This window comes from Mugil cephalus, chromosome 1, assembly GCF_022458985.1.
Source record: "Mugil cephalus isolate CIBA_MC_2020 chromosome 1, CIBA_Mcephalus_1.1, whole genome shotgun sequence".
NCBI classification, from domain to species: Eukaryota; Metazoa; Chordata; class Actinopteri; order Mugiliformes; family Mugilidae; genus Mugil; species Mugil cephalus.
Window position 1 is genome coordinate 46,985,971 of NC_061770.1, and position 125,516 is coordinate 47,111,486.

Genomic DNA, 125,516 nt, shown 5'->3' on the forward strand with positions numbered 1-125,516 from the left:
GTACGACGTTGGTCCCGTTTCACCCAAACCACTCAGCTCTGCTGTGCTTTCCTTTGATGCTCTTCTAAAAATTATAATGAAAAGTAATAAATACCTGAGAAGGACCAGTCAGGCAGGTCTGTTAGAGGTCCGTACTCTGTGCCGCTTCTGGAAAGTCCGTGTCTGCAGGCAAACACACACACACACACTGATCAATGAGTGTGCACGATTTACTTTAATGCTTTCAGACTTCTTAATGGGTTCACATTTCACCTGCCTCAGTCTGAACTCAAACTTCTTCAAGCAGAAATAGAAAATTGCAAATAAAAAACAGGTTCCGTCCACATTTATCATAACTGGCTTGACTTGAAGTGGCCCCACTTCAATGTGTACATGTCAATATTGTAACGTCCTGTTTAATAACGCCGCTACTACTAGGCACAGAAGTGTTTCTGACACGAATAAAGGTTTTATTCAATCAACTAATCGCTGTTCAAACAGCTAAACCTTTATTTACTCACAGTAAACTACAGCAGACTTACTCTTTCCTCCATTTCTGTCCGGCTTGAACTCCGCACGTTGTGCTCAACTGTCTGCCGGAGAGTCTTAACACTGGAAAACAAAACACAAACAACGTTAGACGCCTACAGTACTACCAGAAATATCCGAGTTACGTTTCAAAGTATGGTGTGTGATGTTTGCGAGGAGGCAGGCACGGATTTAAAACCTGCTCTCACTCATTCACAGTTGACAGGCACCACGGTTAGCATGAGCCTACGAGCTAGCGGACGCGTTTACGGCAGCTGTGCTCACAGAGGCTCGCGGAGCTGTGCGTCAAATGTGACGGCTGGTACCGACAAATATTTACAAGGACAAAACGCTGCTTTAGGGTTTAAAGCGACTACAAACACAAGACGTTTATGAATAACCTCTGTCTCACCTGAGCAGCACAGTGTCCTTACGGGAGCCGCCATGTTGACTTCCCTGCACAAATCCACGTTGGCCGCCAGGTGGAGCTAAAGGCGCACAAAGCGCCCGAGAGTCGCTCCACTCCGTTATTTTCAATGAAGAAGTCGGTGTTCGCGAATAAGTGGTAGAAAGTAAATAAAACAGAGCTAAAACAAAACAGTTTCTCTTTTTTTATGGTCGTTTTTTCTTTATATGTTTATATCTTAAACAACAGGTATATAGTTGAACAAGAGACTAAAGATCTGATTTAAAAGTATAAGATAACAATATAACTTAAATGCAAGGTGTATAAATAAAATAACTTTTCAAAGTTGTGTCATTTGGGATTAAAGATTAAGAATAAATTTGTAATTCATTTTTATTTGTAGCAAATGCGAAAGGGATTGTTAACTAATAATATTATGGTCCCTCCATTGTAGTTGAGGTTGCTGGCTAAAATAATTAATTCCTTTTGTGACATGTACAGTTGTAACGAGGGCCTGAAGTCAAATAAATGTATGCGTAAACACACTAACACTAAACAACCAACACAGAAAACAAGGGCTGACGTATTACTATTAGCTATGAGTACATGAGTGCTTGTTTGTTTATAGGTGCCTGGGCCCTTAAAGGAGTTATAGTCTGGTGTGGAAACTTTGAAGCGTTTCCAGTGTATACAAGAGGGGGGGTCAATGAGGGCCTAACAGTTCATTTTTTGCCCTGTGGCCCTTTAACAGCACACTGCAATATTTAAACTGTGATTTTCCTGCTGAAAGTCCAAATATGTGCACACTTTTATTATATGATCTGATTTATGTGTGGTTTAGTTGGCGTTGGCAGATTTTAAATGTTGATTTATATCTTGGTTTTTAAACACTTACTGACCTGGTTGCTGCCTGCTGTCCAGTGGGACCTCTCTGGTCACAATGTGGTGGTTTTCTGACTGAATCATACTTTTTTTTTTTGCCGAACTCTTTGATGCTGTTGTATTTTAAACTCTGTACATTTCTGAACATATTTACTGTTGTATGCAGCAACTGAAAAAGACTATTCCCAGAGGAAGAGCGTTGCCTTGACAGAGAGGACTTTCTGTAAAGGGACTAGAGGGGGATGGAAAAGAAAAGAGCTCTTAGGAATTTCATTTAATGTGATTTTAAATGTCACATTTAATATGTCAGGTTGGCTGGTTATGAAAACAACCACTCATGACATTGTGGAATATTTTGGTTTGAGATAAGACCTTTGAACACCAGTTTTAAAATCTAAAAACTGTCATGCAGAGCCTTTTTTAAATTGAGGCATTTCTAATCTTTGTTTGTTTTGTTTTTTTTTTTTTACTTTCGATTTTTTCCATTGCTGACGTTCTTTGTGCTTAAGAGGTCCGAAAATATATACAAAATAATAAAAGTTGAGAGGAAACTAATTCCCTAAAATTAAGCATGCTTTGAGTCGAATTATATTATCTCAAATGTCTGGAGTTTGCATAGTCAAAACCAGAATGGCCTGGAAACGGTTTCTTTTATATTGACCATTCTTTTTAAACATCTCCCTTTCACTGGTCTAACATTTGCTGCATGTGTGTTTATGTTATTAATGCAAATTATTCAAACGTTCCTCCAGGAAATGCGTAAAAAAATATATATATACATTTGTTGTTTTTCCACGGTTGACCTTTGTAACAATTGCCCGAGATAATTACAGAATAATGCACGGAGGAGCTGCATATCTGTAAATCTAATAGGCATGACTGCACTGAGCTGGAGCAGTATAATAGCTACAGACAGAGCGCAGCAGCTCTTCAAAGTATTGTTTTTTTGTATGAACTGCTCCGACACTAAGCCCTGAAGAATTTCTCTGTTAGCTTTTCAGACAAGTTCCCACTCGCAGCCCGAGGAGTCTGCAGAGGTTGGCTGCAGGAGCTCCGGTGAACCGCAGGGGCCATGAAAGGCTCCATGTGGAGGGGGCTCCGGGGCACAGAGAAAAGCCGACAGGTCTCTCCAAACACAGACGGACAAACAGAGTCGCGCGTTATCAGGGCTTGTTGTGTTTATGGCGTGTCCGTTAACTGCCACGAAACTCCCGGAATCGGCTCTGACTAATGCTGGCCAGTCCTGAAATAGTAGCGGGATGTTTACTCTGTATCGTCCTTGGAGAACTCAGACACGCCGAAAAAATTCACAGCAGCGTCGCTCCGCCGTGTCCCTCCGCGCATTCCACAGGCTGGTGGTACAACAAAGTAGAGCCGTCGCCTACACGACTACGTTTTACTTAAAAGTGACTTTAATTCGAAACAGCAGCACACGTGCATTATTTAAACAGAGGCAGAGCAATTATTGCAGTAGCCACTTTACAAAATGACTTTAATATAATTAAAACCTGTGAATCTGAAATGTCCATGTTTATGTTCAATTCATATGATTCATCATTTTTAGCACAATTTTAATGTTGCTCAAAATAATTTAAGCAAATGAACAAGCTGTTGGATGTTTTTCGCTTTACAAGTAAAGTAAATTTAAATGCCAGCTTGTGTAACTTTGCAAAAGGTGCACTATTTACACATGTATGCATTTATTACTATAGAAATGTATATGTTAAGGCTTTTCTAAAACAAAAGAACATATATAACCACTGCTGGGTCACAATACACTTTACCTTAGTTGTTATCCACTTTTAAGTATTGTCCTCCAGTCTATTTCCCCCTTCACATCGAAAATACCGGGTCAGCAAGTGACTTCTGTGGTTCTGCTCATCACCTTTAAATGTGATCAACACATCATCTCAGCTGTCTGGAATAAATAGGCAAATTACCCCAAATCAGAATTTTAAAAATAAATTAAAAGCATGAATACAACAGTTGGGCGGCACAGTGGTGGGACAGGTTCTCCCTGTGTCCGCGTACTCCGACTTCCTCCCATTGTCCAAAGATTTGCTTGGTTCATTGGTGATTCTAAAGTGGCCGTAGGTGTGAGTGTGCTTATCCGTCTCTCTGTGTCAGCCCTCGGATGGACTGGCAACCTGTCCAGGGTGTACCCCGCCACTCACCCAATGACAGCTGGGATAGACCTTGACCCCTAGAGGACAAGTGGTTATAGAAGATGAGAATGTGAATACAATAAATAGGTCCTCTCTTTGACTTCTTCCTTTTGACTGTGTATTTACAAGATCTGAATACATGGTTGGATGAGTTGTCCCTACACCTCCCACTACATCAAAGATCAGGTCAGATTTAATTTTAATTTACTCTTTAAATGCTAGATGAAGCCTTGCAATGTCTGTACCTTAAAGCATCAATGACTGTAGTCTTTTATTTTGAAACAGGCTATTCTCCATAATAAAAAATAAGTGATGCTGAAGTAATGTTACTCAGGTTAGATTTTAGTGCAGTGTACTAGTACTTGTCTTGGGCTTTGATCACTACTTCCACAGCTTTACATGATCTCAGAGGTAGCTTTGGCCTTGGGTAGGTGTTCATTTCAAATGGCAGTGGGATAAAAAGAATAGCTTTGTGATCATTGTTAATTCAAGAACCTGTTGCTAAAGCTATGGGGTCCAATGTGGAAAGTAAATATGAAAGGACATTTTTAGTGTGTTTTAATAGTTTTTTCTTTCTTTTCTTTTTTGTAGAGAACAGGTCTCCGGGGGGGAAGAGGAGAGAGGGGGGGGGGGGGGTATCCTGCGTATGAATGACGAAAACAGTCATGGCTGGTGGAAAGGAGTTCCGGCCTGTTGGGGAAACGAGCCTCCGCCGCTGACTGATAAAGGAGCAGAGGAGCGTCAAGCTGAAGGTGCCAACACAACACGGAAATAACGGTCGGTGCGTGGCTCTACGTCAAAATAAAAAACCAACACACTTCTCCTGTCGAAAATGGTGTGAATGAACACGCATTTTAACTAGTTAGTGGCTCTAAAACTTTATATTAAAGCATCCATAACAATTTCTTTAAACACTTAACCAAATTTAACCTCCACAATGTGCGAGCCAAGCATTAGTTTAAGTTAAACACAACATTTGAGACGAAGCGGTTTATTTTGAAAAGCGGATACCGGAACTGCCCCTCTCCGCTGTGGCCAACTCGACGTAGTTGTAAAAAGAGGGGGAGGTAAGTAATTATTTAGGGGGAAGAAAGAAAGAAACAAAGTTGTCGACCGTGCAATGCACACGGGGAGGGATTTTATTTATTTCGAGCGACTCGCCTTAGTCTAGCACCGGTCTGCTGGAGATGGAAGAGTAACGGCGCGCCGGTTTCCCCTCCTCGTTTCCTCCTCTCTCTCCAAACTTCTCCGCTACTATTTGGCCGAGTCCCGGACGGAGTTTCTCCTTTGAAAAACGGGAATGATAGAAGCGGTCGAGCGCAGGCGGATGGACGGACGAGCGGACGGAGGAGTCTGAGCCAGTGCCTTGTGTGTTTTGTGTTGCCTCGGTTAAAGGTAATCGTGTGGTTTTGTTTCTTTCTTTTCCATTTTTCTTTTTTTCTTTCCGCGCACACTCATTCCCGGGATGAATGGCAGAAGTCGGACTTGTTTTGTCGTCTCCCCCGGACCCTCATGAAGCGGTGATATAGTTTGTGCGTCCCGCTGGAGCTGCCCGCTTTGTGCCGCTTCAAAAGGAGAATTCAAACGGAGACAGAGAGACAGAGAGAGAGAGACACCCCCCCACACACACACTCAGCACTGGATCACCACGACATCAAAGCGACTTTTCTGAACTACACTTCAGACGAAAACGGAGAAGATGCAGATGTGGAGCCGCGTGAGGGTCCACAAAGGAGGCCCTCCGCGACTATAGGTCACACAGAAGTGTCCTGGATGCATGTCCGTCCTGCTTCCTGGCTGGGCTGACTTGGACTCTCAGTAATTGTCTTAATAATCCCATGGATTCTTCCTCGCCTCAGCCTACCTGTTCTTGTGGGGCTTCCACATGAGGGCGAACCGGATGACTCAGAGGACTTAAGTCATGTAACCACTCTGAAATGTCTTAAAAAGTCTTATTTATCTGTTGTGTATTTATTGTGTGTGTGTATATATATAAGCGGTCCTCTTTTCGTAGCTCTGAGCTAGATTCAAGGCTGACGTTTCAACTAGGGAAAAACTGTAGATTTACTTTCCTGCTGTACATCTACCTACACTGTATTCGAGAACATTCGTTTGAAAGGGAGTTTATTATTATTATTATTATTGTTAGTTTTATTGTTTCTTTTTACAAGACTTTGCCCAGGCAGGTAAAAAAGAAACACAACGAGGCTTCATCATGGACAGGCCGATAAGCAAGTTACTGGAGAAGTTAAAGCTGACGGACTCGGGCAGTGTGAAATTCAACAGTTCGAAGAAAAAGCACGACTCTGCCAGCAACTCCAACAACAGCAACGCCAACGCTGGCGTCTCCGGAGGCGGCGGCGGAGGGGGCAGCGGTCTGCCACCGGCTCCCAGCTCTGCAGCTGCCTCGCCCTCGAGACCCGGCCAGTTCCCGCTTGCCTCCGCAACCACAAGTGATCCATGTGTTCCAGCGAGTGGTAGAGGAGGAGGCGGAGGAGGAGGGATGGGAATGGGAATGACTTCCTCTCAGCTACTCACCTCACCATCTTCTTCCTCCGCGGCGGGCGCCGCGCCTCCGGATGGCGAGCCGCCGCTTCACCCCTCCACCTTGGCCCCGCTGAGGCGTCCCTCCCCCCAGCAGCGGGCGTCCTGTTACCTGGGCGAAGGCGTGGATTCCCACCTGAGGCGCGAGTCCGGCCTCGGCCCCGACTGCGACGCCCTGGGAGCGTTCGGCTCCAAGTCGTCCCTCAACCAGCGGCGCTACTCCCTGGAGCTCCAGCAGCTGGTCAGGCGGCAGCAGCTCCTCTCGCAGCCGCCCCCCCTCTCCGCCCCTCCGCCTTACCCCACGACCGCGGGGTACGGGTCGGCCCCCAGGGGCGGCGGCGGCGGTGGCGGCGGCCTGGCGGAGCCGGGCTACCTCTCTGAGCCCGAGAGGCACAAACGCTTCTCCCTCCAGGAGGCCCTGTTCTACAAACGCCTGAGCACGGGCAGCGAAGTGTGGGACAGCCCCAGGCCGGCGTCCCTCTCTCACCCGCCGCACCGGCCGTCGGACATGACCGGGGGGAACATAGGGGGGGCGTTCTTTTACCCCCCGGGGCCAACCTTGAGCCCGTGCTCGTCGTTCAGCCTCCAGGAGTCGGTGCTGGTCAGCCCCAGGTCCAGCTTCGCCTCCAGCACGGCCAGCGGCGGCGGCGGCGGGAGCCCCATGGGGAGCCGCTGCAGCAGCAACCGGACCAGCGGCATCAGCCTGGGCTACGACTCCCGCTACTCGGCGTCCGGGGGCCTCCCCCCGCAGCAGCAGTCGCCCTCCATGCAGACGGGAGGCTCGGCGCCCGGTTACGGAGCCCTGGGCAGGGCCGGGGTCGCCTCCGTCGAGGCCTGGACTCAGTACCTGGAGGGGGGGATGCGTCCGGGCGCGCAGGACAGCCGCCACTCGTACCCGCCCGCGGTCGGCAGCCCGGCAGCGACCTGCTACCAGGCGGGTCCGGAGTGGTGGGATGAGCAGCAGGCTGGGGTCAGGGGCAAAGAGGCAAGCGGGATGGGAGAGAGGGCCCGGTACTCGGACCTGCCCGGCACCCGGTACCAGGAGGAGCTGACCCACCTCCTGCTGAGGGACGCGGCCGTGGAAGGCGGGGGCCTGCTGAAGGGCCTGATGCTGAAGGAGCAGTCTCTGACGTCGTCCCTTTCCAAACCGGGAACCGCGACGATGTCCTCGGCCGTGGGTCCAGGGAAACCTCAGGAGGACCCTGGAGTTGGGGCCGGGGAAAACCGTCAGGAATTCTTTGGTGAGATCCTTTTTTTTGTATGTTTGTTTGTTTGTTTGTTTGTTTTCTAGGCAACACAAGAAAAGCACCTCACTTCACTGAGCCAGCGCCGTCGCCGTTCGCACACGGTTTTTCGCCCCGGCGTCCACCCTCGCTGTGTTATTATCGTCGTCCCCGCCGCCCGGTGTCAGATCCCAGGTTTCCCTCTTAATGAAAGGCTGGCATGGACGGACAGATTAATAGTTGAAAGAGCGCGCGGCTAGATGGATGGATGGTGCCACGGGAGCCTGCAGAGACATGCAGGGTCATGACACACAAAGCATAAAAGGGGAGAGCTCGGGCCCTGGGAGCCGATCCAGACAAGCAGACGTGTTTTTTGGCTGAGGAGGAGAGGGAAAATGAGCGTGTAGGACACATTAAGAGATAACACATCGCCGACACAAAAATAAAAAAAGCATTAAAGCGACAAGGTGTGCGGGGACACGCCCACGCTTCCGGCTGCATCGGAGAGTCAGCTGACGGTTTCGGGGGCAGATGTCGCCGATTTGCCACCGTGCGGCGCGTAGAGGAGGCTAATGCAGCGCTCGTTAAAGGGGAAGATTGTGCTGTAACGCTCAGACACAAATTACATGGCTCCGTATAAACACAGCTCAGGCCATTACCGTGAGTCACACAAGATTAGGACTCGGGTTGTGTGTGTGTGTGGTGTGTGTGTGTGTGGAGCAGGGTATGAGTGTGTTACGGTGGCTCTGTGAATGTGTGTTGTGTGTGTACATTGTTTCTCTGTGGCTGGGTGTGTTTCCCCCAGAGTGACTTCAGGCCACAGTAACGTGCGTGTGTGAGTCATGTGTGTGTGTGTGTGTGTTGTGTGTAACGCTGCCTTGGCGTGTGCAGGGGCGGTGTGCTGCAGCCTGTTTTTCTGCTCAGGTATGTGTGCCCGGAGGGGACATGCAATACTGTACTCCTCTCAGCCATTAAAGGGAAATCAGAAGCCGTGAAGACAGACGCCCTGAGCTCAGCCAGCACTCAGGCACACCTGCGTGAAGGCGCAACGCTGAGCGGAGGAGAAATGAAACACTCCTAATTAAAAAGAAAGCGAAAAGCTGAACTGAAGAAGCAGCACCTGGTCGTGTAACGCGTCTTTTGGTTGTTTTTTCAGAATTAGTTTTACAGTTAGGAAAGGAGAGAAGAGACTCTATATGCGTTTTTTTTCTTGACATTTTCTCTCCCTAATTAGCTTTTTAAATCCCTGAAGGTCTCGTCCCTTGTTCTTAAAAAGTCCCCGGAGTCAGCCCGTTCTATATGTGGAGCTTCGAGTCGTGCCTCTTTGGTTTCTGGCTTTGGCACACACTCGCGTCCCTAAATATCGGAGGAACCGTCCAAGCTCGTAGCAACGACGGCGCAGGAATTCTTTATTTGTGTGGCACTCCCTCGGCCACATTAGAGAGAGGGGAAAAAACTCTTAAACTAAATAGACGTCAGAGGGAACGAGGCCTGGGCCGCCGCCGCTTTTCCACCTTTAGACCCTCAGAGCGGGCAGCGACATTAAGGGGCCGTTTGGGATCCGATCACAAGCGGAGGAGTTCTTCTGACCGCGTTCCTTTAGGGACATAAATAAATAATGAAATTTACACTACAGCTAATCATGTTCCGCAATCTGTCCGCGATGTCCCCATGTCTAGGCGCACACAGCGGTGGATGTTGTGGTTTGGAGACGGCAGGAAAACTGTGATCGGATCTCAAGTGGTTTCTCGAGACCCGCGTGTGTTTCGTTGATAGGTGTGAGCTGACGGACTTTAAGCCGGATACTTGCAATCTGACAAGTTCTGTTAAGATCGCGTCTGCGTTCCACGATTTGCATCGCGTCCCCACGCCCAGGTGCGCACACAGCAAACGGCCGCTGCTAACGGTTCAGGTTTGGTTGATGATTCTTCAGAGACAGCAGCTGATACGATACCCGGCCGTGCCCCAGATGATCCGGCCTGTGTTTATTTGCATAGGGAGCAGCAAACTGAGCGAATCTGGAGTGATAAGGCACATCCCGCCGCTGGGGGGTGGGGGGGTGGGAGTAGCCGGCTACACCTGTGATCTGACCACTCAGGATGTGCGTAGAAGTAGTCCTCGATACCGTCGTGTTTTTACGGTCAAAGTTGGAGCTTGATTAACATCCTCTCCGTCGACGAAGATGCTAAACGCTAAACGTGGCCCAGAAAGTGACGGCCGAGCCTTTTGTTCCTGTGACTGAAACACGTGTCATTTGATAGCGATTCGAAGGAAGCAGCAGAAGTGATCATTTACTAATTTCGTCTGTGCTTCCTGTGTAGTTATGGCCTCTTAGAATAAGGGGAGGAGGGGGGAAAAAAAGTGCCAACATGCTAAATCTCCAAATTGCTCTAAATGGAGGGTTTAAGGTGAAATTTAAAGGCAGGCCTTGGCTCCAAACACCAGAAGAAAGAGTCATTTATTTTCTGGAAGGGAAAAAAGAAAAGAGAGAAAGAAAGGAAAGGAAAGGGGGGGAAAAAAAAAAGCCAGATCCGGTGGAGTTTCCCTTTAATAACAGAGCCACCACAGACGCTGGAGTGGATGAGCAAACAGCCTGGCATGGGTAGCCGGGTTTTTAACTGTGTGAAAATCCCCTAGGTGGTGCGAACGAGAGGATTTACAAGTGTTGACACTTTGTGTGGAGTTGGATTTCAGACGCATTCCCCTGGAATGCGTCGTAAACAACGACTCCCGAGAGCCGCCGAGCGATCGCTCCCGAATAAACGCTTGTGTCTGTCGTGTTCTCACCCCCCGTCTCCCCCCTTTCCCTCCCCCTCTCCCCCCCAGGAACCTGTGTGAAGTGTGGGAAAGGCGTGTACGGGGCGGATAACGCCTGCCAGGCCCTGGACAACCTCTATCACACTCGCTGCTTCACCTGCGTGTCCTGTGGTGAGTGCCCTCCACCATCCAAACACAACAACAGCGGTGATGACGATTGGAAGCATTTCCCGAGGCTCCGCCGCTGCCACGCCTTATATAAATACATTTTCCTTAAGTGTTTAAAATGTCGTTACAATGAGTTCCACCTCTGTCCACCTCTGCAGGGCGCACGCTGAGAAACAAGGACTTCTACAACGTCAGTGGCTCTGTGTACTGTAAAGAGGATTACATGGTGAGAGCTGAGGTCACCGCGTGTTTTGTCACCCGTCTCAGACACGCCCGGAGCGGAGGCATCGGGGTTTTTTTTTGCGCCGCTGATAATCTCTTCGTTTTTAATTACAGTTTTCGGGATTCCAGGCCGCCGCCGAGAAGTGTAGCGTGTGTGGCCACCTCATCCTCGAACAGGTGTGTGCGAACGCAACCCGCGTCGGGCGAGCGCGCAAAAACGCCGCCAAACGCTTTAGAGCCAATCCACTCCAGTGGGTGCGCTAATCTCGGGTAAAGTTGTAGTTGTTTACATCCTACGTTTCCCAGAATTCCTTAAAAAGATCCCACAGAGGACGGAGAAATCCAGTGACGTCCTTCTGCCGGCTTGTGTTTGGGTTCCCACGGCGCGTCTCGACTGGAATGTTTTTCATAAATAAAGAAATTAGGCTCCGCAGTGATTATCCTAAAAACCTTTTACCATATTTGAACCTCACAATGTCTGTAATATAAATGGAAGCTGTCAGCGTGAGTGGATTAACCCCCTCCGACGAGTTCTAGGGCCACAAATGTTTATCCCCGAGCGACTGGAGAAAAGAGACGCGCTTCTGGAAATAACGCAGCTTGAAATTGTTTATGTGCTGGATAAAATCCTAATAATGTGTTAATAAATTGAATTCTTAGAGTTGGCTAATTCTGGCTCCCGCTGACGTACTCATTGTCACACAACAAGAACACGAAGACTCGTAAAGCGTCCCAGCACATCCAATAATTGCAGGTTTAAAACTGTTTGTATACATTCACTGCATTTACTTAGAAACGGCTGCAAACGAGTCAGAGAGAAAACAGCAGCTACTCAAAATCCGACTGAGAAGATGGACAGTGGAATTGATCGAGGGCGGATCAAGTTTATCCTCTGAGTGTGTGTCGGCTGTGTGATATTTACAGAAAACACAGCCGTGGTGAGCGTCTTTAACCCCTTGCTGGCTCTCGGTTCTCAGATCCTGCAGGCCCTCGGGAACTCGTACCATCCGGGCTGTTTCCGCTGCGTGGTGTGCTCCAAGGCTCTGGACGGGGTCCCTTTCACTGTGGACCAAAACAGCAACATCTACTGCGTGGCAGACTACAACAAGTGAGACTCGCTCATTTACAACAATGCACCCAAAGCACTACTACTACTACTACTACTACTACTACTAATACTACTACTACTACTACTACTACTACTACATGTGTGAAGTGTCATCTTTGTGGATTTTGGAGTAAATTTGCAATTCGTATGAATTTGTGGTCAAGAACCCTCAGTTTAAGATCTGTTATTAAACTTTACACACATTTTATTCTTTTTATATTTTTTATATATATATGTATGTATTAGTATATAAGGAAAAGACTCACAAAGGCTGACTAAAAATAGCGGTCAGTTTTATCTGTCATTGTCCATTCAAATTTAAAAACTTAATTAGACTGACAAACAGTGCTTTGTTGGAAATGTCGTATCAGAGATGTTAACGAGTTGTCATGGAACCGTTTCCTTCTGCAGGACTTTTGCCCCGAAGTGCGCTGCCTGTTTACAACCCATCTTACCTACTGAGGTGAGTTATGAGCAACATACCTCATGCATTTCTTTTGAACTTTTTTCCAAAAGAAAATCGCTCTTATTTTTTGACATTGTACCAAAGCCGTGACAGAAGAGTGTTTTAAAGTGACAGCAGCTGAAAATGCTTCGAATGGATTCGTGACTATTATTGGGGAAATACTGTTTGACCTGACTGTGTGTTTGTGTTTGTGTTTTGTGTCTCAGGGCAGTGAAGAGATCCTCAGGGTGGTGTCTATGAACAAGGACTATCACTTCGAGTGCTACCACTGTGAGGTGAGGACGGCTCTAGCTGAGAAACTCTTCCACAAATTTCTCTTTGCTTTTTGTAATTGTCTGTAAAGGTGACCTCACTTCCTCTGCATACATTCCTCTCTCCTTATCAGCCTTTTTTTTTTTTTTTTTTTGTTCTCTCTCCTCAGGAGTGTGGTAAGCAGCTCTCCGATAAGCCAGGCTCACAGTGCTTCCCTCTGGACTCTCATCTCCTGTGCCACTCCTGTCACATGAGCAGAGTGTGCAGCACACACAACATTCCCCCTCACAACACACACTGACCGGCCTCTACGTAGCTGTGGGTTCAATAAAAAAGAAAAGAAAAGCTGGTCTTAATATGCTTCTGCTGTCGTAGGTCTTCTTCTTCCACATGAAACTGCTGACGTTCGAGACATTTCCACGAGTTCACTGTCATTTTGTCTTCGATCGGTCCCTTCTGTCACGTGTACTGCCTGCTGTACTCCTGGCACTACTGCTGTACCACAGTTAAAAGGGAACAAAAGAAACTACTGCTTTTTTTTTTTTTTTTTTAACCCCAGTGTTGTTACTGTTTGCTTTGGAAGAACAAGGGAATTTGCTGAACTGTTTTGTACATACACTATTGCTAGCAAACATTTGCACTTAAAATTTGATTTTACTGTAAGAGATTTGTGAATCTGTACACGTTCTGGGGGGAAGAAAAAAAACATTTTACATTACTGTATTTTTTTTTTTTTTGTATGTTGAAATAAATGTTTTCGTTTCAGCTCAGGCTGCGGCTCACGGTGCGTCTCTGTGGGAAATGAACCAAATGATCCAGGCAGACGATGTGATAACCAATTTAAATTTATTCGTTTTTAAACTCTCGGTACATTCAGCACTGGGAGGAGGGAGAAAAGAAGCAACAAAATCAAGACGGTTTCAAACTAAAAATTAAAAATATTAAAATTGTAACCATTCCTCTATAAACCTTTTATTTTTTTTACCTCTTCTTAAATATATGATTGAAGGGTAGGAGGAGGCATTCTTCGTATCCTCTCCCCCTCGTCCCCAAAAATATCCACTAAAGACAAACTCAGGCATAATACCATGTCTCTTCCTATTTCCTACGTTACAGTGTTGAGACCTGTTGTATCTTTGTGGGAGTTGAAGATTATTACTCTAACTTTACCTGCAGTAACACACAACAACCCTCCAAGGCTGGGGGGGAAAAAACAAAAAACATGATTCATAAAAGGTCAAATCAAACTTTCCTCACTTTGCCTGTGAATTTAGTCACATATAAAAGAATCTTAGTGCCGAGTGCAACATTAAAAGTGATCCTAGAAAATACGTGAAGGTCGGGGATCTATTTTGGACCGGTTTTATTACAGGGCTCCGAGGAGGAAGGAAGGAACTGTGTGCCCGCAGAACTAAAATAAAGAGGCGGGCTCCCAAACCTCAGAGGGACAAAATGAAGAGGAGAGCAAGAAAACAACCGCACTCTGCTTCTTTTTCTTCAATGGAGGAGAATTAACAGCACTACACACGGACGAGGAGAAACGCTGCTCTCTACAGGACAGAGGACTGAATTTCGCTTCTGGAAGACGGAAAGAGAACAGAAGAACTGACGTCAACGGAACCGGGGTTATCTGTTAACATTATGAAGGTGGGGGGAAATGGTAGAAGTGTGTGGAAGACAACGCTGGCATTGAAGTGGACCAATTAAAGCGCAGCGGGGCAGGTAGCGAGGGGCCAGACGAGTCCCGGACACGAGGAGAGAGATGGTTCGCCGAGAAGACATCCTGTCTGCCGCGTCCTCCGCTACGCTGCTTCCCTCTCTCTTCAACTTTTCCTGGTGGCCTCTCGGCCCTCAGCGGCGTCTGTCCCTGGGGTTGCTACGACTACGTGACCGCCGTCCACCACCACCACCACCACCACCGGCGGCGGCGGCCGGCGAGGGTCGTCTCGGCCGGTGGCTGCCGTCCCTCCTCTTGTCCCCCTCCTTCTCCCTCTCTCGGCCGCGGTCCCGCTCCCTGTCTCCGTCGGGCGCTCGTCCGGCCGACCCGCCGGCTGCGACCGCGCCTCCCTCCTTCTCCCGGCTCTTCAGCCTCTCCTTCTTCTCCTCTTCCCGCTTCTTGTCTTCCTCTTCGCGCCTCCGCTCGCGCTCTTTTTGCCGCTCTGTGCGTTCTAAAAGCCTCTGCGTGGCCTGAGGGACAGAGTATGTAAGTGAGGATGGATGACAAAACGTGAAGACAGAAAAATGTGGACGTGTGAGGGACTGACCTGCTCCTCAGTGAGGGGAAGCCAGTATATACATGGAGCTGCTTTAGTCTTGAGGAACAAGTCGTCTAACAACTTGGCTGGAGGTTCATCTCCCTTCTCTGCTGGAGGGAGAACAGAAAATAATATGTCAGCATCAAGTGATCAGTCACAGATTTGGGGGAAATGAGGCTGAGTGAGGTGTCCTACCCTTCTTGTCAGTCTTCCTCTCCTTGCTCTTGGCTCGTTCTCTCCTCTTCCTCTCTCTGTCTCGGGACCGTGACCGCCGCTCCTCCTCACCCGGCCGCGCGAACTCCCGGACCTTGTCCCGGTCCCACTCCCGCTCACCTCGCGCCTTTTCCCGGCGCTCCATCTCCCTCTTCCGCTCGGCCCACAGGTCGCGCACGCCTCTGTCTCGCTCCCGGTCCCGTTCGCGCTCTCTGTCCCTGTCCCTCTCGCGGTCCCTGTCTCGCTCGGGCATCAGGGGGGGCAGCCGGGGCTGAGGACCGGCCGGCTGGACGACTTTGTCCTCCTCCTTGTCTGGCTTCAGGACGCCTTTGTGGAAGTCCAGCTGTGGGACAAAAAGGATGGGGAGGGAAATTGAAGAAGAGTTGGGGAATAATGAAGAAAAAAGGAAAAGTGAAGCATCATTTAGACAACAACAAAAGAGGAACACACAGACAGGGTGTGTGATTTCATATTTCATTCCTTGTGCCTTTCACTGTTAACACAAGTAGTTGAATGTAAGTTGGCAGCAGACGCTCGACAATGATTCATTCACTTTAAGATAACCCACCTAAAAGATACTGCATCAGTTTTTTTTAGCTGTAGAGTTGGACTGATGGACTGTATTAATCATTTTACACACTTCTGTTATCAGTACAGTTACTTTTCCTTCTCTAAAGGCAAAGATTTAGATTTATCTTATTTATAATCTTACATGTTTGGTTCAAAATAACTTGGACTGTAGTTTGAAACCAGTGCAGTAAAATCATCTTTCACTAACTAAATCAAGAAAAGAACTCCACTTTAATGCACTGTCAGTCATTTTATATCTTTGTGTGTTTATGTGTTACCTCATCCTGCTCACAGAAGTCCACACTAAGGTCCTTGGGGTTGCTCTGCGGCCATTTAACCCCATGGAGAGCAGCTCTGGTAGCGGCTGCCTCCTCCGTAGTAGCGTACTGTGGAGACGGGAGCAGAGGAAAGAGGTTAAGAAACAGAAAATAGCACTCTCAGAGTAATCACATCTCAAACATAAACAGCAGGAGGAACTGGTGGAGCCAGATGGATGAAGCCATAGAGGTGACAGTTTGTGTGGTAGTTTCAAAATAAATGCAAATGCTATTAAAGCCTGCGTGTAAATATACCTTCTGCAAAAAATAACAGACACAAAAACACAGACGTGCCTCTGGTCACATCATTGGAAACGATGCAGGCTCATCTGAAAAATGTGCTTCAAATGGGCCCTTTTAGTAGTTGGCTAACGCTACACCTTTTTTGGTACGTACCGTGACGTAGCAGTGAGACTTGATTTTGTCGATCCAGAAGCCCTCTTCCACCAGGCTGCCTGTCTGGCTCAGCAGCTCTTTGAGCTGGCCCAGGGTGAAGGGTCGTACCTGAGAGGAGACGGGACACTCCACGTTACCTCATGCCTCAAAGAAACACATTCTCAGATCTCTGCGCTGTGATTATTTACTTCAGGAGAAACATTCACAATGTCGGTTAGATTGGGGGGAAGGAAGCGACCCAATGGTGTGGATCTATGAATGATGATGTTGGTCCAAACGAAATAACTATTAAATAACAAAACCTGGTATAAACATGCATGTTCCCAATATAACCTCCTGGTGATTTTGTTTATTCCTTCACATTTCATCCCGCTACACCAACATGACTCACTAGTTCACTCCCCATGAGAATGACTACGATTACAATAGTTTAACTCTACTAGGAGAATACTTCTACGTGTCCTCTGAGGGTCACAGCTCAGAAAATCACCATGTTTTCCCCCTTGACTGCCCCCCTGAAGCCAAACATCACATGCTTTCATGTTGCATCTATATTTTAAATCCATTTAATTCACCAGCTTTGATGATTTCTGGTAAATGTTGATGAGCATTGCAGCCTAACACCTTAGCCTTAGTCTTTCGGTCTTGTTTGTTTGGATTCTTTAGTATAAGATCTCCTGCCATCTATACATCTGAGTGACATCAGAAGCACGGTAATAATAATAATAAACGGTAATAATAATAATAATAATATCTGACCCACGTATAACCATATATAAGTCTTCCTTTAATGACGCAGGTGGAGAAAAATCTGCGAATGCCAGTCATTAAATGCGTGATGTCTAGTCTTGTCACAGTCCGTTTAGTCATGCACCAAGCCTCCAGCTTAAGGTAATGCCTAGCTACAGCCATCACATCTGGGAAAGTGTTCCCGACTCTAATTACGGGTGTGCTGATGATGTGGTTCCCACTGGCATCCACACAATGCGCCTCATTCAACCAAAAACATTTCTGTACGCCGAGGAAAAACGAAGCAGGATCTGGTGTAAAGAGAGGCTTCGCCGACGTGGAAGAAAGACTACGGGGATGTAATGCACAGAGACAGACACCCACCAGGTTTGTCACGTGGATGATGTTTGAAACTTTTCCCCGCGGTGGCGAGGGCTGCTTGGTCGTGCGGACGGGGTCGTCGATTGTGACCGAAACACCGGACTTCTGCTGACTTATGGAGCGACGCACCAGGCTGTCGCTGGGAGTGACTGAGGGGAAGATGAGGGAGAGGTGAGAAGTCCAGCAACAATGTTTGTACTGTTAGAGGGATGACGGGAGACAGATTTTTACCCAGTAATCTACAGCAAATTAAAAACAGTTTACCTTTCTTTGCCTCTCCTTCCAGGCTGACGGATGTCTGTGTTTCCGAGGCTTCTTCAGAGAGACTGTTCTTCCTTTTGTCTCTGGACGACCTGCGTTGTATTTCTCTTTCTGTTTTCTCCACCTCTTCTTGCTGTTCTTCTTCTTTTTCCTCTTCATCTTCTTCTTCTTCATCTTTATTTGCCTGTCCGTTTTCCTGGCTGTCACCAGGGACAACCTAGGGAGAAATAACGTTAATATTAATCCGCTTTTCTGTCCGTGCCCAGATGAGAATCACAACTACGGTCACCGATGTGCTTCCCCTCACCTGAGTGACGGTGCGTCGGATCTTGAGGCTTTTGTCCGGGTCGCCCCGGCCGGTGTCCATGTTCTCCTCATCCCCGGACAACTGCAGCTCCTCCGGGTGCAGCTCCACCACAGCCTCCTGGTTTAGTTTGATGTCTGGGATCAAAGACTGAAGGGCAGAAACAAGAGAAGATGAAGGAAAAGACAAAACAAGAATAAAAGCAAAGAAAGAAGTATTTCATCACGCTGGAATTTGGTGCACGGTATAATAGCAGAATAGCAGATGGTCGGTGCAGTTTCTTCAATTGTTTCCTGGGAACGACTCAGATGGTTCTTCAGAATAAAGGTGCAGTTCAGGCTAATAACTGGCCCTAATATGAGCAAATTCCACTCAAGCAATGTTACCACAATGTGCAACACGATTCATCATGTAAATGTCAGCCTAGGGCAGAAAATATCAGCTCAGACTGAACTCCAGATGCCTGTTCCTGTGCTGTGTCAGTACCTTCAGCGAGTCGGTGGTAATACTGATGGATGGTTTCTTAGCGGTGACCGTGGTGCTGGAGCCCCATCGCCTCTTCCTGCCCGCTGCCGTCCCCGTCTCCGGATCCCCCGCTCCTCCATCTGTGGCGGCTGGAGACGTCTTGCTGCCTGCGGGAGTCAAAAAAAAACGTAGTCGATCGTCAACGGGAACGGGCGCACAGGTCTTCACTGGCAAGTTCCAGCAAGCTCACAGCCGAATAATTGCTTGAATGCTCTAACCCAGATACTTCTAGCAAGAGTTGGAAGTAACTAAATTAAATTTACAGAATGTATAGAAGTTTCTTGTTGAGGTGTTAGTGGTTATTTTGAGCTAGTGTGCACAGAGCTGAAGGAAGTGTTTAATATAGGGAGGGAAATAGAAACCATGCTACAGGTAAATCTAGTGTGCGCTTGTTGTGAGGTCACACACATGGACATGATCCCTGCTGCAGCACGTTGAAGACTGCAACATAATGATTATTTCCAAGTAGCTGTGAGGTAAACCAGCACATTACGTTATCTTTTAGCACTACGTTGCTCATGTGAAAATGTCATTTAACACAAAGATAGTACATTTGTTAGGTACACTAGTGAAAACAAATGTGTTTTAATTCTGCACGAATGTCTTAGAAAGACTGTTTGGTAAATATATATATGGCGAGTGAGTGTGTTGGCCAAAGTCTGAGGAGTCTACTGTCTAATCTCCAGACATTTTATTCTACTTCAATTTACATTTATACAGTTTATAAACGTCCTAATTTATTCTTAATAAAAAAATAAAAAAACAATGACACAGCTCCAACAAAGCCATCACTAATAGCTGCAACTTGAACTCCTTACAGGTGCGACCAATATTAAACTCATGACCTTTTGTGTCTGGTGTCTGGTCCAGGAGCCAGGTAAACCTGTGACTGGTATACTTACTGGTTAAGGAGATCTTGCGGGCAGCGAAAGCCTTAGGAGTGGTGCTCTGGAAGGAGAGGGGGACAAAGAGAGAACATACAGAAACCCCAGGGGTGTGGGGCAAGATGAGAACCAAGAGTCCAAACCCAAACAGGCAACAACAGAGAGGAGGTGAAACAGGAAAAGTGGAGGAGGGGTGGGGGACGGGGGGTTTAAAGTAACAGAAGCCTAGAGGCCACATTAATGACTAGGCTCTCTGGTCGATAGAGACTCCAGACACATTTCCGCCCTCTGCCTCTGCTCAGAGACACCAACATAAATCTTTATGCTACAATTTTTTTTTTACTTGTGTGTCTAAATGATGAACTGTTATGATAAGCAAATACATGGTGTGCATTAGGACATGAGTGGGCATGCGTGAAACGAACTAGGTCATATCTTAATGGAGTATCCTATTACAAGATGGTGTTTGAGAACAGAACATACTGGCAAAGTGCCTCCGCATCTGAGCGAATCTTTAAACAATAAGAAACAGGTTATAATGGCAGCATGTTGGTTTATATTAACCTTATCATTCTTTCTTCAGTCTGATGTGCTGACAGTGTCGTGGTACTAATTAAACATTATGGTAATGATATGCAGCTTAAACTGAGCGATTAATTAACTGGTTATTAGTGCCAATGAGCAGAGGTGGAGAGCAGAGTGTTGAAAACTCAACGATCTGATCAATACTCAATTCAAATCTACGAGGAGTTTTCATACTTTATATTGGTCTAAACATATCAAATAAATAATTTGGGCTAAATTTCAAAGGCTAGAGAAAGATTCTCTTAAACAGGTATTCCTTTAAAAATGTATACATTTTAAATGAGGAATAATCACAAGTCATTTCCTGGTACCATTTGACACCTGATTCCTTACTGGCTCGACTATGGCCCAACCGCACGACAGTGTACTGTATCTAGGCAACAAGGATCCAATCAGAGAAGGCAGAGGAGTGAGGGCGGGGCTCGGTTTGAGTGTGAAGATTAGCCACCAGGCGGGTATTGATCAGTGTTTTTTTTTTTTTGTCTTGATCAGGGCTGGGAGGACTCGTCTTGACTCACTGACGGTCAGAGTCGGATTTCAGTCTTTCAGAGGTTTCAATGCGTCTTCTGATGTGAAGGGGGGCGGGAGGGCGAGGTTTACTTTGTCCATGATTGTTAGAGTCCACGATCTGTGAAGTCGTGAAGCTTGAAACTATTGTCTTTCCTCGTCATAGCCGTATATCCTCGTCCTGGCTGCATTTGCAATGTCAGAATTATAACCCCAGGTTGTCCATGAGGTATGGGAAGACGAGAAAAAAATAATCCAGTCTTTGTTTAATTAAAATCCAGGAAAGTAGGGTGTCTCTGCACTCATGTGAAATTGCACAAGGAGAGAGGATGCCGTAGGTAGTAAAAAGACAACCGCGTCAATAAATCACAGCAGCAACCACTGTAGTTCACCTGCCAGGTCCACAGCAGAGGAGGATGTCACGTCCTCCGGATGAAACGTCCCTTCAGTCACGTTTGAGTTCACAGACAACGTGGCTGCAGGGAAAGAAGCGGCGGCCATTTGTTGGGTATATCCAGCTTTCCTGGCAAATGGAGGTAATCAATGAGGCTCATCACTGTCACTAAGAGTCACGGTGCACACTCTGTGTCAGATTACTTGTCCTCGGCGGTTCGTCCCATTACAAGTCTCTATCCAACTACAGCCGGTGCAGTTCAGGAAAACGGTTTAGTCGATGGCAACTTCGATTGTGTTCGTACATTTCCACGCGGAGCCAGTTTGAGCTGAAAAGCGGTCCCCTTTAAAACGCTGCTGACACACAGTTATCCTTTCAAGATCAGTGGTCCGGAGGTTTAAAAGTGTAACAAGTCCACATCATCCTGTCACATCCACTGACACAGATTTTGTCCATTAAGTTGTCCGATAAAATTGTCCCATCTCTTACGAGCAGATTATTTCAGTGGCTCCTTGGAGTGTGTTTTACATCTTATATCCCGAAAGAGTGATCAGATGAAAGCCCTGATCACTGTGTGGGCTACTGCAGCAGTGTCATTCCTCCATCCCGCAAGCAGGTGGCAGCGTGGGATTAGAGGTGGAAATAAAGACAAAACTGTAGCGCTGAAGAGTTTTGTCGTTCCCCCGGAGTTACATCTGGCTTTGTGCCGGCTGTGTTTATCCACAAAATGGAAGATGGGAAAGGTGGGAACGAGGGGTTAATGTACAGCGATAGACGCCCTCCTCCTGAACCTTTCCTTCAGCTCCACCGCACAGCGCAGCGCAGTCCGGTCCGGTTCGGATCAGCGAGCGGGCTTCCAAACCCTGTGGCTGCGTCGCCATGGCAACTGCGTGCTGCTCCAGTTGCCATGGCTGCCACTGCCCGTCGGCGGCGAAACTGATGCGAGCTCCGGTCGCTGCCGGCTCAGCGTGTCAGTGGAGAGGCTACACTGGAGGCCTCGCAGGCTCTGGCTTTACTCAGTGCCATAGGGTTGTAGACTCTTGGCCTAATTCAGGTACCAGCGACGCACTTGGGCATAGCGAGACAGGAGTTGAAGGAGGAGGAGAAGTGGAGGAGGTGGTGGTGGTGGTGGTGGTAGTAGTAGTACGCAGCAGGTACCAATAGGGGCAATGGAAGAGGCATGGGCACCTTCATAACAAAGCAATCAATGGGGTTTTAAACAGCAATCACACCATAAATATATATAGTGAGAGAGAAGCGTTCATGATGGGATACATAGGCAAAAGATGGAAAGTAAAGGTGTAAAGAAGGGGAAAGAGAGAGCTGATGAGACAGATGCAGTGTCAAAGAAGGAAGCAAAAGAGCAGAGAGGATAACAGCAGCAGAAACGAGCCCTGATGTATCTCTACACACTGTCAGGTCCATTACTCATGCAAACCCAAGGGGGGAAACAAAACCAATAAACACAGGCACAGAAAGAAAAGACACACTGATAATAACTTCAATAGCACAGACGCTCTAACCTAATATGCCTGAAATGTGAAGTATGATATCTCTTCACTGGACTGTTGTGGCTGGTTTCAACAGCAGTAAGTTGTAACAGATGAAGCTTTTATCTGAGGCTTCATAATGAGCTTCAGCTACAGTCGCATCTGGTACAATTATGTTTCAACGTGACAATGTATATAAAATGGTTTCCTTTTGTTTATATAAAAACTGCTTGTGGTATTTAAATGCAACACTGCGGTCTATGGGAAACTCTAAAGAGCCCCTGACACTTCATGTAAACGAACTTGCGTGAATAAACGCAGGCTGATCAAATCGTTTCATAAAGATTCGACCTCAGTGCAAAGAGCTGCAAAGCTGATCAGAGACCGGGGCGCGTGCCTCTAAGTTACAGAGGGAAAACACAAACCGGAGCAAAATCGAGAGCCACCAGTCACAGAGCTTTTCATTCAATCGCGGTCAGTAAAGAGCTGCAGCAACGCTTCTGTCTGCCTCGGTGCGTCGGGGTCTTTAAGCCTTAATGACGCTTCCTCTTCCTAACACACATCACTGCTCTCGTATCTCTGCAGGCCCCGGCAAGATATCAGACGTGTGTGAGAGATCATCTACATCAATTAGCTTGTTATGAAATATCCATTAGTAGCATTAAAAGCAGATGAAAGGGATGAGCTCATTTCTCTTTACCCCCAGGACCCAATTCCAACTCAGCCCCCGTTCACCTACGAGCGTTCGGTCAAAGCTCCAATTGAACGATCTGATCCTTTAATAGGTTAAAGGATGCACACGTTGTGTACTGGTTGATATTTAAGGATGAAATCTGCGATAAAATTTACAGACGCCCGTCAGATAAAATCTGGAGGTGTCAGAGATATTCATTCGGGTTGTGTTGGTTTTGAGTGACCCCCCCTCCCTCCCTCCCTCCCTCCCCGACCGATAACACCACATGCTTTTTACATGAGGAGTGAGGATGCAGGTTAGTGGGATATAGAGCCAAGAGTCGGACGCCCACACCCTCTCAGCGACCTTACCTCCTCCAGGCGGGCGTCGCTGTTCTCCGGCTCAGCCCCGGAGGCCGGCTGCTGGGCCATGGAGCTCTCCGAGTCCGGCTCCACCTCCGTCACAGCGGCTGCGCTGGGCTCCGACACCTCCCTGCAGGAGGAAGACAGTCGGGGTGAGCGGGGAAGGGAAGGGGTTAGAGAAAGTAGGTTAGCCTCTTATTTTTAGAAAGCGCACATAATAACCACAATCACACACTCAATCAATTTGATGACAAGGCCTAAAGCACTATATATAATATATATATGTGGTCGATACAAGACAACCTTTGAGTAGACTTTGCTGCTGTCATAACAAGTTGATGAATTCCAAAGTTGTTGTTTTCTTCTCCTCCAGTTTTAACCAACACTTTAATCTAAAATGTAATAATGATGCTTTGGGAAATTATTTATCATAACCTCAAAGCAGTTAATGTTTCTGATTGCTGGATCATTGAATTGAATTAGACTTTATGGGTGCAGAAATAACCCTTAAACAGTCAGTATTAAACTTCAAAATAAGCGTTTAAACGAATGCAATCGATAACGAGTTAAAGGCAAAGTTTGTGTAAAAGTGAGCACACATTACAAATGATGCATTTAAAGAGCGAATCCTTTTACAATTTCTTTGACGTTAATTTTAAACTCTTTCTGTTTGGGAGAGACGTCTGGGTAAACAGGTTAGTTCACGACGTGCCTGGAGGTTAACGGACATGTAATCGGCCTTTGAGGTGAATGAGTAAAGAAACTTATCATCAGTTTTGAGCTTAATTAAAAACAATCCAGACAATGACGACCAAAAGGGCCTTCGAGCTCAGCTCTCGAGAGTGACCAGCGCAGAGGTAAGAGGAGACAAAATGATGTGTTGGACAAGACAGAAGGAAAAAAAAAAAAAAAAAGTCAGAGGAACGGTGCTGGAGGCCAGTGATCTGGGTCACGCTTTCTATAAATAACTCTCCAGCTAACAGCTAACCTGACACCCAGGGTCATCAACACTCCTCAAACTAACTCATACTTCAAATACACAGAGATTACGCCATGTGTGGCCCTTATTCGATCCACGCCGGTAGACGGCCAGTGGAAAAAAAAAAAAAAAGCTCAGCCAGTGAAAGTCGTGGTTACTGAGACCTCACACAGTAGCGGACCTTCTGCTCATATCATATTTTTTTACTGCTGTTATCTAAGATGGAGAAAGAAAAAAAAACAATTATATTTTTAGCTGCTCCCTCAACTTCTCCTGCCAGCGTTATCAAAAGCCTCCTCCGCTGCCTCCATGTGATGACACAGGCACCGAGGCAGCACCCTGTAGGTGGGAGAATCACATCCTCTAGCATCTTCCTCTTCATCACCGTGTCCGTTCTCCTCAGATCTTTATATTTAATAGTTGAAACGTGGTGAGATTTTAAACCGCTTCCTCGTTTCTAAAATTAAATAAAGAAATACCATAATCCGCAACGTGATTTGTTTCTAACTCGGAGCTTTTCGAAATAGTTATGGCACAAGAAACAAAAGATTTGTCCTTAACTTCCTTTAAAGACAGATTTGAGATAGCTGCATATAGAGATAGGTCTATAACCAACAATTACAGCCTTTCCTGGCATTTCTCTTTCTCATACACACGGTAAAGTTTCATGGTGGGGAAATCTGATGTTCAACCTCATTCTCTAGAGATTAGTCACTGACAGGAGTGTCAGCAAGAAGGCAGCACTGTCCCTTCCTCCATGCCACATGTATTCTCCTCATTTGGCCTAGGTGTGGGTTTTATTATCTATGTGCATGTGTGCTTTGTTGGCACAACCAGAGACACACCTGCACAGGCTATAAAGGGAGACGGACGTCAACGTACTATAAAATAGAACCCCACAGAGCACAGGAAAAAGGGCTGACGATCACTAAAGAGAATGAATTGGGTTTACTTTTAAACAGCTTAAGGTTCATACGACCAGGCAGGAATGATAAAGCCCACTTAAGTACAACAATAACGTGATGAACGATGTCACAGTCTCTAAAATAAAGTAAATTACATTTCCGGGTAGCTCAGGAGAATTTACTTATATCAGGTCCAAATTAACAGTCTGACCAAATAAAGAAGCGGACGTTGTCCCTCCTCAAATCAGACGTGTAGTCAGCACCCAGGGGACGAGGGTGTGAATGCTGGTGCCAGTTGGGAGAATTATATCACACCATAAGGGGCCAGCTAACAGACTGTACAGCTAACAGACTGTACAGCTAACAGATGTCTGATTTAATGATCTCCCTTGACAACGGTGAGATCATTAGCAGCTCCAACCACACAAACCCAAAAATACAAATATTGTCAGTTTTACCAGAAAATACATGAACAGAACGATCGGGCCTTTAAAGTCCTGACATCTTAATGTTAAAAAAAGAGAAATGTGTATGGGAAATAAAAGCTGTTTCTTGGCTGCATGACAGAAAATGAAGAGGTCATGAGGAACAGAAGGAGAGAAATCAATGTCCACACGCTTTCCCCTCCTTACACCATAAAACCTGAGGCCATTACTTATTCATAAGAGCTACCTCCAATGAAAAGCTATTTTTGGAAATGATCAAAGAAAGGAGACCCCCTTCCCCCCCCGAAAAATTCCTCCCTGCTCCTTCAACCAACAAAAGGCTTTCACCGACGTCCCCACCCCCGGTCCTCCTCACATGGGCGAACATGTAACACGCTCATAACCAGGCCGTGAACTGATGACATGCTATTTAACAGGCAGGCAGGAGCTGCTACCTAGCCAGCGGGGTAAGGCGGTAGAAAAACGACACGTAATGTATCCCCCGCAGGTTTCTGGATAACTGGTGTAAAAGTACAACCAGCAACCTGAAGCCTTGACTCGCCCTCTGGCTTACTCTTACCCGTTTTTGTTGCCTTCGGACAGCATTATGGCCTGGCCTTGAGAGGAAACCCCCAGGGATACGAAATGACACTGTCGCTGGCTCTTATTCTGATCAGGCGTGGGATGAGATCGGGAACGCGGAATAAAATAAATCCGAAGAGATCGTTTCTATTGCTGATTAGCCGTATACTGCGTCGGCATCAGGGATGCAATGCATGCATGACGGCCATGTTGGCTAGTGCGACCAGTGTCAAGCCTAAAAGAATGGATGCCAGCTGTCTTCCGGCTCGGGATTTACAAAATAAAAGCTCGGCGTGACGCGCGAACGTGACGGCCATATTTATTAAGAACGACTTAATTAATTAATAAACTGCGTTGACTATGATATCGTTTAAGCTACGAATGACAAAGAAAGCTGTTACAAAAAACAACAACAATAGAGGGAAGTAAAAAATAAGCGGAACGCAGAAAATTAGCATTTTCTGAGGTAACATTATCCACAGCAGCTGTGGGGCTGTCTCATTAACTGCCTGACAAGAAATAACACTTGCAGCCGAGGAAGTCGAGAACCATTGAGCATTCACAGTCGAGTCACGACACGTCTTTTTCCACATATTAACACACAAATTATGTGTATTAATATACACACATTAACCGGTTAATAAAGATTACAAACATATTGCACAACAGTTTATTTAAATAATACTACTAAATACTAAAAATAATACTAAATAATATATTTTTAAACCATTAGCTCTATGTAATAGACACATCACAACATTTGCTGCGCAAACAAAAAAGATTAGGCATTCTTGAATATAAAAAACAGCGATCATTTTTTCCTCTTTGCTCTGAAGGCTAAACTGATAAAGCAAACAGCTTTACATAAACACATAGCTAGAAAATATGATAATCACCTAGAAGATGCATGCAGAGAATTGTATCGTTTTTGAAGACATGTTCAGACGTTGTGATTTAAAAAGCACAATTACTTTATCAACTTGTGAGAAGGTTCATCTTAAAATGTGTTTGATAATAACCCTCGCCACTCAATGCAAAAGCAAGCTAGGACTTTAAAATCAAAACTGAAATGACTGAGAGAGTTAACAAATGATATCAAAACTCCTGAATTGGACCAGTATGTTTAAGAACGATAGATGCACATTTATGCGAGCCTGAAGATAGAAGGTGGGCGTTCACTCACAACATTAAAGGAACCCCTTCATAAAAGGTATATACCAGTATACCAGATCTGACTAAACACACTACACAACATTAAAAAAGGGACACACAAAGCAAGACGGGACTTCTCAACACCAGCTATATACAGTATAGTTTCACCTCTTAAGGATATCTGTATTTTAATGTTACTTACCTCTTTGAAAGGTATCGTTTCTCCGCCACTGTACTTAGGTTAGTCTTTATCTCATCTTTATCGTCTTGTCCTTTGTCTGCCTTCTGTAAGATTATTGAGAGTAAAAACACATGGAAATGCATGCAAAGAATGTAATCCTTAAAGCACATGACAATCCTAAGTCACACTAGAAAACAAGCTGGTTTTCTTTTAAATACACACTGGTAGTGATCTATGCACCAGACGAGTAATAGTGCACTCTGTCTGTGGCTTTGAGAAGGATTGACGCCAATGATCACTAACCTTCATCTGCCTGGCATGTTGGGATTCATCTCCAGAGGAGGAGGACGACTGTGATGAGTTGGAGGAGGAGTCTGATTTTGAGTCAGAATCTGAGGAGGAACCTGGATCTTGGGCCTCAGTCACCACCACCCTCTGTTTACTGGCTGCCTCTTGTTTCTTTTCCTGCTCCTGCTTGAGCCTTTTCTCCTCTTTCCTCTTCTCCTCATCGTGGAGTTTCTTCTCTTTTTCCTCTTCCAGTCGCTTTTTCTCCTTTTCTTTCTCTTCTTCCAACTGCCTTTTCTCCCTTTCCTGTTTTCTCTCCAGCTCTCTCTGCTGTTCTCTCTCCTTCTCCTCCTTCATCTTTCTCTCTTCCTCCCTCTCTCTGTTCTCTTGCTGCCTCTTGGTTTCCAATTTTTGCAGTGGGGACTCGCTGGACGACCCGGCCGAGGAGTGCGCCGCCTCTCCTGACATACCGGGAGCTGATGTGGACTCCGCCGCACAGAAATCCCCTTCTGACTCCATCTTGTGTACGAGCAAAGAAAGTGGCCCTGGTCTGCGCTTCACAGGGGGCTCGGGGCTGCTGGAACGAGAGCTTGAGTCTGAGTTTTGCCTCTGCATGGTGGGAGGTGGGAAAGACGCCGCCCTGGGGCCGCGCACAGCTTCGGGGCCTTCTCCCTCCTGGTCGTCAGGTGGGCTCTGCTTGGGAGTGTCCGGTAATGGGAACAGGTTGGGAGGTGGAGAGGGAGGAGGAGTGGGGTGGCGCAGCTGCATGGGGGTGTGGTTTACCTGCGGAGGTGGAATGTGCTGTGGAGGCTGAAGCTTGCGTTTGGATCTTGCAGCCGCCGATGGGGCACTGGGTGGCATCTGCTGCGGTGGGGGCGGCGCTCTGTTTCCCTTCCGTGCCCCACCGGGACCAGGCCAATCCTCGTCGTCGTCGCTTTCGTCGTCGCCGTCGTCGCCCTCGTCGCTGTCCTCGTGGGCGTGGCTTCCTGCCGAACCTCCAGCGGATCGGCTGAGGTGGAGGACGGGATGAGCCGATCCCGGTTCGCTCGGGGCGGTGCCCTCCTTCTCGGGGGCTCGAGGTAGAGCTGGGGGCAGCCCCTGGCGGTCCGGCTGCCCCAGGACACGCACTGACAGGGAGGCCACGGCACGGGGAGGAGAAGGGGCTGGTGGCTCCTTGTGTCCTTGGTGAAAGGTGGCACGCTGCATCCTAGCCTCAGAGGGCTGGAAGGTAGGACCAGGGGCATGACCCACCACTGAGTCTCCGGCTCCTCTCTCTTCAGCCCTGGGGTGGGAGGGCTTGGTTTGCTGCTGCTGCTGGGTACAAATAATGGGAATCAGTTGTGGAAGAAACACGATGATAGAAGTTTTCTTCTTTTCATTTACATGTTTTAAGATATTTACAAGCATGTGATGATTAAGCCAGCTCTACCACAGAAATACGTTAGCATTACTAAATGTATTTTGTGTAAAAGTGTTCTGTTAAATTTTATGAATACTGAAAGAAATAATCTTTTTCACAACATTAGATCTATCTACTTCTGTGGGATAAATCTTTTGTTTTCTTAATTTCTCTATACAATATATGGAGGGTACCAACCTTGCTAGAGACATAAGAAGAGGTGTCATTGTCCTCAGAGTGGTCGTCGTCCTCCTCTGGTATGGCTGGGCTTTCTGTCAGTCGGAGAAACGAGCCAGGGGTTAAAGGTCAATCCCAAACACACTCACTGGACCCTAAACAAGTGTGACCCTTCACCAAATCTGGGTCTGAAGTCTTTAAATCTTCTCAAGACACATAATTTATAATGTAATTATTATTTTTTTTTGTCCAGATATAAAAAAAGCTATTTAAAAGCTATTTCAAAGCTATATGTCTTTAGTGGCTGGATAATCAGTTAAATCTGCATGATGAAGGAACACTTATTTTTACAATAATGTGCTATTTTGTAGGTTAGGTGCAAATGTGCAAAACAACACAAACAAATAAAACTGAAGAGACTGTGGGAGAGACCGTGTTTGGTGTCTGATTTGTTAATGCGTATGTGTGTGTGTGTGTTATACCATCAGCTTCGTCCTCTTGCTGGGCCTCTCTCTCCAGCCTCTGGCGAAGGAGCTCCTGCTGCTTGGCCAGATACTGTTTTATGAAGCTGTTCTGGCACATCTCTTCCCCTATCTATAAGCAGCACAGAAAAAGGACAAGAATAAATAAACATGACACGACATAATATCAGAAGATAAACGAGCCAACCCAACTTCAAAAAACTTCTACCTGAGAGTTGGGCTGCAGCCCACTGTGAGAGGAAGATGACTTCTGGAGGTTTTCCAGCATCAGAGCCTACAGGGAATGAGGAACGGGAATTCAATTACACAACATGATACAAAAAAACAAAATGTAAAACACTGCAAAGTCAGATTATATGATTCTGAACATTTAACTCCACCATAAAGCTTGTTTTGACATTTGTAGTTGTTGCAGTAATAGCAGATGTGTGGCAAAATGAAATATACTGAGTTTAATTCACTTATTTCCATATAACAGGGTAAAATTGAAGTGTCAGTGTCTGCAATAAAGCCTGGAGAAAACACTACTATCTTATATTGCCACCAGTGTAGGCTAATGTGCACACTACTGAATGCTTGTTTGTGTTTCACTCTGGCAGATCTTTAAATATATGTAAATCACAATGGCACCACCTCCACCAACAAAGGGTTATAAGAGCTATAGTTCTCATTATGCACTCAGGTCCTAGATTATTTCCCACAGTAACAACGGTGTATAGATATTAAGCAAATAAAATAAATATAAATAAAAACTGCAACAAAGCAGCATGAATTTGTGCAAGTTTGTGCAAGGAAATTTGTGTAAAACTACAGTGTAAGACTGTAAAGTAAATTCCAAGTAGTTTAATTTTAGCAATTTTCAGCAGCGGAGTGTCCTGATAGCTATATGCATACATATACAGTAACTTGCCCTTTTCAGCAGGAACACGTGAAAATAAATGCACTCGAATACAACAGTCATGAACACATTTCTCCACACGATTGTTATAACGTTCAGTTTATGTTGTAACAGCCTAAGAAAGGTGGTAAATCACCCGTATGGTCATTTTAGAGGATCCAGGTAAATATTGCGTGTGTATATGTGTCACTCTAAGTGTTTGTTATTATTCAGACGAACCAACTGGTTAAAATAGGTTTGTCAAAATAACAGGAACCTGTGTCAACACAGCACAATACATCTCAGCAAAGCTGCAAATCACATCCTCCAAAATGAAAACACAGTTGAATCAACAGCGCTTTTGGACATTTTAAACCAATGCTGAATAAAATAACATCCATGAAGGCTTAACGCAGAACTGATAAATTAGAAGGTATTCGTTTTCATAAACAGGTGTGATGCTCACTTCAGGTCAGTTCTCTTTTTTTTTACGGCCCATTTCACCATTTACTGGTAGTTTGGTTAGTTACTGATTCCAGTATATATGAATTTGACAACTTTAGGCCGATAAATAAACTAACTTTGAGAGGTCTGAACGAAAATCCAGCTCCTTGTCGATGCTTAGCATTAACTTTGTTAGCGATGTTTTGCTAAAAGTGAGTACAGGTGATCTACGGTGTTTCCGTTTTTTTTTTTTTTGTTTTTTTTACATTGTCAGTTAATGCTGCCGTTGCCAGGGTGACAAATAAATATTAGAACTCCCGATTTCCTGCAAGAAGAGCTGTAACCGGCAGCGCGTAGAGCTAACCGAAAGAATTTCAGTTACATAATTAGCTGAGAACAATTTGTCGTTTAAAAACGCGAAAATTAGCCGTTTGCTGCGCTCGTAAAAATTGTGTTTACATCACGAAGCGCGCCCCCGTAACCCCAATCCACACACACACACACACACACACGATGCGCGGGCGCTGTCACGCACTAAGTGTACAGCGGCTGTTGCCTCGCTTACTCTCAGCTTAGGCCTCGACTTGACAGGTGCACAGTTCAACTGTGTGCAACACGGTGCACTGCGAGTAGTTACGGTTCGAGTCCGAACTCGTCGGCGAGGCAGCTCCGTCGTCCCGTCGGACACAATTAACCGGAAACAAAAACTGTTGTTTATGTGTAATAACGTGTGCGTGTCGATTTATGCATTCCCGCTTTGCAGCCCACACCGTCCACGGCCTCTAACGTTAACCCCCCACCGTCTCTCGCCTCCTGCTGAACTTAGCCAGACTCGACACAGACGTCCGCAACGCGAGCAAAAACTTACCCCCTTCAGTCGCTTGACGAGCGTGTTCTTCTGCCCGCTTTTCGGGAGGTTTCTTTGCTCCAGAGCGGCTTTCAAATCCGCCACTCGGAGCGATTGTAGAGGTTTTCCATCAAGCGTAATATCTTCGTCCGCCATTTTGCTCTCTCAGCTAGTCTAAACTCCCAACAAGCGTCGCTACGGCTGCTGCTCGGCGTCACAGCTCGGGAGTTTCCGGAAACGCTCGGTTCGGCCGAATCACATAACAACTGACACTTGTAAACATTATTGGCCCGCGTTAACCCTTTAAACAGAGTACTTTTTTCAAACTTTATTCGACGACCAACTATTATTAACATAGTTAATAGGATATATCCTTCAGATATGATAAATAACATTTCAGACAGAGACGTGTTTTAATGAATGATACGAACGCGTTTGCTTAATTGCAAAAGATGTATTTGTGCATTTTGAATGGGAACACAAGACCGACATCAAATGTAGTGTTCAAAGTAACAAGAGGGGTTAGGTCTGTTATTACTGAAGAGAAAAGTCCAGGATCCACTTCTATTTGTCAGCATATATGGATAACGGACTCTCATGAGCTCGCTCATTGTAGAAAAAAATCCCTGTACAAAATAAAACACAGCCTTTGTTCATTTCGAATCACGCATGTGAAGGATGTGCATATATAAAAATTTAAGCAAATTAAAGCCATGCAAAAGGGAAAGCAAACAACATAAACATTGACAATAATAAATATATATCTAAAGGTTACTTGCCGATCAGGCACTCTTACATACACAGAGCCTGTTTGGGCAGGCGGGTACTCATTAAGTAATACTTCAAACCTCCACAAGGTGGCCCTGCAGCAAAGAAAATGTTAAAGCAGAAAGCTACAGATTACCTCCAAAAAAAAAAAACAACTGAACCACACACATAAGGAACCGATTATGAAATGCCATGATTACACTGATCTGAGTCGGAAAAATAAAAACACAAAAATCCAAAAAGTTAAAGCAAAATGATTGACAATACAAACGATAGATCCAACACTTACATTCTAACCCGTTCCCCCAGGACGAAGCTGGCCACGCGCTTACACAAAGATGTAGTGTATTATTTTGAACTTTCAGTTTAACTATATGCCACAATTAAACTTAACAACTTATGAGCCGTTTGTGCACGGAGCAACATGCTACCCGTCGACAACTACGTGAAAATGGGTAGAGGTCAGAGATTATTACACGAGTGTTCGTGTGAGATGGATAGTGTGAATGGGTGGATGAAACTAAAATGCAATATTCTCCAGTTTGTTTTTTTACTAGTGAATGGCAACATGGTTAATATTGCGTATGTTAGTTACAACCGCAGCGAGGTTGTACGTAGATATAAATGTGGATGAAGAGCAAACAAAAGAAAAGTTACGATGCAGGTCGTAACAAGATGTGCGGAGACAGGTGAGCTGGGTCGACAGGTTTTACACGACTGTGGGAAAGAACAGGATTAGCCAATTTCTCACCCATTGATCATCATTCACTCCCAGTCGTCCCTGTGAAAGGACTTTTGTTTTTCCTTCATGTATCAGACCGTATAAAGAATGCGTTTTGAGTTACAGACCGTACAGCGGGTGTTCTTTGCTAGTCATTTCTAGTGGAAATGGGAAAACTACACAAAAAAACAACACACACTTGCACACATCAAGAACGGAGGTTGAGGGGGGGGGGGGACTTCCTACAGTTCTCCACACCCCCTATTTCTGCCGTGAGTTCAAAACTCGCCACATGCTGCTCCATCCTGCTTCAGAATAATAATCACAAAAGGCCTTTCAGGTATCACAGTAAAAAGTGGGCCAGAACCAGGATGTAAGGCGTCCTTCTGCTCTATTTCTGGAGTGGGGGGGAGGGGGGTGGGGGCGGCTAAATAAATAGAGGAAGGAAGGAGAATGGCTATCATGTGAGGGGAAAAAATATGGCAAGCATATGAAAGCAAAGCTCCTAAAATAAGCGGCCCGCACGGACACTCAAAACCACGGAGGGGCTTCAAATATTCAATAACTTAACATGTAAAAAAAAAGAAAAAAGAAAAAAGTGTGTCAGGCATCAAAGCACAGAAGTCGGTATATAAACAAAGGCAGGCCGACGCACACAGTCTAAACCCAGCATAGTAACAGCTGCAGTGAGGCTGAACGCTTTGCCTGCTTCGATCCTATTCAAATGTAGGGCAACGAAAGGGTGTAACCACAAATAAGGCATTTCAAAGAGAGAAAATATATGTGTAGTGTAGGCAAAAGTTTGTAGCGCATGAATATCATGAAGATATTCCCGCGAGACGCTGAAGCAGGGTGGAGAAGCCGGCTGCTTGCTGGGAGAGCTCGGCCACGCGGTCCACCATCTCCTGAGTGGCAGATACTGACGGGTAGTTTTGGGCGGCTCCCTTTGTTGCCACGACGACCGCCTTCAAGGACTGGCAGAGTCGGCCTCCTGAGGTGGTGATCTGAAACAGAAATGAAACTTTTACTCTTTCCATTCGTGGATAGGCAGTTTGTTCTTCTCCATGTCCATGCTAAAAATTTTAGCTCAAATTGTCGATTTTTAGATCAATCAAATAATGTAATTAAAATAAAGTGTGAAGACGAGCTTTTTGTCTTGCATACTTTGGCCCGGAGGTCAGCAGACGTGAGAAGACGGGAGAGCGTATCGCCGATGAACACCAGCTTGTGCGCCGTCACAATGAGGCTCTTTCCCCTGGCGACGAAGATGCGAGGCGGCTGGTTGCCCTGCACGCTGGTGTAGAGCACATCGATGGCATCTCCCAGGCAGGAGAGGTGGGCCAGGCTCTGAGATGAGTAAAAGGAGAGCAGCTCCGAGTCTTCGAGGGAGAGCGCCACGGGCAGAGGAGGGGATGGAGTTAACTGTGCGAAGGGAAGAGAAATTAGCCAAAATGTTACGACTTAAGACGTGAGACGGATGAGTCTCCAAACCACATTTAAAACCAGGAAAGCTACTGTTAGCTGACCATCTGATTAGTGGCTAAAAATGTGCTTAACTGTATCAGCTTGTTTAGAAATAGTCTATTTACTATAAATACATTAGAGAAAACTTTTGTGACGACCTAAAGTCCAAAAGTTCTATCACATACAGCAAAAAAAAAAAAAAAATCAACAGCTCCTCACATTTTAGTAGCTGGAAAGAGAAAGCCAGACGCACAAATGCATACAGTATATCAATAAGGGCCACCGCTGAAAGAATTACTGTGCTTTTCTGTGACCTATTGTCCAGCAGCCTCCATCCCTATGTAAGGAAAGACTGTCGAGGTTCACAAGTGACCTCTTGTTGCTCGTCTACGGCACAACAAGGGATGCTGGCGAGGAGCGGGGAAAAATGCAGACAGAGCAATAAAAGGACGTGACCTCAATCTGACGCAACAGAACTTTAGACATAACGCAAGACAAAGCATGAATGCCACCGTGCATATACGTTCGGATACAGGTCTTCGACTGATGTTGGGTTCTCGGGAAGACAAATGAACGAAAGCGTCTCGCTATAAATCATGACAGACGAGACAAAAAAAAAGAACTTTGTCGAATGTAGCGAATGAGCAGTGTGATGTTGGGTAAATGCAAAGTGTAAAGACCACATGGGAGCAAACCTCTGCTGTAAGCTAGATTAATGAATCACAGTGCACAATGGTAAACAGCGCAGTGTATACACACACTGAATCAATGACTTATCTGTGCTGCTGTGTTGCAGCGCTGCAAAAACATTCTCTGAGTGCTCGCGGAGTGACAGAAAGGATTATGTACGTGGAGGTTAAAAATAAAGAGGACTCACCCTCGGCTCCGCAGTGATACAATGTGTCTGTCCGTTCTCAGTGAAGCCCTCAGGAAGTGGCTCAGGTTTACCCTGGCGTGGACGAGAGACGAGGGGTTAAGGATAAAAAAAAAAAAAACAAGCATTAGAACACAGAAATAGAAAAGAAAAAATAAATTTTAGCGTGAAAACTGACCTGCAGCTTCACATATCCGACACTGTCTCCGGTCGGCACCGGGACGGGGATCGGAGTCAGGCCGATCCCGGCGTACTCATTGCTGGGGTCGTCTTCTCCATTGACAGGGCCCACCGTGACAGTCACGGTGGACGGAGTGGAGGTCAGGGGGAATGCAGGCTGAGGGGTAGGGGGAAGAGGCCTCTCCTGGATCCAGCTGCCCTTCCGGGAGCCCATCCCGCCACCAGACGACTTCCCGTCGGGCACCGGGAGCGCCGGCAAGGGCCTGCGCGACAGGGACTCTTGGGAAGGTAGACGAGGCCGACCCTGAGCCTGCAAGAGGAGGGCGCTTTCCTCGAGAGAGCGCTGGACCAGCGTCAAAAGCCCCTCGGACGGAGGAGCGTTGCCGATGGCGGACAACGCCGGCAGCAGGTCCGACAGGCGCGCCCAGGCCTGCTGGAGAGGCGGCGGAGGATCGCCCGAATGGCTGGCCTTCCAGGTGGACAGTATCTCAGCCAACGAGGTAGCCAGGTCCCGCGAGGACAGAGCCGAGGCCGAGCAGGAGGCCGCGCTCAGCACCGAGTGGACGAGGCTGGAGAGCGAGGCTCGCCACTGCACGTCGCCGGAGCCGTTGCTGGAAACGGAGAGGCGGCGAGTGGAGGTGGAGGAGGACGACGAGGAATGGGGAAGGATTTCGATGGTCAGAGCCGGCATGTCGTAGATGCCGCAGTCAGGCGAGTCGTGGCCGCGATCGCCGCTGCTGGACCTCTTCTCAGATCCGGGGACGTAGCAGACCTGTCCGATCTGAGAGGCTTCCTCCTTGGAGAGGCTGCTGGTGGACTCTCCCGGTCCCAGAGGAACTCCTGGGAGAGTAGGGACACTGTAGACCTCCTCATCAACTTCATCAGGCTGGACATCTGAAGCAGACATGTTCAGACTGCTTGGGACATCGTAGACCTAGAAGAAGACAGTAGACGTTTGACAATTGTGTGCATTGGTATGAGTTCGGTTGAGGATGTAGCAGGAATGCGGTTGAGGTTGACGCAATAAAACAGTCGCCTGCGAGTGAGGAAGATACACAAAACGGTTAGTGACCCTCAGTAGGCGACACATTTCAAACCATTAACATCACAGTGCTAAAGCAGCCCGTCTGCAGCCCACGTAGAGTTACTGCAGGCCATGAGGAAGAAATAATCCAACAGCTGGCGCACATTTCCAAGTTAACATTAAAGGGAAGACCTCAGGGGGCAGGGTGGTGGTGGTGGTGGTGGTGTTAGGCCCTTGGCATGGCCCTGACAGTTGGGTGTGCCTGGGAGAAAATAGAAGTCGCAGCATTTGGACTGGATAGACAGGCTCCCACAGCAGACATAGACAGGTGTGGCCTCGCCTTGGAGGGGGGCGGGGGGGCAGGGAGACAGACCAATAGTGGAATGTGGGAAGAAATGGTGGAGGGGTATTTGATAGTCATCTCTAGTTCACGAATGCTTGTTTCACTTGTGTAGACACGAATTGAACCAACCAATTTGCCTGAGTTCCCGGGTAATATTTAATGAAGTGCGGATTCCGGAATCATATGAATCACTGCGGACGATGTGACAGAGTCGGGGAAACCACAGAGCAAAATATATTTATCTACAGTAGGTCACGGCTTAGTCCTTTAGTGGGAGGGGACATTCAGCAGGACCAAACAAAGAACTGCTTGTTTTATTAAGACACCGTTCTAGTAGTTTCTAGTTTCTAGTAGTGACAAGAATTCCTACGATTTATTAATGAAATGAATACAGTCTGGTCAATTAGCAGAAAATAGAAAAGCAAATGAATGGACTGATTAACCAAAATGTTTTACATCTACAGTTATTTCCCCAAAAATTATTTCATGATCTAACCTATTTTAAGATCATGGGCTACGTACATAGTTAGCATATCTAGCAGAGGTGTAGCCTGGAAGCCTGACCAACTTCAACACCTTCAAATTTAGTGTGGCAGAGAGTTGGTACGGAGCCACTCTGCTGCCAAAGGACTATACTCTGGCCAGTCATCATCTGTAGTGAGATGTTTGGATTCAGATGTAACATCTGTTGACAGCCAAATTACATTCATGGTTAACAGTGATCACAATGTATGTTGAGAATGCCTTAAAGCGTCCACTGCCACTCATTAATTCAAATGCAGTCGGGGAATTTTATTATATTTGTTTTATTCTATGACAAAATTTCAATGGAGTGTTAACAAACTCACAGTCTAATAAGAATAGAGTCTGGCTATGGTGAGCTAGCAGTAGCGGCAAAGTTTGCAAAACAGTGCTGACAGACACCTTGGCAAAACTATTGATTGTCTTCCAAGGCTGTATGAGAACGATTACTTTCGTCTTTTGAGACTTTTCCAGACAACCACATAATTGGACAGGTCTACCCTGAGCAAGGGCTGCAAAATGCCAACGGCACAGACTTTGAACCCAGAGAAAGGGGCACTCACAGGACACTAAAATGAAAAGAGAAGATGGAGAAAGAACACAGCGTATGGCCAAAAGTGGACGCCACAAAGGAGACCATTGCCAGTCCATTCACAGGAAATCCGGAGTACCTGCTATCAATACTCCACCTATCAAGCCCAAAAATATATCTGTCAAGTGAGTAACGGTATCACTGAAAAATGTAGTTAAAGAGCTATGGGGGTGTTATAAGAGAATCAACAACCGTGAGCATAAATTGTACAAAAGTATTGGTGATGGTGTGTTTTTAAACTGGTGTAAGTGTGAAATGGAAAAGTCAAAGTACAGTGGAATGTACCATGGAGACCTGATAGCTCGATTACCAAATCAACAAACCAAAGGACTATGACCTGAAGATTGGGTGCGTGGCCAGTATTGAGAAAGTTACCTGACCACATCCGCTGTGGCTTCACCTGGACTATTTTGTAATGGTGTAATGGTCATGTAGGCCAAACAAAAATGTTATAAGACGCCTAGTTTTGGACACATGGTATGAATTCATCAGTCACGTAGGGACACGACGTCACCTTGACTAAAAACTTTCTATTACAGAAAGAAATTACAGATTGTGTGCGTCTAGGTCAGCTTGGTTGGTCGGTCTTTGGATTGAATGACCACCTGGTGTGATTAGAATCTTGTTCTTGTCGCCTGTTGAGCAGAATTTTCTACGTTAATAGGTGACAGTAACAAATGTTAAAGGTCATATTTACCTCTGACTCGGAGTCAGCTTGTGGTGGGACACAGCGAGGGGTGTCGTAGATGCTATCATCATTCCCGAGAGCAGATGGAAGAGGATGCTGCCACCTGCCACTGGGAGGAGTATCATACACCTACCAAGGTAAGATTAGAAACAAATTATTGATCCAGATTTGTCTTTTATGTGGCAGTACAACGATCAAACAGCAGCGTTTACGTGTAACCATCGTACCTGGTCATCCACTGGTTCTACGTAATCCTGACTTTCTCCCTTTTTGTTCTGTCCATTGCTGCTTTTCTCCAGGCCATTACTCATCCCGTCCTCCTTACCCTGGGGGGTTCCCCTCTGTTTGTCACCTTCCTGATGCTGGTTTGCGGAAGTCACCTGAGCGCTGGGTTTGGCGACGCGGTTCGAGTCGGATGATGATGATGATGCTTGTGCATCTTTCCTGGTGACGCCCCTCACTGGTGGCGCCGGCGGTGGAGGTTTGCGGACGAAATTTGGTGAACCGGGAGCCCTGACCTGCCCCGCTCTGATCAGCAAGGGAGACCCCCGGTGAGAGGCCAGCCCTGGTTTCCCCCTGGCGACGGCGGGGTTAGACGGAGCGCCTTTCATCAGGGGTCGAGGAGATGCTTGAGCAGGGGATAACTGAGACGGGTGGTGGTGGGCCAGGACCGTTGCTTGCGTCCTGGGAAGGCTTGCTACCACGGCCGTGGGTGTTTGGTACACCCCGGGTGTATCCTGACACACTTTAGACTGGGGGGTACTAGGAGTCCCACTTATCACAGAGGGGCCATTTGAGCAGAAAGCGTTGGCCGCAACTCCTCCTGTTGGGGATTGGTAAACATCATCACTTGCCAGCGGTGTACCTTTGGGCACTAAGTAACAGTCATCCGAGTGTCCGGTTGTTAGTGTTTCTCTAGGAATAAGATATGTAGTGTCGTCCTCTGCTTCATCAGCTGCCCTTGGCACTCCACTGGGAGAAAGGTACACAGCCTCCGATGCCATAAAAACTCCGGGCTGCCTGGCATGCTGACCCGCTGACGGCATGGGGCTCACCGGAGTCTGATAAACTGTCCCCGTCGCTTCCGTGCCCCGTCCCCTCAGGGAGGGTGACCGCGGACGGCCGGCCACAGCAATATCCCAGTCGGGTCTGGGCCGGGTGCCAGAACTAGAGTGCGAGCGCGGGCGCCCGCCCTCGGCTCTGCGCAGCTCGCCGGGCCTCGCGGCGCCCCCGCTTCCCCGTCCCTCGCCGGCGACCGGCGGGGAGCGATACACTCCGTCGATGTCGTCCGTGCTGCCGCTGATGGCGGTTCGGGACAGCGGGGGACCGGGCGAGAGGTAAACGGAGTCTTCGCCCGAGCCGTGGCGGGGGTCCGAGCCGGGGGGCGGGGCGGTCTGGAGGAGCCGGAGGCGGTTGGCCGGGGCGATGCCCTGCCTGCCGTGCAGGGAGCAGAGCCACCAGCCCGGCCCGCCGCCCTGCTCCTGCTCGAGCACCATCAGGATGTCGCCCTTCCGGAAAGCGAGCTCCTCCGGGCTCTCTGCCGTGTTGTCGAACAGTGCCTTTGCCAAAACCGTCTGGGGAGGAGGAGGAGGAGGATAAAAGAGCGCAAGTCAAAAAAAACACGGGCACACCCATTCAGAAAATTACACACCAAAATCACCAAATAGCCTCATGAAAGTGGGTTTTAATAAACAGTCTGGAGTCACACGCGACTGCATCTCACATCTGCACGCCACAAACAAACAAGCACATTGACGTGCCCGTGCCCGGCCAGGAGCATAAAAAGGTCGATTGTGTGGAGCTGCAGAATGGAGAGTGAATAGGAGTGAATGGGGAAGATCTCATAAAAAAAATAAATAAAATGTCTGTGTGAGAGGGACAGGAGGGGAAGGACGCAAAATGCAAAAAACTAGCAGGCCGACTAAATCTAAATTCACAGCTGTGTCAGTCATCATGAAGGAGAGAGAAAGAGAGGGCACAGTCGGGGGGGATCAATGATCCAATGGACACAAGGGCTTAATGGTAATGAGTGGCATGAGAGGGAGGGGGAGGGGTGAGAGGCACATCTGTCCCTCGCAGTTTAGGGCTTAATTGCCAACCCAAAGCCAGAGAGTCAGACCCCCTTTCATTTTCTGAACCAACCCCCCGGGGACAGCTAGCCTCCGCTGAACCATGTGGGACCCCTTACAACAGTAATGGAGGCAAATGTGTATCATAATAAAATACACTAATGGTGTACAAAAAATAAAAAAATAAAATTAAAAATAAATATTTTAAATATTTTTGGCCCCATTTAACTGCGATAAAATCGTGAGATTAGATTTGAACTGATTCACACAAAGAGACATATACTGTACTCACCGAGACAGACATCGTTGCAATGCTACTAGTTACGTCTCTGAGAAACTATAACTCGAGTGTCCCGATCAGTCGGGAGACTCGGCCATCGAGGTGCGCGGCGGTTCTCACGAAAGCGTCGGTCGTGGGAGAGGGACGGTGCCGAGGCACAGCTGTCTCCAGGCAGGACGCATTTCAAGGTCCGGGCGCCCCTTAGTCCCCGTCTTGACAAGGATCCTACAGGCCACGTAAAACAAAACAAAAAAATAAAAAAATACTCGTTGTTTACAGTTAACACTGGCGAACTTCAACTCGTGTGGGACACGCTAGTAGTGAAAGGTAGGCACGTAAAGGTAACACCTGTCTGGGGTTTCCACGCCCAAAAAAAAAAAAAAGAGACTCGCTGAAAGCAACCAAGCTCGACAGCTAACGTTAGCTTAGCATCAAATGTAGGTTAACAGTGGGTAACCACAATGGAAATATGTTTCATAGACGTCTGTAGTGCAGCCAACTCAAATGATAGTTCGCTTGAATTAACGCTAATGGGAGTGAGGCGTGTTGTGGCGGCCTAGATAGTAACGCTAGCTAACTAGCTAACGGCAACTACATCGCCCTCCGCCGCTAACGTTCAATTCAAAACAACAATGGCACTGACCGATAAAACACCTAAAACCTAACTCTTCAGCGTCCCACGTCACTTAGCCCCGGGCGTCGTCAGTGCAAAATAATGAATAATACCTTGCTCTTTTCCTATCGTCCATAAACTTCCCACAGTCGTACAGTCTATGATACGTAAAATCAGTTCTTTTCAGGCGTGAAAATCTGCGGTCATCGGCGTTCAATCATCTTTGATGACAACAAAATCGTCTCCGCCTCCTCCTCGGAGGTTTTGGCCGCTTCGCTGATCTCCATAACACAAGATGGATGGATGGATGGATCATGGGAAATGCTTCCATTGGCTTTTTGCCTTTACACCCATCCAACCACTGTGAAATCACCGGGAATACAGCGCTCGTGTGATTGGCTAGTTCTTGGTGGTTGCGTTTATGGACGTCGTAAACTACAAAACTAACCGGCAAATGCGGGGGAAAAAGTTCACTACTACTTAAACGGTGCTGCTAACGTTGTCCAAAACCAAACGTTTTAATTCTAGTAACTGCTAGCTAGGCTGTTATAAAGAAAATTGCAGTTGTACTGAGCTACAAAACAGCCAACTCTAAGAAACGGTCTAGTGAAGGCTTTTATTTTGGCAGCGGAACGATTGCCCGGAAAACAGTGACCTGCAGCGACACAAGATCGTCAACCACGGTTCAAGGTTCAAGCTCAAAGACTTGCCATTTTTCACAAATTCCGCGTCTGTGCAACTTCGTGTTCAGTTTTACTCCAACTCAGGGGTGAGCCAATGTTTTCGATCACCACTGAACACATGCTTCACTTCGTGCTACGTAGCGTGCGAGCACACACTTCAAATTGCATTTGTTAATCCAAATCAAGTTTCTTACTATTGCTGCTGCTACTACTCCGTGGATCAACAAGTGTATGATTTGGTTAAGCGAAGATCTCCAACCACTCTTTATTACTCAGCAGTCATCCACTGCGTTTAGAGCCCGCATGACCTTTGCCCTACATAGTCAGTGTTTTTAATAAAAGTAGATCTGTGGCTACTCGTTGTTCACAGGTGATGTTGAGGAGTGTATTCAGGTGCCTTAGGACCAATCCTGTTGCTGGACAAAGAACTATGTCTCAAAGCAGCCTTGCAGGGAAGGTAGCCATAGTCACTGCCTCCACGGACGGGTAAGGATGCTATTACCAACCTCTGACTATTTGTACTGCCTTGTAAACAACAGTAATCAAGAAAATGACAGTCATCAGTCACTGAAGCAGTCAAGCCGATTTATGTGGCACCAAGTTCATGAGAATAATAATTGAAATAGAAATCCAGTGCAGAGATCATTTGTCCTCTTCACCTCCTTAGAATTGGTCTGGCTGCTGCTCAGGCTCTGGGCAAGAGAGGGGCCCATGTGGTGGTGAGCAGCCGGCGGCAGGCCAACGTCGACAAGGCTGTGGCTTTACTGAAGAGCCAGAGCATTCAAGTGACTGGAACCACCTGTAACGTTGACAAGGGAGAAGACAGAGAAAAACTGGTTCAGATGGTAAGTCCGCAAAAAAAAGAAAGTAGAAAATCAAGTGAAAGTTCAAGACTCCAGCAGCGCTGGTAGTCGATGGAGCAACTTCATTAGGTGAACGTGTTTCGGCTTGTGGCTTTCATCAGCGTCATCAAAGGTCGCGGGTGTCACTCATACCAGAAATGCAGTTTGTTTATACAGAATCCTGTGTCATTATGTTTTTGTTTTTTTATAATTAAATGATAATCCCTTTTATTATGACGCTGTAAGCATTCACAGTGCTCGGAAAAATGCGTACATAACTGGGTTGAACAACTGGCTGAACCTCTTATGGCAGCAGTAACCTCAGCTATTTCCTGTAGCTGCAGATCAGAACCTGCGCAACCACTGGTGAAGGTAATTCCACACCGTCCCCGTTGCCTGGGTTGCGGCTCCCGAACGCGGATATTCTTTGTTTGAAGTCATTCTGCGTATGTTTGACTTGTGTTCAGGGTCACCGTCTTGCTGCATCACTCAACCCCTGCCTAATTTCGCACACCCTGCCCCGACATCGAGCCACCTCAATAAACTTAGGATTTGCGTTGTTTTTTTTTTTTTCTTGCTAGTCAATCTGATGATTTCTCCAGGTTCCTTCCACCGCACTTCACCTTTGGGATGATGTTTTCTTGTTGGTATGCAATGGTTTCATCAGCCCGCAAATATTTCCCAGTAGATTTGTGGAGTGCTAAAGTGCTCCTTGGAAAACCTCAGGCGCACAGTGATGTTTTCTTTGGAGAGCAGTGGCTTCTTCCATGGAGTCCTGCCATGGAAACAATGCCTGTTCGTAGATTTGCATATGGTAGACTCATGAAAAGAGATCCCAACCGGTTCCGATGATTTATTAAAGCCTTTACTTGTTACTCCGGGCTCCTGCTTGACCTAATTTTCTCCTCTATGTCGTGCGTTTGGACTCAGCTTGGGGTCTCCTTCTAAGAAGAGGTATAAAATCATCCCCGTTTATAGGTTTCAACTCTTTAAAGATCACTGTGCAGTAGTTTCCAGCCTCGTGCATATGAGCAATTCTTGGTTCCAAGTCATCTGATCTTTTTCCATCTATAACAATGTCAGTTATTCACTTTTTAATTCACTTCATTTGTCTTGATCTTTAGTTTATAGCAACATAACTCACAGGGCCACTGTGTGTTTTGAACAGACGCTGGATCAGTGCGGGGGCATTGATATCCTGGTGTCCAACGCAGCGGTCAACCCTTTCTTCGGAAACATCATGGACTCCACAGAGGAAGTCTGGGACAAGGTACACACAGTGCTTTCTTCTTCCATTTGTCTAAACACAGGATCGTTTAGGGGATCAGTTCAGTGCTTGATGTTTCTGCGTTTCTTTCTAGATCCTGAGTGTAAATGTAAAAGTCTCCTTCCTCATGACCAAGCTGGTGGTGCCTCATATGGAAAAGAGGGGGTGAGTGTCATTCGTGGGACCGTATGTATAAAAAAATGGGCTCGGCAAGACTCAAAGGACAGATTCCATCGATCAAAAACAACAGTAAAACCACCAACCAGTGAAGTTATAATAACAGTGATGATCTCATTACAATGCAATGTTCTTCTGGGGAAACCTGAGTCCTGGCGTTTAAGTGGATGTTACTTTGATACGTACCGCAACCTGAAGACTGGGAATGGGAGTGCTCTGATCCAGCCGTCTAGCCATCGCAATTTGGTTCTCATCAAACTCCCTCCATTTAAATTTTTTCCTGCTTTGAACATCAGCTTTGAGGACAGAATGGTCCTGATCTACCCACCGAAAGGTGCCGTGATAACCGGAGTGTTATGACCAGTGATTGTGATCATAGTAGTCATAATGTTATGGCTGATTGGTGTATGAAACGGTTCCATATGTTACATAACGTAAAGTGTGGATCAGATATAAGAGTTACCAAAAAAATAAAGGGTTATTTAAATGCATGTGTTTTGCAGACCACATGCCGGGTCGTAGCTTCTGTATGTTCTGATGTGTGCGCATTTATCTTTCAGAGGGGGAAATGTAATTATCGTGTCGTCTGTGGCCGGATACCAACCAATGCAGGCCAGTGAAATTTATTTATTTTTACATTAAATATGTGGGACATCTGTATTTATGGGGTCGAAGTGTTTGGGTGACACTTTGTGTAGCTCTGAGTCTGTGCTTGAGTTAAATGCCTACAGTGCACATTAACATGCTAATTAGCTCTAAACAGGAAGTGACTATTTTATATCTATTTTATCTTGTTTTTTTCCTTTGCACTTTGTTCATTTGGATTTTTCATGTGTATATTTTTATGTGTGTGTGTGAGAGATAGAAAATGTTTTTTTCTGTACGCCGTGAACACGCAGGGAAACAAACAAAGAAATCTTTCAGATTCAAAGATTCAGTTTCAAATTAAATTTCCATCAGAATCACAGTTCATCCTGCGGAGATCAGGAATGCACTAAATTTCACAGCAACTCTTTCAATGGTGGTCAAGATATCAAAGTGGTCATTGGGGAAAACGCACAAAGTTTTGGATTTAAAAGTCAAAAGAAGACGAAGAAGTGTTTGTGTAATGTTTCATGTGCACCGTCTCTGCAGGCTTTGGGTCCGTACAGCGTGAGCAAGACAGCCTTGCTGGGTCTGACCCGAGCTCTGGCCCCGGAGCTGGCTCAGAGTAACATAAGAGTCAACTGCGTGGCCCCCGGAGTCATCAAGACCCGCTTCAGCTCTGCGGTGAGGAGACAAATGCGCTCATCTGACCCTTTGTTGTCCTGTCTGATTTGCGTGCGGACCACCTACCAGAGAGCTCCGCCCCTTCAACAAGCCCCGCCTCCTTATGTTACAGTTGCTAGGCTAGGTAAACAATAGCCATGCAGGGGTCCAATTCACAGGCCAATCAGGAGGACAACAAAGGGTTAATTCCTGTATATTCAAATGTTGATTTTGTTCTGCTACCTTACATTTCACTGAAGTCGTGTTTTTTTTTGTTGAATCCCTTTTGTTTTTGTCCCAGATATGGCAAAACGAAGACATCATGGAAGAGTTCAAAAAGCAGCTCAGCATTAAAAGGTGACATTTATCCTCGCACCAGAGACTGTCACTGATGTTCTTAGTCGAGTAATTTACCTCATGTACATTTGTCTCGCAGAATTGGAGAGCCAGAGGAGATCGGAGGAGTGGTCGCGTTCTTGTGCTCGGAGGAGGCGTCCTACATCACAGGAGAGACCATCACGGTGACCGGAGGGATGAGCTGTAGACTCTGAAACTCCACTCAGCAACGCAGCTAATTTGCACTAAACTGTGTCTCTGTGTCCCGTTTGTGATTCTTTGACTACTTCCAGTGTTTCCCTGTGTCAGAATAAAGCTGGCAAGGGAGCTATAGTGATGAACCAATCTAAACCTGTGAATTACTTTTATTGAAGACTTTGGGAACTTTTATGAGTTTGTTTTTTTCTTTAAATTTGTAAACATTTCAAATAAATACATGAATATATATAAAGTGCCTAGAAATGAATAAGTATTGAGCATTCGTCTCATTTGATGTTTATCCATTTTGTTGCTTTTAAGAATGGAATCATGGTCAGTATAATTATTATTTATATTTTTTTACAATAGATGCACCGTCTGTGGCTTGGTCCCAGTCATGCTTGCACATCTAGACACTGCGATTTTACTCTGTTTGTCTTTCCAAAACTGTCGGTTTCAACATGGAGTGGTTATGAACAGAATATCAGCGACTGAGGCTTTTGATTGGACTCAGCCACTCCAGATCCCACCATGTTGTCTTTCCTCCTAAGAGATTTCCTCCACAAGTTCTCTGTCTTTGCTCCATTAATTTCAGCCTCTACATTTACAAGCTGCCCAGGGCCTCCCACCAGGAAGCATCCTCACAGCCTGATGCTGGCACCGCCATGCTTCACTATTTGAATGGTGTGTTTGTGGTGATGCTCAGTGTGTGGTGTCCACCAAACATAGCATACATACGTTTCAATTTAAGGTAATGACTACTTCTGATTAGGCTCGTGCTAAATAACACACCACAACCTGTAGATGTCTGAACTGGATGACAGTTGTATTCTCAGTCTGCATGAGAAATTTTCAAACCGAGTTTCTAAATAAATGGGAATATTTGCATTCAGGAAGTGTGTTGCTGGGTATGTACACTGATATATCTGGCTGTGGAACTAATACACTGTCGCTGATTGCACTGGTTAAATCCACATGATAATATGTGACTTTAAAATAATAATAAAAAAAGCAAGTGACACTTTTTTCCTCATACAAAATAGGACTCAAAAACTTTATTAGCTGAAAATATAACATTAAAATACTTATACAAGTTACTTTATGCTTAACAGAGATAATTTGGTATCTCTATAAAAAAAAACTAAAAAGCAACATATAACAATTTAAAAACACATAATTGCATAAAAAAAGTGCCCATAATCAGTGGCATTTCCACTTCTGGGTTTTTCAATGATGACGAACCACCTGTTCAAGTTTAAATGATTCTGCTACAGTTCAAAATAAAATACAAGATTTCTATAAATGTCTATCTGCTTCACAGGCTGGTGCATTTAGGACAGTTTTAAAGTTTTCTGTCGATACAACTGATGAAAAAAAAAACAACAAAAAAAACAATAAACGTTTTTTATGATATTGGTTTCTCATAAGCAGATGAGGCGGTGGAAGTCCATCTCATCACCTGTGTTTACTGCCAGCAGACAACAAGTGGCCTCGGGGCATCCCGGGTTTCAAGAACTCCCTGAGAGTGGGAACGAATGTGCCGTGTTTAGTCTTGCAGTAGCGCTTCATGAACAGCTGGGGGAGACAGAGTCAAAGACAAAACACGGGGAGCACAGATAAGTTTTACAGTATTTAAATGAGTAATTTTTATCCATTGTTTAAGCCACCTAAGAATCAATATCAGCTTAAGCGTGTGATTTATTGACAGTATTATCACTGCTTTAATGACAGACAGCCTCTTTAAGCAGCGACTGAAAACATTTTTTCCACACTCTTCAAAGCCACCAGACTCCATTGACAGAAACTGTAATTCTACATTGAAGTTTCTCAAATTCTGCTATGCTGCTTTGGTGTTTTAACATGCTGATTTAGTTGGTACATGGTAAAAAACGAGCTTTTGTCAATGAAGTCTGGTGCCTTGGAGAGGAGCACTGGTTGCTATGTGGGTTTCAGTTTCGTGATGGAAAAGGCTCTGAAGGATAATTAAAGTGGTGACAACATTCTAAATATAACATACACCTAAACAGATGTTTTTTTTTCTGCTTGGTTTCTGTGCTGCTTTTTCAGAAATGGCAGCCATCCGCAGCAGCTAATACACACAGAGTGCAACTCATAAAGTCCCACATCTGACAAACTGAACAATCCCTTTAAAATTTACTGTTGTTTCTAAAGGGCTGTTTATATCTGTTTGTAATGCCCTTCATACATACTCTGCCTTTGAAGTTCTTCGTCGCCTCATCCTCAGAATCTGCTACGTAGTCGTCATCCCCTCCCGTTAGTGCCGTCGTCTCTGAACACAAAAAGTAAACGGAGTTAAATTAAAACCAGCGCAGCACATTTTCCGTTGCTTTAAATCTCTTTTAAACTGTCAGCTTGACGTGACCGGATGGATCACCTGCATTATGCCACTGCTGAGAGGAAGAGGTGCTCACACTGGGTGACACAGGATGGTTTCTGTCAAGCAAAAGCAAAACTGATGAGTGTCAGTAGCTGGTAAATGTAGACACAAACTAATATGCTACTGATCTGCTTTGCAAGATGCATTTATGAATTAAGCTAAATGAAGAAGAGGTTCCTCTTAATAGGACAGTACAGAGTACACATACATATTTACATCTCTATCTCCGAGACAAAAAAAAACAACAAAACAAATGAAACCAGACACATTTAACTAAGACAGATTTGGTTTATTGTAAAGTTGGCATCAGTTCTCTATTATAAGGACACTTTGTGAATTGAATCTGAATACCATCCACACCATCCTATAAACAGAATTTATTTTTTAAGTCCTTGCAACATAAATTCCCATGTCTCTTACTCTTTATCGTCCAAGCCGGGAAGCTCTGCGTCGGGCGTTGGACGGCTGCTCGTTTGCTTATGAGTTGCGGCTTTAACGGGCGACTTCCTCCTCTGGCTCGGCTGTTCCCTATATGCGGATTTTCCTCCTGTGCCACACATGCTTGCACTGACAGAAGCCGCTGACAGGTTTTTGATAATAACTCTGGGCTGGTTCCTCAGACAGGAGGCAACGATGGATCGAATGGAGGGATCTTCAGGTAGTGTTTTGACGCCCACCAGGGTCATGTACGTTGACAGTTCTTCTTTTTTACACTCATTTCTGACAGTTTTTAACCCGCCTCCTTTGCCCTTGTCTACTTTCTGATCACCTTTCCTCTGCCTGCTCCCGGGAAGCCTCATTTTCTGACATCTGGTCGCGCCTACAACGTCTTCTCCCTCGTCATCGGATTCACTGTCTCTTTTGTCGGGGTGCTTGCGTTTCATTCTTGTGCTTCGAACCGACGCGTTCTTCTCTTCCTCGCCATCTTTTCCTTCATCGTCTTTGGGTTTAGTGGATTTCGAGTTCAGCTTTGGGTCCGGTTGCTTATGCGGTGAGTCTTTTAAATTGGCAGGCTCCCCACTCTGCGGTGTCCTTTTGCTGGCAGGGTTCATGACCGGTACATCTGCATTAGATATGAGTCCAATAACAGGTTTAATGAATGGCGTCTTGTCTTGCGGTTGTGCGCCACCCGTTGGGTTATTTGAGGACACTCTTCCAGAGGGAGGCAGAGAAAGTGAAGCCAGGATGGAGTCTCCCATGTTTGGAGGTAGAGATGCTGTAAATATAAAGGACAGGAAGAGGGATAGCTGCAATTATAAGGAATTTGGCCCCAAGGTCTTGCTGACAAAGTGATCACCATCAAGAAGTTAGTCTAACCTGCTGATTCCAGATGGCCTAGACAGGCTTGGTGTTCAAGTAAAATGTCAAGCAGCTGGGGTTGGGTGGCTGCACGCGTACACTCCTCCAGGACGGTGGGGGCTTCACAGAGCCAGGACACAGTCTGAAGGATAATTATTTCATTATTTCAGGTGTCACATATTTTTGCCCCAAATGTTGGACGTGTTCATTCAACTGTACTGAAACACCGATGGTAAGAGAAATAAAACATGGCCGTGACGTGTCAAAATAACTCTCTACCCGAGTCAGGTTGGGAACCGGGAGCAACTGATCCAGTCGAATCAAAAACTCCCACAGCAGCTTCTCCAGCTCCTCGTCAAACTTTGGGCCGTAATCCACGGGAAATACTTCCTGGTAGAAAAGAGAACAACAATTTTACACACCTGCATACATGAGCCGAACAGAGTAAAAGTTATTATGCGTTGGTGATGAGCTCCTCACCTTGAAGAAGTATTCTTTCTCCGACGGTTCTGTTAGCAAGGCGTGAATCACAGAACGGAAGTTTTCTACTGCTCTGACAATTTTGACGTCTGTCCTCTAAATGGACAAAATGGAAAATGTTACACTCTCACTATGCAAAACCCATCTTACATTGAAAGTCGATCAGAACGTCGCTACAACAGCCACAACATAAAAACCATCATCTGGTGAAGTGAATAACGCTGCTGATCTCATTTTGATGTAATCGTCTTCTGGGACCCACCACCACCTGAACATCGTTGCAGACCAAGCACATCCCAACTGGCAACAGCAGCAAACCTGTGGCATGTTTGCTGGATCAGACGATCCTTCTCTCCCTGTGTGCACCAACAAACCCTAGTTACCCATGAACCTGTCTCAGGTTCACTGCTTTGCCTTCCTTCGTTAGTAACTGACAATGGAAGGCCGGTAACAGTCCCCAAAGAGCTGCAGATTTGGAGATGAAGTCCCTTGTCAGTGTCAGTGGATCAAATCTTTCCACTCTGACTCTCCATTTTTCTGCTTCCAACACAACATCTTTGCTGCCCACTGACAGATAATGCATTTCACTGACCTGACCAGTGGGTATGACCATAATGTAATGGACGATCAGTGTGTTTCTGAGTTATAATACATCCACCTTGTGATTCTGACAGATGTAATGTCAAGAAACATCTTAAATATTGTTTTTTGTGTCACAATTTAGGTGTGCAATTTATTGAAACTGAATCTTTAACATAACATGTGAAAATTATTTATGTTTAGGGACAGACAAAAAACCAGAAAACTTGTCTAGTCATGGGCTGTGGGAGGAATCCCAAAGAAAACCCAGACAGGCACACGCGCGGTTTACATCCTCACAACGATACCAAAAAAAACTTTCTGAGCTCCAACTTTACCGCCGTAGTGGCCGACGACGACGAAGGGGAAGCAGGAGCGCGGATCCTCTCCAGATGTGTCTCAATCGCCTTAACATCAGCCTGACTACGGCACAGCTCCAAGATCAGCTGCAAGTAAATTGAAAAATCACACGCTGCCACAGAGATGGAAGAGGAGAATGAAGGAGGGAGGCACCGCGACTTCTCCCCCTGCTGTCACACTCACCCGTCCCCTCAGGCCCAGGGCCAGCTTGCCCTGGTGTCTGGTGGTGAGCAGGCCGGGCACAGACTCACAGGCCGACGTCACAAACTCCTCCACGACCCCGTACTGCATCACATCCCTCTTCTTCAGCACTTTCCAGACAGCTGCAGACACCAGACGCACAGGCGGGGCCAGGAGCTGGAGTGCAGCAAAGGGGAGGTTGGCATCTGTGCGGGGAGACGAAACCAGGCACAGTAATTACTAATCAGCGTGTTGCACCGCTGGCCGAAACCCAAACCACCAACCAAATGCAGCAGTTTCCAATCACCTGTCCAACTAACTGATGGATCTCTCTGCAGAAGCACACGTTTTCTTGTTTGCAACTTGAATCTACTTAAACCTTTTTAGTGCAATAATTAAAACATTCACTTCCAGGCTTATTTTCATGAACACTTACCGGCTTCCTTGGGTTTTCTCGTCGCCATTCCACTGAATCAGTCAGCTATGTTTAGGAGGGCAGCAGACCAAAAGGTAAGAGGACAAAGTTTCAAAACGGATGCGGAAGTAATAACATACGTAGACAAAACTGTTTGTGGATTGTTGTTGAGAATACGTTTCCGGTGAGTTTTGTTTTCTTCAGCGTTGTTTTTTATTATGCTGTTCAACCGCTGTAAACAAACTTAGCACACTACTGTCGTTAAATTCTGCTTCTCATCCTCCCGCCTTCCAGGAGACAACAACAAGCGCAGCAGCCGCTTCTATCCTCCCTCGGCGTGTGGCGAATTGGCGGCGTTTATGAGTTGTGAGTGCAAAACGTCGCCTCAAGCGAGAAACTCCACCCCAGAGGGGTGTCGGAGTGTGTCAAACCAAGCGCACCCCGCATTGTTTCCGGGATGTGACGTAAAGACGTCGCCCGCCAGCTTTCATGGTGCAGCCCTTCAGCAGAAAAAAAATAAAACAATAAAAGTTAACCTGACACAAACATAACGAAATATTTTTAAAACAAAACAAAACAAAACAAAAAAAAACACAGAAGGTACATTTAGTAAATGATACGATTTTGTTACCAATGTTTATCTTTTTTTTTTTCATTTACACCTTCCATTACCTATTATTATTTGTTTTCCAAATGACATGTCCAATTCATATGTAAATTGTGTTGAGGCAGTCAGATGAAGACACACATCACAATATAACAATACAGTTGAAATAAAACTATACACAAACAACAATGAGGGGGCAAAAAATCAGACAGAACTGCTGCGGCAGGTTGTTTCTGATCAAGTTCTTTTATTAATTCTAAGTATATTGCACATTTACAAATGTGTATATATGTAAAAAAATGTAAATAGAAAAAAATAATAAAATAATCATAGCATTTGAACGAGCAGCAAAGATACCGGAGGATGTGATGGGACAGGTCAGTAAGAATAAAAGGTCTTTAATGGTTCCTGTTTTGCATGGCAGAGTTTTCCTTTTTGAGTTTGTTGTTTTAGTTTGAGTTGGAGACTGCCAGTAGTCCTGTTTGGCGTTTTTGTTTTAGGTTATACCTTTCTTTTAATTAATAGGGGAAAGCACAGGGTGCGACGGCCCATTGCTTGGCTGGCCCTGTGTTTCCCTCTTTTGTTCCTCTGGGGTCTCCATCTCGTTTTGGTTCATAACTTTGTGGGTTAACCTTTTTTCCCTTTCTTGCCCAATGCAAATCTTTCAATAAAGTTTCATTTTTGGTAACCATGAAATCCTTGTGTGGCGTCCTTATATGTTGTGGCCTCATTGAGCCTTGTATTACTTTAGTTTTATGAGGCCGTAACAGTTCTCCGTGTTAACAGAATGGATAACAACTGGAGGTAAGCACTTAGCAGGGAAGGATTATTCACAAACTGATAGTGATGAGGTAGAGGTGGGATTATAAAACTGCTATACATTCACCATACCACGATTCTTCAGAAAAATCTGGATAAAGTGATTGAGACAGGTTTGCTCTCTGACAGTCAGAACATACAATACAGTTTGTATGAGCACTAAGACTCTGAGTAGGAATTGGAGTAATATAGATCATCACTTACTCAGATATACATTATTAGAAAAATATACATACCCTCTATTTGTTAAGAAAAGAAATATGTGTGTTTTTATTTGGAAGGCTGTGATTTGTAGTACTACTGAACTGTATTACACTGTATGGATACTTGTTTCTAATATTTTAGTGAGTGGGCTTGACTAAATAACAGAAACACTATAACACTGTGACAGTCACAAAAGTTTAGTGCAGGACTGTTATATTAGGCCGGATTTCTTTTCATCCGTGTACCTAATGACGTCATCTGTGAGTGTATGTGGATCTCCCACAGGAAAGCAAATGACAAGTGTTTTTGAATATCACTGGATGAATGAGCAACTTAAACATTTCACCTCACTGGCCAACCACCATGTCCTCTAACAATACTGTAAAGCCACTGACGGGAGAAGTAAACGACACTGACCATCTTGTGACAATTCAGTGAGTGTTCTGTTGGGAAACGTTTGGACCCGGAATTCGTGTACCTAGGCCAGACCCCATAGAAATGACACTCCTTGAAGGCAACAGTCATCCCCTGGTAGGATGCAGCCTGACACAGACACACAAAAAAGAGTTTAGGAACAACTCCAAGCAAGTACAATAAGAAACGAGCATAGAGCAAATCCATCAACTACACACACGTATATATATAATCAATTGTTAATTATAAGACATGCAACGTTACATTTGAAAGCATTTGATTGCAAAACTTATTTAAGTTGCAGGGAAGAGGTTAAACTAAGTCAGACAATGCATAGTCCTTCCTATGCTTAGGCCAAAAGTGGCCCGTCAGAAGGTCTAATCTGACCTGCAGGATGAATTGGCAAAAAAAAGGTGCAAAAATCACATTGAAGACATTAACTGCAATTTTCCAAGAAAAGTAACTACTTAATGCTCTTCTTTATACTGAAACAAAGGGAAACATTTGGAGTTGTCATTATTTATAGGTTAATATGCTATTGTGTTACTGGTCAAGTCCCTTTGAGGTCAAACCGGGCTAAATGTGGCTCTTGAACTAAAATGAGTTTGAAACCCTCAGTCTACTTCATTAGTAGAGGGAATAAATCAGTAGGAATACATTACTTATGATCCATCACGGAATGTCACTCACAAACAAGTAAACAAATGCTGCATTAGCCACTATGCATAACCGAGGATATTGATTATTAAGGAAAATAAACTAATGCCTGGATTTACCATAACAATAACCCATTAAAGCTGTGTTAAACTGTCAACCTACAGTGTGCTTCTCAACGTATTCCATAGCTGTGTTTGGATAAATCAACCTCCCCTTAATACGTAACCTTGAGTCGAGCTGGAAACGGCATCAGAGATGCTAATGGAGGTGGAGCCAGAGGTTTCCGATACGCCATGGATTCTTATGTTAAACCTCTTCACATTTCTCTTTTAATTCCAACCTGATCTCTCCTAAGTCCAGTGGCAGTGGGGTCATTTGTTGCTGGCTCTTGGCAGCACCGTGGGCTGAGGAGACGTTAGGCCTTGTGTTAGCGTATTTATACTTCTGCGAAGCCCCCGTGTAGCTCCGCCGCCCCACTTCTCTTCATCTTCTTTCAGCACACCCTGCGTCCTGGTCACGCTCACTTTACAAAGACCACCAACTGTGGAGAGAAGAACATAAACAGAGCTGATAAATTACTGACCACAGCCACTATTTTCATCAATGACGCTGTAACTGCAGGTTCACGGGAAACACTGGATCTATACTTCGATACCAATTGTGTTTATTACAAACTGCGGAGCGTGGACCGACTCCGACCCTGTACCGACCTCTGAGCCTCCAGTTTACAGTGTGTATTCTCCAGGAAAGCCTGCAGCTGGTCCACGTCTGAACCTTGCAGCTCGTTGTCTCTCAGGTCCAGCTCTCTCAGATGTGTGGGGTTGGAGCTGACAGCTGAGATCAGATAGTCACAGCTCGTCTTTGATAATCCACAGCACCACAACCTGAATGAAGAATTAAAGCTGTCAGCTTAGAAGACAAAGCTCAGTCTTGAAAGCACTCAGTGTTTCATAGTCTTTAAAAAAAAAATCTAAATTCTAATCATTGTATTTACGTTCTATCATAACACACAATAAAAGCCAAAAGAGGGGGAAATTAAGTGAGGATTTTAGTTATATAATTGTTTTAAATGTTTTAAATCTTTTAAATCCTTAAATTTAAAGACTTTACTGTGAAGATCTTCACTGGGGATCTGCAGCTTAGTATTACATCATCATCAGCATACAAATATAACAAGGTATCTGACCTCAGAGTCTCCAGTTTACAACGTGGACTCTCCAGAAAACCACACAGATGCTTCACTCCTGAATCCTGCAGGCTGTTTTCACTCAGGTCCAGCTCTCTCAGATGGGTGGGGTTGGACTTCAGAGCTGAGGCCAGAAACTCACAGCTGATCTTCGATAAACCACAGTAACTCAATCTGAACAGAGAATAAAATATGTTAATAGGTCCATCAGATGTGTTCAGGTTATAAACATGCAGTTGAACTATCTCTTAATGAACCTTTCAGTAAAATCAGAAGAGCGACTTTGTCTTTGTTGTTGTGAATCATTGTCATGACAGCACAGCCATCACAAAACTACTGACGTGGCCACAGATAAATAACATGGGTTTTGTTGAATATCCCTCCTGTTTTACTTTGAAAGTTTCTTCTCTGGTTTGTGTTTTACATGCTTCCTGTTGCACTCTGAAAATCCCCACGTCTTCTTGATAGTTCCTTAGGCGTTGGTCAATATGCATTCTTGTGAAACATCATTTGGGTCCTTCACAACTGTGCTATACAATACAATACATAATATAATACAAACAACAAAACGTGACAGCCAGTAAACTGACCTCAGAGTCTCCAGTTTACAGTTTGGATTCTGCAGTCCAGCTGACAGCTGCTTCACCCCCGAATCCTGCAGGTTGTTGTCACTCAGGTCCAGCTCTTTCAGATGGGAGGGACTGGACTTCAGAGCTGAGACCACGACTTCACAGTGAATCCCAGAGAGATAACAACCAGAAAGTCTGTCATGACATGGACAAATCAAATGTTATTTTGAGAGAAGGCCCTTCCTACATGCGCTCGGTTTTCTCTTCATATGAGACCATCTCGATTAGGTTGTTTCCTGTCCACTATTTGTTAATGCAGTCACTGGAGAAACAGTACAGAAATAAAACAAATCATTTGACAACATCAGACCAGAACATCATTAAAGATGTTTGCCCAGACTCACCGAGCCTTTCTGCAGTTCCTCACAGCTGATATGAGTCTCTGTCGTCCTTCCATTGATGTATTGTAATTCTTCAAATCCAACTGATCCAGAACCTCCTCTGACATCTGCAGCACGTAGGCCAAAGCTGAGCAGTGGATCTCAGAGAGTCTTGTCTTTGATTTGTTCTCTGACATCAGGAACTCTTGGATCTCCTTGTGTGCTGAGAGGTCATCCAGCTCCATCAGGCAGTGCAAGATGTTGATACTTCTGTCAGGAGAAATGTTGTGCATGCTCAGCCCCTTCAGGTTGTCCACAGCCTTTTTGATGACTGCCGGACTTGTGTAAAATGCCTGCCCAAACAGTCTTACTACGAGGGTCTGGTTGCACTGAGTGATGCCATGAAGGAAACGAACTAATAGGTCCAGGTGGCCATTTTTACTGTGCAAAGATTTCTCTGTGACTCTGACCAGAAATTCATCCAGAGGCGACTGATCACAGTTTTGACCCAGGAAGTCCGCCAGAGCCACCATGTTCCTAGCTTTGTAACAGTGGAGCATGTAGATTGCAGCTAGAAACTCCTGAATGCTCAGATGAACAAAGGAGAACACCTTTTCCTGGTACAGCCCTCTCTCCTCTTTAAAGATCTGTGTGAACACCCTTGAGTACAACGAGGCTGCTCTGATATCGATGCCACACTCCATCAGGTCTGATTCATAGAAGATCAAGTTTCCTTTCAGCAGCTGCTCGAAAGCCAGTTTTCCCAGAGACTCAATCATCTTCGTGTTCTCTGGACTCGATAGTGAATATATCAGAGATTCTCCACCGTACCTGACCATCTTCAGTTTGACCTGAACCATCAGAAAGTGGAGGTATATCGCAGTCAGGGTCTCGGGCGGCTTTCCTCTCATGGGCGGCGGGCGGCTTTCCTCTCTGGTTTTCAACAGATCCTCCAGAACTGTAGCAAAGATCCAGCAGAAGACCGGGATGTGACACATGATGTGGAGGCTTCGTGATGCCTTGATGTGGAAGATGATGCTCCTGGCCTGCTCCTCATCTCTGATTCTCTTCCTGAAGTACTCCTCCGTCTGGAGGTCGGTGAACCCTCTGACCTCTGTGACCCGGTCAACACACTCAGGAGGGATCTGATTGGCTGCTGCCGGCCGTGTGGTTATCCAGAGGCGAGCAGAGGGAAGTAGTTTCCCCCTGATGAGGTTTGTCAGCAGCACGTCCACTGAGGTGGACTCTGTGACATCAGTCAGGATCTCATTGTTGTGGAAGTCCAGAGGAAGTCGACACTCATCCAGACCATCAAAGATGAACACAACCTGGAACTCTTCAAAGCTGCAGATTCCTGCTTCTTTGGTTTCAGTGAAGAAGTAATGGACAAGCTCTACTAGATTGAATGATTTCTCTTTCACCAAATTCAGTTCTCTGAAAGTCAATGGAAATGTGAAGTGGATGTCCTGGTTGGCTTTGTCTTCAGCCCAGTCCAGAGTGAACTTCTGTGTTAAGACCGTTTTCCCGATGCCAGCCACTCCCTTTGTCATCACTGTTCTGATTGGTTCATCTCTTACAGGAGAGCCTTTAAAGAGGTCTTCTTGTCTGATTATTGTTTCTGGTCTGTGCGGTATCCTGGATCCTATTTCAATCTGCCTAACATCGTGCTCATTGTTGACCTGTGCCACTTCCCCCTCAGTGATGTAGAGGTCTGTGTCGATCGGATTCAGAAGAGTTGGGTTTCCTGCTTCAGCGATGCCCTCAAACACACACTGGAATTTCTTCTTCAGGGTAGATTTAAGCTTACGTTGGCAAAAGGCAGGAATAATTTCTGAACAAACACACAAGAAATAAAAGACATTAAGATTCGTTTCTCTAAAGAATAATATTTTAAATCTATATATCTGGTCCATCTCATGAGATGTCTGAAATGTCCCACTTATCCTCTTACGATTCGGCAGATAGTCAGCCAGCTCCTCCTCCTCCATTCTCTTGAGGAAATGCAGTACGATCTTTAGAAAAGCTTCTTGGCTGCTCCTCCTCTGCTCGTCATCCTCACCTCCCGACAACCCCTCATCCTCCCTCCGACACTCTAAGCCTTCTGGGTAATCTGGACTCAGAATCTCCTGCGTCCTCTTCAGCTTGTTCCTCACAAAAGTGATAATGTGATCCTCGAGCAGCTGGAACAGAGTAACATGAATAACAGCATAAGATTGAAGTCAATAGTCAGACAGAGTGGACATCCATTGGTCTACAAAGTGAAGCATGGGTATGACTGTCAACACAACACTCATAAAAGTACTTGTTGTACATGTACAAACCCTAAATATAGAGTCCAGGTGTGTTTGATTCCTCTGGGCAGACCGACCATTGGGAACGTCTGAACTCCCCTCCTCGACTCTGTGGATAAATCAAGTAAAAGATCACATTATGGCTGCCCATGCAGAGACAAAAAGGCAGAATTGTCCGCTATGTGTATACAGCGCTGCTTAATAGTCTTAGAACCCCTCCAGAGTTTTCATGAACAATGTCACCGACCCTTTACACAGCACCATAGTCAGTCAGAAAAGCTCATTCTGTGATAGACTGCTGTCCCTGTCCTGCTGCCATATACTGTATATATGCCTCCCAGCAAGAAGGTTGGGGTTTGGATCCGACAGGGGCTTTTCTGTGTGGAGTTTGCATGTTCTCCCTGTGTCTGTATGGGTTCTCTGACTTCCTCACGCCATCCAAAGACACGCTCGTTAGGTTCACTAGTGATTCTAAATTTTCTATAGGGGTGAATGATTGTTTGTCTCTGTGTTAGCCCTTCAGGACCAGGAGAGTGTGCTGTCCTGAAAGACAACGTTGAGACCAACAGACACAGAAACTAGTTTTGAGTTAAAATAAATGAATGAATTACTTGCAAAACGCAATGACGCTTTATGGAGACAGATGTGGTCAGTACATGTCTGATTTCGATGAGAGGCTAATGGATCCTTTTTATTCTTTGATACGCAATTACACATATTAGGCAATAATGGTTGATTTGTTAATTTGTTTTTACGACTGTACATCCATCTGCTGAATTTATAGGTGATAGTCATCGAAGTTACTGGTGGTATTCCTGCCTGAGTTGAATAGAACCCCGCTATTCAGCGCATGTGACAATTAGTCACGCAACCACCAGAGAAATATGGCCCAACTTTGCCCGAACTGCTTTCCCTGTGAGATGTTGCAACATGTAGTAGTAGTAGTAGTAGTAGTAGTAGTAGATGTAGTGTCTTGTCGGCCTGTATGTATGATAACAGGACTAGAAGTATTTCACAGCTCTGTATGTTTTTATTAAGGTATGGTGGGGTAATGAACACGACTTGAACAAGCCTTCAGACGAAGCTGAATCCTTGGTCGCTTTATATAATTCATGGTTTAAACCTGAAGAGCGGAAGTGTGCGAATAACACCCAGAAAACAGGAAGCCATACTGAGCAAGAGAGCCAGGGATAATAATGAGAAAATAAGGAGAAACTTAGTAGTGCATAGTAATACTCCACTGAGCTTTCATAACACATCATAATGGGCTAAATATGACATCAGTCAAACTTAGATGTGCAATGTCAGGGAAAACAAGGAATTATTCAAGAAAACTATTCTTTGAAGTATAATATTATCACGCGAAGAACATTGTGTATCAAATCAGCGACAGACAAAGTTGTGGGGAAGTGGAGCAACACAGTTAAAAGCGAGCCTGTGTTCACCTACCGGCCACCAAAAACTCTCTGCGTGTCCGCCGCTTCGGCTCACGTTCATCGGCACAAAATGGCGGATACTTTTAGCAGTTTCCTATTTGAAATGTTTCCTACTTTCTATACCGCTACTACACTTTCTGACTCGCCTAGGGTGGACGATAGATTTCTGCTAAAGCTAAGCTGCAGCTGCATCTGATGTTAACGAGGAAGTCTAATGACGTGGAGGTTTTCACGAATAGAGAAGTCAATATGAAAGTGAAAGGAAACAAGGAAACGCCCACAAAGGTCTTTGTAAAATCAAGTATTTTAGTGAAGAAAAAAATAATCTAACAATAATATTTATTTATTGTATATTAATATAATATATACATAGTGTTCACAAAATATTTTTTATCAGTGTGACCTGCTATTTGTTATTATCTAAATGCTGTCCTTCCGTCTGACCACCAGGGGGCAGTAAATACTGATTACTCAGCGTATAAATGACACTACTACATCTGTCATCAGTTCAATAATATCTCTGTAGACATATAGTACACAGCGGAGTTTCACTTTCAGACCAAAGCACTTTACAGTTGCAGTAAATGTGTCATTATGCCACTTTATATATCTGTAGTGTTGGATGTGGATGGTTTATAGCAGCCTAACGGACACTGACCACAGTAAGGACAGTCATCGTGGTGGTTTCTCTATGGTTTTGCATCTGTCTGCGGTTCAGAGTACATACACCTGCTAAGCATATAGATGCAAGGGTCTATTTGGGCTCTAGGCAAAAACTAATAAATAAATGTCCACAATAGACTTGGTCACAAAGAAAACACAGCTGGACACATTAAACTAACTTGATGTCCCCATATGTACACTACAGGCCAAAGCTTTGGAAGCAAGAAAACAGCATGAGTTATATGTTTTTACTGCATGATCAGACCTTGATTTCAATGGTATGCACCATTTTCCAGACCATTGCTGAATAAATGTCAATAAAAGAAAAGTTGCTTGAGTTTAGTCTTTGAGTCTAGAAGATTTGCAAGAGTCACAACAGTGGAAAAGAAAAAAAAATCACAGTTTGCATTATTCACTTGAACTCTTTGGCTTTTGAGAGTCTGCATACAAATATCCCAGCAAATCTCAAGTTCGTTCAAATCTCTGGCAAACTACCACAGAAGTGGCAAGAAAGAAGCAACTGAGTAAAGAAACAACAGTACAGATTTGTTGCAAAACGCCTAATGGTGTCCAACAGAGGAGTTTACTACACCCCGAAATGACTAAAAGAAACTGGAAGTTATGATGATAGAAAAGGGCCTGGAAGGAAGACGGTTACCTCAAAACCAGAGGATAAAGTTCAATTGAACACTGTTTTTGTTGTTGTTGTTTTAAACCAGCATCATGTACTGTACATGTGGGGAAATCATAGTGCTGTGGAAGCAGAACACTGGGGCTACTTACTGTGTTGTTGATCTAATGTCGGTGAAATGGCCATAAATATGTTAGCTGTGGAATGTGTGTGTAATCCTTAAACTGACGCTCAGTGATGCCTTTGACTCTGAGTTGTGTTGGAACGGAAATCGCCTTGATATTTTGGTTCATTCTTCTGTTGTTGGTAAAAGGAAAAGTTACATTGTGAACCCCTGTGTATGGTATTGTGACTATAACCCAATCCATAGTATTAATAGTGATAATTGATGGTCTAAAGCTTCTTGATTTTGCTCTCAAATCGCAACTGGCTGCTACATTTAAATTTACAATTCTCAAAACAATTCGGCAGGGAGAAACCCCCCCAGACCCCACAGGAGGAGGTGATCCTTGCCATACCTTGTCCACAACTGAAATGATGCCACTGTCTCTGACAACTGTGAAAAGACTTCAGAGAAAGGCTGGTCTGAAGGGGTGTGTATCTGAAAAAACAAAAAAACAAAACAGTGCTTCGTCCACAGAACAAGAATAAGAGATATGAGTGTGCAAACGCTCACACTGGACCTGTGATGATTAGAAACAAGTCCTCTGGACTGATGAAAGCAAGTTTGAACTATCTGGTTCAAAACGCAGAGTCTACGTCCGCAGACAAACTGGTGAACGTCTTAACAGACCACGTGTGACACCCACAGTAAAGCAAAGAGGTGGTAGTGCCATGGTATGGGGATGTTTTGCAGGTGATACAGTAGGAGATTTGCATCATGTCGTTCCATGAACAAGACACTGAACACCCATTTGCTCCCAGTGCAACTGGCACTGGTGTGTGAAAGTGTGTGTGCTTGTGTGAGCGAATGGGTGGATGTGTCTCTGACTGTAAAAGCACTTTAAGTACCTTTGAGTAGGTAGAAAAGCGTTATATAAGAGCGAGACCATTTACCATTACTAAGACGAAAGTTTGTTTTACAGCAAGATAATGACCCTAAGCATTCTGCCAGTGCTCTGTCAATGTTACCTGGACAAGAACAAGAGGAAGGTGTTCTTCAAACGATGGTTTGGCCCCCTCAGTCTCCAGACCTCTCTCCAATTGAGTTTGTGCGGGATGAATTGGATCGATTAGTCAGAAAAGTGCAGCAGTCTCTTCTTGATGAACTCTGGAAAGCTTGGGATGCAGTTCCTGGCACATACCTTAAAAAAACTTGTGGAAAGAATGCCTCGTATATGCCATGATGCTGTTAAAGCCAGAGGAGGTTACTTTGAAGAAAGCAAAGTCTAAGCAAGAAAAACTCAAATGCATCATAAATTATAGTAAAAAAAATAAATTAGTCTTTATAGTCATGTTCATTTTGTTCTGACCTTGCTTCCAAAAGTTTGGCCTTTAGTGTAGTTCAGGCTAGACTAGCAACATTTAGTTAGACATTTAGTATTAGTAATTGGCTTCATCTGCTTAACTTACCCTGTCTTCTTTTCTTTTCTCTCTTCCTTTTTCTTTGTTCTTCAGCAGAATAACAGCTGCCATCTACCAACCATCTTATTTGTTTTACTTGCATCGACAGATATAGGTATGGACCTAGATCACAATGAACAGTCTTAAAATGACCACATACATATTCTATAATTTAATATTAGACTGATGTAATAATCAAATATCCTTTCAGGTGTTTTGACTCGTGGAAAACAGCGTGTAGCATATCACTAGCCACGAATTTGATATTTCAGCCAGAAGTACAAGATACATTTAAATTAATCTTATTAAAATGCCCCAAGCTGTGGTCACATTTCTAAATATAAACTACAAAGAACAAAACAAGCAATCATTATTAGAATGCTGTATTTTGTCAGAGCAGGACTTTCAAATGAGAACGTCAGCACCAACGTCACAAAGTGCTTTTCAGATGAGGAGGGACGTGTCGGGGTAAAACTCAGGCAACACTAAGGCAGACATGTGAACTTTGGCCCGTTCTGTTCTGTATCTGAACAATCATCAGGTTCGGAGCAAAGTCCAGCTGCTGGGTCAAAAAAGAAAAAAACACGCAGCGCTGATATTATTGCACTGTGTCACACCAAAAAAGACCAGGTTGTGAGAAGTATGGATACCACGTCCTCATTTATCAAGTAAGTGAACAATTCGTTTTAACTGTGTTGATGTTATGTTGATGTTGAACCAAACGCCGCTGCTGATGAGATTCATGTCCGTTAGATTTAGGTGATTATCTAAGACAGTGATTCACCCACAAATGTAATTATATATAACAAGATTTTCACAATCTTCTGTTTTAATAGATAAAGCAGTTTCAGTTACATAACGTATTAACATGTCTACCACCTTTTCGTTGCCTTTTAATGACAATGTCTGAATCTCAGAGGATCGAGATGAAATGTTTGTTGAATTACTTTTGCGTCTGGTCTGTCCCCAGATCGGTGACCAAGCGAGTGTGGTCGCCACCACAGCGCCCGTTCAGAGTGTGTTGTCACAACAGGGAGACGAGGAAGGGTATCACCGCTGGGACGCTGGAGGAGCTGAAGGAAAGGGTGAGAGGGACTGAAAACCGACAAATAATGGAAAGAAATACAGGATAAAAACTCGATTAGGGTAAAACAGCAGCAAATAGACAAGGAAAGGAGAGCAACGTTTGACTGGTGACTTTGATATAAAGGTTCAAAGAATGTGGGCATACATTACATCACAACTATCTGCGTATTGCAGGCGGATTAAAACATGATATCATCCTAAACATTGACCTTGATAAACTCAAAAACATGACATCTCCCACCGTGGAGCCTTGATGATTTCATACATCACATGGAGTCATGAGTCAAGGCTGCGCTCAAGAGATAAAATGCCTCTAAGATTACACGTCTAGAAAACATCTGAACAGCACTTTTGACTTTAACTGCTACAAATTTAAAGTCCACACAATGGAAGTTAAAGGATAATGAGTGTTTGGGTCAACAGCTTCTTCTGCTTTCTGAGATGTCTTTCTATATCACCTGATTAGAGCTAATTTGGTGTCATAATAAATAAAGTCGCTTTCTGTATTTCTGTATTTCTTCTGATTAAAAACCCTTTAACTGTCAGACTTTCAATTATAACCATCTACACTTTTATTGTGTTGGTGGAAAGGTTGTGACATTAAATTATCATTCCTAAACTTTCTGCCTCGTCTAGATGTTTTTGTTTTTTTCCCATACACGAGAAAAATAGGATTAAATGTGCATTAGGTTCCTCTCTCAATAAACGAGTGTTGTGGTCCTTGCTGACAGGTATGCCAGGCTCTGCTGCTGTCCCTGTCTGCTCTGTCTCTGTCTCTGGTTTGTGAGGAGGACGGCACAGAGGTGGACTCCGACGAGTTCCTCATGACCTTACCTGACAACGTCATGCTCATGGCCCTGGAGCCCGGACAGACATGGAGACCCCTGGCGGTATGTTGCACCACAGAGGCCAGCTGATATTAATACACGTATATATATTATTACCACAGATTACTGGCAGCAGCCCTCAGCAACCGTTGTGCTTCGGTTCCCCCAGGGTGCGGTCGTGTTCAAACCTCAAAGCCACGAGAAGCCTCGGACTGGCAAAGACATCGCTCGCGTCACCTTTGACCTTTACAAGATGAGCCCCAAGGACGTGTTTGGCTCCCTGAATGTGAAGGCCACGTTTCAGGGCCTCTACACTGTGAGCGCTGATTTTCAGTGTCTCGGCCCGAAGAAAGTCCTCAGGTAGGCCACGGAAAACTCAATCTGAACACATTTTTGTCCGAAATGACGTGGTGCAGTGTTGTACTGATGCAGTTTTATCCAGTCAAGGTGGAGCTTGTTTTATCCTCTTCTTCTCAAGTTAGGTCTTTCAGTGCAGTAGATCCTAACCAAAAGGTCAAAAGACAAAATCCAAGAGGCTGTTTGACAGGACAGAAAGAGCTTTTTTTGACCAGGTTACAGGGGAGGGAAAGGTAGGACATGGACTGGTTGGAGGGGAAGGGTTTAAGAGGTCGTGTGGATGTGATAAACAATGGTATGGAGCCAATTATGGTCCATTGAAGTCTGGATGTAGGAACCCGGGGAGTGAGATCCAGGGCGAGGACAGGTCTCTGGAGGTTTGAGAACTGAACCAAACAGGTGAGGAGAGGTTAGACGCACCTATATAGGCAGGTGTGGGTAAACCGATGTTTGAGATGTGGTCTACCTTCATTTATATCAGTGTTTCTCAGGTTTTCGGTTATTTGTTGATATGTTATTACAATGTGCAGTTTGCAGTCAGAAACTGCGATTATTTCTTGCTTCAGGCCACACATTATGATATATACCGGTGACACTTTACCTCGGTTGTGTTTCCAGAGAAGCTCTGCGCTTCGCCTCCAGCCTCCTTCACGCAGCCGGACACCTGCTCATCACTTCCGCCTCCGTGATCCGCCGCATTATTGAAGGTGCAGAGCTCTGGCAGCCACAGAGGGCAGAGTACACCACCACCTGGAACTGATCCCTTTATTTATATAACCTTATCTGATTCGCTAGCCCTGTTCTGAGATGTTGTAAATTTAAGCATCTAGGTATTGACAAATTTTACTTTGTTTACCTTATTATGAGGAGAAAAAAATAATCCACAGACAACAATGCGCTATCTGTAAATATTAACAGTGATTGTGTGACAGGTTATATATGGAAAAATATATTTGGGTCTTTATTAACACCAGATGAAGCTCATGAATGCATAAGAATGACTGTTAATAATATTAATGTAGATTTTTGTGTCATATCTTTCATAACTTGGTGTAGATCATATAAATAATCCAAATTTTTTATTATCCTTTCAAACCAAATTGTGTAGTTATTTGAGAAATGCTCATTTGTATTGTAGTTTGTGAAAGTTTTAATGTGAGAAATAATCAGATGAGTCACGTTCGAACAAGTGTTTTACTTGAATGACTTGAATAAAAAAAAAAACATCTGAACAGCACAGCGTCATCGGCGTAAGGTGCAACAAATGAAAATACTGCACATGGATGTCAACGTTCAATCCTATCATTGCTCTAACTGGAACGTCCACACGAAAGAACAAGAGGTAACGTTTAACTGACCTTAACAAACAGCTGGACCTTTTCAAAAGTTCTGAGATATGAATTTAACTTGATATGTTATAACACAGAATAAAAGAGATGAAGGCTTTTTTGCGTTTTTTTTTGTCGTTCCATATTTTCTTCATCACCATAGCTCTCGCTGCTCTAGAGCGTCTCCTTCCAGGTCGCGCCGCCCTCATCTTGTTCTGCCTTCACCAGCGAATCCCTTAACTGCCGATACTTGATGTTGGCCACGGTTTGTCTGTGCTGCTCATGATTCATCCAGCGAGGCTTCATTTTCTTCACGTAGTAGCGCATGTCGGCGAAATACTGAACCAGCGCGTGGCGTTGAATGCCGATGAGCTTCGCCAGTTTGCTGTAGCCCTCGCTGCCTGGATACTGGCACTGCAGGAAAGCCATCTTCATCATCGTCAACTGAGCCTGCGTCTTTGAATGGCGGGAGAGAGTGGAAAATGCGCACGATTGAAGCGCAAGAGAATCCTGCTGCTGGACGTATGGGGTCGGATCATCCGCAGCGACGGGGCTATCCTTTGTTTCAATTAGCTCCTTCAGTTTAGCGATGTCAGTGACGATAATGTTTTGGTCTTGTTCATCTTCACGTGGTGCCCCTACAGGCCCGGCCTGCTTTTCTTTTTCTCCAGTGTAGCTGTCATTCACAGGGGGGATAATCGGGGTGGAGCAGGGAACTCCTCTCAGCAGATCTATTATGGGGCTGTCGGTCAGTGGATATGCATTAAAGGTTGAGGTTTCCGGCCTCAGAATGATCAATGAACTGGTATCCATCTCTGGCCCTGACTGGGTGCATTTTTTGCCCTTGCTCTGAACTTGATCCTTCTTCACTTCTCCTTCTAAAACTCTCTCCAACAGACCCTCATTACCCTCCTTCATATTCTTCTTTCCCACCTTGTCTGTCACTGTCATCCTTTTCCGCTTTTTCTGAGCACTGCTTTTGTCTCCCTCTAACTTTTTGTTCTTTTTCTTCACGAGTGGCTCCTGCTTAGTTTTTCTCTCCAACTCCAGATTAGCCAACACATTTTCCCCCACTGTGGGACTATTTTCCACCCTGACATCCCCAGCCTTTATCCCACCAGATGTCTGTTTCTTCATCTTTGCTGTGCCCTTCAGTACCTCTCCCTCCATCCTGTTTTGCGGTGCCTCTTTTCCCTGAACATTCATCTGACCTGACAAGTACTTCCTCCGGCTCTCAAAGATGTCTTTGTAGTCCCAGCTGATGCCATAGCGGAGCCTTTGTGCCATGAACCACACCTTTACCTGGTCCGGGTGCAGGGAGCAGCGCTGTGCCAGAGCTTCCGTCTGTTTTTGAGTCAGGTACGGGAACCTGTCGAAGGCCTTGTCCATCTCGGCTGCACCATCCATGTGTAGGTCGATCTGGTGTGAATGCACCCATATGAGCTTCCCACTCTCAGAGACCAGGGGGAGACACAGAGGGCTGGTTTGGCTTTTGCTGAAAGTCTCAGGACCAGTGCTAACGTCGGATGAAGTTTGGGTATCTTCACAGACATTAGGTGTCTGTTGTCTGAGCTTGGGCAGCCCTCCATCAACAACCATCTTACTCATCTGTGGTATTGGCTCCTGAAACAAACAGAAAAGTTTGGAATATGCGTTTAGAATAAACAATAAAATACAAAAATGGTCATCATCTTAAACACAGACAAGATGTTCTTTATTAGCTGTGAGGATATACCTGATCTCAACCTGCTATTAATCGGTTGGTAAGTCTCAAACATGCCTTAAAGACAAAGGCTTGGGAGATTTAACAAGACTAAAGTCAAAGTATTTGACCTCAAGATTAGGAACAACTTGTTTCAAACTGATAAATTCCTCATTGTCAGGTTGTCCAAATTGCTGTCTACAAACCTTCAAAAAATCCAGAAGGATATGAAAGTTGATGTGAAAGTTTAGCTTCTCTGCACTGGCACTGGCAAACCCCCAGCAAGCACGTCACAACTTGTGAACCTGGACCAACAATGAGCTTGAGAGAAGGACATTCATATTAACACGATAAATTTGAAAGCAGCAATGTCCTACAACATTAACTTAATGTCTCTGTGATCTATAAGACAACTGTTTCCATGGATAGGCCTTCATCTGACGTTTTTCCAGAAATTTGACATGATTACAAAATAAAAATACTTATAACACGAAGAATTGGATGTGATGTAAAGCCAAAGACACTGGAATATCAAAAGTACTGGATCAGAATAATTCCTTTGACAGCGCTGAGTTGTTATTGATAATGGATTATGATGATTGATGCATTCAAGTGCATTTCATACAGCTTGTATAAATGGTGCACTTAAATAATGTCTTTTTCCAGTTAATATTTACTATATTTTCACGTTTTTTTAAGTATCTTTAATATGAAAATCGGAAGTTAACACAAATAACAAGTACAACTAGAACACAATAGCCGCTAAATGAAGCAGATCTGTTAAACACAAAGCGATGTAGTGCAAATATGTCCAGTTAAAAGTTTTACCATCTAGCCAACATATAAACATATACGTTTATTTTGCATTAATGAAATGCCTTAACAAATACCACGAACTTAATAACACGGTAGTTTAATAAGCATTACTAAGAAGGGAAATTATTTTTTACTGTAGTGTTAGCTTGCTAACTTAAGTCAGACAATTTAACTAGTTAACACAAACGTTTACCCAACGATTCTACCGAACGAGATAAATAAATGACATAGCATTAATCAACGATGGGGCATTTTTTATCAGTTTGTTAGCATTAGCTTTAGCAACATTTAAAATCGCAAGTTGGTTAGCATGCTACGCTACATGGCAGCGGCAAAACTTGCGAATTAACTTTTTATTTAACCTGCTCAACTATTTATATTTTATGTAAAAGCAAAGTAATCATATTTTCCGATAATGAACGATTGAGAAGTTTTACCTTTAAGTGCATTCAATGTCGTGTAAGATGTTTTGTTTCTGTTGATCTGCTCCGTCCATAACCACCACTAAGTGCATCGACATGAATGAACTCAGCTCTTAATTTGTCTCGGGTACTCAAAAGTCATTGGTCACAAGTGTAGGAACTATACACGTGTAAAAATGAGACATCTGCTTTCTTCATTATTAAATATGGGCTGATGATGATGGAAATGTAGTTATTTTATCATGTCTGCCATGGTTAATATGGACCGAGTGTACACATATATACAATTAACAACTCCATGAACACTCCCTCCATAGTTGTATTAAGGTCAGTTTTCCCTGCAGTTGCATTATTTATCAGTATGTTTGTAATGAAATTGCATGGGCCTTAGTCAAACCTGACCGTTGCACTGTCATAAAAGTTTACAGCCTAACCTGTGGGTGGTTCCTAGTAAATGATATCTCTCAGTAGTAACAGTAGCAGCTATCAGATCAGACTCAAGCTATTTTATAAATCACCAGATCCCAGATCCTCTTGCATTTGAAAACATGTCAGACAACTTACAAATGGATCCACAGATTATTCTCTGCGACATGTGTACAGGGGAGGACAGGAAACCAGCACGGAAGAGCTGCATGAAATGCGAGATCTCCATGTGCGTCCAGCACCTCGAGGCCCATCTCACCACACCTGTGTTGCTGCAGACTCATCCTCTGACTGAACCCATGGATTTGTCTGGGACCACTAAATGTCCACAGCACGGCAAACTCCTGGAGTACTACTGTTTGGACGATGTGACCTGTGTGTGTGTTTCCTGCGCCATTGAAGACCAGCACCGCCTACACAATATGAAGACCTTCACCACGGCTCACAAAGAGCTTGTGGAAAAGCTGAAAGCAGAGGAGCAGGCCTTACAGTGGAAAACGGAGGATGAGAAGGAGAGTCTGGAAATGTGGGATAAGAGTAAAAGACAGAAGCTGAGTAGCTGTAGTTCTCGCCTCACTGAAGCTGTGTCTAACCTGCGCGACATTTCCCTGACTAGTGTCCAGAGTTCAGTCTCTGCTCGCATGGTGGCCATAAAAACCAGCAAGACCAGCATACAGGCAGCACAGGCCGAGAAGGACACATTCAGATTCCTGCAGATGTATTCTCAGGTGCATCGAGACGTGGAATCAGCCAAGGCTGTGGATCTGAGGAAAGGGCTGGAGCCCGGTAGTGATCGTGACAAACTGATCCAAGAGATAAATCAGGGTGGTGCGAAAATGATGCAGCAAGCAGAAGACTTCTGGTCCTCCTTGTTGACTCTGGTTGACCCTGAAAAAGACCAGAAGCCCTTTGCTAGCAGACCAGACCTGTTCTTTGAACCGCAGCATTTAGGCTCTGCCATGTCACTCTCCCAAGACAAAAGGAAGGTTTTTCACAATAGCTGGCTAGGGGAATCCTCTGCAACTCTTTCCATCAGTAACACTGAGAAAATTCACAACTGTCAGAGGTGGACAGTCAGTCTCTCCAAGAAGTTTCAGTGGACAATTGGTTTGTGTGATAAACAGTCTTCAGTAAACTTGGAGTGTGGACCTGTCTATGGACTGTGCTGGGAAGATAACCGCCTCAGCTGTCTTAAAACAGAGTATCAACACACTTGATGGATCACATCTCGGCAACCCAAGAGAAGTAGTAATAAGACGGAGTGGACATAAGGCTGAGCTGGGACCTGAAGTGGTGGAGGTGTTTTGGAACGTGGCTGCCTCTGTGCTGACCTTCTACAGCAGAACCGGACAGTACCTGAGGGAGGAAATAGTCACTATTGAGCTGAAACCCAACAACTACAACCTGGCCCCATTTGTCCAACTGGGAAATGAAATTGCCCAAAATAGACCCCAGTACCAAGGGCAGAGCCAAAAACAGTACGTTCAAGACGAGTTTGATCAAAACTATTTTGATGGAAATACCCTACACGAAACAGAGTTGGTTTGTGAGCTTTGCTAATAGGTTGGATTTTGTTGATCATTGCATTTTCTGTCATTTACCAAGGATCAATGGAATTAATTGGTGTTAAGTTGCTGCCGAATCAATAAACTGATACATTATACAAACAGATATCAGACACACTAGGCAGTATAATATCTTTAGCTGAAAGTCTTTACATTAAAACAATATTAAGCTGTGGGATTTTTCTATTTCATAGAAACACTGTTGAGTTTTGTCAGTGCTTCTTCCACCTGCCACAGTAAGGAGTTTCTCTCTACTGGTTTTGACTGTTTCACTGCTGAATATCTGATCAGTACTATTTCCCTTCATACACTGTAAATATTCAAATCAGTACTAAAGCCAGTCAAGTGTTAAGATGTGGGATGTTTTTATTGATTTGATCAAATGTGAGGAGAACACTGTGCATTTGAACTTTTGTGTTGGCAACATAAAAACTAAAAAACTGATATAATGTAATTCCATTAGTAATTCCCTTTATACTATACACATAATTTGGTAATAAATTAATTTAAGCAACAAAACAAATCTGAGGAACCAGTTGGGAGCTGAAAGAGATGGCTCTTTTTAATGAGACAAGCCAAAAGAACCAACTCTCTAAAAGAGGCGTATTTCCCATCACTACTCATCACGTAAACAAAATTCTGACCCCACCTCTCAGTGCACCAGTTCAGTTCTTTTTGAGAAATCGAAACTGTTGCACAGTGCTGCTGTGGCTGATCTGATCCCAGGTTCCCTTTCTGTCAAAACAGAGTGAACTGAGGAGCAACTTAAAGGAATCATCTGGATTTTTCAAGACATATTAGGACTTCCTGTTTTGAAAACAGACAACTTACAAATGGATCGACGGATTATTCTCTGCAACATGTGTACAGGGGAGGACAGGAAACCAGCACAGAAGAGCTGCATTAAATGCGAGATCTCCATGTGCGTCCAGCACCTCGAGGCCCATCTCACCACACCTGTGTTGCTGCAGACTCATCCCCTGACTGAACCCATGGATTTGTATGGGACCACTAAATGTCCACAGCATGGCAAACTCCTGGAGTACTACTGCTTAGATGACATGACCTGCGTCTGCGTTTCCTGCGCCATTGAAGACCAGCACCGCCTACACAATATGAAGACCTTCCCCATGGCTCACAAAGAGCTTGTGGAAAAGCTGAAAGCAGAGGAGCAGGCCTTACATATGAAAACAGAGGATGAGAATGAGAGTCTGGAAAAGTGGGAAAAGAGTGAAAGACAGAAGCTGAGTAGCTGTAGTTTGCGGCTCATTGAAGCTGTGTCTAACCTGCGCGACATTTCCCTGAATAGTGTCCAGAGTTCAGTCTCTGCTCGCATGGTGGCCATAAAAACCAGCAAGACCAGTATACAGGCAGCACAGGCCGAGAAGGACACATTCAGATTCCTGCAGATGTATTCTCAGGTGCATCGAGACGTGGAATCAGCCAAGGCTGTGGATCTGAGGAAAGGGCTGGAGCCCGGTAGTGATCGTGACAAACTGATCCAAGAGATAAATCAGGGTGGTGCGAAGATGATGCAGCAAGCAGAAGAGTTCTGGTCCTCCTTGTTGACTCTGGTTGACCCTGGAAAAGACCAGAAGCCCTTTGCTAGTAGTCCAGACCTGTTCTTTGAATCGCAAAATTTGGGCTCTGGCCTGTCACTCTCCCAAGACAAAAGGAAGGTTTTTCACAGTAGCTGGCTAGGGGAATCCTCTGCAACTCTTTTCATCAGTAAGACTGAGGTAATTCCAAACTTTCAGAAGTGGACAGTCAGTCTCTCCAAGAAGTTTGACTGGGCAGTTGGTTTGTGTGATAAACAGTCTTCAGTAAACTTGGCGCATGGACTTATCTACGCACTGTGCTGGGAAGATAACCGCCTCAGCTGTCTTTCATCAAGTTACTCTCATAAGACGGAGGTGGAACATAAGGCCGAGCTGGGACCTGAAGTGGTGGAGGTGTTTTGGAACGTGGCTGCCTCTGTGCTGACCTTCTACAGCAGAACCGGACAGTACCTGAGGGAGGAAATAGTCACTATTGAGCTGAGCACCAACAACTACAATCTGGCCCCATTTGTCCAACTGGGAAAAGCAGTTGTCCAAAATAGACCCCAGCACCAAGGGCACTTCTTTGGGATGAAACCCCACTCAAAGAGATGTCGACAGCCAACCTATTCCTATGGAAATATCCTACACAAAACAGAGTTGGTTTGTGAGCTTTGCTAATAGGTTGGACATTGTTGCATTTTCTGTCATTTACCAAGGATCAATGGAATTAATTGGTGTTAAGTTGCTGCCGAATCAATACACTGATACATTATACAAACATATATCAGACACACTAGGCAGTATAATATTTTTAGCTGAAAGTCTTTACATTAAAACAATATTAAGCTGTGGGATTTTTCTATTTCATAGAAACACTGTTGAGTTTTGTCAGTGCTTCTTCCACCTGCCACAGTAAGGAGTTTCTCTCTACTGGTTTTGACTGTTTCACTGCTGAATATCTGATCAGTACTATTTCCCTTCATACACTGTAAATATTCAAATCAGTACTAAAGCCAGTCAAGTGTTAAGATGTGGGATGTTTTTATTGATTTGATCAAATGTGAGGAGAACACTGTGCATTTGAACTTTTGTGTTGGCAACATAAAAACTAAAAAACTGATATAATGTAATTCCATTAGTAATTCCCTTTATACTATACACATAATTTGGTAATAAATTAATTTAAGCAACAAAACAAATCTGAGGAACTAGTTGGGAGCTGAAAGAGATGGCTCTTTTTAATGAGACAAGCCAAAAGAACCAACTCTCTAAAAAGAGGCGTACTTCCCATCACTACTCATCACGTAAACAAAATTCTGACCCCACCTCTCAGTGCACCAGTTCAGTTCTTTTTGAGAAATCGAAACTGTTGCACAGTGCTGCTGTGGCTGATCTGATCCCAGGTTCCCTTTCTGTCAAAACAGAGTGAACTGAGGAGCAACTTAAAGGAATCATCTGGATTTTTCAAGACATATTAGGACTTCCTGTTTTGAAAACAGACAACTTACAAATGGATCGACGGATTATTCTCTGCAACATGTGTACAGGGGAGGACAGGAAACCAGCACAGAAGAGCTGCATTAAATGTGAGATCTCCATGTGCGTCCAGCACCTCGAGGCCCATCTCACCACACCTGTGTTGCTGCAGACTCATCCCCTGACTGAACCCATGGATTTGTATGGGACCACTAAATGTCCACAGCATGGCAAACTCCTGGAGTACTACTGCCTAGATGACATGACCTGCGTCTGCGTTTCCTGCGCCATTGAAGACCAGCACCGCCTACACAATATGAAGACCTTCCCCATGGCTCACAAAGAGCTTGTGGAAAAGCTGAAAGCAGAGGAGCAGGCCTTACAGATGAAAACAGAGGATGAGAATGAGAGTCTGGAAAAGTGGGACAAGAGTGAAAGACAGAAGCTGAGTAGCTGTAGTTTGCGGCTCATTGAAGCTCTGTCTAACCTGCGCGACATTTCCCTGAATAGTGTCCAGAGTTCAGTCTCTGCTCGCATGGTGGCCATAAAAACCAGCAAGACCAGTATACAGGCAGCACAGGCCGAGAAGGACACATTCAAATTCCTGCAGATGTATTCTCAGGTGCATCGAGACGTGGAATCAGCCAAGGCTGTGGATCTGAGGAAAGGGCTGGAGCCCGGTAGTGATCGTGACAAACTGATCCAAGAGATAAATCAGGGTGGTGCGAAGATGATGCAGCAAGCAGAAGAGTTCTGGTCCTCCTTGTTGACTCTGGTTGACCCTGGAAAAGACCAGAAGCCCTTTGCTAGTAGTCCAGACCTGTTCTTTGAATCGCAACATTTGGGCTCTGGCCTGTCACTCTCCCAAGACAAAAGGAAGGTTTTTCACAGTAGCTGGCTAGGGGAATACTCTGCAACCCTTTTCATCAGTTACAATGAGGGACTTCCAAACTGTCAGAGGTGGACAGTCAGTTTCTCCAAGAAGTTTGACTGGGCAGTTGGTTTGTGTGATAAACAGTCTTCAGTAAACTTGGCGCATGGACTTATCTACGCACTGTGCTGGGAAGATAACCGCCTCAGCTGTCTTTCATCAAGTTACTCTCATAAGACGGAGGTGGAACATAAGGCCGAGCTGGGACCTGAAGTGGTGGAGGTGTTTTGGAACGTGGCTGCCTCTGTGCTGACCTTCTACAGCAGAACCGGACAGTACCTGAGGGAGGAAATAGTCACTATTGAGCTGAGCACCAACAACTACAATCTGGCCCCATTTGTCCAACTGGGAAAAGCAGTTGTCCAAAATAGACCCCAGCACCAAGGGCACTTCTTTGGGATGAAACCCCACTCAAAGAGATATCGACAGCCAACCTATTCCTATGGAAATATCCTACACAAAACAGAGTTGGTTTGTGAGCTTTGCTAATAGGTTGGACATTGTTGCATTTTCTGTCATTTACCAAGGATCAATGGAATTAATTGGTGTTAAGTTGCTGCCGAATCAATACACTGATACATTATACAGATATCAGACACACTAGGCAGTATAATATCTTTAGCTGAAAGTCTTTACATTAAAACAATATTAAGCTGTGGGATTTTTTCTATTTCATAGAAACACTGTTGAGTTTTGTCAGTGCTTCTTCTACCTGCCACAATAAGGAGTTTCTCTCCATCTACTGGTTTGACTGTGTCACTGCTGAATATCTGATCAGTACTATTTCCCTTCATACATTGAAAATATTCTAATCAGTACTAAAGCCAGTCCAGTTTTAAGATGTGGGATGTTTTTATTGATTTGATCAAATGTGAGGAAAACACTGTGCATTTGAACTTTTGTGTTGGCAACATAAAAACTAAAAAAACTGTCAGCTCTGAATTGGTCAACGAATATGTGATACTGCAGTTGTAAAATATTCTCTTTAGACTAATACTAGACTCTCTAAACTAATTTTTAAATCATTAAAGTGCAAAAACCTGACAGATGGAATGGTTGAGTTTCTAATTAGCTAAAGCAGTTGCATACACACTTAGGTTTTAAAAATGATTTAAGACATTTCTGTAAGTTTATAGATCAGTGACAAAGGCTTGTAGTAAGATCTCGGCACAGAGCTTAACGTGTCGTCACAATGTTTCTGAACAGCCTTGGATTTACGTAAAAGTAAGAAGAACAACTAAGGTCCTTGTGTTGGAATGATGAGACTGGAAACAGCTGAAGCATCAGCGCTCTAGCTTACATCTTACTGGCATTTGAAACACGTTGTAGGAAACATTCAGGGCCTCCACATTTCTAAAACATTTCTAAAACTCCCATTAAGATTTCTGGATAAAAAACAACAACAAAACAAATAAAGATTAAAAGGAGGTGCCAAAAGCATCAAAACATTTGTGAGTCAGACAGGCAGTGTAGCAGACTTGTTTCAGTCGACTGAGCTGGGTGTTCAGCTGTCGTTGCCAAAGACGGTGTTGAGCTGCTGGGTGACCCTGATGAAAGTCGACCTGCGGCTCAGCTCCTTCAGCTTCCCTGCCCCGACGTAGTAGGTGCAGGTGGAGCGGACCCCTCCCAGGATGTCCCGTATCGTCACATCTACCGGACCTTTGTATAGAACTTCCATTGTCATGAAGTAAATACCAGTGTAGTTAATAACAACAATGATCACATTATGATGTAATGTTTTTCTGGGAAACCTGGTCCTCGCATTTACGTGGATGTTACCACCTGAACATCACTGTCGACCCAGCACAAGGTGTTCCTTGCATTCTTGTGTCATATGTTCCCAGATGTACAACGCACATGCACTCGGCAAACCACTTCACGGCAAAGAAAACACGGTTCATCAGACCAGGTCACCTACTTCCATTGCTCCATGTTTCAGTTCTGATGCTCACGTGCCCACTGCAGGCACTTTCAGCAGTGGAAAGGGTCAGCATGGAAACTGACTGGTCTGCAGCTGCCCACCTGTACAAACAAAATGTGACCCGCTGGGTATTCTGACACATTTCTATCTGAACCATTGTTCACTTATTTCAGTAGTTCGAGCTACAGAAGCTCATCCCTTTGACTGGACCACACGGACCGGCCTTTGCTCCTCACATGCATCAGTGAGTCTTGACTGCCCATGATCCTGTTGGTGTAAATATTATCACTGGTGATCAGGATGATGCACATTAACATGAATGTCTCAAATTAATAAGTGCTATTTTTTCATGGGTTGATTGCTACCTGTACATCATAGTTTTTCAAGTTAGGACAAGTCAGTATCTTAGTAACTGTGGAGTTGCATGGCCAGAAGTCAGCAATTAAAATTCCACTGTCATGAGTATGGCTTGTTCTTTATGGAGTTAAAATCGTACTGAAACTCACCACTAGTGTTGAGTTTCAGTCACAAATGAGCCGACTCTAAGAGTCAGCTCTTTGAAGTGAACGAGAGGAGCCGGTTGACATCATTAGGAGCCGATTAGTTGTTGTTGGTTTTTTTTGCCTCTTTTCTGTTAAAAAAAAGTCGAATGTGATTGGTCAAGATGTATGGTGGCGTCAGTGTCCACACTGAGCGTGGGCAGGGAGGGGTTACACACACGCACACACACACACACACACACACACACACACGCACACACACACAGGACACACGTCACACACCGCACAGTAGCACACAACAGAAGGCAGAGAGACAGAGAGCACTGCAGAGACAGAAACTACATCCATTAGAAAGGGAATGGAAAGTGAATAAAGAAAACACTTGCAGTCGTTTAATGAGGATTTAAATAAAGACATTCAAATAAGGAACAACTGATATAATGTAATTCCATTAGTAATTCCCTTTATACTATACACATAATTTGGTAATAAATTAATTTAAGCAACAAAAAAATCTGAGGAACTAGTTGGGAGCTGAAAGAGATGGCTCTTTTTAATGAGACAAGCCAAAAGAACCAACTCTCTAAAAGAGGCGTACTTCCCATCACTACTCATCACGTAAACAAAATTCTGACCCCACCTCTCAGTGCACCAGTTCAGTTCTTTTTGAGAAATCGAAACTGTTGCACAGTGCTGCTGTGGCTGATTGTGATCCCAGGTTCCCTTTCCGTCAAAACAGAGTGAACTAAGGAGCAACTTAAAGGAATCATCTGGATTTTTCAAGACATATTAGGACTTCCTGTTTTTGAAAACAGACAACTTACAAATGGATCCACGGATTATTCTCTGCGACATGTGTACAGGGGAGGACAGGAAACCAGCACGGAAGAGCTGCATGAAATGCGAGATCTCCATGTGCGTCCAGCACCTCGAGGCCCATCTCACCACACCTGTGTTGCTGCAGACTCATCCCCTGACTGAACCCATGGATTTGTCTGGGACCATCAAATGCCCACAGCACGGCAAACTCCTGGAGTACTACTGCTTGGATGACATGACCTGCGTCTGTGTTTCCTGCGCCATTGAAGACCAGCACCGCCTACACAATATGAAGACCTTCGTCACGGCTCACAAAGAGCTTGTGGAAAAGCTGAAAGCAGAGGAGCAGGCCTTACAGATGAAAACAGAGGATGAGAATGAGAGTCTGGAAAAGTGGGACAAGAGTGAAAGACAGAAGCTGAGTAGCTGTAGTTTGCGGCTCATTGAAGCTCTGTCTAACCTGCGCGACATTTCCCTGAATAGTGTCCAGAGTTCAGTCTCTGCTCGCATGGTGGCCATAAAAACCAGCAAGACCAGTATACAGGCAGCACAGGCCGAGAAGGACACATTCAGATTCCTGCAGATGTATTCTCAGGTGCATCGAGACGTGGAATCAGCCAAGGCTGTGGATCTGAGGAAAGGGCTGGAGCCCGGTAGTGATCGTGACAAACTGATCCAAGAGATAAATCAGGGTGGTGCGAAGATGATGCAGCAAGCAGAAGAGTTCTGGTCCTCCTTGTTGACTCTGGTTGACCCTGAAAAAGACCAGAAGCCCTTTGCTAGTAGTCTAGACCTGTTCTTTGAATTGCAAAATTTGGGCTCTGCCATGTCACTCTCCCAAGACAAAAGGAAGGTTTTTCACAATAGCTGGCTAGGGGAATCCTCTGCAACTCTTTTCATCAGTAACACTGAGAAAATTCCAAACTTTCAGAAGTGGACAGTCGGTCTCTCCAAGAAGCTTCAGTGGACAATTGGTTTGTGTGATAAACAGTCTTCAGTAAACTTGGAGTGTGGACCTGTCTATGGACTGTGCTGGGAAGATAACCGCCTCAGCTGTCTTAAAACAGAGTATCAAACACACTCTGACGAATCACACATCTCTGGCCAACCCAAGAGAAGTAATGTAAATAAGACGGAGGTTGAACATAAGGCCAATCTGGGACCTGAAATGGTGGAGGTGTTTTGGAACGTGGCTGCCTCTGTGCTGACCTTCTACAACAGAACCGGACAGTACCTGAGGGAAGAAATAGTCACTATTGAGCTGAGCACCAACAACTGCAACCTGGCCCCATTTGTCAGACTGGGAAATGAAATTGCCCAAAATAGACCCCAGCACCAAGGGAACCCCTTTGTGATGCATACCCACTCAAAGAGATATCAACAGCCAACCTATTCCTATGGAAATCCCCTACATAAAACAGAGTTGGTTTGTGAGCTTTGCTAATAGGTTGGATATGGTTGATCAGTGCATTTTCTGTCAGGAAAGAAAAGGATCAATGGAATTAATTGGTGTTAAGTTGCTGCCGAATCAATAAACTGATACATTATACAGATATCAGACACACTGGGCAGTATAATATCTTTAGCTGAAAGTCTTTACATTAAAACAATATTAAGCTGTGGGATTTTTCTATTTCATAGAAACACTGTTGAGTTTTGTCAGTGCTTCTTCCACCTACCACAATAAGGAGTTTGTCTCCATCTACTGGTTTACGTGTCACTGCTGAATATCTGATCAGTATTATTTCCCTTCATACATTGTAAATATTCAAATCATTAATAAAGCAAGTCAAATGTTAAGATGTGGGATGTTTTTATTGATTTGATCAAATGTGAGGAGAACACTGTGCATTTGAACTTTCGTGTTGGCAACATAAAAACGACAAAAAATAACAAAGACATCACCCAGGAGCAGTTTGAAACGTTTTAACTATGTTGTCTTCATACTTCCTAGTCTACTTCAGAGGAGTGACCACTTACTTTAAAGGCTATTATTGCTCACAAATCCTCTTGAAAGTGTACATGGTCAAAAGAAGCCCACACAGACTTTGGTATTTATTAAGAGCAGCTAAAACCAAAGATGGAAAAAGTATATTTGTATGGAATAACACCTCTGCAATGAATCCAACACTTCAATAATATGAACTGTGAGCTCTGAATTGGTGAACGAATACGTGATACTGCAGTTGTAAAATATTCCCTTTAGACTAATACTAGACTCTCTAATCTAATTTTTAAATCATTAAAGTGCAAAAACCTGACAGATGGAATGGTTGAGTTTCTAATTAGCTACAACAGTTGCATACACACTTAGGTTTTAAAAATGATTTAAGACATTTCTGTAAGTTTATAGGTCAGTGACAAAGGCTTGCAGTAAGATCTCGGCACAGAGCTTAACGTGTCGTCACAATGTTTCTGAACAGCCTTGGATTTACGTAAAAGTAAGAAGAACAACTAAGGTCCTTGTGTTGGAATGATGAGACTGGAAACAGCTGAAGCATCAGCGCTCTAGCTTACATCTTACTGGCATTTGAAACACGTTGTAGGAAACATTCAGGGCCTCCACATTTCTAAAATATTCCTAAAACTCCCATTAAGATTTCTGTATCAAAAAAGTAAGTATTAATGTTTGTGTCTGTTCACTTGTGTTAACACACGACTGGTGCCCAAAGCATCAAAACATTTGTGAGTCAGACAGGCAGTGTAGCAGACTTGTTTCAGTCGACTGAGCTGTGTGTTCAGCTGTCGTTGCCAAAGACGGTGTTGAGCTGCTGGGTGACCCTGATGAAAGTCGTCCTGCGGCTCAGCTCCTTCAGCTTCCCTGCCCCGACGTAGGTGCAGGTGGAGCGGACCCCTCCCAGGATGTCCCGTATCGTCACATCCACCGGACCTTTGTATAGAACTTCCACTGTCTTCCCCTCGGATGCTCTAGAGGCACAAGTCACAAGATTTACCTTCAGAAAATGGAAAACTGTCTCTCAATATGGTCCATGTACATGCCAGTTGCACTGACCTGTACTCAGCCACGCCTCCTGCGTGCTTCTTCATCGCCGTGTCAGAGCTCATTCCATAAAACAGCTTGTATTTCTTGCCGTTCTTCTCGATGGTCTCACCCCCGCTCTCTGCATGGCCGGCCAGCATGCCGCCCAGCATCACGAAGTCGGCTCCAGCACCTGAGCACCGCACGGGAAAAAGCCAGACAAACAGTGAGTGTTTTAGAACAAACTACTTAAGGGTTGGATTTCAAGCACACATTGAAAACTTTGATACCACTTGCCAAAAGCTTTTGAGACATCTCCCGGGCAGGTACAGCCGCCATCCTGCGTGAAGGAGAAAAGACAAAACAAGCGAAGTGTTTATTATGGCTGCACATTGTCAGGGTGACAATAAATCCAACAAAGAAGCCAATGGTGAGTTAAGGGTTCAACTATTTCTTGGACCAGCGCAGTTACTGCCTGATGCATCAGCAGGTTGCCACGGTAACCTCAACACTACAGTAAGTTGCTGTGGCAGAAAATTTAGATTATAGCCATTTAGAATAATTTTAGAGTCTATTTTAATAGTGAGATTGCAGATTGCAACCTAATGACAGACTTCGCCAGATTTCTGTTTTGTTGCACCGCTTTTACGCCAGTGCACTTCCAGTCATCCTAGAGTTGTAAAGAATTAAACAAAGACAGAGCCTACAGAGACGCACTTTCATGCACTCCTTCCAACAAGCAAATATCGATGCACAGGACAAATCCTGACTGGTCAAAAGATTTGCTTGACCAGGAAAGGGAATCACCAAAGATTCACACACACACACACACACACACACACATATATGTTGGATACCTATTAACACAGGGTTTTCACTCTGCTACAAAGACCGTCTTTGTTTGGAGGCAAAGCCAAAGAACCAAACGCAGCCCAAACACAGCCGAGATTACGCAACATTTCCGGTTGCTCCACATATTTTTTGACGGTGTCACCAAGTGGTAGCATGTGTGACACCGTGGAAACATGGTCAGCTACATGGACAAAAGCCCACTTCATGTGTATGTGCACGATATTCATTCAAAGCAAATCTTAGGTGGTTATAAAAAAAAAAACGTAATTGTTAAAATCATATCTCATTCCTGATCATTTGCCCTGGACCAGGGACTGCATAGAAATTCAGTTCAGTGATGAGTCACTCACAGAGATGATGTGGCCGCCCAGGCCGTGGGCTGCATCTGCACACTCAATCACAGCGCTGAGCTGAGGGTAACCAACCCCGGTCTTCTTGCGGGTGGTGCACACAGAGCCTGAGGAGGAAGACACACAGTCAAAAGATGACTAGTACACGTTTGAAGCCTGCAGTCAAACGGGAAACAGCGTTTCATGCAAATGTGTCAGGGACGGGTTTGTGTAGCAGTGTAGACGTAATAACAACTACATTAAAAAGTTCAAAAGCAAAAAGTACATAGGACGGCACTGTAGTAATATTTTGTGCCTGTTTTGGGCATAAAGTATAAAGTGAAGCCAAAGCTACTAAAGCTCCCCCTGCTGACTGGCTGCAGTATAGGTCATAAGCTCCACCTCCTCCATGTTAGTGGATGAGAGTTGGGCCAAACTAAAACACTAAAATATACATCAAATCAATTTTTCCAGTTACAGTGTCTGTCATTTTAGACAGTTAATATAATGTTGATACCTGTTCAAGTGTCATGTTTGTTGAAGTTTTGATTTAGCTATTTATTTGACTCTATAGAAACAAGATGTAACATAATGGGTACTACCAGTTGCCATATCAACCGCTCCATAAAGAGGCCCTGTGGGCCCGTGAGAGTTGTAAAAAAACTTAAAAAAAATAAATAAATAAGTTCTGTATATAATCTAACATTTCTTTGTAACTGGTGTAGGTAGAGCAGAGTGTGTTATTAATTAAATGAAAACTAAAGTGAGTCTGGGGAGAGTGTAGCCGGGTCATCAGTATTGTGGCTCTGCATGGCTCCACTCCCGGACTATACTGATCAGACCCTGGTTCCTAAGTCGCAAGAAGTTGCGAGTGCTGCCCGTATCCCACGTTGACCATATTCACAATGTCTTACAGTAACGAGTCATAAATTACGCAGTGATCACCTGGTCCGATGCCTACTTTGATGATGTCAGCCCCGGCGAGGATCAGCTCTTCCACCATCTCTCCTGTCACCACGTTTCCTGCCTGAGCAAAGTAAACGTCGCTGCGTTAGTCACCCCAGGTCCTCTCGCGCGTTAGCCCTAAAGCTTTCCCAGGTATATACTGACCATAATAGTGTGGGAAGGGAACTTCTGCCTGACATCTTTGACAAAGTGGACAAAGTGCTCGGAGTAACCATTTGCCACGTCCACGCAGATGTACTTGAGCTGCGGCACCGCCGCCACGATGGCCGAAAGGCGGTCAAAGTCGCCGTCACCGGTCCCTGTGCTGACGGCTACACTCTGGGAAACAAGCAGGAGAAGGAGGAGAGTTGTGTTATGATGTATTCCGTTGGTAATAAACTGCGCAAGTGAAGCAATGCATGATATTGAGCACTTTGGGTACCTCCAGGCATTCAGGATGCTTAGTCGCAAACTCCAACCAGTCATCGACGGAGTAGTGTTTGTGGACCGTAGTGAAGAGAGTGAACTAGCGAAGGAGACGATGAAGAACATATTGATTAGGATATTTATACGGAGAAAGGAAATCGTAACGCTGGGCGGTCCGACTCGAATTCTGATAAGAATCAAGACACCTAATGGACACTAGGAGCAGCTATTACAAAGGCAACAAAGTGCACTGAGTGAATGAATGAACATAGCAACAAATTATATTATGTTTCCGCGTATGTGTTTTTAAAGCATGCCCTCATTATCTGCATGCAATGTAATGTTCACAACTTAGACTGCTGTCTAACTGCGATGACATCAATTTCTAAACACCCGTTGTACAGTAAAGCAACGCAGAGCGTACTTTGTGCAAAGCCATGGCCATCTCAAACGTCCCCACGGTGTCCATGTTGGCAGCGACGATGGGGATCCCTCTGTAGCTGCCCTTTGAGTTCCTGAAGGTGAAGCTCCTCATCAGATCCACCTGCAGTAGACAAGGACACACAAGGCTACTTTTTTCTCTGGGTAAGGGTCTATATCTTTGAGAAACTACCAAAAGATCACGTGCGGATAATTGCCGAGCACAATTTAAGTACGGAAAGTGGAAACGTCTGTTTTTAGAGGACTTAGGTAACAGAGACAAATTCCACAGGTGGGATAACCCACCTCACTCCTGGATTTGAGAGTACTTCTCTTCGGCCGCAGGAGCACGTCTTTGAAGTCCAGCTTGATGTCATTCTCAATGCGAGGCATTTTTGGAAACAAGGTTTGCTGAAGCCCTTTACTCAGGAATGTGACTCTGTGGAAAAGAGACAGGTCAATGTCAAAATGGTTGCTTAGTGTTTTTTTTTTTTTTTTTTCTCATTTATGTAACTCCCTTCTTTTCCATCAACGCACGCATGTGGTCACCATTACGATGCAAATGAGCAAGAAATGCAAACATTCTTCTCTAGTTCAAAGTTGGGGCAACGAAATGTAATTACTACGTTGTAGGAACGTAATAAGGCGATTTTAGCAAGCTAGCAAACGCTTTTCCTGCAGAGATCACAAGAGCGTCGCTTTTTAGCCCCGCTGTCAAAATCCAAAGTTACTCTCCCTAAAAGAGTAGAAATGAATTCGGCATTGTGTATTTGTTATCTAAGTAGAAACTAATAATTAGTCAGCGAATGAATTGTCTTACATATTTCGCAAAATAAAGTACTTACCGTTAGGAAAGTACGATTGATTGTGCCTCGCTGCCACGGCTTCCTTTACGCTGCGTGTGCGTGGGGAAACTTTACAGTGGCGGACACCGACCGAGCGCCGGCTTGTAGTTTTCGAAGGGATCGAGCTGGTAGGAAGCAACTGGCCAAAGACTACAAACACGGAAGTCGCTTTACGCCGCGTTGCGCTGATGTCGTAAAGATGGTTATGGGTGAATAGACAACACATTTCGGCGTTCATGTGTCGGGATGGTGCTTGCATCAATATGAGATTATGTTAACTTAATGTTGTGTGGTTTTAGACGCAAATTTAAAGAAGTGAGTTGTAAATGAACCAAAGCGGAACCGTTGACACAGAAACCTGGAGGCGGGTAGGATTCAGTGAGAAACACAGGAAATAGGCGCTGAATTTCTGGAAGAGGAGGAATGTCGAGTTTCTCCACCAAAATACGGACCTGAGACCGTATTTTTCGCAACGTAGCTTTGAAAAATCATATATTCTACCAACGAAGAAACGTTTCCAGAGAGTTTTGTTAAAACGAGTCAACAAAGATGCTGATTAAAGTGAAGGTAAGGCACGTCAAACATTACGATTAGCCCCTTTTAAGGGTCAGTTTCACAGTCAGTGGTCAGTATCTGCATGTATTGATGTCTCATACCCATCATAGGTTGATTTCTTTCTTTCTCTTGATCACAGACGCTCACTGGGAAGGAGATAGAGATCGACATAGAGCCCACAGATAAAGTATACACTGATCTTCTTTTCGTCGTTTGTTACACGTTCACGCAGTAGCACAGACCATTTACTGTGTTCGCTTTAATAAGAATTCATTATCATCCAGGTGGAGCGGATTAAAGAAAGGGTGGAGGAGAAAGAGGGGATCCCTCCTCAACAACAGAGGCTGATCTACAGTGGGAAACAAATGTAAGATCCCCTCTCTTCATTGAAGGATACGGTTGTGATTATATGGTTGACAGATCACATAAACAAATCATGTAGCCAGATGTCTCATACGACTTGCTCCTTTGTGCCAGCTGTTTATTTGAATCCCACACACTATATTGTTCACTATCCTGGTGCAGTAAGTGTCTACCAGTGCACAAAATGCTTATTAAAATGGCAAACAAACGTAGCATTTATTTCTGCTCACTAAAAACTATACATGTACTATACACTGATCAGCCACAACATCCACAGGAAACCCTGTGACCCTGGTCATAATGTTATGAGTGATCGGTGTGTATTACGCACTTGCTATACATTAGGACTGTCAGTCGATTAAAATATTTGCTCATACACAATGCACAACTAATTCTAAATCAATCACATGTTTAAAAATACACTTGTTACTGCAACTTTCTCCTGACTTCGTCTTAATCCTCAGGAACGACGAGAAAACGGCAGCAGACTACAAAATCCAGGGCGGCTCTGTTCTCCACCTGGTGCTCGCCCTGAGAGGAGGACACGTGCGTCCCGGATGCCTGTAGCCGTCGCCGCAAGGCGCGACTTTCATTTTTGCCTACACGAGAAGCGAGTACGCCGAAGACGCACCGCCGCCGGGCGCAGGGTCACCGGGTGGTTTCGTGGGCAGCCATTTCCCTACAGCCAAACGTGCGTGATCACGGCCCCCTCCCCCACTCTGTTATATGTATTGCCACGGAGAGACGCTCCAATTTATTAAAGCCGCACCGGCATAAAACGGTGCCTCAAAATTACGCCGAGCTTTTGCTTAAGATTTACAGCCCAGAGTGAATTTGGCTGCCATGGAAACTGCTGTGCACTGTCCAAGGAGCCGTGCTCTCTCACTCTCTCTGTGAAGTTGGTTTTTATTCCACTGATGATAAAACAGGGGGAGCTGTGGTTTAAAGCTGTCAACTGTCTGACATAAACCATTTTTTTCCTGTTTTTTTTTTTTTTTTTTTCCACAAATTGACCCAAATATAGTTTAAGATAATTGTCAGAGCCTCGTGGGCGCGTCTTTTGTGAGACACTGATTTAGCTCAGTTAGATTTGTGTCATGAAGATATTTAATAGTCCCGCGTTCTGGGAAATGCACTGACTCATCTTTTAGATGAGAAGATCAATACTCTCATATCTCTCCGTTATATACGGTGTAATGTTGCAGTCATCAGCTTCGCAGAAAGGCCTGATGGTACCTGAAGGTAACACAATTCATCCGCTAGCACCTCTAATCTATATCTATATCAGCTGGTTGTAGCTTCAGTGATGCATTTAACGGACAAATATAAAAGTTGCATCTCATCTAACCCTGCACCTGGAACCCTAAATAGTGCACTGCTCCTTTAAGTGAAATGGATAACTAAAATGAAGTGTTTGGTGATGTTGGATCCTCCTCCTTGTTCTGAACCATGGACCGGACATGTCCGTTCACGCCGGTGACGTTTTGTGTAATTAGTTTGTGCAGCGTACTTCGTCGTTCCCGAAAAAAGCCAGAGTTTACACGGATCCTGTTCGGTTGGTTTCTTTCTTTTTTTTTTTTACTTTGTAAGCAGCGGCTCACTGCAGTGTGTGTGCTGAAATGCGTGGAACCGAGTTTGAATTACTTTGTCAGTAGAATAAACCAAATGCTGAAAAATGCCCCTCTTCTCTGTGTGCTCTGTGAACGTACTCCGATCAGCCAAAACATTATCACCTGAATGAATAGATCACATACAGTGCAGTTCCCCTTTTTGCTGCCCCGTGGTCCAGCTCTGATGCTTACACGCCCACTGACAAACTAAAGCCTTTGCGTCAGAACCAGCGTTATTTTTTAAAACAATTTGAGCTACAGCAGCTCATCTGTAGGATCACACCAGCCTTCGCTCTCCATGTGCATCCATAAGACTTGGCTTCTCGTGACTGGGATCACTTTTGACACCGTCAGCATATAATGTTATGGCTGATCGATTCATCTTAACATAAAAACAACAATCTGAACAAATGAGTCATGAAAACTCCCAATTCTTTGTGTTTTTTTATTATTATTCTTGCCAGACGCTCACCACCAATATTTACATTTTAAAAACACGACAGGCAGAAAGATGCAACTTAAATTACAGACACACAAAAAAGTGATGCACCACTGCGGAGGCTCGCCAGTACGCGCTCGGTCGATGCGCGGAAGCCTCGAGAAAGTGAGACGGCCACTGTAAGCAGAAAGTAATGCGGACAAATCGGTAAATATCACAGCCTGCGCGGTTTACATCGTCGTCGAGTTGCAGCATTTGACATCTGAGGTGGAAAAGTGTTCAGGCCTCAATTTTTTGTCCTAAAACTTGAAAACCTGGCAAAAGCGTCTCGTCGGTGGAGGCAGTTTGTCTAATATAAATGAGGCCTTGATATAAAATATTAGTCAGTGGTTTTTATTTACTAGGAAACAATATACAGACCGTCATGACATTAGTGTATATACTGTAAATACACAACAACCGTACAGGCACATAACACGTCATTGTACTTGTAAAGACATCCAAGACACCCTGTTCCCCTTACAGTTTCACAAGAGCAATCTATACAATACTGGCCGTGGACACTCGGATCGTTTCAACATCCGTCATCCTCTTGCAAGATCGAAACTCCTGAGGAATAAATATCTAAAAGCACCAGCACAGACATTTAGCGCTAAGATTTCAAAGAGGCTCCTGTCAGATCCGTCGGGTTTCCACGGGTCCGGCAGGGTACGTAAGGAGAAGGCAGCGGAGATGCCCTGAGACACTTAACAGGTTATAGAAAAACTAAAACGCACAAGGTATATTACATGTGTTTATGCGTGCGGGAGTGTCGTTACTATCATATACAGCGTAAGTGTGGATATATAAATGTTACCAAACGGCGCACAGTGACAGTTCAGGGGTGCATGTTCAGTTTTTTGTTTGTTTTAAACCGGTGCCTGTAGTAATATTGCACTGAAATGTCTTTTAGTTAACTGCGTGAATCAAAAAAATAGTCACCTGTCATTTCTAACAATGATTTTGAGCACAGCTAGATGATGAGCTACAAAAATATTCTCAGCGTAAAACTGCTTTCACACGTGGCACATTACGGATGGAAATGTCGCGGTGGAAGATTCCATGACGGCCGTCGATCCTTTTAACACTTTAAGGGTTGAATTAATTGTGTGGAGTTGCAGGGGGAGGGCTATTGTAAAATCTCAGTTCTGACTTTTGTCTCATATCCAGATTTTTTAAACAAAGAATTTTTACTTTTTTCTCAAATTCAGAAAACAGAGCATCTTCTGGACATAGTCGTACAAGTCATACTTTAATGTCAGTATTTATATATGTATGAAAAAGAGCCCCCCCCATCTTAATTTTCCTCTTCCGTGATTTTGTTTCGAGAAAAACTAAGAGCTAACCCAAAGTATGAAGATCAACCGTCTGTCTACACATGTCACAACGCAGCTACAACTGCATCCAAGCCCAAAATATATTCTAATTAAGGCAATTAACAAAAACTGTACAGCTCTCACATCAGCGTTCAGGTGTTCACGCGCACAGTTTGCGGAATAAAAATAAAATAAAATAAAAATAAGGCCAGATGAAAACACTAGGGGAAAAAAAAGATATATCAACAATGCTAAAATTACATTAAAACTAAAAACAGCACAATGAACAATTATTACAATTACAAAAAAAGAAGATAAAAACATTTCAGAATTACAGTCACCTTTAAAAAAAGAAAAAAACAACAAGACACACCATTAGTGTACTTCACAACATGAAATGACTTGATCCGAGTGTGATTTTCTGCTTTGACAATCAAGATACAGCTTTGGTGTGTTGAATGTTTGACAAAATTAACAATGAGGCAAAAAAAAAAAAGTGTGTTTGTGTAGCCATCACAGTACAGTCTCCTGACAATAGAAAAAAAAACAAACAAATAAAATAAAATGTGTGTGAAGAAAGAATAAAAAGCTGGATGATGATGATGATGATGGTGATGATAAAGTGTGTGTGTGTGCTTATGCATATATATATTTATATATACTGAGGTGCTGAAAGGTGCTAACCTCTCTTTATTGCACTTCTGATGGACCCCAGCCAGGAAAAGCTTGAGGTCATGTTACTGTGAACATTTCTTACTATATTTGGCACAGAGATAATCGATTGGTAATAAAACCCAAGTAAAAAAAAAAATGTAAAAAATTCAAAGACAGACTGTGGGGGCACGTGTATTGATTAATAAAATTCACCACAAACGGAGGTCTGCTTGTGTGCACGCCCACGTTAGTTTGTGTCTGTGTGTGTACTCTGGGGCCGGTGGGAATTGAAATTGTGCACTTTAGCAGTCTGCCGATTTGTGGTTGTCTTCGTCCTCCTTCGACAGAGGAGACCTGGACTCCTTCATTTCCTCCCCTTCCTCTGCGCTCCCACCAGTTACAGCGGGATAAACGACCACGCAGAACTTCTGGCCCACGTACGTCATCTTATCTGCAAGAAAGAGAGGCAGTGACAAGCGTTACGACACATTCAAATGGTCATGTACATTTATATGTAGCACTTCAGTATTTTGGCTATACAACAGTCCAATAATATCTTAAAAGAACAAAGTATTTTACCATATTAATTCCTACTTTGTGTTTAAAATGAAATGAGTTTCTAGCCAAAACTTCTCTTTAGATGGAGCTGGAGCTTATTTCCTTTACAAGAGCCATTCAAAAGAACACGTGAATATTGTCGATGCTGCTTTGAATTATACATCTTTGATTGCAACCATCTCACTTTTACCGTTTGCTGAAGTATTTTCAAATGAGGCTGCATTTTCCAGTTGGTGGATGATGGAGACATTAAGTAGGTACCATACCTACACATACCTACTATATAGATTAATACTATATGCGTTCTACATTAAACTTGGCCCAGTACTATCATTTTGCATTCAGTATTAAGCTATCCCTTATCCCTTTACTAAAATATGTTGGATTCATGTTAATGTGGATTTAAAGAAATAATGAGGTTAAAGCACCACAAGTTACGGTTAAATTTGGGAACAACAATAGAAAGTTAGAACAACTTCTGGTGTTCATGACGCTTCATTTCGCACCAAACACTTCAGAAGAAATGGATCGTTCTCAACATTACATCATTCATTAAGGACAGAGAGCCAGGAGGGCGGGGAAGCATTTCTTCAATAGAAATAGTTATGTTAATAGTTATAGCCAACTTAATTGCCACACAGAAGGCATGGATACTCGAGCGTTCTCTAAGCATGATGTCAAATAAGCCCAATGAGATATAACGAACTGACAGTTGGCTAAAAATGTGAGTTTAAACCGGTGAGCCAACTTACTGACGAAGGCGTCGAAGCACTGTGGCTTGTTGTCCCAGTAGACTCCCAGGAAATAGACGGGCACGCCGGTCAGCATGATGGCCAGGCCAATGCCACACACCACGGGTTCAGAGTAAAGAGAGAAGATGAGCAGGAAAGCCCAGAAGACGAGGTAAATGACCGGCCATATCAGGCTGATCTGGAAGGGAAAGAAAGATGACGAATTCATCAAGGAACACAACAGACAGGTGGCAGACATCGGGTACAACCTGTACGTTCACACGTGAGCCCACCTTGATTGGTCTGTGGATGTCGGGCTGTTTGATACGCAGGACGATCTGCCCGGCGACAGTCACTCCATAGAAGAGGTAGTTGATGAAGCCCACGTAGTTGATGAGGGTGTACATGTCACTGGTGCACAGCATCAGCAGGGTGGACAGGCACTGATGAAGGGGACGAGGATTGTTACAGATTATTACAGATGAAGAGCAAGGCTAACGGGTATAGTACAGATAATGAAGTATAGATAATGACTGGGGTCGTATAGAGCAGCACTCACAGTGAAGAGCAGAGCGGGGATGGGAGTGCAGCGTTTCACATGAATCATGGCCAGCAGACTAGGGAGGTGTCCCTCTCTGGCTCCAGCAAAGAAGAGTCTGCAGGAGGAGGACACAGACGCAGTTAGAAATCATTCATTTAAAGTATTTAAATCTGAAGGAATCGAATTTACAGAGTCTCATGTCTGAGAGCCGGTTTGTCTTAATTGGTTAAAAATTGTTTAGTTTTACTAGTTCTGGGCATTTTTGTTGACTTGCAATACAAATGAAACACTCAATAGATGCATATATGTACACGTAATACATACTTAGACACACATGTCTAAATAATCATATGCACCAGTTTATCATTGTTTTGCAAGTACACAATATTGTTTCAGTTCATCACTTGTAGATTAAGTAAAATGCTTTTTCCTGGCGACATTTTAGTTTAGATTTTATTTCATTTAACAATCTTGATCATACATCATCGTATATGTTAGACATAAGTTTAGAAAGTTAAAAGAAAAAAAAAACTTGAGCACTTTAGAGGTCAATATCATTCTTGATTATCTTCTGTGCGGAGAGGCCTTTGTGCATCCTCATAAAGAAAAACATTCTGCTTTCAGAATTTAATATCATAGATTAGAGATGGAATATTAAAAGATCCCAGACTTGATCTGTGGCAGTACAGACCCCGTTTATACGCTTTTTATTCATAAAGTGTAATTCTTTCCAAAGCAAAACAAGCCCTTGAAAGTCAGTCTAGTCCTCCTGTGAGTGACGCCATGCAGCAGACTGACCGTGAAGACGTGAAGAGGGAACCGTTGACTCCCCCGAAGGTGGACAGCGCCACAGAGATGGGCATGATCCACGACATGACTCCCAGCAGCTTCTCACCAAACGTCTGGGACGGAGGTTAGGGGACAAGCACCCGAATGATTAGATCCCCGTTTGATCATGAAACAACTCGCGCATTGACCAACAGGAGCCACCGGAGGGCATCAGCCATTGAAAATATCAAGGCGCGCCACAGGGGTGGGGGTGGGGGGGTACTCACCACGGCAACGGCGTTTGACGCAAGCAGCTCCTGAGGACTCATGGCCGTGACGTAAGCGATATTGGCGAAGACGTACACGAAGGTCACCAGAGGGATGGAGATGAAGATGGCACGGGGAAGGTTCCTGAGGTGGACCACACAACACAGTATTTTAGAGAAAAGCTTAAGAAACGTCATAAGGGAGGCACGCACGGTAGGGAATCATGAGTGGTGTTTTACAGGAGGGGTATTAATAGATGAAATATGTTCTTTAAAACACAGGGCTGTTTAAAAGTGCAGACAGAGAAGACGTTAGGCAGCCAAGGGCCTTGTTGCACACAGAGACATTGTTCGAGATCAGCAGCCAGACACTGGAAACGACAGGGAGAATTTGCGCCCAAGTTAAACAAATTTCAGAGGGCTTTAACGAAACGGATCAAGGATTAAACCGGGAAGCTCAGTTGGTATGCGAGTGCTAATCAGCGAAAAAAGGCTGCAGGAGGAGCAGCATGTAAATCAGCCGTATTCCTCCGGCAATGGAGCCGTTACATGGGAGGCCGAGAAAACCGCCTTACACATAAGGATCCACCAGCTCCTCCGTGACGTAGTTGAGGAAGTTCCACCCTCCGTAGGCGAAGGAGCCTTGTAGGAAAGCCAAGGCTATCAGACCGACGTCGTAGTCCTGGAAGGGCTCAAAGGCGTTGGCAGGCTCCAGCCAGTAGTACTGTCCTACACGTGGAGGGGAAGCAAAGAGAGGATATATATAACAATCATATTTTAATAATATTTTGCTTTTATGGTCTCATAAAAAGCCCAGCTCTTTCAACTTCGCCGCTTTCCTTCACGTTCCACCCGCGTGTCTTCCTCAAATTTGCAAGACTCTTTCCAATTACGTGGGTCTGCTCCCGATCAGCTTGTTTTGCCGAGGGGCTAAACACGCTGGTTCCCCTTTCGCGTTTGGGTTTGCTCTAAGGGAACCCAGCTGAAAACCATCATCTAATCAAAGCTTGTGTGCGCAAAGCATGTTGTTAAAAAACAAAACAAAAAAAACATGCTGAATTCTGCTGAATCCCTGTGTTCCCGCTGAGAAATAATCAAAAATTTCTTATTTGTCATTACATTTTTTCCCCTAATCTCTCCATGAGGCATGTCTTTAGAGAACATTAAAGTATTTCCCCTGTCTTGCACACCGCCCTGTGTGCATACGAAATGAAATCTCCCATCGAATAAGCTCCTGAACTCATCTTCAAAATCCGCACACACAAATCCCCGTTGTGTTGTTCCAGGGGCCTAGTCTCCATGGCCCCAACGATAACTGTCCCCCAGCCATGTTTGATCTGCTAAGCCCCGCAGACGTGCTGATATTACAGTTGTGATTTTTAACCCGAGAGGGCCCCAGCAACCCGCTGACCCCCGTGGCCGCTGAAGACGTCCCCGCTGACCGCGACTTGTGTGCGACTTTTCTTTTTGCTTGTCTCACACCCGCAGTGGCGGGGTACGAGCTCGCTTACCCTTGCAGATCTGCACGAAGCCCATGATGATGATGAGGGCGAGGGCCAGCAGCTTGCCGGCGGTGAAAATGTCCTGCACTCTGGTGGCCCACCTCACGCTGGAGCAGTTCACCCACGTCAGCAGCACTAAACGGAAAGAAAGAGCGCGACATGGTTAGTGTCGATTTCACTTTTAAATCTTAAACTCCATCTCTAAACTGATGGAGAGATTAAATAGAGACCACTCCCTACTATATGTGTTCTATATTAAACTAGTGCCATTTAAAAATGTATCATTTTCCATTCGATAGTAAGCTATTCAGTTTTTTTTTAATCCAATCAAAGCTTCATGCTTGAAGTAATATCTGTTATTTTCTTTATCCGTCACACACACACACACACACACACACACATTTAAAATGTCCAATCAACCAAAGATTTTCTGACACCCCTGCAGTACCTCTGCGGACCCTCTAGGGGTCCCGGACCACCTGTCAAAAACCTATGTATTAGAAGATCTGACTCCATGAAGTATGACCTGATTCATATTGTGTGCAGGCTTATGTTTTTAATGTCCTGTGCACATTTTGCAAAATAACTAACCTCAAATTGAAATTCTTGGAACCTTTTTGCATCTTCATTCAAATATATATAAAAAAAATCTTCATGTTTGCATTCATCAGGGGTAAGGTCAGGGGTAATCATATATATGCGTTTTTATATATATATATATATATATATAATATATATATATATATATATATATATATATATATATATATATATATATATATATTATATATATATATATATATATATATATATATATATTTTAATGAGCTGAGAAAAGGAAAGTTACACGAACAAAAACCTCCGAAGCCGAACTTCCATTTACTGTTTTATTGCTCTCTCTCATGAGTTTGTCTCTTCATTGTTGGTAGTAGAAGTCATCAGCTCATCGCCTGAGGAAAGGAATACTTATGAAACTGGTTATTGCCGCTAATAAACTGCGAAGCTTTAAAAGTTTTCTCGGCGTAAAGTAAACCCCCGTCAGGTCAGCGAATGATTAAAAACCCGCGCGTGTAAACGGAGGCGAGGTGCCTGGAGCGCGGAGGCGAACTTTGACTCTGCTGCCGCGTCGTGACATTGAACTCGTTATCTCGTGAGCACCTCATGCTTTACCTGCACCTTTCTCTAGGAACACCTGCAGTACTGTGGGATGAATGAAGACATTATCTCATATGAGCAAACGTTTCTGATTAACAACGTAACATAATAACGTATATTTCACCCACTGCGTTACATGGGAGTTGGAAAAAGTATCTGGGGAGGCCTTTTTCACTTAAGAGAAGAGAAGATAATGACTTTGATCTGCACTGCTGAGTACAACAGGCCAGTGGGTTCAAGCCAACAGGGTGCCATTAAATAATAGGCTCCGTGGGATTAAGTTCATCACATTAAATGACTCTGAGCTGCCACTGCGGGGAAGAACAGCAGATGCACATGAACAGACATGGAACATAGACGAGTGTGTTAGAAAACAGCTAAGCTGCTTTTTTGTGTGTGTGTGTGTCTGTATCGACATTTTTTTTTTTTTTTGGGAACAGAAAGGGGAGTTAGGACTCTGGTCATTTCCCCTTCTCAAGAAAAAAAAAAGAAGAAAAAATGGGAACAGACCAAGAGCTGAGATCAGCTGCTGCTACTCCCTCCCCAAATAACAGGAAATGAGAGGCTACACGTGGAAATTAGCTTATGACTCGATTTATGAGGGTTGTTGCTGCAGCCAGATGACTTTAGACACAGAGGTGTCCTCTCCGATTGCCAATGAATGCCGGTTTTAGAGGACGGGTTCTCCGAACCGCGGAGCCGTGGGGCCGCTCGGCCGCCTGCGAGCTGAGTACACACAGAACGTGTGCATTATGTATGTGAATGGAAACTTGCTGAGCCTGTTGCAAAACGTGACAGAGTTATGACCTCGCGCGCCGCCATCTGTAGGAAGAGACCGGACCCCATGGGACAATCCGTCTGCGTGTTTTTGAAACGGTACACCTTGAAAAACTGTCTGCCGTGCAGTGTGAGATTACCAAACAGCCTAGCGGTCAGTGGCGCCTCATTCACTGGATTTGGTTGCATCCATTCAGTTAATATCCTACAGACTACTATACTTGTATATATACGGATCAGCCACAACATTAAAAACGACAGAAGGAGTGAATGACGTCGACCATCTTGCTACAATACGATGTTCTGCTGTTTAGGAACAACTCAAAAAGGTGATGACCTGGGCTCCAAATTCACTAGATCCCAAACTGATCAAGTATCTGTGTTGAGGGGACGGGCCTCTGTGCATCATCCCACAAAGGCTGATGAGTCCCAACTGTTTTGGAGGCGCAAGGGAGGCCTGCACAATATTAGGAAGGTGGTCATAATGTTATGCCTGATGGTTGTTTATATTTCTGCGAGACCCGAATGTGGGAAATCGCAGGCATTTCCAAGCAAAGACACTCTTGTAAACACAGCGTCCTCATAAACAAGGACGTGAAGGAGGAACGGCTAACCCTTCGCTCACTTCTCTTTCCGCTGAAACAACAGCAACAGCAAAACAAGGGTAAAACCTCCAGAAACCTCCCTGGCAACATCTGTCCAACTGACTCAAGAGAGAGAAGCTAAAAACACTCCAGACTTAGGCAATAAAATGCCTGCAAGCAGTTCTTGTCCAAGTGTCACTGGCTTTGGGGAATTTGTGGAAGTGGGACGAGTCACGTAAAAGTAGGTCAATGTGTCAGAAACCTAAGCACTATGAAGAGCTCAGAGGGATTCTGCACCTTTCGCCATTAGCAGAGTCTTTCAGTCTTTCAGTTAGCGCAAGGTATTTTAAAAACACCAACATCTTAGTTAGCAGATAAGCAAATAGGTGTTCGCTTGTGAAGCGTCCAATTGATTTACTTGAACGTGCCGACATGAAGCATTTCCACCTCTTGCTATTTTAATCTTAAATATTTTAAACACAACTGTCGGTTAAGCCTTGAAGCAGTGACAGCTGGCATCCGTCATGCTAGCCGTCCTGTCAGATAGTACAGGAGGATAACAGCTCCAGTTCCTCCAGTTCCTCCAGCTCTCCTTCTGCTAATGTTTGCAGGGGCGTGCATTGTCATTCTATAACAGACGCGATGTCTGTTCAAGAAATGCTAAAATGTTCAAACAGTAAAACACTTACTATGATTCTTCTAGATGACGCTAGAGTTGGTGCACAGCTCTAGCTGGAAGCAGGGTAGGATGTTTGTTTGATCAGGTATTAACAGATTACTGCATATTTTTACTGCTGTCTGTCTGTCTGTCTGTCTGTCTGTCTGTCTGTCTGTCTGTCTGTCTGTCTGTCTGTCTGTGTCTGTGTCTGTGTGTGTGTGTGTGTGTGTGTGTCTGAAGGCCGGCCGCGGTATTTGAGCAGAGTGTGTGAACTTTTTTTGAGGTATTCGAATCGACCGCTGTCATGTCGACTACGACACAGTTCTCCATTTGTCTTCACGCGTTCGCCGCTTCTGCTTTTCTGCCAGATGACCTCTGGCCGGGAGGTGAAGAGAGTGCAGTTTGACTCCAAAAGACATGTGTGTCCTTTTGGACCAAGTTTTTCCTGCCTCCTTAATCTATACATAAGCAAAACCGACTCACCTTTGACCAGGCTGTAAGTAGCATGCATTCAATTTCGTTATTGTTAATTCCGTAAACAAGGGAACAAATGTATGCTGCATGGAAAAATTTCAAACCCTCTCTGTAATCCGGGCTTCTTTAAGGCCAAATTGTGGATAGTTCTATCCTAAGAAACTCAAAATCTGAGAAATAATGTAATTTAATAAGCATGTATGGTGTATTTGAGGAGTGTGATCTGCTTTACATTAAGAGATGTTACAAAAACGCACGTCTTTAAACACATTCCAACCACACGCATCATATTTACTCACAGAGACAGACGGCAGCCAGCAGACGGAGGCCGTTCTCTGGGGGAAAGCAGGTGGGGAACAGGGGCTGCAGGACGTAGTTGGAGAAGGTCAGCGCGATCACGGCCTGGTTTGTAGGGTAGATGACCAACACGGCAATCCACAGTCGCAGGAACCTAGAGCACAAAGTGAGGGACGACGTTTAGAAATGGATTTTGTTTTTGGTCAAACGAAACCTGCTCTACTCTCCACCCAGTCCATTAACTAAATATCTTTGCGTTCTATTTGAAGCCATCGTTCTGGGAAATCATGAATGAAATTTTGCTCCTTTTAAATATAACAAGGTGAAAATCAAACAACCAATACAATACTTCCGTGCAACACCCAGAACAAAACAATAGGAACCCCCATGCTGTTAGTGACCAAGATGTCTATTTTGAAGCTACTTTGATGTTCTGTTACAGGAATCTGGGATTTCTCCCCATTTTTTTTTTTTTTTTTTTTTTTTTTAAACTGTCAGCGCGGAATGAACTAAGGTTAAAGCCTCCACTGGAAACCAAAGTAATGGAACATCATGACGCAACACCTAAATATAATCCTCTCTATATTAAGAGACTTTTCCTTAGAGGAACAATCCTTTAACACGGTTGACACCAGAAACCTGTTGAATAAAACAGTCAAGAGAAAAACTGATTCAGGAATACAATGATGCCTGACGAATGAAAGGCCAATTACTGACTTTAACCTGAATTTTATGCACAAGATAAGAGGAAAGCTATTGGAAAGACACACTGGGCATGTTCGCTGTGTGACAGGATGCACTACAGGATGCGCAAACAGATTAGAAATTCGCCGTTGAGAGCTCAAGGTTCAGCAGAGTGGAGATCTCAGGGATCCAAAAGAACGGGACAGGGAATGTGTATAGTAAGAAAAAAAAAATAGCTGATTCTAACCTGCTTTCGCAAAGAGACGAAATAGTGAAGGAATATCCCACATCTGCAAATACATGACTGTGTATCTGCGCAGAACAATGGCTGTAATACCCACAACTTCCCTCCACTTTGGAATTCTTTTGCAACCCTGCACACTTAACTGGAGAACTGACAGCATTCCTGCACTTATACTTCTACACTAACAGAAGATTCCCTTCTTACGTAAAACGTTACATGATTCCCACAAACTCAAATTAAAATGTTTTTTTATCAAGAAACCACCAACAAAATACACAAATATGAGGTAGATAAATAAGTTAGTAATAGAAACCAGAAACAGCATTTTTTGGGGTCTAAAATGTGACCACTTAAAAACATGTCACATCTACCAGATGACGCCTTTGAAGAAGATGTCAGGTATTTAAATCTGACCTATTCCCCTTGTCTTCACAAAAGTATCAATACTATTATCTTGATACCAGATACTATATTTAAATAAAGTCTTTAAGATTTCACTTCCTTCAACCTGTTGCATCTATATTGGTCTATACAGGGGACATAATGGGTGTAACGTAATCCTCATCAGTCTGACCATAACAAAGACCCTTTGTACTTGAAACGCATGCAAATGTTTGAGCGTGCAATTTTACGAGCGCTTCCCATTCTACGAGTCCGTAGAGGAGGAAACTCCCCAGCTGCGACGAGATGATGTAAAAGTATTTCCACCGCTACGGTTATTGACTTACTGTATGAACGCATGCAAACACAATTCCACACAAATGGGGACAAAAAGTGCAGAAAACAAAAACAAACACCTCTTGAATGTGGTTTATTTATGCTAGGAGGAGGGCATAGGGAAACGGTGCGGCCCCCCCACAACGCTTCAAACCGAGCATCTGAAGCCGTGAAGTACAAAGTCCCTGGACGTAACCGCTCATTGATGTGTATTGATAGTTACTGTACAAAGAGAAAAAAACTAACAATCATTGGCTGTTTTGTCTGGTTGAATTCCTCTCCCGAAATACCCTGATAAAATGTATCCTTGTGAGAAAAAAAAAAAAAAAAAAAAAAAAAAAACACAATGGTCCAATCTGTGTTTACAGTCGCTGCAAACACATGGTGCATGTGAAATCTGCGCTAACAAACGATATTGTTTTACTAGGAAATTAACTCCGAGCAGTTCCCAAGCCTCTACTGTAAGCGGCATAACTTAAAGATAACATTGATGGATGAATGGAAGAACGCTGTGGGCGGAAAGTCAATTCAAAGCTCAATTAAGATTGGAAACCCCCACAGCACCCACCTGGGGCTTCATACCTTTCTATTCATCCAACTTATGTGCTTTACTGTGTACAGAAAAAAAAAAAAAAAAAAAAAAAAACTTTACCTTGATTTGTCTGAGCTTCATGATCTGGCTTATCCATCCCCCAGGATAAAGACAGGCATCTAGACATGTTGGTATGCTCACCTAAATCCTTCAAAGTGACTTTAATAGTTTGAGAGACCCTTTCTTCTTGAAAACTGGGTCACATACTTAATAACTGACAGGGGATTTTTTTTTTTGAACCCTCACTGAAACAAGTTAAACGAATAGGGTTCCTCTTCCTTCTCTCCCTTAAAATCCTCTCCCTATCGTTAAGGGGGTTTGTGGCGAGTCACTTTGACTCACCCAGCCAGTCCACCGAAGATGTCCTTCACGTAGGAGTAGTCTCCCCCCGACTTTGGGATGGTGACCCCCAGCTCGGCGTAGCACAGCGCCCCGATGGCGGTGATGATGCCCGTGATGATCCAGACGAAGAGGGCCACGCCCACGGAGCTGGCATTCTCCATCACTCCCTTCGGACTGACGAAGATACCCGAGCCGATAATGTTACCTGGAGGGGAGAAGGTGGTGTCAGGTTACCGGGCCGATAAGAAAAGGTTCACATGAAGCACAATGCAGCATTAAGAAACTATTGTGTTATTCTGGATTGCTCTGAATGATGGATGATGCCCTACTTTATCTCAGCTTGGGGCTCAACAAGCCTGGCTTTACAATATGCAGGGATTTACAAAGCAAGGAGTCAAGCTACGCTATCAGGTTGCACCGTAGAAAGTGTAGGATCTAGTATTTATTATTTATATTAGGAAAGTAAAGCTAAATAGTCTGCCTTTTGTATAGCTTTGCATAAAGGCGTAGCTCATCACAAAAACTGGAAAGAGAAGGGATACCACATCAAGTAAAGAAATTATACACAACACAAAACAGTGTGCCAATATTAGTTTTAAAACTGGAACCCAACCACATTCACACGACGTTCAAGTTTGCTATATTTTGATATTGGTGCGTTTCATAAAAGGGGCCTTTGCTGCAACCATCTAAATAAATTAAACCCCACTTGAGTTACAGTTAAGTCCGGTAACATTACACATGCTTGAGTAGGATGTTCTGTAGTGGTGCAGGTGCATTTGGGAGATTGGTGTGGAACCATAAAAAAAATTTAAATAAATTTACTTTTAGATCATTATAATGTAACTCCTGCTAAAAGAATGTTGGCAGATATATAAAATGAACAGGAACAGGTAGGACCAAACAGGAAAAAAAAAGGAGGTCACGAGCAAGATTTTCAGCAGCGCTGAAGCAGACGAGCCATCGGGGGGAATGTGGGAACTGGTGATGTGCTGACTCGGCACAATCACGAGAAGATGGAGCAATATAGAGAGCAGGGTGAACGAGTGCAAAGAGGGAAGAGGGAACAGAGGTGGAAATAATGCCCTGACATATTCACTGAGCATCAGAGTGCCAGGCAGTTTACACAGGAGCCGAAAAGATGAAGAGATGGGTGACGGGGTCCAGGTTGGACATGAAAGAATTCGGATAAGGCCGAGGTCGGGGGGTCAGGAGACTCCAATCGTGTTCAGCTGATTGGGTTGGTTGTGGTTTGAACCCGGCAGCCACAGAAAGAAGAGAGGGAAAAAAAAAAAAAAAAAAAAAAAAAACTGTTGCCAGGGTCAAAGGTTTTGAATCATAACAGGCTTAGTTACAGTACAAAAGTCAAAGATATGGATGATGAAGGAAATGCCGGATTCTCTTAGCCTGCATTCATAATTTTTTTGCACACTGTGACATGGAGGCGCACATAAAACTGCACCGTGTGCATAGTGGTAGTTTGTAAAAGACACTATTAAAAAGAAAAGAAAATATTACTTCTGCAAATTTTAAAACATTTGGTTTTGAGCCAAATGGGGAAGCGCAAATCAAGCCATGCGATGGAGTCTTTAGGAAATGGAACAATGTTTTACAAAATAAGTGGCTCCCAAACAGGACCCTGAGTCACAAGCAACGTTGGAGGAGTCCCCACATAGAAATAATACTTTATTGTAATATTATGAGGCTTATTTTATTTTTCCTGTGCTCCTGTATTGTGTAAATCTCTGCAAAAATCATCCTGAAAGTCAAACCTTTTCACCTGCATTGTGTGTGTGCAGTGACAACAGTTGGTCGCTTATATAACCGGCAAAAGATGGCAAACAAACCCCTCTCTGGATTACACTTCATGGCAGGACTAGTGCACGACCTCTGACTTCTAGGAAACGTTAACTTTCTAAACTCCTGATATGCCTCTGAAACATAAAGTTTGGAGTTTACAGGAGCGTTTAAAGGCGACATGCTGGTCCTGGTGGTCTGTTACACAAGGCCTCACAGATTTACAGGGTGACCAAATGTGCATGTCGTGTGTCTTGTATGCATGCGAGCGTGCCAGACTGCTGAGTAATGGGGAATCCTCAGGTTTGCTGTTCTTGCGTTTTTCACATCCCTTTGTCTACAACTAAGCAACGGGCGAAGTTGATTTAAAAATGACTCATTCGCTTGAAGAGCAGCCGCATCGATTTTTTAGAGAAGGTGGATAAGATACATGAACGGTCATGTCTTGACGTAACAGACCTCAGATGTGTGCGATAAAAGTCCCCTCCCCAAATCTCTGCAGGCCTCCTTTATCGCAGGATATTTTGATATCCTCTGTTGTTAGTGGATTGTTGTTTCACGCAGGAAGGGGCTTAGTCTCAGACATGCTCCCCGAGCACATTTCTGTTCCTCTCCGCTTTGATGTTCTGACAGCGAGAGGCTGACCCTCGACTTCAGATGGATTAGCTTTTTGTAGGTTTACACAAATGTTTGGTCCGTTCAGTGTCAGGTCAGAAACTGGATTAACAATTTGGGTTTCTGGCCATTACAGACCCATTAACCTCGTAAAGGGGATATTATTATTGAGATTAATCTGAATAGCGTTGTCCCAGTTCAGGCGAGTGTTGGGTCATTAAAAAGGCTGTAGTCACGTGAGTTTCAGGTGAGAACCAGTACAGTACCGTAGTACAGTAGTCCTCACACAATTTGTCTAGACTGCATAACACGTCTTTGTATCAGAACTGCCCAGTCAGTCCCTTCATGATCACGCTTTTCAGCAATAAAAATGACGCAAATGGAGTTGAACAGACTGGGAACCTTATCCTATTAGATAACGCATCTGTTTGATCAAATAGGTTTTCCTAAAAAAAGGTCATAAATTGCAATACACGTTATCGTAGTACTCATCATGTCGCAAATATTTCATACGGTCATATGCTAACTGATAACGTCGTACGGTGGTGCCCTAAAAAGAATTATCATTTGCGTAGTACGACATTTCTGCTGCGCTGCAGAACTGGATTGTCTAAAACACAGCAAAACGCTGCATTAAACATTTATGTGAAAACTTTCTATGCAGATAATGAAATGCTAGTCATCTGATATCAGTGTACCAGAGTCCCTTCATGGCACGTGGCTGAGTGCCACCGCTCAACCAAAAGCAGCAAAAGACTACAAATAATGGCCAACATGGCTGTGTTTGTGCAGCATTATGATATAACGATAATCTGCCTTTAAAAGGCCTTGACAGATTAGTTCTTGGATTTTCTCCCACCGTTAAATCCCTCGAAACAGCCACCAAGCTGAGGCAACCTGCTGCTTTTCCCTCCACAGATGCTGTAGGCCCATGTGCTCGTGGGCAATCCCGCGACTGATTACTACACCGGAGCAATTCATGAGAACAAAATTAATATTTGATACTTCTAAGGGGAAGGAAAATAAGAGGGTCGTCGTGCATCCTGACGGTTAAGGTTTAAGTCTCGGCAGCTTAATTCAGCTGAGCTCGACTTTTAATCAAACGTGAGGTTAACGCAGCAATTCTGTTGTAAAACTGTGGTGCAGCTCAGACGCGGCTAAGCCTAGCAAGCTAATAAAACAGCATTATCAGGGTGGCGCCTTTTTCCAAGTGGCCAAAAGTTCACTTCTAATCCCAATTCATGGCTTTGCATGTTTCGGGATTTATGGCAGTGCGAGTGATAAATGCCTGTTCTGTACAATAGGCCATAAAACCACTTGATGTCCTCGTGTGCTCGCTGCTTTGTTCACGGCCAAAGGATCAGACGAGTCACCTGAGCCCACGTCTCTCCCGCACATGATGAACTGAACTGGTATGAATGAGTTACTCGGTCAGGGACGAGAGGGCTGCAGCCAAGAACAGTCTGGTGACTGCAGGCGAGGTGTATGGACTCTGGACGACTATAAAAGAAAAATCCTCTATGGTGGCATGAGCGACTCAGTGCTGCAACCCGTTTCCTAAGACAGGAATCTATTAAACGGTACAATTATCTAAAGGCTGGTGCATAGAGAGGATTAAAAGGTGTGGCTAAAGCTTACATTCGGACATGATCATTGCCTGGGGAAGATATGAAGTTAAACTTGATCTGGTTTTGCAGGTGGCTTCTCCTCACAGCCGACGTGAGGATGCGAAAGGTCGCTCCTCACCCCTTCCCCCTGCTTCTCCCAAACCTCTTGGGAATCCCCATGTGCACACACACACTCACTCACTCTCACCCCTTCTACGCTCCCTTTCCTCCGGTTACCGTGGAAACGCATGACTGAATGAGTCATCCCATCCCTCCTCTTCACCCAGTCAAGGTCAACGCAGAGACCACACACTCACTCTCACACACACACTCCTGGACAACCGGCGTTATATTTCACGTCAGGGTCTGTCAACGATCAGCGTGTTGACTGATGGCCGCTCTCATGTCTCCTGAATGAACGACGGCCTCAGTGCAGCCCTGCAACTGAGCTCGTGTCACCAACGGCCATTATTTTACACCTCAGATAAGGTCAATTAGGTTTTATTGTTTGAACGGATTTTACTACGAGCAATAATCAGATTAAAAAGGCCGGCTGATCTGTAAATTGTTAATCATTTGAGTTAATGACAATAGTTATGTTTAAACAAGAGCTGTTATGACCAATTAATTTAAGATTGTTGGGCTAATAGTAAATTATAAGACCAAAGTAGTCCAAGAACACTACATTTAGCTTTGAGTTTTGACACCCTTTCCCAAAAGTAAATAAGGAATGAAATAGCAGTGTGGACAGGCTGAACTGTACAGCAGAAACTGAACTTCACGGTGGAATTTAAGGGAACTCCCGGAGCCATATTTAATCAAAGTCAACCTAATCCAGCCCACCATCTAAATCCATCTCATCCATCCCCATCCAAGTCATGTGAGACCGCATGTGGTTCTGACTGGACTAATCTGAGCATCAGAGAGTGGCTCAGGTGAAGACGACCTCATTACAGAGAAATGATGAAAGCCTCACTGATTAAAGGCTGCAAAGGCATAAACTGAAGGGGGTTAAACTTCAATTTTAAAATGTTACACACAGATCATATCAGAAACAAACCTGTCTATGTGGCTTTTTTTTTTTTTTTTTTGTCTGTGCCTCAATTTGGCCAAGTCTATAGCCACAGAGGATAACAGCACTGATTGTGCGTTAAAAAAAAAAACAATCACACTATCTTGAGACTTCCACACAGTCATCATAAACTTTATGCTCCTCGTTTACTCCACAGTGGAATCTGATCTCAGCAGTTTTTGTGCTCTGCACGGAAAAGCCTGGAGCAGCACACAGAACACATGTTTTAGTGCGCACTCCAATGACTCCTTCATTTTAGTATTTTTTCTCAGTTTTAAACGCACATTTCACACATCATTCACACCCAAAATAAGTGCACCAAACTGGGGGAAAGTGTAATTTCGACGGCGTCAGTGAGTCAACCTGTCGCAGCGGATGTCAATTGGAGACAATCACTTACCAACAATGATCCCGCAAGCACTCACGAGCCCGATTTCCTTCTTGAGCGCAACTCCACCTCCGGACTCCTTCTCCCCGGCAGCATCCTTGGCAGAGCTCGACGTGCCGCTCCGTTGTCTCGGGCCGTCCGTCATCCTGATGTCTGGACCTCGATTTTATTTTTTAAAAAACTGCCCCGTATGTCGTCCACCTCACAGCACCCGATGCCTGTCGTGCGCTCGCCTTAGCTCAAGCGTCTCCTGTGTGCGCGCAGCCGCGGCCCCTGAAACGTGCTGCGCTTATCTGATGAGAAAGTTGACTGTCAGCAACTTCGGACAATGAATATCAAGTCCTAAAATCACAGCAAATAAAACGGCACAGTAAAGCCAGATTCTGATTTAAAAATAAAAAAAAAATAATAAAAAAAAGGCACGTAACAAGAAATAAGTGTGGGTTAGGGGAAACCTTGTGCTAAAGGTCTTCGGTGCAACCACTTGGTTGCAACTGTAGCGCGTCTTCAAGGTTTGAGCACAGCTGACAGTCACTGTCTCTACTTGTAGTGAGGCCAGCCGGTGGCACAGGTGGTGCTAGTGGTCACAATTGGAACGCGCGTCAAGTCCGCTCAACGAAACACGCATATTCCAGTGACAGTCCTTAAAAGTGGACACATTCAATATATTCAACGGTGAAAGAAGGGGTGGAAATGGCGACAAAAAAAAAAAAATAATAATAATTAAAGCCAACAAAAGGTCTGTCGCGGATTCCTTGTTCCAGGTGCGAGCTGGAGACTCAAAAGCATCCTCGTTCTCCCTGCGCGCAAAACGAAAAGCTGCTCCGGCAGAGGAGGAGGAAAATCAGAAAGCTCCTTCAGGTCTGCCTCACAGACACCCGGCCTCCGTGTAGCTCGGAGAAGAGACGTTGCATATGAGTAAATATACATGTTCCCCTTCATATGAGTGCATTAGCGCCGCCCCCATAGCTGACTTCCCCACCTACTCCTGCTTGTTTTTGTTCCTTCGGCCTCGCCGGGACCCCTCCCATCTATTTTGCTCAAGCATCAGCTGTTCCTTCGGAAACTCTCTACCTCCTCCTGCACGAACCCTCTCACAAACAAGGAACATTATAGCTGGAAATGAAACAACAAGAAACCTATATGATTACTTTGCGGTTTCTGTGTCTCTTGGCCGCCCTTCTCTCACATATGCACAGGCTCTTTCCCCGTCCCACTTATTATTCAAGATGCAGCCTGGATCTAAATTTAGCTGCTTGTCTGCTATGTGTCCCCAGAAAAAGTGTTTTGATCATCACAAGCTCTATTCACTGGTACAATGCTCCAAATTTAAAAGGCTTTTAAGAATATATCTAAAATATGTGTCACTTCAGATCATCAGGCATTAATCTTGAGCCTTAGTTTAAACATATATATTACCAACTTTAGTTTATCTAATAATAAAAAAAACTGTCTTCAAGAGGTTGCTGCTTCCTTCTCAGATCATGTTCTGTCCTTTGATTTTCAGTTTATTGTGCAGAAAAATTCTCTTTAAAGCTGAAACCTGTGCGAGTTTGTACATTTTTATCTCACTTCCTTAGTAACTGGTGGGAATTTGTCTCCTTTCTTTTCCCCCAGAGAGTTCAGAGAGAGTGCAGCTGATCTAGTTAGTCCATGGAGCTAGGAGGGACTCGCTGTTTCGCTCAAGGACGTACATGTAGCAGCACGGAGACTCGAAGCCTTGCGCCGGTTCAGGCTGAAACAACTTACTCCTGTGATCTCCCGTGATTTCGTAGGACGCCTCCGAATCACCTGCGAAGCTTCCTGAACAACTGTCGACTCGTGATGGGTGCAGAACAAAAGGCCGTCGTTATGTAAGCTCTGCGAGCACATCTGCAAGATCTGAGCAAGTCACTGTTGCCCTCTGCTGAGTGGGCGAAAATGCGAGTTCCCCGTATCACCACGCACGTGTCACTCCAGTCCTGTAGAGTTTAACTGCACCACTGCCCTCTGACCCAGATTCTAGTCCTTCTATCTGTGTGCACCTCATCCTGTACATAGCAGTGCACTAGGAAAAAGAATAAGAAATGGTTTCTTTCCATGCAAGCAGGAAGGGGCTGAAGGGATACTGTTCACTCGCACGACACATATTTGACAATTAGGAAACAGGTCAATGGTTCAGTTTGCTGATATTTTGCTGGCATACCGAGCCGACACAAATCATTTTAGTAGGTCAGCAAGTACAGACCGGTGTTTGTGGGTTAGTTGAAAATCTTTCTTACATCATAGGATGGATGATACAAGCAGCAGCGCCAGGGATGGAAAACAGAAGTAAACATCTACATCATCAACCCTGTTCAAGCGCTGCCAACAGCAAAGTCTTGTATATTTGAGTTGGCACATGAATTCATTTATCAAATCATTGTCAGTACCAGATAGTCTGTATCCACTGAATGCCGCGCTCCTAACTCAGGTTAAAAACTTCTCAAATGATTTTTAATCAGTTTTTTTTTTTTTTTTTTTTTTTTCACTAAGTGAGGAAACATTATTGGCTCCATTGTGACTTGCAGTCAGTAAATTCTTGCCATTCCCTAGCGGCTAAGACGCCTGTAAGAGTGTTTGTGATCAAACACGCTGTTGGGCTTCTGATAGCATTGATAGGTTTAGATGCAGACGTGGAAGACACCCTTGATCGCCTTCCTCCCTCGCTGATTGAAAACAAACCACTTCCATTCAGTAGTGTTTGCTTGATTAGATTAGACGGCTTGTAATTACATCATTCAAATTAAAGCGGGATAAGGAGCTTCAAAACAAAATAATTGATTTGGGACATGTCCAAGATTGCTTCTGTTTAAGCACAGAAAGGTGATATTGGATGAGGAAATTATGCAATTAGGACCTACCCAAAAAAATAGGAAAGGTTTTGGAAATTCCACAATAATCTGTTGATTTAATCAGTTAAAGATTGATAAAGTTTCTCCAAAGTTTACGACTTGAATGTTATTTCAAGGAGATTCCCGCATGGTAGATTTGATGGGGAATATTTAATGTTTGCATTTATTCATTGGCCTAGAGGTCTCAAGTTTTTAAAGACATTCAGATTAATTAATAAATACACCATTTAATCGATCAATATGTTAGTTATTAAATATATAAAAGTAACATGACTGGGCCTATAATCTTCTGAAAACCTCAAACCTCAGCTTTATTGCAGTATTCCTGAGTCCACCTTGACCTCAACTATCTTCAGTTTTCTGTATTTGACTCCTGTTTTGAACCAAATGTTTGCTAATCGGTTGCTATGTGACGCTAATATGCTAATGGCACTCCTCACAGAACTCTGATGAGAAAGATCACCAGTTACTTTTAGGAATATCTGGGATTTGACAACAAGCAGCAGTTGTACGGCGGCACTTAGGCTTAAAGGAGAGCTCAGTATTTTCAGAGGTTGTCAACAAATGGGTTGTGATACGTTGGCTGTGTGTGCTCCTGTGTGTATTTGATCAGCTTACTGGACCATTTGAGCAATGAGATAAAGCTCGGGAGTGTGCATGTGAAAACCCTGGAGACATGGTTAAAGATGGGTACAGGAAAAGACTCAGACATCGAGGAGAAAGCATGAATCATCTTAATTTATGTACAATGCAGTCAATGAGCCAGAGCGCGTTAGGGCAGGGGTTGTCCTGTCTCCGTACACCAGCATAAGGGATTCAAAATGAAGTAAAAACTCAAGTGGCTTTAATATAAGGGTGTTCACATTCTCGGTAGACCAGCAGAGGAGGAGTGTATTCATTTTTAACCTCAGTACCAGCATGGCTCTGAGGAGGCTGCCATTTGATGTTTTTGCTAAAATGTCATAACAATCTGATCAAATGGTAAAATGTGGACAAGATGAAGGTGAAATGATCATGTATGGCGACCACTTTACGTAGCTGTAAAACTAGGACGTTTTCAGCTACACTTAACATTCGTTCAGCGCTAATTAGCAGAATCCAAGCTAAACTGTTAAAGGGTGAACACGACAGCATCACTGGGCTGTTAGCATGGGTGTATGGTGCAGACAAATGGGGTTGTGTTTACTATGTTCATTAGAAAAGTCCATACGATCGGCCTGTTCACGACCTTGTGCAGCACAGCACAGCACAGTTCACAAGTTGCAGCGTGTTTGCTGAAGTTTTCAAAAATAGCCGAAGTGGATGGTAAATAAATATGCAATGCTCTAATGTAGTCATATAGAATTTACTTTGTGATTTTATCATATGTCTGAACAGTCTATTGTTAGCCGCGTTGACCTCTAGACAGCGATAGTTGCCTTAGCAGTGTGTTCAATACTTGCTGTTGATGCTACCACTTTGAGTATACGACCTTCCATTTGAAAGCAGCATTAGATTTGTTGTTTCATGTTCAATTCAAAGAGTTAAGCTTAAATACATCTCATCAGTATATTAGGCTGTAAATAATGTATAGAGAATGAGTGAGAGCAATATATAACTCACAAATATTTTCAGAAAAGTTCTTCATTGGCGATATACCTGGTCTACAAAGTAACCATTTTCACTCGCTGCTTGTTCTGAGAGCTTTTTGCTTCCAGTCTGGTCTTCATTAAGCTCACCACAACATAAGCATCTCATTACATATCAACCAAGAAAATCAGTTCATTTATTTACGAAGTGCAAGCGAAAAGTTCAGGAATAAATGAGGAGTGACGGCACGGTTTGAATTTCGTCCGCATGTCCTGGCTGTTACTGGGAGTTTATAACCCTAGTAAAGCTGACCCTGGGCCTTTGTTCTGATAGCATTTCTGCATATCTGTGCTGTGTGGGGTGAACGTGCACACAGGACACAAACGATACCTGTGCTCACAAGCACTCGTACAGAATAATCTTGCAGTACAAGTAAATGTAAATATAGCTGAGATTATAATACCTGTATACATACGCTTGAAACGCAATGACAAGGTGAGCTGATGGTTAGATGTGGTCTCTCAGCTGTGGCTCACTTTATTTTAAGACACTATTACAGTCCTCACCTCACACACACACACACACACACACACACACACACACATACACATTCCACCTTTCACCACACAGAGTAACTGACGTAATCACCTGTTGCCTTAAGCATGAACATACATCCCATATGTCCTTTGTCCCTCTCTGGCAGGTGACAGCTCAAGTAGTGAAAGGCACAGAGATTCTCCAGATAAGGCTGTTAATAAGTAACCCTGCTGTTTCAGGTTGTTTGCTGCTCAGTGGCTGGAAAATTGGGACAATAACATGCAAACACGGAGATAATGGCTGTGGTGCCAGGCAGGCAGAACACATGGAGATGCAGGTTTCCAACAAGAACCTGTCCATCACTGATGGCTGCTGTATATACCAGAGTTGTGTTCCAAATCTTTTAAAACACTACCTAAGTCTAATGCTACTCACATTAAGGTAGACTAGAATTGAATTACTGGAAATTACATTTAATCTTCACTGACAATAACATGCTTTAAAAGAAACGCTTTGACATTATTGTTAGTCAGCGTTTTGACATTCTTGAGAAGATTAAGATGAACAGATGGCTACCACTCCCATATCTGACTTCTTTGTATGAGGCTACACCCTGTAGGAACTTAGCCGAAGATAATTAGCGCAAAGACTGGAAACCTCAATACAACAGGTAACCTGTTAAGTATAGGTCTTCAACATGGGGTCCGCGATCCCTAGGCGGACCGCAGAGGTACTGTCGCAAAATCATTGGTTTTATTTGACAGCTTTTTTATTTGTCAGCAAACGTGTTTGTTTGTGTTGGGTGTCTTGTGACTTTCCAAGCTAACAAGCTGCTTACTGTTGTGACTGTGAAGCTTAGCTTATTAGCTTTAAAGGTGGAGGAATCCATGCTGAGCTAAGCTAACTAGCTGCTGTTAGAAGTTACTATAGCCAACAGGGGAGTGGAATCGATCCTCCCATCTAAACCCAACAACAATCAGTTGAATAAGCTCATCAAACTAACGCTAAACATCTGCAGGCTCGACAATGAATTCACACATGAACTGCCTCTACACAGCTTAATTTATATAAGAGGTGTTGCAGCTATTAACATGTTAAATACATCACACTGATTAAAAAAGACCTGAATGCATGAATAGATCTACTTCTCAAAATGTTGAGTTCCTTTTGGTTACACACAGACAGTTAATTTGTGCACTGCAATCATGTGACGAAATGTGAGATTAAGTCAGGCCCTCACTGGTCAAAGTCTGAAGCAGAAGCCAATTAAAAGGTGAAAGAGGAATAGACCACTGATGGTTAAAAGCAAAAGTGACACGCTGCCAGATTTTTCCAGCAGAAAAACCATGCTGATATTCATCCTGTTAGGCTGTGAGTATGAAACCTGGACACGGGCCAGAGCAGCAACAGTTCATCTAACTAAGCACCGAGCTGAGCTGGATGGATAAAAACACATGGGCCACAGGATCACAAGCTTGCAGAAGTACATGAACAGGGTCATATCCAGTCTTGGACGGTCAGGTCTTCATCTTGCCACGGATTTTATAAGGGATTGGACAAAACTTAATCGGATGGAGATAATTCTTTGGAGCATGGATTGTATATAAAGATGAAGCTCTGCGTGGTGGCACTGGTCGTCACCAACTTGGTAGCGCCTGACTCCGCCCCAACTCCCCGAATCATCCAAAAATGGTCAAAGAGGAGGGTATAGCATCCTTATTACTATGTAAAAAAAAATCCACATGCACAGTTTTCACAAATGGGAAAGACTAAGGCTGTGAACGCATTTATTTCACTTTGAAAGTTTGACATTTAAACGTGGAGGTCTGTGGGAGTTAGCCATATTTTTCCATGGGGTTTCTCGCTTGTTTTGGACGTGAAAAAGACTCTAACAGACAAAATGTGAGAGTTTTCAACTGTTTTGATTAAATTTTTTGTGACCCCTGACATAATGAAGTGTGTGGTTTACTATTGAACTGTTGTTTAATATTTACTGGAGTGAGCTCTATTAATCAGAAACCAGAATCAATTAGGACGAAGGCTAAACGTCATACAGGACATGGCAAAGTTAATTGCGATCGTATTACTTTTACTGTCTGGCTGGCTTGCTGTCTCCTCTTCCCCTTTTTGTTTTCAGCCTCCACACATTGTTAGCCGATCACGGTTTCCTCTGGTTACAGTTAATTCAATTCTCCATCTGTAATAGTCCCATTCAGCTTCTCAAACTCAACTTGCGGATTTGCGCACACAATACTTGGCCTGTAATTCGAGCAGCCTTGAGGGGCGGGAGGGGAACAAAGGCGTTTGAGCACCTAATCCCTGCACGTTGGCATCAGCTGATCGAGCCAAAAACCAGCTTCGCTTGGGCGTAAAGCATTTTATCAGGGGAGGAGAAAGAGGAGGAGGAGGAGTATCCATTATAACATAACCAAAAAGAAGTTATGTTAGGGGATGTAACAGGTAGCAAGCAACTCCATTGTATTTCCTGGCACAGGCTCAAAACCCCAAGCATCTCTGTTTATTCTCGTGCTGACCTTAAATGTTTTTGCTCTGCATGCTTTCAGACTCTCTTCAACTATATAGGCCCCTCGCTGGACACCAAATAAGGAGCACAGCGGTGACGTCCATCTCACCGCCCATTATTTTCCTTGAAGCCCCCACGTCTTCCAGTCCTGTGGAAGACAGAGCACATGTTCATGAGCATGCGGTTCAGTAATGTGACATAGTGTTTATTCATACCCCAGCATCCATAGACACTTATTTACGGCAACCCAAGACGAGGTTGCGCAACGGAGGGGAGAAAGGGAGGTTTTTGGAGGAGGAGTGTTCAGAGAGGCAGGAAGGGGTGAGGGGAAAACGCTCGGACAGTTGAGGAGTTTGTGACCTCTGCGAGAAAGATGAGGAATGTGTGAATTTACAGAGAGAATCGGAGGAAAGATGGAGGAGGGAAGAGAAAGGAGGCACTGATGGGCTATGAGAGGAGGAGGAGGAGGAGTGGTGAAGGAGGCGTGTGAGCACGGGAGCGGAGGTGGTAATCTGAGCCATGTGTTTACCATGTCCTCAGAAACATAGGAGTCCATGGGACAATATGTCCAAAAAACACGTGCTGAGATTGAGACGCAAAACACGCTGATTCAGTCTGGGCCCTGTTTTCAGGTTGATGAGAAGACCTTTGACCTGTGTTTTACTTGTGTGACGTGTAAAGTCGTGCACGCAAGCATTTCAGGCCTGAACCGGCAGCGGTTATCGTTTAGAGTCTGTGTTTACAGAAACCCAAATTGCGTGATTCTGCCTTTTCGGTTTTACCAAATTTACTTCATCTTTTTTTTCCCCCAAATAATCATTTTTTAAGCAATATAAAAAAAGCAGGAAGATAGAAAGAAAGAAGTTGGTTTTCCGCCATTTAATGCAGCTTTTTCCTCGCTGACACGCCGTGATTGAACCCTCGTCCTCGTCATCTCTTTGTCTCAGAAATGTTACTGACTCAGCAGTGTGTCTTAAAAAAGTCTGTGGAGGCAAGTTCAAATGCTTTGGCTCCGTGCTAACCTGTCAGGGTACTGGGAGGCTATTTTCAAACACAATAACTGGAGTGAGCTTATAAGGTTGTTGCTTTCGTGAACCTGGCACACGGCCTGATCCGTTTCAGGCGGTCCCGTGCTGTTTGTTCGCGTTGGTTTTATAATTCTTAAACTCACATTTAAAAGAACCGTGAAGAAAGATTTCCAGTCAGCGGCGCGTGCGTTGCCTCCTGTATCATTACTGAGCTGAAGCAAACTCCCGAATGTCACTTTTCGTGTTCTCTTCTCTAGCTAGTCTAAACTTGTCTCATATTATTGCTTGTCGTTCGCAGAGCTACAGCACCAAACTGCATCCCCAGTGACACACTTTTTCCCATCCGGCTTGTTGTTTACTTAGATCAATGATGTCACTGTTGATCTTTCGAATCAATATTCCCATCGTTGCATGGTTGCAGCCGGGACGAAGAACATGTGATTGTTGTTGTTTTCTTTTTCTGAGAATAATCCAAACAATACATTTAAAAGTTGCACTTAGTAAAAGAACTGAAAATTAACAGACTGCGGTTAGATTTCTTTAAATTCTTTGTATCGTATTCCTTGAGCACATGCAAAACTACAAGCAGGCATCCTTCAGGAAAAACCCTCCCTGAAAAATACAGTAATCCTGATCAGCTGAGCTAGCAGCTGAGCTGTTGTTCTACTCTGCAACAACTACTTCCTCTTTCAGGCCGTGGGTGAGTGGGAACAGATAAAAACTCAACTGAGTTGTTTTTCACGTGAGGCAACACGTAGAATATCCTCTTTCTCTGACCGTGTGCGCATTGCTTGCGCTCATTTCCCTCCATTGGTCCCCCCTCGGTTCGGCCCCTCCCCGACTGTCAGCACCGCTGTTTTTATGTAAGTCTGGCTGAATCCAGTTCACGCCGCCTCAAGACACAGCCTCCTCATCTTACCCTCCTTCTCCTTCACGCCTACCGGCCTCCCGTCTCTGTCTATTTCCAGGAATCCTTCTCCTCTTTTATATTGTTTATTGTGCCGCTTTTCTATTTCTTGCCGTTCTTGTCTTTTCTGGTTTCCTCTCACAACTTGTTCCCGAGTTGTGTAGGAGGAAAGACAAAAACACAAACAAAGCATGGATTTTCTCAACGTGTGTACGCAAACACGCATTACTCAATGCTTGTTGTGGAGACGTACGGGGTGTCCAGATGTTGGACAAACTGTTGCATTACCAGACACCCGGGGGGCCCAAAATGAACTGTCTGTGTAGCAGATGTTTAGTTATATTGTAAATTCTTCATTTGTAAAGGATTTCATTTAACTTGCAAGAATAACTGTCTAGGATGTTGATATTTCACAAATAATGGTTTGATTTTTATGTGTGTGTGTGTGTGTGTGGTGCACATTTCTAGTTGCAGGTCAATTCAATAAGCTAATAACTGGAAAATGGAAAATAATTGCAACTGTTCACTTAAAAAAAAGAAAAACAAATAAAAAGACAACACGTGAGACCTATGACAATTAAATAATGACCTCGGAAAGATTAGTTTGACAAAAAACAAGGAAATCCTCTCGACCTCTGCGTGTTTTTGTGCACCTTCACTAGACTCCATCAGTCTAGTGAATGTGTAGAATCTAACACCTTTCTTCTTTGTGGATCTTTCCCACGATGATGCTTCCCTTGCTTCTCCCCACTCTGCTGTGCCGCTCCGTGTTTCTGTTTCGCCTCGGGCATTTATTGACCTTTGTCACGGGGGGATTATGGGGTTCAGGAGGGCCCCTCTGGACAGGAGCCTCTTTTTGAAGGGACTGTTGACATTCCTCGTTAGAGAGTCAATCAACCAACGACGCAGAGATGTAAAAGGGGCAGAAATACGTAATAATTAACCACAAGGAGAGGTGAACTCCCACAGAGAGCAGAAAGAAATGAAAAACAACAACAACAACAAGAGGCACGACTCAACCAGAGAGAGATGCCAAATGCAAATGATGCAAAATGATAAAAAGAAGGAGTATCACAACTGAGAGAGGCTGCAAAGAGGCTCGACATTAACATAAATTAAACAGAATGGAGGCACGAAAGGACCAGAAAAAAAATAGAAATAGACCAACAACAAAGTAACGGCACACAGAACGATTGGAAAACACAAAAAAGAGACACAACATTAAGAGAAATATAATTAAAATGACAACAAAGCGATAAAGAACGACCAGAAATGTAATGAAAAGAGAAAAAAAAAACACAAACAGAAGAAAAACAGGCTGAAAACGCAAAAATGCAACAAAAAAAAGAGACATAAAATGACCACAAAGATACAGAACCATTAAAAAATACACAAAATGAACACGAACAGATGCAGGATTTCGTGACAAACGTCTGAAAATCTCCGGAAAGACAATCAAAGGAGCACAAACAGACTGTCAAGAGACATGACTGTTAGAAATGAGACTCAAACTGAACAAAAACAAAATAAAAATAAAACAGTGAACCAGAAACACAGGTAGACGTCCATTGCATTCATATCGTTTGTAGTCATTTTCATCTCCCTCTGCCTTTTCCCGTCTAGGAGCGCTGGGAACCTTTAAAACACCCAACAGTAGCCACCATTAGCACGTTTCCTGAGTTCTCTTGCCATCAGGAGCCAGCTGTCGTGGTCAGGCGTGTAACTGTGCAGCAGCGTGATTGGCTTCTTGGAGTTAGAGTTCAGAGAACGTGTTTCCATGCCTGAGCGCCTGGTATGAATGTGATTATTTGTGCATTTGCGTGTTGTAATTGGTTTTAGTTGATGGCTGGATGATTGATGGCTTGCTGGGGGAAATCTTAACGTATAGCCGTCACTGATTGGCCTTTTCTGGATGTGAAACCGTTTTTAGTGACAAAATATGACCTGGTGCTGAAATTAGTTGAATGTAGCCTGGAAACGTGAATGTATCTGTGAGTGGTAGAATGTATGGAATTATTTTAATTTTGGTGGATATAAGAAAACGGTTGAGTTATTCTGCTCTATCATTCTGTTGAGGAGTTGCAGATATTGTGTTTATTATAGACTGATGTAATGTTATTCAGTAATAAATCTATGAGTGAGAGCTTGTGGTTGATTCTCTACCTCAAGGACGTCATTTTCTTTCAGGCTGGTTGGACTTATAAAATATTTATGCTGCGTGAGGCAAGAGTGCAGTCTGGGACTATAAATACCCACAGCTAAACATGAAGCCATTAGTTTTACTGCTGTCGTCCCCACACAGTTTCATGTATTACCCACACACACACAAACACACACACAGGCATAAATCCATGCACAGCTTCATTGACATGTCAGATGCAGCGCTGCGTTCAGACCAAGCAGACATATTGATATTCTGGATGAATGGGCTGGACCCTCACAAGCCGCAGTCTGCTCCTGTGCCACGTTCGTGCCATCCGTACACGGATGTATTCCCTCCATGACAGTATTAATCAAGCTGCAGGGGCAGATTCAGATCCACGTTCTGTTAAAAAAAAAGACGTTTTCTCTGGAATATTTTGGCTTCTGAAGGAGCTTATTATCATGCTTATTTAATCTATTTCTTATCAAACCAGTTTCTTGTCAATCAGCCAACCATTTATACCGTTTAATTTGTCCTCAATTAAGTCGTTAATTTACCTTTCGTCCTACATTTCAGTAAAGCACTTATTATCTATATGCAGTAGACTGTTAAATACTGTAAATTTTTCATTATTTTCTTCTGTTTTACAGGTCAAGCGGCTTATCTGCAGAACAAAATGATTGGCAGAAATAATCAAGAAAACGCTCACAGCGATTGTGCAGACATTTTTGTCTCGCAAAAGTAGCGAACAAGATTAAAAAAAATAATGCGTGAAGTAAATGAAATTTAAAACAAAACAATACATTTTTACAAGAAGCATCTGGGATCTATAAACTCCAAAGCAACAGAAGAATATTTTGCTCTGACAAGCAGATCGGCTCCCGTGCACTCTTAATTATGTCTGCCTATTTGTTGCAGTATTCTGACATTAATGAGCAGCTCCATGAAGATATATTACCCTGCAGAAAACGGAGGCCACTCCAACAGCTGCTGAGCTGATTTATAAAACCGCCAACCGTGGCGAGACATGGCGTTCAGCAGATGTGATGCACTCACTCTTACTTCCGTCATTCACCCACTTTTACACACTCGTACTGCACAGGCAACCACAAAACATGCACCCACATCCCCTATAAACTGTTCCAAATCCTCAATTCCTCTTGCTCATATATGTGGGCACACAGACAAAGGCTAAATGACAGCAATAAGACATAAAACAACAAGTTGACAGAAATTATGATTGCAAAGAGACACAAAACCTCATCTCATCTTCTACTACTTCTTTCCCTCACTAGAGTTGCAGGGGTTGCTGGAGGCTAACCCAGCTGTGAGACACAACACAAACCACAAAAAATGACCAGAAAAGCACTGAAACAGAGTACTAGGATATGAAATAAAGGACAAAGACACAAAAAGAGGCAAAGGGCCTGCAATGAAACACACACATGCCCAAAAAGTGTTTGAAATCTGCAGAAAGAGACTGCAAATGTTGAAATGGGACCAAAAAAAAAAAAAAAAAAAGTGATGCAAAGAGATGCAGATACTTTGTAGAAGTTTTGTTGCCTCTTAGTCGACTGTCTTGTTCTTAAAGTATGTAGAAGTGCCTGAGGGTGCACTCTGCCTGAACACATACCACCCCCTCTGTAGTAAATACAATATTTGACACACATAAAAGAGGATCGTCCCAGAAATATACCCAACCGCATATTAAGTTTTTCGACTGAAGCTCCACATTGACCAAATGCACAGTACCGACCGTATTCTAGTGCATCACAACAATCCAGCAATAAAACATCGAAAAGTGGCATAGTTTATGATTTCGTTAGGGTCCTGGCGTTTCGTTCACTCCTTACACTTACAATCTGGCTCCACCTAGCGGCCACGTTGTGTCAAGGCATGGTCTCTGATGTAGTGACAGCCCGCCGCCTGTAGGGGCCGCTGTAACACAACAACTCGGCTGAGCTTGAAGACTGAGCTTGAAGACTCTCAGGTGGCAGCTACTAGGCTAGTAGGCCCTTAATTTTGTTTGTTTACACTTAATTCACACGGATAAATTTATTAGGAGTTCAGAGCGCTTTTCTCGTCGTAGTTTCCGCTTGTCAAACAGCCTTTACATCAGCCTGTCGCTGCTAATTAAGTAATTAAGACTTTACATCTGGCTAAAATCGGCGAATTGAGTCATTAAAGAGTGAAAGCTCCGCCGCATCTGCTCCGTAGTGACTCATTTTGGTTGGTTTAATCGGTCTGTTACAGTTTTAAAACAAGACATGTGGCCATAACACGACAAGAAAGTGTTCCAATTTCACCCTAAATTACTTCAAATGCAGTTGTTATTTTTTTTTATATTACCAAATAGGAAGTACAAGCTACAAACTACCGCTTCAAATTTAACGTTTAAGGGTTTTCTACAGACAGAGGAGAGGGGCGCTAATAACTAATGCTAGACTATGACGAACTTTTGTGTATTGGACTGCTGAAAAGTTCATGCTGTTGGTGACACGTGAGGCTGTGCAGCCACAGACCAGTCCAGGTGTCAGCAAGCAGATCCCTGTCCACTACTGAAAGCATCTACAGTGGACATGAGAGCATCAGAACAGGACCAGAACAGTTCAGTGCATGTCATTTGGGGAACACATGGCACCAGGATGCAAGGAAAACCCTTTTGTTGTTGCCATGGGTTTGTGCTTGAACATTTTAGAAGGAGGCATGTATCAAAGTAGCAGCCACGTAAATCATAGAAGAACAGGAACAGTAATGTTACAACTTTTCTTTTATGTTGTTTTTCTTTTATGTTCTTTAATGTTGTTGCTGATCTACTTAATGTGGGAAGTTTTTCTTTTCTCTGCCATATAAATATTTAACTTGGTTATAGATCCAACTGAGCAGAGAAGGAATGTTTTTGGAAAAGGTGATACTCCTGCTAAGATCTCCGTGTCTTCCTTGAGGCTAGAAATGCAGAGAAATATGAGGAATGTGTCGACACCTGCAGCTACTGTATCTGATGCTCCGGCCTGCAGCCAAGACTGAGACACAGGAACGAACAGGTGTGTGTGTGTGTGTGTGTTAAAATCAGAGTGGTTCTTCAGTTCAAGTTTATAAACACTCTCGCTGGAGAACTGTCTTCTGGTCTTGCCGCAGATTTAATTACTTTATAAACATTTTAACGCCTCGTACGTCGACAGTCTGCGGCCCAGAGTTGTGCAACATGTTTTAATATTAATAGACTGTGAAGTGTATCAAGCATTTGAGTCACCTCTAAGTGTTTCTGTTGAAGTATGTGGCCAAGAGCTGGCAGCCTCAGCATCCTTAAGCCCTAGCCACAACACAAACCAATCTCAGATTCAGTCACTTGGAATTGTGTTACGCACTTTCTTCTGTTTTTGTCTCCTACTCATTATCTTTGTGTGTAAATTTGCACTCGTCCTGTGTCCACATGCTTCTCACAGAACTAGTCTAAATAATTATCTGAGGCTGAGACGTCTTATTGTGTGGAATTCAGGGCCAACATTAACGCCAACATTAACACTAACGTGCAGAATGGATGAGCATACGCTTACTTGAGAACAGGAGGAGGAAGGAGAATATTTTTTTTTCTGAAATATTCCCAGCGATCAAGGCACACACTCAAGAACTCCATCCACCACCCCCTCCGCCTCCCTCGGGCCTACCACAGATTTCTGGTGAGGGGTCCCCAGTGCCAAAAAGCAGGAAGTCACAGCTGTGCTCATCCCGCTTTCAGCATGTGTGAGACGGAGTGTTGTATGTTTTTGTGTCTGCATCTGTGTGTAGATTTAGGTCAGGGTGAGTGTGTGTTTGCGTCTCTCCCATCCAGTTTATCTGGCCAGTTATGACGCCGCTTTCTATTCCCGCTTCTTTGCTGCTGAAGTTTCCAGCGCAATTAAATCAGAGAGAAAGAGAAAAGGCCTGCCTTATACAGCCTAATAAACACTCTGAGTGGTGTGTCATTGTGGCTAATAGCGAGAGACTGACTGCTGTGGGCTACTCTGGTGGAAATACACACACTGTGCATTGACTTACTTCGGTATTTTTTGAGTCTGAGTCTTCCACTGCACTCTAGTCCTTTAATTCTCTTTAATTGCACCCAATGTGTTTTCTCTAATCTAGTAGTTTGTAACTGGGTATAACACCAGTATCTTTTTGACTGTAAGACATCTGAATGTGTGATCTTTGGGTTTAGGACGTTCTATTTGACACAAATCCATTGCAACTCTGTTTTAGAGAAAGTTACCCTGCGCGCAAAATGTTAAGGGGGAAATTTTGGCCTGGAGTCTCTCCATTGGGAGTTGATTATGGTCCAGTAAAGACCTGGTGGAACTCAAATTGTTTGGACTGTTTGGGCATACACATCATCTGAGAGGCGTGGTGTTGCGACATAATGTCTGCTGTCAGAAAAGTGGCCTATTTAGATCCTGCTATTGTGTCTATTGTAAAAGATGTTGACGGTGAAATTGTTCAGACGGAGGAATAGTTAGCAGCTATTGAGGCATTGGTCGAGGAGCGTATTTTACATAATTTGTAGCTATGATTGGTTGTAGGACAAACCAAGTGCGAGTGGTGGTAAGCTGTAGCCTGACGTGCAGTTTCTCAGGAATATAACGCGCCGTGGTGAAACAACTGTGACTGGTCCAAAATGAGTAACTTCCTTCGTCATTTGACTCAGTGGCCGGAAGAGCCACGTTCAGGCTCAAACCTCAGACGTTGTCTGTTTTCTGTGCTGCTGTGATTTTAGTGAAACTAACTGTTGATCCACATTTATTTACTTCAGCTCCAGTACGAGCCACTCGGTTCCAATCACCATAATGAGGAGTACAGAGTGAACCTCAACGCAGCTGGCCTGTCGCCACCTAGTGTTTCAGTGGTGTAATTACATACCAGCACACCGGCACGATGCATAAACCTCGTAGCTACCCGCCCATTGTGCCATGGTACCATAAATTAAGCTACCAGACTCATATTCTGATAAGAATTGGCTAGTTCTATATCTGATCAAAGCATTTCTTTGTACTGCAGCACAGTATAATTACTTTCTAACAATAAAATGCTCTTTAAACGCTCTTTGTGGAAACTTTGAGCAACTTCTCTGGCCCGCAAAGCTGCCCTGACTTCAACCCTCAACCCCATCCAACACCTTCGGGAACTGAAACGGCGACCGTGAGCCAGATTTTATCACCCTGTCGGCCATCGGTGACCTCACTAATTCTCTCATAACTGAAAGCCTTCCCCCGAACAATGGACAGAGTTTAAGCGCTTTGAAATGACATTTTTGGTGTAATGTTTGGGCGTCTCGAAACTTTCTGATTTCCTTCTAGGCTCCGATACTTTCTCCTTCGCGTGCCTCTGCAAGCTCCTCGCGAAGGCAGCTCCTCGCTGTAAATCTCGGGCCTTTTTTTGCTTTAATAGGCGCAGTGTGCCTCTGTGACACCGGCTGCCTTTGTTTTGGTTACAGATAAAATCGCTGAAGGAAAACACGACAGAAGAGAGAGAGGGGGCGAGAGAGGGAGAGAGCAGTGCGGCGCAGGAAGAAATGGACTAATCCAAAAGTGTGACAAGGACAGTTATTCCCTCCTACAGAGAGAGAGAGAGATAGGAGAAGGGAGTGATAGCCGCATAAAAAGTGATTATTTATTGCAATATACAGAGCTTGACGCGAATACAGATTAAGATTTGAACTTCCACCCTCTGCGTCTTTCCTTAATCTTGTCCAAAGTTTAATCTGATTTATCTCCTCCTCTTCTCCCACCTTTCCCTCTCACT

The 125,516-nt window shown here is 44.2% G+C and overlaps 13 protein-coding genes across 23 annotated transcripts in view; 5 read left to right on the forward strand and 8 right to left on the reverse strand.

The window, feature by feature from the left end:
* Window positions 1-1,027, reverse strand: part of mrpl52 (mitochondrial ribosomal protein L52) — a 2,398-nt gene extending 1,371 nt beyond the window's left edge. Inside the window, exons 1-3 of the mRNA XM_047599909.1 lie at window positions 920-1,027; window positions 522-591; window positions 95-162 (exon numbers count right to left, since the gene is read on the reverse strand). Coding sequence (XP_047455865.1) covers window positions 95-162; window positions 522-591; window positions 920-953 — 172 coding nt within the window. The 5' untranslated portion in view covers window positions 954-1,027. The remainder of the gene's footprint in view (window positions 1-94; window positions 163-521; window positions 592-919) is intronic.
* A 3,969-nt stretch (window positions 1,028-4,996) lies between these two features.
* On the forward strand, window positions 4,997-13,471 carry ajuba (ajuba LIM protein). The gene is made up of 8 exons (XM_047585175.1): window positions 4,997-7,745; window positions 10,554-10,655; window positions 10,811-10,878; window positions 10,989-11,051; window positions 11,852-11,982; window positions 12,394-12,445; window positions 12,655-12,723; window positions 12,870-13,471. The coding sequence occupies exons 1-8, from the start codon at window positions 6,176-6,178 to the stop codon at window positions 12,999-13,001; spliced, it is 2,187 nt and encodes a 728-aa protein (XP_047441131.1). The 5' UTR covers window positions 4,997-6,175; the 3' UTR covers window positions 13,002-13,471.
* A 61-nt stretch (window positions 13,472-13,532) lies between these two features.
* On the reverse strand, window positions 13,533-32,475 carry acin1b (apoptotic chromatin condensation inducer 1b). 5 transcript variants are annotated; one of them, XM_047585157.1, is made up of 17 exons: window positions 32,303-32,475; window positions 30,322-30,387; window positions 30,114-30,225; window positions 29,653-29,726; window positions 28,074-29,363; window positions 27,792-27,874; window positions 23,556-23,676; window positions 19,554-19,599; window positions 18,613-18,758; window positions 18,130-18,276; window positions 17,826-18,039; window positions 17,565-17,710; window positions 16,452-16,559; window positions 16,017-16,124; window positions 15,151-15,511; window positions 14,965-15,065; window positions 13,533-14,887 (listed from the first exon to the last, which is right to left on the reverse strand). In XM_047585157.1, the coding sequence occupies exons 1-17, from the start codon at window positions 32,435-32,437 to the stop codon at window positions 14,552-14,554; spliced, it is 3,594 nt and encodes a 1,197-aa protein (XP_047441113.1). In that variant the 5' UTR covers window positions 32,438-32,475; the 3' UTR covers window positions 13,533-14,551. The 5 variants fall into 5 exon arrangements, with proteins under 5 accessions (XP_047441113.1, XP_047441105.1, XP_047441083.1 ...); XM_047585149.1 differs by having other exon boundaries at window positions 14,965-15,062; window positions 28,074-29,366; XM_047585127.1 differs by having other exon boundaries at window positions 14,965-15,062; window positions 28,074-29,369.
* A 245-nt stretch (window positions 32,476-32,720) lies between these two features.
* Window positions 32,721-41,968, reverse strand: efs (embryonal Fyn-associated substrate). Its single transcript, XM_047585166.1, has 7 exons — window positions 41,819-41,968; window positions 39,685-41,031; window positions 39,467-39,586; window positions 36,287-37,222; window positions 36,112-36,183; window positions 34,935-35,192; window positions 32,721-34,774 (listed from the first exon to the last, which is right to left on the reverse strand). The coding sequence occupies exons 1-7, from the start codon at window positions 41,828-41,830 to the stop codon at window positions 34,589-34,591; spliced, it is 2,931 nt and encodes a 976-aa protein (XP_047441122.1). The 5' UTR covers window positions 41,831-41,968; the 3' UTR covers window positions 32,721-34,588.
* A 39-nt stretch (window positions 41,969-42,007) lies between these two features.
* dhrs4 (dehydrogenase/reductase (SDR family) member 4) lies at window positions 42,008-47,438 on the forward strand. 3 transcript variants are annotated; one of them, XM_047585188.1, is made up of 10 exons: window positions 42,008-42,133; window positions 43,048-43,188; window positions 43,473-43,588; window positions 43,770-43,947; window positions 45,113-45,214; window positions 45,306-45,376; window positions 45,949-46,000; window positions 46,523-46,657; window positions 46,938-46,993; window positions 47,073-47,438. In XM_047585188.1, the coding sequence occupies exons 3-10, from the start codon at window positions 43,476-43,478 to the stop codon at window positions 47,185-47,187; spliced, it is 822 nt and encodes a 273-aa protein (XP_047441144.1). In that variant the 5' UTR covers window positions 42,008-42,133; window positions 43,048-43,188; window positions 43,473-43,475; the 3' UTR covers window positions 47,188-47,438. The 3 variants fall into 3 exon arrangements, with proteins under 3 accessions (XP_047441144.1, XP_047441160.1, XP_047441152.1); XM_047585204.1 differs by lacking the exon at window positions 42,008-42,133 and having other exon boundaries at window positions 43,034-43,188; XM_047585196.1 differs by lacking the exon at window positions 42,008-42,133 and having other exon boundaries at window positions 43,055-43,188; window positions 43,448-43,588.
* A 772-nt stretch (window positions 47,439-48,210) lies between these two features.
* Window positions 48,211-53,378, reverse strand: tinf2 (TERF1 (TRF1)-interacting nuclear factor 2). The gene is made up of 10 exons (XM_047590472.1): window positions 52,903-53,378; window positions 52,470-52,672; window positions 52,265-52,372; window positions 51,348-51,443; window positions 51,147-51,257; window positions 50,886-51,009; window positions 49,989-50,784; window positions 49,566-49,624; window positions 49,381-49,460; window positions 48,211-48,745 (listed from the first exon to the last, which is right to left on the reverse strand). The coding sequence occupies exons 1-10, from the start codon at window positions 52,928-52,930 to the stop codon at window positions 48,626-48,628; spliced, it is 1,725 nt and encodes a 574-aa protein (XP_047446428.1). The 5' UTR covers window positions 52,931-53,378; the 3' UTR covers window positions 48,211-48,625.
* Window positions 53,379-53,715: 337 nt separating this feature from the next.
* On the reverse strand, window positions 53,716-61,669 carry LOC125011297 (protein NLRC3-like). 3 transcript variants are annotated; one of them, XM_047590451.1, is made up of 8 exons: window positions 61,458-61,669; window positions 60,039-60,117; window positions 59,669-59,897; window positions 57,742-59,548; window positions 57,359-57,532; window positions 56,769-56,942; window positions 56,293-56,466; window positions 53,716-56,123 (listed from the first exon to the last, which is right to left on the reverse strand). In XM_047590451.1, the coding sequence occupies exons 3-8, from the start codon at window positions 59,703-59,705 to the stop codon at window positions 56,108-56,110; spliced, it is 2,382 nt and encodes a 793-aa protein (XP_047446407.1). In that variant the 5' UTR covers window positions 59,706-59,897; window positions 60,039-60,117; window positions 61,458-61,669; the 3' UTR covers window positions 53,716-56,107. The 3 variants fall into 3 exon arrangements, with proteins under 3 accessions (XP_047446407.1, XP_047446398.1, XP_047446415.1); XM_047590442.1 differs by having other exon boundaries at window positions 53,716-56,466; XM_047590459.1 differs by lacking the exon at window positions 56,769-56,942 and having other exon boundaries at window positions 53,716-56,466.
* Window positions 61,670-64,790: 3,121 nt separating this feature from the next.
* Window positions 64,791-68,017, forward strand: cideb (cell death inducing DFFA like effector b). Its single transcript, XM_047590501.1, has 5 exons — window positions 64,791-64,969; window positions 65,272-65,386; window positions 66,119-66,277; window positions 66,384-66,574; window positions 67,190-68,017. Exons 1-5 carry the CDS (start codon window positions 64,944-64,946, stop codon window positions 67,329-67,331), a joined length of 633 nt encoding a protein of 210 aa, XP_047446457.1. The 5' UTR covers window positions 64,791-64,943; the 3' UTR covers window positions 67,332-68,017.
* Window positions 67,784-71,759, reverse strand: homezb (homeobox and leucine zipper encoding b). Of its 2 annotated transcripts, XM_047590488.1 has the most exons (3): window positions 70,855-71,759; window positions 69,808-69,922; window positions 67,784-69,522 (listed from the first exon to the last, which is right to left on the reverse strand). In XM_047590488.1, exon 3 carries the CDS (start codon window positions 69,505-69,507, stop codon window positions 68,074-68,076), a length of 1,434 nt encoding a protein of 477 aa, XP_047446444.1. In that variant the 5' UTR covers window positions 69,508-69,522; window positions 69,808-69,922; window positions 70,855-71,759; the 3' UTR covers window positions 67,784-68,073. The 2 variants fall into 2 exon arrangements, with proteins under 2 accessions (XP_047446444.1, XP_047446437.1); XM_047590481.1 differs by lacking the exon at window positions 69,808-69,922 and having other exon boundaries at window positions 70,855-70,977.
* Window positions 71,760-80,052: 8,293 nt separating this feature from the next.
* Window positions 80,053-81,462, forward strand: si:dkey-183c6.9 (tripartite motif-containing protein 34). Its single transcript, XM_047592061.1, has one exon. The coding sequence runs from the start codon at window positions 80,053-80,055 to the stop codon at window positions 81,460-81,462; it is 1,410 nt and encodes a 469-aa protein (XP_047448017.1).
* Window positions 81,463-81,814: 352 nt separating this feature from the next.
* On the reverse strand, window positions 81,815-86,914 carry gmpr2 (guanosine monophosphate reductase 2). Its single transcript, XM_047605978.1, has 10 exons — window positions 86,816-86,914; window positions 86,277-86,409; window positions 85,975-86,094; window positions 85,567-85,650; window positions 85,290-85,463; window positions 85,125-85,206; window positions 84,201-84,307; window positions 83,296-83,338; window positions 83,032-83,191; window positions 81,815-82,946 (listed from the first exon to the last, which is right to left on the reverse strand). Exons 2-10 carry the CDS (start codon window positions 86,361-86,363, stop codon window positions 82,757-82,759), a joined length of 1,047 nt encoding a protein of 348 aa, XP_047461934.1. The 5' UTR covers window positions 86,364-86,409; window positions 86,816-86,914; the 3' UTR covers window positions 81,815-82,756.
* Window positions 86,915-87,066: 152 nt separating this feature from the next.
* nedd8 (NEDD8 ubiquitin like modifier) lies at window positions 87,067-89,411 on the forward strand. The gene is made up of 4 exons (XM_047605990.1): window positions 87,067-87,382; window positions 87,510-87,557; window positions 87,655-87,737; window positions 88,198-89,411. The coding sequence occupies exons 1-4, from the start codon at window positions 87,365-87,367 to the stop codon at window positions 88,298-88,300; spliced, it is 252 nt and encodes an 83-aa protein (XP_047461946.1). The 5' UTR covers window positions 87,067-87,364; the 3' UTR covers window positions 88,301-89,411.
* A 748-nt stretch (window positions 89,412-90,159) lies between these two features.
* Window positions 90,160-109,111, reverse strand: slc7a8a (solute carrier family 7 member 8a). 2 transcript variants are annotated; one of them, XM_047605954.1, is made up of 12 exons: window positions 108,616-109,111; window positions 108,173-108,453; window positions 102,682-102,886; window positions 100,105-100,256; window positions 96,167-96,292; window positions 95,231-95,384; window positions 94,677-94,800; window positions 94,420-94,523; window positions 93,640-93,736; window positions 93,374-93,523; window positions 93,102-93,279; window positions 90,160-92,242 (listed from the first exon to the last, which is right to left on the reverse strand). In XM_047605954.1, exons 2-12 carry the CDS (start codon window positions 108,303-108,305, stop codon window positions 92,094-92,096), a joined length of 1,572 nt encoding a protein of 523 aa, XP_047461910.1. In that variant the 5' UTR covers window positions 108,306-108,453; window positions 108,616-109,111; the 3' UTR covers window positions 90,160-92,093. The 2 variants fall into 2 exon arrangements, with proteins under 2 accessions (XP_047461910.1, XP_047461921.1); XM_047605965.1 differs by having other exon boundaries at window positions 108,589-109,111.
* Between the last annotated feature and the right edge of the window lie 16,405 nt (window positions 109,112-125,516).

Excerpts from the sequence above, each read along its gene's own strand:
- ajuba (XM_047585175.1), top strand. The coding sequence starts at position 6,176 with ATGGACAGGCCGATAAGCAAGTTACTGGAGAAGTTAAAGCTGACGGAC. Across the intron at positions 11,052-11,851 it reads GCCACCTCATCCTCGAACAG|ATCCTGCAGGCCCTCGGGAA; the intron begins GTGTGTGCGAAC and ends CTCGGTTCTCAG. Across the intron at positions 11,983-12,393 it reads TGCGTGGCAGACTACAACAA|GACTTTTGCCCCGAAGTGCG; the intron begins GTGAGACTCGCT and ends TTCCTTCTGCAG.
- acin1b (XM_047585118.1), bottom strand. The coding sequence starts at position 32,437 with ATGGCGGACGAAGATATTACGCTTGATGGAAAACCTCTACAATCGCTC. Across the intron at positions 17,711-17,825 it reads GGAAGGAGAGGCAAAGAAAG|TCACTCCCAGCGACAGCCTG; the intron begins GTAAACTGTTTT and ends TCTTCCCCTCAG. Across the intron at positions 15,512-16,016 it reads ACTTCTGTGAGCAGGATGAG|CTGGACTTCCACAAAGGCGT; the intron begins GTAACACATAAA and ends TTTGTCCCACAG.
- efs (XM_047585166.1), bottom strand. Across the intron at positions 39,587-39,684 it reads TAGAACCAGTGGATGACCAG|GTGTATGATACTCCTCCCAG; the intron begins GTACGATGGTTA and ends TTACCTTGGTAG. Across the intron at positions 36,184-36,286 it reads TCGGATATGTGAAGCTGCAG|GGTAAACCTGAGCCACTTCC; the intron begins GTCAGTTTTCAC and ends CGTCCACGCCAG.
- dhrs4 (XM_047585188.1), top strand. The coding sequence starts at position 43,476 with ATGTTGAGGAGTGTATTCAGGTGCCTTAGGACCAATCCTGTTGCTGGA. Across the intron at positions 45,215-45,305 it reads CAGAGGAAGTCTGGGACAAG|ATCCTGAGTGTAAATGTAAA; the intron begins GTACACACAGTG and ends GTTTCTTTCTAG. Across the intron at positions 46,001-46,522 it reads CCGGATACCAACCAATGCAG|GCTTTGGGTCCGTACAGCGT; the intron begins GCCAGTGAAATT and ends CCGTCTCTGCAG.
- tinf2 (XM_047590472.1), bottom strand. The coding sequence starts at position 52,930 with ATGGCGACGAGAAAACCCAAGGAAGCCG. Across the intron at positions 51,444-52,264 it reads CGTCGTCGGCCACTACGGCG|AGGACAGACGTCAAAATTGT; the intron begins GTAAAGTTGGAG and ends TTGTCCATTTAG. Across the intron at positions 48,746-49,380 it reads CGAAGAACTTCAAAGGCAGA|CTGTTCATGAAGCGCTACTG; the intron begins GTATGTATGAAG and ends TGTCTCCCCCAG.
- LOC125011297 (XM_047590442.1), bottom strand. The coding sequence starts at position 59,705 with ATGGAGGAGGAGGAGCTGGCTGACTATCTGCCGAATC. Across the intron at positions 57,533-57,741 it reads AGGAACTGCAGAAAGGCTCG|ACTTTCTGGTTGTTATCTCT; the intron begins GTGAGTCTGGGC and ends ATGTCATGACAG. Across the intron at positions 56,943-57,358 it reads TGTAAACTGGAGACTCTGAG|ATTGAGTTACTGTGGTTTAT; the intron begins GTCAGTTTACTG and ends TTCTCTGTTCAG.
- cideb (XM_047590501.1), top strand. The coding sequence starts at position 64,944 with ATGGATACCACGTCCTCATTTATCAA. Across the intron at positions 64,970-65,271 it reads ACCACGTCCTCATTTATCAA|ATCGGTGACCAAGCGAGTGT; the intron begins GTAAGTGAACAA and ends GTCTGTCCCCAG. Across the intron at positions 65,387-66,118 it reads TGGAGGAGCTGAAGGAAAGG|GTATGCCAGGCTCTGCTGCT; the intron begins GTGAGAGGGACT and ends CCTTGCTGACAG.
- si:dkey-183c6.9 (XM_047592061.1), top strand. The coding sequence starts at position 80,053 with ATGTGTACAGGGGAGGACAGGAAACCAGCACGGAAGAGCTGCATGAAA.
- gmpr2 (XM_047605978.1), bottom strand. The coding sequence starts at position 86,363 with ATGCCTCGCATTGAGAATGACATCAAGCTGGACTTCAAAGACGTGCTC. Across the intron at positions 85,464-85,566 it reads AGCATCCTGAATGCCTGGAG|AGTGTAGCCGTCAGCACAGG; the intron begins GTACCCAAAGTG and ends CTTGTTTCCCAG. Across the intron at positions 84,308-85,124 it reads CAAAGTAGGCATCGGACCAG|GCTCTGTGTGCACCACCCGC; the intron begins GTGATCACTGCG and ends CTTCCTCCTCAG.
- nedd8 (XM_047605990.1), top strand. Across the intron at positions 87,558-87,654 it reads ACATAGAGCCCACAGATAAA|GTGGAGCGGATTAAAGAAAG; the intron begins GTATACACTGAT and ends ATTATCATCCAG. Across the intron at positions 87,738-88,197 it reads ATCTACAGTGGGAAACAAAT|GAACGACGAGAAAACGGCAG; the intron begins GTAAGATCCCCT and ends CTTAATCCTCAG.
- slc7a8a (XM_047605954.1), bottom strand. The coding sequence starts at position 108,305 with ATGACGGACGGCCCGAGACAACGGAGCGGCACGTCGAGCTCTGCCAAG. Across the intron at positions 96,293-100,104 it reads GCTGGCTGCCGTCTGTCTCT|TGCTGCTGACGTGGGTGAAC; the intron begins GTGAGTAAATAT and ends CTTTCCGTTTAG. Across the intron at positions 94,801-95,230 it reads GAGCTGGTGGATCCTTATGT|GAACCTTCCCCGTGCCATCT; the intron begins GTAAGGCGGTTT and ends GGTCCACCTCAG.